Here is a 101,636-nt window from a genome sequence, read left to right on the forward strand (position 1 = left end):
AGTGTTGAGATTACAGGCATGAGCTACCTCGCCCAGCCAACAAATGTATTTTAAAAAGCAGCCATCACTATTGTAAAAAGAAAACCAGAATCACTTGGCACAAGTATAAGTTATCCATTAAAATAAGTTTGTAGATACAGATGTTATCACATTCTAGCTGCATGCAGCTGTTCTGCCTACTGTAACATTAGGGAAGTTTTTTTTTTTTTTTTCTTGTTTTTGTTTTTTTTTCTGCTGGTTTTATAGGGAAGTGTTAAAGATCACTAAACCTGGAATAGGACATCAAAAAGAATAAAAAAAAAAAAAAAATCGGCCAGCATGGTGGCTCATGCCTGTAATCCCAGCACTTTGGGAGGCCGAGATGGGTGAATTACTTGAGGTCACGAGTTAGGGACCAGTGTGACCAACATAGAGAAACTCCTGTCTCTACTAAAAATATAAAAATTAGCGGGTGTGGTGGCAGAAGCCTATAATCCCAGCTACTTGGGAGGCTGAGGCAGGAGAATCGCTAGAACAGGGGAGGCAGAGATGGCAGTGAGCTGAGATCATGCCACTGCACTTCAGCCTGGGTGACAGAGTGAGACTGTCTCACAAACAAACAACAAAAACAAAATTACAGCCTGGCATAGTAGTTTACGTCTGTAATCCCAGCACTTTGGGAGGCCGAGGCGAGTGGATCACGAGGTCAAGAGTTGGAGACCAGCCTGGTGAATATGGTGAAACCCTGTCTCTATGAACAATACAAAAATTAGCCGGGCGTAGTGGATTGCACCTGTAGTTCGAGCTACTCGGGAGGCTGAGGGAGAAGAACTGCTTGAACCCAGGAGGCAGAGGTTCCATTGAGCTGAGATCGTGCTACTGTACTCCAGCCTAGGAGACAAGAGCAAGACTCCAACTCAAAAAAAAGTCACTAACTCCAAACAAAAGACATTCTTCCTGATAAGATAAAAAGCACTAAAAAAGACTTGAAAAGCCAATAACTTTCCCTCCCTAGGACTCAATGGAATTTAATGCTGGATCCCTGTACCATCTGAAATCATCGCTTCAGAAACCCTGCAGAACCCAAACCCCCTACCCACTCCTAGATCTTATATTAATAGCTCCCAAAAGAAAATAATCACCACTCTCTCTCTCTCTCTCAAGCCTAAATAAAAAAGAACAGATTTCATTATCTCATACAGTAGGCAAAACCTTAATAACACTCATCCATGCAGAGTTCTAGGTTTAAAAACCTACCAATGTCCAAAACGGCTAATCCCCAAAAGACAGGGCCACTTGGCTTCCATTAACTTTATATTTTTGGACAAAAGGGGTTGAAGAAACCACCAGAATACAATTGGGGAATCCATTAAGGACAAATATAGGTGACTCTTCTTCCAAAGGGACTTACGTGGCAACGGCTTGAGCAGCCACTCCAATGGCTGGGGTCTGGTCCCTACTAGAGAGGGTGACTTTTCTTCGCTGCCACGGAGGCTGGAACATTGACAGCAGAGACGAACTGCTGGGTCTCGGTGTCTGAAGCTGAAGCCAAAGCCTCAGAGGCAGATGATGCAGTGGCCAGGGCAGATGGTTCCTGATGTCGTTTCTGGCTGGGTAGTAGTTGTGGAGCCCCAACAGCTTGAGCAACTGGCATCTCAGGAACCTTCAGGGCACTTGAAGACTGACTTAAGGAACTCTCCTGCACTACAGATGTGCTGGGAATGGCCTGCTGCATTTGAAGTAGGGCGTGCAGATCCTCGACAGCCTGAGAGGCCCGTGGGTCCGCAATAGGAAAGGACTGGGCAGATAGAGACTGTCCCACATGGACCTGGGTAGCCAGTGACTGAGTTACAGAAACCAAACTAGGTGGTGGAGGCTGAGTTTGAGAGGCCCTAGGAAGATTCCGCAGCGGGTCCTGTGAGGGTACAAGCACCAGGGGCTGGCTCAGGGAGACCGCAGGGACCCGGAGTTGGCTGTGAGAGGCCATGGGGACAGCAGGTTGGCTGTTAGAGGCCAAAGAAACCACAGGCTGGCTCTCAGAAGTACAAATGGCTACAGGGTGTGTAGCAGAGATGGAGGGGGCTACAGTCAGGCTCTTAGAGGGCTGGAGGATGGAAGGCACAGAAGGCACAGGCTGGTGAAGAGGCAACACAGGCCGCTCCGGATGGGTGGGGGGCAGTTGATCGATGGACGGTGGCTGGGCATCCGAGCCTGGGGAGCCAATGGTCTCTGAATTTTTGTCACCCTCAGGCTCGGGACCCAGATCTTCTTTGCCAAAGTCTTGACAGGCATGGCTCCCCCTGACCCCTTCCTCTCCATCTTTGTCCCTGCTCTTTTTTCCCAGCTGTTCTTCTATGTGGACGGAGGCAGGCGTGGTCAGGAACGCCTCTTTTTGAAGGGTCCTCAGACGGCGCCGCCGCTGCATCAGCCAGTTGGCGGAGATGTTCCCGATGCTCACAGAGAGGCGGTGGCTGGCGCTCTGGCGCAGAGCCTCCACGACGGAGGCGGAGGGCATGCAGGAGTCCTTCTTCAAAGTCTCTTCCGAGAGCAGCTCGATGTTGCCGCTGTACCAGGAAGCCCACCAGAGGAGGCTGAGGAAGATGATGATGGAGCCCAGGTAGACCAGCATGTCGTAGAAGGCCGGGTCCAAGAAGACGCCGGTGAGCAGCACCCCCAAGCCCACCGTGTCGAAGACGACGCCCAGCCAGAAGAAATGCCGGCAGCGGCCCAAGCGCCACTGCTTCCCGGCCGTATTGACCGTCCTTACTGGAAGTTCCATGACGCTCCCACTCTTTCTCGCAAGGCCCAAAGAGCCCACGAGGCGGGCGGCGCCGCCACAGGCTGGCTGCGGCCGCTGGGTCCCGATGACAACGCCGTCGGGGCGCGTCGCTCAGGGGGCGGAACCAGAGGGCGGGGAAATTAGGCCCCTTCTCGCCCTTCAGGCAGGTGCGCATGCGCAGTACGCCCCGTCGCCCGCGCGGCCGCTTTCTGCGCCTGCGCAGGGATCTTCACGGTGTGTTCCAGCAAGTCCGCTTCTGCGGGCAGCTTGGGACTCTCAGGCTCTGGGTCTTGATTGCAGGCGTGTTTGCCCTAGTGACGATTATTAACATACTTCTGCTAGTTATAGCTGACCTAGAGTTGAATTGTCTTCAGTTTCTTCCCTTTTGTTGTTTCACGGTTTTCTTTTTTTCTTTTGACCTGTTTATCCAGAACCTTAATACTTAACACTAAAAAGCGGGGGCTGCTTTTCCCACTGCTTGCAACTGCGAAAGATTGGAACAATGTGTCAAAAATAGAAAAACTGGCTGGAACCGGAAAATTAAATAGCTTAAAAATGAGCTTATTTTGGCTGGGCGCGGTGGCTGGGAGGCCAAAGCAGGAGAATCGCTTGAAGCAGGGAGGCGGAGGTTGCAGTGAGCCGAGATCCAGCTAGGGTGACAGAGTGAGACTCTGTCTCAAAAGAAATAAAAGTAAAAGAATTAGAAAATAATGCTCAATTTTTATTTTTTTTAATTTTTTTTTAAACCACCTTCTGTTTCAATCAGAAAGTATAGTTATCTCCTTGGGCCTGGCTTGGTGGCTCACGCCTGTAATGCCAGCACTTTGAGAGGCCGAGGCAGGTGGATCATTTGAGGTCAGGAGTTTGAGACTAGCCTAGCCAAAATAGTGACACCCCATCGCTACTAAAAATACAAAAAAATTAGCCAGGCATGGCTGGGCACGGTGGCTCACGCATGTAATTCCAGCACTTTTGGGAGGCCAAGGCGGCCGGATCACCCGAGGTCAGGGGTTCAAGACCAGCCTGGCCAACATGGTGAAACCTGTTCTCTACAAAAATACAAAAATTAGCTGGGCATGATGGCGGGTGCCTGTAATCCCAGCTACTTGAGAGGCTCAGGTGGAAGAATTGCTTGAACCTGGCAGTCAGAGATTGCAGTGAGCCGAGATTGCACCATTACACTCCGGCCTGGGCAACAAAGTGCAACTCCGTTTCAAAAAAAAAAAAAATTAGCCAGGCATGGTAGTTTATGCCTGTACTCCCAGCTACTCTGGAGACTAAGGCAGGAGAATCGCTGGAACCCAGAAGGTGAAAGTTTCAGTGAGAGGAGACTGTGAAACTGCACTCCAGACTGGGTGACAGAGCAAGACTCCATTTCAAAAAAATAAACTATAATTATTTTTTCATTTGGTTTCATCTGATACTAGTTTGATACAAGAGCCACTTCTAAATGAACGCTATTTCTTAGCTATTGCATTAGCTCAAAGCGCAGTCCCAAAGCAGCAGCAGTAGCACCTGGAACATGTTACAAATGTGAATTACAAAGTGCCACCCAGACTGCCTGAATCAGAAACTCAGGACTGGGTCAGCCCTGGGATTTTGTTGTTGTTGTTTAGTTTGGTTTGGTTTGAGACAGAATCTCGTTCTGTCGCCCAGGCTGCAGTTCAGTGGTGCGATCTTGGCTCACTGCAATTTCTGCCTTCTGGGTTCAAGTGATTCTCTTGCCTCAGGCTCCCAAGTAGCTGGGTTTACAGGTGCACGCCACCACGCCCAGCTAATTTTTGTATGTTTAGTAGAGATGGGGTTTCACCATGTTGGTCAGGCTGGTCTTGAACTCCTGATGACCTCAAACAATCCACCCGCCTTGGCCTCCCAAAATGCTGGAATTACAGGCATGAGCCACTGCGCCTGGCCAGCCCTGTTTTAATAAGCACTTTAATACAAGCTGGAGTTTAAGAACTACGGAGCTATTGCAGTACTTTAGGGCTGTCAAGTTAAATACAGACTACTCAGTTAAACACTGAATAATTTTTTAGTATAATTGGAACCCAAATACTGTCTGAGATATGCTTATACTTTAAAAATTCAGAGTTTAGCTGAAATTTAAATGTAAGTGGGCACACTATATTTTTGTTTGCTAACTATGGTAGTGCTATTTAAATCTTTCTCATGTAGTTTTTAATTTTGGACTTATAAGAACATAAGATGAATGCATCCTTTTTTAGGTTAACTGCTTTTTTTCTTTTTTCTTTTTTATTGAGATGGAGTCTCGCTGTGTCACCTAGGCTGGAGTGTGCAGTGGCACAATCTCAGGACACTACAACCTCCACCTCCCAAGTTCAAGCGATTCTCCTGCCTCAGCCTCTGGAGGATTACAGGCATAGCTGGGATTACAGGCATGCACCACCATGCCTGGCTAATTTTTTGTATTTTCAGTAAAGACAGTGTTTCACCAGGTTAGTCAGGCTAGTCTCGAACTCCTGACCTCTAATGATTCATCCATCTTGGCCTCCCAAAGTACTAGAATTACAGGCATGAGCCACCATGTCTGGCCTGCATTTTTCTTTATATGAGTAATTTGATAAAGAAAATCTGGCCAGGTGTGGTGGCTCATGCCTGTAATCCTAGCACTTTGGGAGGCTGAGGCGGGCGGATCACCTGAGGTCAGGAGTTCAAGAACAGCCTAACCAATATGGTGAAACCCCGTCTTTTTTTTTTTTTTTTTTTTTTGTATTTTTTTTAGTAGAGACGGGGTTTCACCATGTTGACCAGGATGGTCTCTATCTCTTGACCTCATGATCCACCCGCCACAGCCTTCCAAAGTGCTGGGATTATAGGCGTGAGCCACCGCGCCCAGCCAAAACCCCGTCTTTAAAAAAAAAGAAAGTCTGAAAAAGATGATAAAGTTAATTAAAAAAAAAGAAACACTATTCACTGAAAAAGCAGTATGAGCCAGGTGCAGTGGCTCATGTCTATAATCTCAGCACTTTGGGAAGCCGGCCAGGTGGATAGCTTGAGGTCAGGAATTCGAGACAGCCTGACCAACATGATGAAACCCTATCTCTACTAAAAATACACAAATTAGCTGGGCATAGTGGCAGGCACCTGTAATCCTATCTACTTGGGAGGCTGAGGCAGGAGACTGGCTTGGACCCGACAGGCAGAGGTTGCAGTGAGCCAAGATCTCATGACTATACTCCAGCCTGGGCAACACAGGAGTCTCGAACTACTGACCTCAGGTGATCCACCCACCTTGGCCTCCCAGAGTGCTGGAATTACAGGCTTGAGCCACTGTGCCCAGCCAGGACATACTTTTGTTTCTTTCTTTTTCTTTCTTTCTTTTTTTTTTTTAAGACAGGGTTTCACCATGTTGGCCAGGCTGGTCTTGAACTCCTGACCTCAGGTGATCCGCCTGCCTCAGCCTCCCAAAGAGCTGAGATTACATGCTTGAGCCACCACGCCCGGCCCATACTTTTGTTTCTTGAAATACCCACTCTTGGAACAGTCTTTCCTACCCACTTGCTAGGCCAACAGAGCGAAGGAGGAGCCAGAGTGTTTATATTTGACCCCAACACCTCTGAAGTTTCTTCATTGGAGCCTAAATAAAGGTGTAAACAAAAATCATGGGCGTCTCCTTTTTTTTTAATTTTTCTATTGCATTTTAGGTTTTGGGGTACATGTGAAGAACATGCAAGATTGTTGCATAGGTACACACATGGCTGTGTGATTTGCTGCTTTCCTCCCCTTCACCTATATCTGGCATTTCTTCCCATGCTATCTCTCCCCAACTCCCCACCCCCCACTGTCCCTCCCCTATTTCCCCCCAACAGATCCCAGTGTGTGATGCTCCCCTCCCTATGTCCATGTGTTTTTATTGTTCAACACCCGCCTATGAGTGAGAACATGCGGTGTTTGATTTTCTGTTCTTGTGTCAGTTTGCTGAGAATGATGGTTCCTTTTTTCTTTTTATTTTTTTTAAAGACGGGGTTTCATCTTGTTGGTCAGACTGGTCCTGAACTCCCGAGCTCAGGTGATCCGCCCACCTTGGCCTCCAAAGTGCTTGGATTACAGGCATGAGCCACCACGCCTGGCCAACGGTTCCATTTTTCTACTGGTTATAGGGCCGTCACAGAATCCTGAGAAGGAAGAATGTCTTCTACATGTGACTCAGGTGGTTTTGATTAAATAAGAGTAAAACATCTAAACTCTTTTTTGTTTTCTGCTCCTATAACAAAATACACACATTGGGTGATTTATAAAGAATAGAAGTTTAAGGCTGGGCATGGTGGCTCACTCCTGTAATCCCAGCACTTTGGGAGGTCGAGGTGGGCAGATCACCTGAGGTCAGGAGTTCGAGACCAGCCTGGCCAACATGGTGAAACCCCATCTCTAGTAAAAATACAAAAATTAGCTGAACATGGTGGTGGAAAGCTGTAATTCCAGCTACTTGGGAGACTAAGGCAGGAGAATTGCTTGAACTCAAAAGGCAGAGGTTGCAGTGAGCTGAGATCCTGCCATCACAGTCCAGCCTGGGTGACAAGATCAAGACTCTCCTGAAAAAAAGAAAAAAGAAAATATTTGGGCTGGGCTGGGTGCAGTGTCTCACGCCTGTAATCCCCACATTTTAAGCAGCCAAGGTGAGAGGATCACTTGGACCCAGAAGTTTGAGACCAGCCTGAAAAACATAGTAAGACCCGTCTCTATTAATTTACTTTATTATTCATTTATTTTTGAGACAGAGTCTCTCTCTGTTGTCCAGGCTGAAATGCAGTGGCATGATCTCGGGTCATTGCAACCTTCGACTTCCCAGTTCAAGCGATTCTACTGTCTCAGCCTCCTGAGTAGCTGAGATTACAGGTGAGGGCCACCACCCCCAGCTAATTTTTGTATTTTAGTAGAGATACGGTTTCACCAAGTTGGTCAGGCTGGTCTCAAACTCCTAACCTCATGATCCACTTGCCTCGACCTCCCAAAATGTTGGGATTACAGGCGTGAGCCACCGCACCAGGCCCTCTAATAATCTAAACATTTTAAATAAATATAGGAAAACATTTGTTAGGTATATAGTAGCTAACAGAAAGGTATCTGAACATAAAATTAAGAAATACCATATTAAATCCAGAAGTACATTAAAAAACACATAAAAAAGCAGCAAAGTGGCCGGGCCCTCCTGGGTGGGGCGACTGGGTCTGGGATGGGTTTCCTCCTCATCAACAAGATCCCGGAGGAGTACCCAGACAGGATCATGAACATATTCAGTGTGATGCCCTCACCCAAGGTGTCAGACACGGTGGTGGAGCCCTACAATGCCACCCTCTCCATCCACCATCTGGTAGGAAACACAGACGAGACCTACTGCATGGATAATGAGGCTCTCTATGACATCTGCTTCAGAACCCTAAGCCTGCTACACCCACCTGCGGTGACCTGAACCACCTGGTGTCTACCACCATGAGTGGGGTCACCACCTGTCTGTGCTTCCCAGGACAGCTCAGTGCTGACTTCAGGAAGCTGGCTGTGAACATGGTCCCGTTCCCCCACCGACACTGCCTCACTCCCAGCTTTGCCACCCTGATGAGTCAGGGAAGCCAGCAGTCCCGGACTCTGACAGTGCCCAAGCTTACCCAGCAGATGTTGGATGCCAACAACATGATGGTGGCCTGAGACTCCTGCCATGGCCGCTAACTGATGGCGGCTGCAGTGATCAGAGGCCACATGTCCATGAAGGAGGTGGACGAGCAAATGCTTAATGTCCAAAACAAGAACAGCAGCTACTTTGTTGAGTGGATCCCCAACAACAAGAAAACAGCTGTCTGTGACATCCCGCCCCAAGGGCTAAAAATGTCCACCACCTTTATTGGCAACAGCAGGGCCATCCAGGAGCTGTTCTAGTGCATCTCGGAGCAGTTCACAGCCATGTTTCCACACAAGACCTTCCTGCACTGCTACACGAGCAAGGGCCTGGATGAGATGGAGTTTACCCAGGCCAAGAGCAACATGAATTACCTGGTGTTCAAATACCATCAGTACCAGGACACCATGGCCAAGGAGGAGGGCGAGTTCGAGGAGGAGGTGGCCTAGAGCCTGCAGTCACCGGGGAAAGCAGGGAGCGGTGTGAACTCATTATTCACTCCCAGCCTGTCCTCTGGCCTGTGCCTCTGTGTGTGCACTTGGTTTTCCCTGTCCACGTCCCCTGCTGTACACACACCATTACTGAAGCATTTTTATAGTGAAAAAAATTGTTTTGGTTTATTTCCATGTGATCTTTTTTGCCCGATATACATTTTGTCTTCTATAAAATACCTGTGCCCCTACTGAATAATTCCGTGTGTGGCTGCAGATGTGTATGTATGTCATGAAGAATAATTATCTACAGATCACACATATAGATCTCAGATTTCACTGTGTGTGCGTTCCTATAATCTCTTCATCCTGTAAGAATCTGAATTTTCGTCTTGGAGACAGAGGCTATCCCTTATCTTTTGAAACAGAGATAGGAAATCCCGGGGCCTGAGCTGTTACACCCTAAGGTTAGTAAACTTCAATGAACATCTTATGCTGATCTTCTGAGTGGGAATGTTCCCATGTAACCAGCGTGAGGGAGGAGGTTCTCCCTTTTAGCAGCTATTTGGCAAGATGCTTTCCTCATGGGCTTGGTCTCCTTGTCCTCACCATGAACTCATAACCACATCAGTCCCAGCTCACTTCTGAGAAAGCTGGGGCTCTGAGCCCCACTGAGAATTGGTGTCTGGGATCAGGCAGCAGGGACACAGCGAAGGGGGAGGATTTTACATGCCAAGGTTGGGAGAGGCAAAGCTGGGAGTCGCAGGGGGAGAGCGAGGTTGCTGGGGATAAGATGATGCCAGAACAGCTCAGGATTGGCTTTGAGTTTCCCGCCAAAGTCAACCTGATTCTGAAGACCAAGGCGCAGCTCCAATACACCAGACCCATCCTCACTGTTAGTCTCCTGGCACCATAAAAAGTAGGGGAGACAGGGCCCCCTGACAGAACCAAGTTAAATTTCCCAGAGCTCTAGGCATTCATTCACCCTGATCCAGAGCCTTCACACACCCAGGGAAAGAATCATTCCTACAGATAATGGACTAAGGGCAGTAAGGCAATGAGGAAGTGCTGGGGGCATAATTCCCTGTGCACACCCGGCTATCTGAGCTCTCCCGTGGCGGCTCTATGGGGCCCTCACGCAGCCTCCATGCTCCTGCTCACACTGCTTGCCCAGCCAGGAGCCTTCCAGCTCCACCTGAGTTACACAAACTCCCAAGTGAAAACAACCCACTCCAGCCTTTTCCGCAGCCTCCTGCTTGTTCCCAGGAGATCCGGTCTCTTTCTTTTGCACCCTGGGTCCCTTCACTTGTGCTTCCACTGCGGGTGGGTGGTCACAAGCTCTGTGCCCGTTAGTGTGGATCTCTCTGCTGGAGGACACAGGATGCCCTGCAAGTCAGGGACAGGTCTCATCCCTCACAGAGATGGCCATGTGGCCCAGGTTCGATGCACACCTGCAGAACTGCTATTTCTGGCTTCTATACACAATCTCTGGCTGGGCTGGTGGCTCAAGCCTGTAATCTCAGCACTTTGGAAGGCCTAAGTTGGCAGATGGCATGAGTCCAGGAGTTTGAGACCAGCCTGGGCAACATGGTGAAACACAAACTCTACAAAAAAAAAAAAGAGAGAGAGAGAGAGAGAGAGAGAAGGCATGGTGGCTCACACCTGTAATCCCAGCAGTTTGGGAGGCTGAGGTGGTTGGATCACCTGAGGTCAGGAGTTCAAGAACAGCCTGGCCAATATGGTGAAACCCTGTCTCTACTAAAAATAGAAAAATTAGCCAGGTGTGATGGTATGCACCTGTAGTCTCAGCTACTCAGGAGGCTGAGGCAGAAGAATCACTTGAACCTGGGAGGTGGAGATTGCAGTGAGCTGAGATCTAAGATCCCACCACTGCACTCCAGCCTGGGTGACAAAGCGAGACTCCATCTCAAAAAAAAAAAAAAAAAAAGGCTGGGCACTGTGGCTCATGCGTGTAATCCGAGCACGTTCAGAGGCCAAGGTGGGCAGATCATGAGATCAATAGATCAAGACTCTCCTGGCCAACACGGTGAAACGCCGTCGCTACTAAAAATACAAAAAATTAGTTGGGCATGGTGACATGCACCTGTGGTCCCAGCTACTTGGGAGGCAGAGGCAGGAGAATTGCTTGAACCTAAGAGGCAGAGGTTGCAGTCAACCAAGATGGTGCCACTGCACTACAGCCTGGCAACAGAGTGAGACTCCATCTCAAAACAATTTTTTTAAATAGAAAGGAGCCAAACATGGTGGTGCATGACTGCAGTCCCAGCTGATCCTCTGGAGGCTAAGGTGGGAGGATCACCTGAACCCTGGAGATGGAGGTTGCACTGAGCCAGGATTGCACCACTGCACTCCAGCCTGAGTGACACAGTGAGACTCTGTCCCCATAAAAAATAAAAAATCTGTCTTTATCTACAAGAGATACCTGCTGCCAAACTCATGACAAGGAAATAATGCAACCGACTGTGTACTCTCAGAAACTTGAGAGAAGTGAGCAGGATCTCAGCCGGTGTTACCTTTGTACTGCAAAGCCGTGCAGTACCATCTGTGACATTTCTTTCTATTCACTCAAAAAAGAAGAGATGAATTTTTTTTAAAAATTACTTTATACCGTTCGAATGAACACATCAAGTGGTGCCTTTAGAGGTGCTGCTCAAGGTCTCAGAGGCCACATGACTGGAGGAGAGGGTGAAGTCTGAGAGGACACTCAGGTGAAGGTTGAGTGTTGGTTGAGACAGCAGGTCAGCTGGCAGAGGTGTCAGAAGACACTCAGGTGGAGTTGTGTACGGACTCAGAAAATCATTGGCTAAAGGTGGTAGAGGTAATAAAAGACACTCATGTGCAGGCGTCTGTGGTCTTGAAAACATCATCTGTAGAAGCTGGCAGGGGTGTCAGAAGACACTCGGGTGGAGTTGCATATACACTCAGAAAATCATTCGCTAAATGTGGTAGAGGTAATAGAAGACACTCATGTGCAGGTGTCTGTGGTCTCGAAAACTCATTATCTGTAGAACGTGGCAGGGGTGTCAGAAGAAACTCGGGTGGAGTTGCAGATAGACTCAGAAAATCATCCGCTAATGGTGGTAGAGGTAATAGAAGACACTCATGTGTAAGTATCTGTGGTCTCAAAAACTCATCATCAGTAGAAGCTGGCAGAGGTGTCAGAAGACACTCGGGTGGAGTTGCGTATAGAGTCAGAAAATCATTCGCTAAAGGTGGTAGAGGTAACAAAAGACAGTCATGTGCAGGCATCTGTGGTCTGGAAAATTCATCATCTGTAGAAGCTGGCAGAGGCGTATAAAGACACTCGGGTGGAGTGCGTATAAAATCTGACAATCATCGGTTAAAGGTATTAGAAGTAATACAAGACACTCATGTGTAGGTGTCTGTGGTCTCGAAAACTCATCATCTGTAGAAGCTGGCAGAGGTGTCGGAAGACACTCGAGTGGAGTTGCGTATGGACTCAGAAAATCATTGGCTAATGGTGGTAGAGGTAACAGACACTCATGTGCAGGCGTCTGTGGTCTTGAAAACTCGTCATCTGTAGAAGCTGGCAGAGGTGTCAGACACTCGGGTTGAGTTGCGTATGGTCTCACAGAATCATCGGTTAAAGGTGTTAGAGGTAATACAAGACACTCATGTGTAGGTGTCTGTGGTCTCGAAAACTCATCATCTGTAGAAGCTGGCAGAGGTGTCAGAAGACACTCGAGTGGAGTTGCGCATGGAATCAGAAAATCACTGGCTAAAGGTGGTAGAGGTAATAGAAGACACTCATGTGTAGGTGTCTGTGGTCTCGAAAACTCATCATCTGTAGAAGCTGGCAGGGGTGTCAGAAGACACTCGAGTGGAGTTGCGCATGGAATCAGAAAATCACTGGCTAAAGGTGGTAGAGGTAATAGAAGACACTCATGTGTAGGTGTCTGTGGTCTCGAAAACTCATCATCTGTAGAAGCTGGCAGGGGTGTCAGAAGACACTCGGGTGGAGTTGCATATAGACTCAGAAAATCATTCGCTAAAGGTGGTAGAGGTAATAGAAGACACTCATGTGCAGGTGTCTGTGATCTTGAAAACTCATCATCTGTAGAAGCTGGCAGAGGTGTCAGAAGACACTCGGGTGGATTTGCGTATAGACTCAGAAAATCATTCGCTGAAGGTGGTAGAGGCAATAGAAGACACTCATGTGTAAGTGTCTGTGGTCTCGAAAACTCATCATCTGTAGAAACCGGCAGGGGTGTCAGAAGACACTCGGGTGGAGTTGTGTATAGACTCAGAAAATCATTCGCTAAAGGTGGTAGAGGTAATAGAAGACATTCATGTGCAGGTGTCTGTGATCTTGAAAACTCATCATCTGTAGAAGCTGGCAGGGGTGTCAGAAGACACTCGGGTGGAGTTGCATATAGACTCAGAAAATCATTCGCTAAAGGTGGTAGAGGCAATAGACACTCATGTTCAGGCGTCTGTGGTCTTGAAAACTCATCATCTGTAGAAGCTGGCAGGGGTGTCAGAAGACACTCGGGTGGAGTTGTGTATAGACTCAGAAAATCATTCGCTAAAGGTGGTAGAGGCAATAGACACTCATGTTCAGGCATCTGTGGTCTTGAAAACTCATCATCTGTAGAATCTGGCAGGGGTGTCAGAAGACACTCGGGTGGAGTTCCGTATAGACTCAGAAAATCATTCACTAAAGGTGGTAGCGGTAATAGACACTCATGTTCAGGCGTCTGTGGTCTTGAAAACTCATCATCTGTAGAATCTGGCAGGGGTGTCAGAAGACACTCGGGTGGAGTTGCATATAGACTCAGAAAATCTTTCACTAAAGGTCGTAGCGGTAATAGACACTCATGTTTAGGCGTCTGTGGTCTTGAAAACTCATCATCTGTAGAAGCTGGCAGGGGTGTCAGAAGACACTCGGGTGGAATTGCGTATAGACTCAGAAAATCATTGGCTAAAGGTGGTAGTGGTAATAGACACTCATGTGCAGGCGTCTGTGGTCTTGAAAACTCATCATCTGTAGAAGCTGGCAGGGGTGTCAGAAGACACTCGGGTGGAATTGCGTATAGACTCAGAAAATCATTCGCTAAAGGTGGTAGAGGTAATAGAAGACACTCATGTGCAGGTGTCTGTGGTCTTGAAAACTCATCATCTGTAGAAGCTGGCAGGGGTGTCAGAAGACACTCGGGTGGACTTGCATATAGACTCAGAAAATCATTCGCTAAAGGTGGTAGAGGTAATAGAAGACACTCATGTGCAGGCGTCTGTGGTCTTGAAAACTCATCATCTGTAGAAGCTGGCAGGGGTGTCAGAAGACACTCGGGTGGAGTTGCATATAGACTCAGAAAATCATTCGCTAAAGGTGGTAGAGGTAATAGAAGACACTCATGTGCAGGTGTCTGTGGTCTTGAAAACTCATCATCTGTTGAAGCTGGCAGGGGTGCCAGAAGACATTCGGGTGGAGTTGTGTACAGACTCAGAAAATCATTGGCTAATGGTGGTAGAGGTGCCAGAAGACTTTTGTGTGTAGGTGTCTGTAGTCCCAGGTGACACCCAGACGGAGGATGTGGCCGCCAAGCCATCAGTGGTCTTGAAGCATCAGCCATGAGGTAGGGCGAGTAGAGCAATCCTGAGCAATGATGTTGCTGTGCTGCAGCCAAATTAACCTGTAGGCAGAAGGAAGAATTATTTTGAAATGTATGAATCTGACAGACAGAACCACCAACGCCAACACAGGCTGCACCTTATGTTGCTGCTGATAGTTTTTTGCACCTTTCTGTCCTCCAGGTTTCACAACAGCAGCATCAGTGTCATGAAGTCACCCTTCCACTAAGTACCACTGACAGCTGGGGAGTGAAGAAGAGTCATTGGGACAAACTGTTTTCTCCACATGCCACTGCGTCTGTCTGCAAATGTAGGCAGGCTGGGGGCCTGCCCCAGGGAAGACAGAGTCATAGCACAGTAAGGAAGAAGCATCTTTCAGACACAGGAGTGTCTCTGTCCATCCTCATTCCTCCCTCATCGCCATCACCAGAGTATGTTCTTTGCGTCAGATAAACAGCGAGTAAGAGAGGTATGAAAAGCCCATTGTCCACACATGTGTTACAGCTTCTTTTTGCAGAATGTTCTCCAGGCCTTTTATGTTCCGTCTCTGATTCTCAAAATTCTGCAAGTCAGTGTGACCACCCTGCTCCAAATCTTAAGAAAACAGAGGCTCCCCAAGGAAGAAGAACATGTGCCCAGGGTCACAGAGCTTGCAGGAGGCAGAGTGGAAGTCTATTCCAGCTCTGCCTGCAGGACCCTCTCATTTTCCCTCTGATTCCCTTCTTGACAAAGGCTCTTCTTCACTCTGGGGGTGCCCTCCATGAGCACAGATGGCTCTGGGAAATGTGTAAGCAGGGAAACTGGGAGAGGGTTTTCTGACAGAAGAATCTGACATACAGAAGTCAGTTAGGCATGGCTAGAGTATTTCTTTTAACTCCCAGGTAATACAAATTTTAAGTGCATTATGACATAAATAATACTTTTGTCCAGGGAATAATGAGGTGGGACTTCTGAAAAAAGCAAGTTTTAGAAATGTGTTTAATTTCAAGTGTACAGTTCCCATCATGTGTAATCATAGGACTCGGCAGCTGTTGAAGGTACAGAGGCCAGACGAGAACCCCCACAGCTGAGCATCATTTAAGGCATTAGTTGGGAATTGTCACTGTGGGTAATAGGTTACATTCACTTTCACTAACTCACAATCGAGGCATTTTTTTATTACAAATATGGAGACTCTGACACTTAGAATGTTAGATCAGGGCACCGCCACATGGGGGTGAAGGCGTTTTTGCACAACACAGTTACCAACAGGAATGGGAGTGTGATGAACTATGAAATTGACCTTGACGAAGAGCATTCAAAATTGCACAAAGCACATATTAATGCTGGATTAATGAGTTTTCACTTTCATCACTTCTGGGAATACAGCAGATATTTGAAATGTTGATCACCTACCTTGTAGAAAAAAACAAACAAAATCACAGCAAAATAAAAGAAAACCCCACATAATTCAGAAATAGACCCCACAACACCTTGAGTAACAGATCAGTCAGCGTTCACTGGGCCATGAGACCCATGAAAGTGGAAGTCAGTGGAATTCCTGTTATTTCCAGAAACAGAACAGTAAAAGCCCTTCAGCCCTCAGTCCCTAAGCATTTATGGCTTCTGGAGGTGCCACTCAAGATGACTAGCTGGGAATGAAGAAGCCAGAAAGCTTATGGGAAAAATTTTGCTTCTGAAAAAGTCCAGACAGAAAAGGTATCACAGAACCTACAGAGCAGAGGCCAGGCCAGGAGAGGATGATGGAGGAAAAGACTACAGTGTCCTGATACAGGCACAGTGAAAATGACCCCAGCATTTACCTTTGTCTTCTCTGTGTTTTCACTTGGGACGCAGCTGCTGTTCCTCACGGGAACCGAATGAGGTCCTGCATCTGCTAAGGGCAAGAGAAGGGAATGGGGCTAAATCTCACTCGCATGTTCTGTGCAGAATAAGAAACCCTCCACGCCTTCTGCTGCCATCTCACCCTCTTTGCCACACTCAGGTCCCTTACCAGAGGCACAGGGTTAATTGACCAGATGCATCAGAGGACCCTGGAGCCCTCTGGGCCTGAGCCTTGAGGAAGATACTGCAGAGTCCTGGTCCAGGGGTTTTCTTAACTCTCAACAGGCTGTGGACAAGTCGGGCTCTAACCAGTTGGAAATGAGCTTTAAATCAGGGTTCCCAGTACACATCAAAGGAAATCACCCATCATGTGAGCACAGACTCCAAATTAAAATAGAAACAGCCATGGATGGGAAGAACATCTATAGGGCCAGGACAGGAGCAGCACTGCTCCTTTTCTTCAAGCTGTAGGGGCATTTAAAATCCTGCAGATTCATAGTGAATCTAACCTCCATATCTCACCAGGCATTGTCAATATTTATGAACAGAAATGAACATAAAGAGACTAACGGTCATGAGAAAAGGTAAGCGCTACAGAAATTAAATGGGGGCCGGATGCGGTGGCTCACACTTGTAATCCGAGAACTTTGGAAGGCTGAGGTGGGCAGATCACTTGAGGTCAAGAGTTAGAGACAAGCCTGACCAACATGGTGAAACTCTGTCTCTACTAAAAATACAAAAAGAAAAAATTTGCCAGGCATGGTGGCAGGCACATGTAATCCTAGCCACTTGGGAGGCTGAGGCAGAAGAACTGCTTGAACTCAGGAGGTGGAGGTTGCAGTGAGCAAAAATTGTGCCACTGCACTTCAGCCTCAGTGACTGAGCAAGGTTTTCAAAACGAAAAGGAAAGAAAAGAAAAAAAGAAAGAAAGAAATCAACTGGAAAGTTTTAGGGTCACACTTCAAATGTTAGAGTAAGATTACATAGAAATTTAGCTTACTAAAGGAGTTATATAGTTCACAATAAACAATTTAAATAAGCAAAAGGAATGAAGGAAGTTCCAAAAAGTACAAATAAATGCTTCTTTTCTTAAAGCAGATCTCATGTACTGTTTTATAGATCCATGAAGACATCACCTGAAAATCTCTGCTCTCATCAGCACTTACAGCTCCCATTCTAAAATGTTATCGTTGTTACTTTTCTCAAATGAAAGAAAAACAAAGCCTTCACACTGACTCAAGGTGGGAAGGGGAGCTGGCCCATTTGCCTTGTAGGCTCGTCTTCACAGTTAAAACTAACCAAGGCATCAGTGGGGGGCAAAGTCCACAGTCAGTGGAGGGGTCTCAGCTCAATCATTCACACAGGACTAGCCAAGAGCCATTCAGTCAGGGCACTTGAGAAAAATGGGGTCCTGTCCCCCAGCAGGACAACTGTTCTCTTCATAAGTGCTAGGAACTGTTTCCAGGAGACATGACAATTACCCCACCTGAGCCCTCACCCCCAAAAGGAGAAGCAGGGTATGTGGACTGTGCAGCAGAAACTAAGCGGCTGCCTTCACGGGAGCTCCTACCTCGCCAGAAAGCGTTCTTCAGGCACAGGTGTTTCTGGGCTGGCCCCTCACTCATGTGTCTCCCTGGCACTCTCCTCATTCTCCTCATTTCCCATCTAGAAGACAGAGAAAGAACTGACTTGAAAAAGAATTAAAACACCACGTTCTTTACTAGACACTTGAAGCTTCATCTTAAAACAAAAACATCCTTAAAAATGACCATAACAACTGAGCGCGGTGGCGCAAGCCTGCAATCCCAGCACTTTGGGAGGCTGAGGTGGCCAGATCACCTGAGGTCGGGAGTTTGAGACCAGCCTGACCAACAAGGAGAAATTGTCTCTACTAAAAATACAAAAAAGTCAGGTGTAGTGGCACATGCTTTTAATTCCATCTACTTGGGAGCCTGACACAGAGAATTGCTTGAACCCGGGAGGTGGAGGTTGCAGTGTGCTGAGATTTCACCACTGCACTCCAGCCTGAGTGACGGAGACTCCGGCTCAAAAAGAAAAAAAATCCATCACAATGACCTACCTGTGCTGCTTGTAGGAAGCCTTGCTCTCTGCCGTCTCCCCCTCCGAGGCTTGAGCACAGAACTGTGGGGAGAAAAATACATCCATGTCCTCACCTGGCAGACTATGCCCAAAAGCAAGGAAAACAAAGAAACAAAACTTACCCAGTTGTCAAGAGCCTTTCTTGCAGAAGAGGTGACCTGAAAAAGCCACCACACCCAGCCTGAAAGAACATCTTGCAAGTTCTTTATAGAATTTGATTTTTCTGATTTTAACTCACAGGTAATTTAGTTAAAATCAGAAGTGGTACATCAAAAAACATCCCCTCCCCAGGCATGGTGGCTCACGCTTGTAATCCCAGCACTTTGAGAGGCTGAGGTGGGTGGATCACTTGAGATTGGGAGTTTGAGACCAGCCTGGCAAACATGGTGAAACCCCAACTCTACTAATACAAAAATTAGCTGGGTGTGGTGGTGACCGCCTGTCATTCCAGCTGCTCATTGGGAGCTGAGGCAGGAGAATCACTTAAACTCATGAGGTAGAGGTTGCAGTGAGCCGAGATCACACCATTATACTCCAGGCTGGGTGACAGAGCCAGACTGTCAAAAAAAAAAAAAAAAGAGAAAACTTCCCCCAACTTGTATTGACAATTCTCTGCTCGGGACTAAGTAGGGTAGAGACTGTTAAATGCGGCAGGGTGTGGTGGCTCACACCTGTAATCCCAGCACTTTGGGAGGCCGAGGCAGGTGGATCACCTGAGTTCAGAGTTCAAGACCAGCCTGACAAAAATGGTGAAATCCTGTCTCTACCAAAAATACAAAAATTAGCCGGGCATAGTGGTACATGCCTGCAGTTCCAGCTACTTGGGAGGCTGGGGCAGGAGTCTCACTGGGACCTAGGAGGCAGAGGTTGCAGTGAGCTGAGATTGTGCCACCACACTCCAACCTGGGCCAGAGAGTCAGACTCCATTTCAAAAAAAAAAAAAAAAAAAAAGGAGAAAGGCAGTCCCGAATGGCAGGTAATTATCTAGGTCGTAAAAATAAAACGTACTTCCTCTTCCCTTGAATATAAAAAGCATTGTGGGATTAGTGCTTTTATTCAGAAGGAGGTTCAGTCCCCAGACAACCACATTTTTACTGTCATGAAAGGTAAAGTATACTTTACCTTTCTGTGTTAGTATACTCACACAGAAGCAAATTTTTCGGAGGAAAAGGCCAACCATAGAAACTCCCATAAATACAACAGTGAAGAGTATCCACAAAATGCCAGGAACGTCATGCCCAGTGTACAAATCATTAGGTGGAAAACTGATGCCCTGGAATAATAATAGTTGAAATAATGAAAAGGTCAGTGACATTGACAATATTTCAGTAAAAAATAATAATCTTTAGAAACCATCAACCTCCTCCAAGAGGTAACCACACCCCTCAGATATCACCAGGGGATTCCACTGCTTCAAAAAAGATTGGAAGTTACCAGTCTCATGTTTTTTGCATGGCTGGTAGTGTGTTTAGGCATTCTAAATGTACACTGCCTTTTTTTTTCTTGACGTAAAGCAGGGATATCCAATTTGTTGACTTCCCTGGGCAATATTAAAAGAAGGAAACTTGTCTTAGGCCACACATAAAATACACTAACCCTAACAATAGCTGATGATCTAAAAAATATCACAAAAAGGCCAGATGCGGTGGCTCATGCCTGTAATCCCAGCACTCTCGGAGAGTGAGGCTAGGGGATCACCTGAGGTCAGGAGTTCCAGACCAGCATGGCCAAAATGGTGAAACCTCATCTCTGCCAAAAATACAAAAATTGGTCAGGTATGGTGGCAGATGCCTGCAATACCAGCTACTCAGGAGGCTGAGGCAGAAGAATCGCTTGAACCAGGGAGGGAGAGGTTGAAGTGAGCCAATATCACGCTATTGTACTCCAGCCTGGGAGACAAGTGGGAGACTTTGTCTCAAAAAAACAAAAACAAAAACAAAAATCACAAAAAAAAATTTTTTTTTTTTTTTTGAGACGTGTCCCACTCAGTCGCCCAGGCTAGAGTGCAGTGGTGCAATCTCAGCTCACTGCAACCTCCGCCACCTGGATTCAAGCCATTCTCCTGCCTCAGCCTCCTGAGTAGCTGGTACTACAGGCACCTGCCACCACACCTGACTAATTTTTATATTTTTAATAGAGACAGCATTTCACCATGTTGGTCAGGCCGGTCTGGAGCTCCTGACCTCAACTGATCCACCAGCCTCAGCCTCCCAGTTACAGGCGTGAGCCACCACACCAGGCCTGTCATTTCTTTATATTTAAATAACATAAGGACTTTAAGACCCTTTCTCCTTTGGGTCAATCAATGATCTGCACCATACACATTTTACAAAACCAAGGACAATACAGTCCTGACTCACATCCTGGTCACGTCACTCCTAGTGACTCCCACATTGCAAACCTCCCAGCAGGTGCAGCCCTTTCCTCTCCATCTGATGGGCTTCTAATCTCCCATCACACTGACTGGACACAGACTCCCTAGAGGCAGCCCCCAAGAGCAGAAGACAGGGATGACACAGAAGTTCCTAAACAGTCATCAAATGACAAAACTCAAATGACATTTCATCTTGTTTTGGTTTTGTTTGAGACAAGAGTGCAGTAGGCATCCAACTAATCATTTTTGGAATCTTTAGTAGAGATGGGTTTGGCTATGATGCCCAGGCTAGACTTGAACTCCTGGACTCAGGTGATCTGCCCACCTTAACCCCCCAAAGTGCTGAAATTACAGGCCTGCACTGTGTAATATGCCAAGTGACACAGCCCAATAACAAGGAAGAAACCCCAAGGGCCCAGCGTCTACTCACATGGGTGGATGGATGGCTGGGAAACCCCAGCAGGAGGAGCCAAAAGAGCGGCCACGGCACCCACATGTCCTGGTCCTCTCAGGGTGCCCTGAGAGGACCAGGACAGAGGTGGGGGTGGCTTAGGGCTGGGGGAGGGAAGGGGATGGGGATGGGGCAGGATCTGAGTTGGGGAGGGGGATGGGAGGGAAGGGGAGGGAGGGGTACAGGGGATGTTGGGCACCTGGAGGAGGGGGAGGAGAAAGGAGTCTAGGAAAGGATCGGGTCGAAACAGTCTTCAAGTGCGAGTGGGAGGTTCAGCTACAAGTCAGGGAGAAAGTCTATCGGGGAAGCCACAGGACACGTGGGGCAAGAAAGCAGGAGGCTCAGGAGCAATTAGACGGAGACCAGGGCTCTGGTTTCCACCAAACCTTCTCCTGTCTGGGCGCTGCCTAGGCAACCCTCGTGCTTTATACTCCCTCTCCACCAATCCCTGGCCCCGGAATGTGATACGTCTCAACGGACGTTAGACCTGCATCCTCCAGTGCCCCTCCCCCACCTTAGCCCCCAACTGACTCCCAAGGACAGGTCCTCTCTGGAACCTTCACAGACCTGATTTCTGGTCTTCCCCACCAGCTCCCTGTCTCTGCTTCTGGGCGGCTCATTCCTTCCTGAACTTCCAGGGTTCTCATGGTCAGTCTTGGCTGCAAAACATAAGAAACAGATGATGGCAGGATGGCAGGAAGAACCTCACACACAAGCAGAGTGGGAGGCTCTACAGGCCCCTCTCAGCCATTCATATTCTAAGCAACAAAACATCAGAAGGATGCAGAAGGTACCAATAGTAAAGCATCTCCATCACATCCATGCAGCCATCATCCATCATCCTGTATCTCGGGAACAAATGTTGGAGCTACACTGGTTTTAAGCGCCACTGGAGATCGCGCCATTTGACACTATCTCAAAAATAAAAATAAAAGTCAATAAACTACAAAACTATTTCTAGAACTCTAATAAGGAAACTTAAGTGTTCAAAAAACTGCTAAGTGACATGAAACAAAACAAAAAATCCATAAAATTAAGATAATGTCTTTATAACTATAACTTGTAGTTAAAACATTGTTGATTTATTACTTTTTTTGAGTTTCTGAGATGGAGTCTCACTCTGTCGCCCAGGCTGCAGTGCAGTGGCGATCTCGGCTCACTGCAACCTCCCCTTCCTGAGTTAAAGTGACTCTCCTGCTTCAGCCTTCCAAGTAGCTGGGACTGCAGGTGCTTGCCACCACGCCCAGCTAATTTTTGCATTTTTAGTAAAGATGCGGTTTCACCTTGTTGGTCAGGCTGGTCGAAAGCTCCTGATTTCAGGTGATTCCCACCCCTCCCTCCCCACGCCTGGAACTCCCATAGTGCTGGGATCACAGGCGTGAGCCACTGCACCCGCCCTTTACTTGTTTTGTTTTCTAGATTTAAGAAGCGTTTTTTTCGTAAGTTATCCATAATTTATACCGATTTGGTAAAGCACACTCTTGTGTACAGAGGTGGGTGGAAGCATTTGTTTTTCCTCCCTACTTGATCCCTCCAAAGTTTGGAACCTATTCATACATATTCTTATTTGTTCATATGTTCTCATTATCAGCAGGCGATAATCAGAAAGAGTGGTTCTACCATCAGCCTTTGACTGAAGCATCCCATTTAAGAATATGCAGAAAATGCCTGGCCCCGAGTTTGCAGACTCACAGTGAGGAAGAAAGTGTCCCTCCCTGCAGGCCCGAGAGCCTTACAGCTTTCCGGGGAGCAACACGGCAGGGACGGTCCAGGCAGCTGCTCGCGGGCAGGAACCAGGGGGCGCAGCCCCGGGCCGACCCTCCTGCGGGCCGGGACGTTCTGCTTCCTGGCGTCTTTCTCCTCCGCCCCCCCGGCTGCTGGGGGAGCGGAAGCTGTCCAGTGCCTGGAGGTCGCTCCATCGCCTCCTCCCGCCGCGGGAAGGGAGAGGCGGTGGCGGCGGCCGGAGCGGGCTGGGCAGCCTGAGGCGAGAGCTCTGCTGAGCCTTGCTGACCCCGGGAGGAAGTGGCTGCACCGCTAACTTCCCAGAGGAGCAAAGGCGCCTCGCGAGAACATGCAGCCCAGTGGAACCCTGCCCTGCCGCCCCGGGAGCGGACAGGAGCGAAGCAGACAGGAAGCCCCGAGCAGGGCGCTGGGCACCAACAAGTGCCACAGCAACCTCCAGCCTCTAGGGGGCGCCACACCAACCTCCAGGCGGCGCCCACACCAGCCTCTAGGGGGCGTGGCACCAACCTCGAGGCGACACCCACACCAGCCTCCAGGGGGCGCCACACCAGCCTCCAGGCGACACCCATACCAGCCTCCAGGGGGCACCGCACGAACCTCCAGGCGGCACTCACACTAGCCTACAGGGCTGCACCTGCCGGCACCACACTGGAGCGGGAACTGTGCTGTCGGCCCCACCACACTGACCCGGGCGGCCCAGGCCCGCAGCAGCCAGAGGACAAGACCATGCCCTCTGCCCCCGGGTGATGAGGAGGAGCAGGATGGCATCCTGCTCCCTTCACCTCGGTGCCTCAGTTCCCCTATCTGTAAAACAGGGACGGGGTGGCCCAGTGGCCCAGAGGAGCCAGCTGTTGAGCCCTGCCCGCCCCCGCCCTCTAGGTGGCCTGTGGTCCAATGAGGATTGTTTTATAAGTGCAATACTTGGCCCGCAGACTCCCAGCTGCCCCCATCGTGCTCAGGCAATAACCGGCTCAGCCCCAGTCCACGCGCATCCGTGGTGACCTGAGGAGCAGCACCCCGGCTCCCTCCAGCACCGGCACGCAGAGGCGGGCCAGGGGCGAGGCAGGGGTCCCGCCGCCGTGAAGAATGGACTGACCAGCCGAGGCAGCAGTGCCCCCACCGTGGCCCCGACGCCCCACTAACCCCCACACTCCCATTCCACGCAATAAATGACTGCATTGGCCAAAAAAAAACCTCTTTCATATTTCCAAGAGAAGACATACAAATGGCCAACAGGTAAATGCAAACAAGTTCAACCTCGTTAATCACATAAATCCACATCAAAACCACAATAAAATATCATCTCATCTCCATTAACACACCGATTATCAAAAAGTCAGAAAACAGCAAATGCTGACAAGGACACAGAGAAACAGAAGCTCTCAAACACTCTTGGTGGGGATGTCAAACAGTCTAATCGCTATGGAAAATGCATGGAGGTTCCTCAAGAAACTGAAAATACAACTACCAGGTGATTCAGCAATGACACTGCTGGGTACATGCCCATGAGAAAGCAACTCAGTATGTCAAACACACATCTGCACTCTCGTGTTTATTGCACTATTCACAACAGCCGAAAGACGAAGTCAACCTAAGTATCCATCAACAGGTGAATAGACAAAGAAACTGTGGTACCTACACACAAAAAGAAAGGATTTGTGAATACACTAAAAGCCATTGAATCATATGCCTTAAATGGGGAAGATGTATGCTATATGAATTCTATTTCAATAAAGTAGTTTTTAAAAACATAAGAGGCCGGGCATGATGGCTCACGCCTAAAATCCCAGGACTCTGGGAGGCCGAGGTAGACAGATCACAAGGTCAGGAGATAGAGACCATCCTGGTCAACATGGTGAAATGCTGTCTCTACTAAAAATACAAAAATCAGCTGGACATGGTGGTGGGCGCCACTAATCCCAGCTACTCAGGAGTCTGAGGCAGGAGAATCCCTTGAACCAGGGAGTTGGAGGCTGCAGTGAGCCTAGATGCACCACTGCACTCCAGCCTGGTGACAGAACAAAAAAAAAGAAAACACTTTCTTCTATCTGACACAAGACTGAAGAAAACATTTATTTTCCTGGTAGGAGATTCATGCCAAGATTGTCCACCAGGTGGAGTCCTGTACCAGCTCTCTCTGACATCTAGTGTTGGAATTTCCTCTTGCACGATGGACACTGGTTCTTTCTTTTTTTTCTTTTATTTTATTTCTCTTTTTCTTTTGAGATGGAGTTTCCCTCTTGTTGCCCAGGCTGGTGTGCAATGGCATGATCTTGGCTCACTGCAACTTCCTCCCGGGTTCAAGTGATTCTCCTGCCCCAGCCTCCAAGTAGCTAGGGTTACAGAGGCGTGCCACTACGCCCAGCTAATTTTTGCATTTTTAGTAGAGATGGGGTTTCACCATATTGGCCAGGCTGGTCTCCAACTCCTGACCTCAAGTGATCCTGCAGCCTCGGCCACCCAAATTGCTGGAATTACAAGCATGAGCCACCACACCTAGCCAGAGTTGTGAAGGATATTAAATGAGATAATCTGTGTTGGAGCATAGTACTTGGAATTTTGTGATCGCTTTAAAATGTTTCATTAAATTACTGATTTTGTAGTTTAGACATGTTTATATTTAGTAACTATCTTAGACCAATATCTATTACCACTCATTCAGTTGGTGTATCATACTTGTCTTAACTCTTTTGGTCTCAATGTAACCTTTTTCTGAGGTTTGTTTTATTTCATAATAAAGCCCTCAACTCTTTTAATATGGTGCTAAATTTGCTTTAGAAAAAAGTGAAATTTAGATATAATTTATTATTATCCAGAGCACACACCACCATGCCCAACTAACTTTTTTATTTTTAATACGGACGGGGTTTCACTGTGTTGGCCAGGCTGGTCTCGAACTCTTGACCTCAAATGATCCACCTGCCTTGGCCTCCCCCAAAGAGTTGGAATTACAGGCTTGAGCCACCATGCCCAGTTGGAGTTCCCTTATTTTTATTCGCTACATCTGGCAACCCTACCTGGGGAGAAATGGCAGGATCGTCGCCAGATGCCAGGGAGGGGTTGCAGATCTTAGGGGCCAGTGGCATCTTAGGGAGTGCCACCCATGGTAATGCCAGGCTGAGGGTGATGAGCAGCTGCTGGCTTTGGTGTGACAGATCTGGGGGTTGCCATTTCCATCCTGCCTGGTGGGGACACGGAGTGCAACGTGAGCCTTTTCCAACTCCAGATGTAGTCAAACTCCTTCCATTCCCCACTGACCCTCTCTGCCAACTGCCCTTTGCCCACAGCTAAAGAGTCAAGCGCTCTGCATGACTTAGAGTCTGTCATGGTCCTGCCAGACTGACGTTTCCTCCCTCCCCTGGTCATTCTCCTCTAGCCTCTGGGCTCCACCACCCTGACCTCTGTTTGCCAGAATTCACACCCATGACTCTGGCTGCTGGTCCAGGACTCCTGGGGTCACTGGAGAGAAAGGCCATGTGTGTACCTCTGTCCAGGTGCCCTTTGTCCTGGGGGCACTCATTGTGAGGCCAACAGGAGCCACTCAGGAAAGACCAGCTCTGTTCTGCTGGGAAGACAGATATCCCCAGCACAGGCCCCTGACACAAGGCTCCTGTCCTGTGTGCTGCTGGCCCACGGGGGCTCCTGACCTGGGACCCCTCTGCTGATGACCTTAAGTCACTGTCACCAAGGCTGCTGTTTCCTGAGCCCGTATTCTGAGAAGGGCATCTGATACGTTTTCTCTCGTCCTTCATCATTCTTGCCAGGTAGGGGGAAAATATGGCCCCACTTTACAGATGTGGAGACCGAGGCCAGAGAGGTAAAGTCCCCTGCCTAAGACCACCTGCCATCTGCCCAGCAAAGCCTGCAGACTCCAGGTGTTGACCTCCAAGGTCATCCAGAGGCCAGCGGCTGCCTGAGCCTGGACCTTCTTCCCTGGGGTTCTTCTGACTTCAAGGTCCCAAGCCCAGCTGCAGGGATCAGAGATAGGGTTGCTTCTCGAAGGTCACCCCCCAAAGCCTTCAGGGGCCAAGACGAGTGGGGGCTAGGGGAGGGGAGAAGGTCAGTGTTTCCCAAAGTTCTGGCTCCCTCTCCACGCCTCTTATTAAGGCATATCTCCAAGCCCCAACCCTGGAGGTTCAGAAGACCTAGAATGGGATCCTAAAATCTACTTTTTTTCTTTTTTTGAGACTGAGTCTTGCTCTCTCACCCAGGCTGGAGTGCAGTGGAGCAATCATAGCTCACCACAACCTCCGCCTCCCGGGTTCAAGCGATTCTACTGCCTCAGCCTCCTGAGTAGCTGGGATGACAGGCTTGCGACATCACACCAGACTCATTTTTGCATTGTTAGTAGACACGGGGTTTTGCCATGTTGGCTGGGCTGATCTCGAACTCCTGACTTCAAGTGATCTACTCATCGCAGCTTCCCAAAGAGCTGAGATTTCAGGTGTGAGCCACTGTGCCCGGCCTAAAATCTACCTTTCAACAGGTGTCTCTGCTACAGCCAGTTTTAAAACCAATGATGAGTACTCTTGGCAACCCTCAGGCCCTCTGCCCACCCCACAGATTCAGGAACCTGACCCCGCAGAGGGCTGTCTGGGCCACGTGTGGAGGGAGGTACTTTCTTCTGAGGAGGGAATAACAGGGCTTCACATGTGGCCCCAGCATCTGTATCCTCAGCTCTCTGCCCCATGTGGACAGGTCAGGAGGGAGAGAAGTGACCCTGTATTTATAGAGCGACCTCCAGATGGCAGGAACTGTGGATATTTCTGGAGGGATCCCCAACCCAGTGGCTGAGAATGACAGTTGGTCCTGAGTGGGGATTCCAAGGGGGTTTTCCCATGAGTCCAGGAGACCCAACTCAAGAGACAGCCACAGCTGGTGATTCTTAGGGTTAGAGGAAAAGCCCCTAAATGTTCTGCAACAGCTTCTCCCCTCCAGCTGCCCTCCTGCCTCCTTCCTCCCTGATATCCCCTCCCAGTCTGCTGGGGCCCAGCTGGGAGTGGGTTTATCAGTTCACCCTTCTGGGCAGGAAGAGTTCACAGGTCTTCCTAGAAAACCAGGCCTGGTGGTTTAGATCTTTAAAATTCAAAGGGTGGTCCAGGGAACAGAAGCATCAACTTCTCCCTGGAACTCCTAGAAATGCAGAATCTCAGCCGGACATGGTGGCACACCTGTAATCCCAGCCCTTTGGGGGGCCAAGGCAGGGGGATCACTTGAGGTCAGGAGTTCAAGACAGATCTGGCCAACATGGTGAAACTCTGTCTCTACTGAAAATACAAATATTAGCTGGGCGTGGTGGTGTGTGCCTGTAGTCCCAGCTGTTCAAGAGGCTGAGGGAGGAGAATTGCTTGAACCTGGGAGGTGGAGGTTGCCATGAGGCAAGATTGAGCTTGCACTCCAGCCTGGGTGATAGAGTAAGACTCCGTCTCAAAAAAAGAAAAGAAAAGAAAAGAGGAAAGAATGCAGGATCTCAGGCCCTGCCCAGATCCCTGAGTCAGCATCCGGCTTCTAGACAGACCCCAGGAGATTCATTTGCAGATTAAGGGGTCAGAAGCACTCATTTAAATCACTGGTTGTTCACCTTGCAGCCCAATGCCTAGGAGCTTTAAAAGCACTGGTATAGGGTCCCACCCCCAGAGAGCCTGATTTAATTGGTCCATAACATGACGCGGGCAGTGGGTCTTTTAAACCAAATTGCAGCAGAGTTTGGTGTGTGTGTGTACATATATATATATATTTAAATCTTGGTTCCTGAAGATGGTATAGTAGAGGTTGGGCGGGGTGGCTCACGCCTGTAATCCCAGCTCTTTGGGAGGCCAAGGTAGATGGATCACTTGAGGTCAAGAGTTGGAGACCAGCCTGGCCAACATGGTAAAACCCCCTGTCTACTAAAAATACAAAAATTAGCCAGGTGTGGTGGCAGGTGCCTGTAATCCCAGCTACTTGAGAGGCTGAGGCAGGAGAATTGCAGGAATATGGGAGGTGGAGGTTGCAGTGAGCTGAGATTGCGCCACTGCACTCCAGCCTGGGCGACAAAAGGAAAACTCCATCTCAAAAACGAAAAAAAAAAAAAAAAGAGAGAGAGAGAGATGGCATAGGAGAAAGCACCCTCCCTCCACACACACCTGGCAGGCTCCTCTTGTGGGGTCAGCTTAGGGAACTGGGGTGGGGGCAGAGGGCGGAAAGGCTGGAACCCAGCCCCAGGATCAGAGATGAGGCAGCTCCTGCCTCCGTCTCCACCCACGGAGGCCAGAAGTGGGGAAAATGTGTCAGGGGCTTGTGGCCCAGGAGCCTTCTTTGGGGGTGACCAGCGGCCTTGGTATCTTGATGCTTAGCCCTCTGCCTGTGGGTGGGGGATCAGGACAGGGAGAGGGCACGCAGGAGAGGAGAGTCACTGTGTCCTGGGCCAGGAAAGACCCTCAGGTGACAAGTTTTCTTTCCTGGGAGATACCAAGGAAGACTTTCAGATCAAGAAACACTACTATTACTGTCAATAATAATAATTTTGTGCTGAATTAAGTGCCTGGCACAGAGACGGATGCAGATCTCCCTGTGGTTCTGAAGCTGTGGCTGCAGCAGCGTCCTCTCTTAAAAGGCAAATGAGGCCAGGTGTGGTGGCTCACTCCTGTAATCCTAGCACTTTGGGAGGCCAAGGCAGGGGGATGGCGTGTACCTAGGTGTTGAAGACCAGCCTGGGCAACATAATGAGACCCTCCTCTCTACAAAAAAAACAAAAAATTAGCCAGGTGTGGTGGTGCAACCTGTGGTCCCAGCTATTCGCGAGGCTGAGGTGGGAGGATTGCTTGAGCTCAAGAGTTTGAGGCCACGGTGAGCTATGATGGCACGACTGCCCTCCAGCCCGGCTGGCAGAGAGAGGCCCTGTTTCTGGGTGTGGGGGCGGAGGGGCGAGGGAAGGCAGATTCTGTGGCCCCACTCCAGGTCTTCCACATCCCCTGGGCCGGAACTGAGAATCTGCTTTTCACAAGGGTCCTAGGAATTTCATTCCGCGCGGAGACTGTCGGGAAACACCGACAGCCCTGAATGCCGCTGCCCACCACGGACAGTCATTCACTGCCTTATCAATCACTCCATCCACGTCTACGCACCGTGCACACCTTGCGCCGACGCACCCCCTCGCTCCTCCCACTCCTCCCAGTATCTCTGTCAGCTGTTCCTGACGCCGCTTTCTGGCCGGGGCGAGTCCTCCCCGGGCCGAGCCCCCTCCCCAGCCCGCGACTGCGCCCTGGGCCCCGAGCGTCCCGCCCCGCCCCCACCACGGATCCTGCGCCCAGGCGGCCCCGTGGGGCGCCGGCCCCGACCCTCCGCGTCCACCTCACGCTGCCCGCAGCCGCCCACCCGGCATCCGAGCCTTTCGGCGGCGACGGGCGGAGCTGGAGCCCCGGGCCTGGACGCCAGGTGGGCTCCTGGGACGGTGATGAAGCAGGTAGGGCCGCGGGGATGCTGGGGCTGGAGGTGGGGCGGGGACGGGAGGAGCCTGCGGGAGCGCTGGAGAAGCCCTGAGAGGAGGGACGCGCCGGGGCCTGGGGCTGGGCTGCTTGAGGCTGGGTGGTTGGGAGGGGTGGGGAGGGCTTTGCCACGGCGGCCGCAGCGGAGGGGCCGGGCCAGCTCCGAGGGTCCACTTAGGAGCCCAGCTTCGTGCTAGTGGAGTCCAGGCCCAGGAGGACAGGGCGGGTGGCCTGGGCGGGTAGGGTGGGGGTGTGCGCCGTGCCCCGGCCTGCCACCTGCCCTTGCTGTCCCCCCAGGCCCTGGTGGACGATACGGAGGATGTGTCCCTGGACTTTGGGAACGAGGAGGAGCTGGCCTTTAGGAAAGCCAAGATCAGGTGTGTTGGGATAGAGCTTGGGGCCGGCGTCCCCCAAAGCTGCAAATTCATTCATTTAGTCATTTATTCAAATAATATATTGAGCACCTACTGTGTGCCAGGCCTAGGGCTGGGGACACATCTGTGGGGACACATCCCTGCCCTCCGGGATCCTGCACTGGGGGAGGGAGGAAGAAGGGATGGCGCTCACATTGAACAGGCAAACAGAGAGATTGATGAGATAATTGAATGTGAGAAGAAAATCAGACCTGTGATGAAAGAGAAGGTAACTAGGGGAGGCCACTTGCCTTCCTGCAGCCATGGAGGGCCTCTCTGAGGAGGTGGCATTTGAGCTGAGACCTGAATGATGAGAAGCAGCCAGCCATGGGAGACTCCAGGGGAAGAGTGTTCCAAGCTGAGGGAACAGCAAGTGCAAAGGCCCTGGGGCTGTGTTGGAAGATCAGAGAAAGGCCACTGAGGCTAGAGGGTAGCAGGCTTGGCAAGGGGCTGGACAAGTGGCAGAGGGCTTGGAGTTTTTTTCTAATCCCCGCTGAGTCTAGTTAGACAGACTAGTCCTGGGTCAAGTCACTTACCTGCCTGAGACCCCCTAGTATCTCAGAAGTTGGCAGGACCAAGGCATGAGGCATGACCAGGGAACATGGTTGCAGATAGCCCAGGCAGCAGCCACTTCTAGAAATGACCAGTGAACATGGTTGCTGATGGCCCAGGTGGCAGCCACTTCTAGAAACACCCACGGCTCAGCCTCACTCTCCTTCCAGCTATCAGAGCCAGCAGGCATGTGGCAGGCCCTGGCACCTAAATGCCATTCCTTGTAAAGTCTTTTCTTAAAATCAAGCTCTGATTCAAACGTAACAAACTTCAGAAAGGAATAGACTGTATTAGTTTCCTGTGGCCGCTAGCAGAAATTACCATTATCATCGTGGCTTAAGACAAAAGAAGTTTATTCTCCTGCAGTTCTGGAGGCCAGAAATCAGAGTCAGTTTTCCTGGGCTGAAACCAAGGTGGCAGCCGGGCCACACTGCCATCAGAACTAGGGGGAAATCCGTCCTTTGCCTTTTCCGGCTTTCGGTGGCTGCTGGCATTCTGTGGCTTGCGGCCTGTTTCTCCACAGTTACAGTATCTTCAGATTTCTCTCTGCTCTGTAGTCAAGTGACTGTGTGCGTGCGTGTGTGTGTGTGAAGTTTCCCTGTGCCTCTTTCTTTTAAGGACTGTTGTGATGGCATTTAGGTTCCACCCAGATAATCTAGGATAACCTTTGCATCTCAGGATCCTTAATTATAGGCTGAGTGCAGTGGCCCATGCCTGTAATCCTAGCATTTTGGGAAGCCAAGGCGGGCAGATCACTAGAGGTCAGAAGTTTGCAGCCAACATGGCGAAACTCTGTCTCTACCAAAAAATACAAAAATTAGCTGGGTAGAGTGGCATGCACCTGTAATCCCAGCCACTCGGGTGGCTAAGGAAGGAGAATCGCTTGAACCCAGGTGGCAGAGGCTGCAATGAGCTGAGTTCACACCACTATACTCTAGCCTGGGTGCAGAGTGAGACCCTGTCTCAAAAAACACAAAAAGTCTTAATTAAATTACATCTGCAAAGTTCCTTTTGTCATTTAAGGTAGCCATCACAATTTCTGAGGATTAGAACCTCGTTTTCTTTTCTTTTTTTTGAGATAGGGTTTTGCTCTGTTGCTGAGGCTAGAGTGCAGTGGTACAGTCACGGCTCACTGGAACCTCAAACTTTTGGGTTCAAGTGATCCTCCTTCCTCAGCCTCCCAAGCAGCTAGGACTACAGGTGTTGCCACCACGCCCGGCTGATTTTTTAAAAATTTAATTTGGTAGAGATGGGGTCTTGCTATGTTGTCCAGGCTGATCTGGAACTCTCGGCCTTAAGTGCTCTTCCTGCATCAGCCTCTCCTAGCCCTGGGATTACAGGCATGAGGAGGAGGTAACAGCTAAGCTGGGACCCATAGGTGGGGTGGGAGTTAGTTAGGCTGGGAAGGGTAGATACACCATGGGGAGGCTTGGAGGTAAGGTTATGAGTTTAGGGTGGTTCCCTGTGGCTCAAGACCCAGGTACGGGGGAGTGGCCTAAGTAGAGGTTGAGGCCAGACCCTGGAACACTCGGCAACCAAGCTCCAAGTTCTGGAGGTGCATCATCCACGGAACCTTCTACGAGGATAGGGCTCTGCCTTTATTTGTGCTGTGCAGCATGGTGGACCAGCCACCTGTGGTGGTTGAATATCTGAAATGTGGCCAGGGTGACTGAGGGACAGATGTTTTGATATTATTTACTTTTAATGAATTCGAATGTAAATAGCCACATGTGGCTGTGGCATTGGGCAATGCAGTTCTAGAGTTTGGTCACCATGGAAGGATTTCGCTCAGGGCAGTGATGTGATCAGGATTGCGGGATGGAGGCCGGATTGTTGGGGTGGAAGGAGGATAGGAGATCAGACCAATGCACTGGCAGGGATGATGGAGAAAAGGGGCCCAGAGGCACAGGGGAGGTAGAATCAGCCTGCGTTGCTGCTGGTTAAGACATGGAATGAGGACAGGGATCGTCAGGGTGATGCTTAGGTGCTAGTCTGGTGACTTAGGTGAAGAAGCACTTCTGGGGGAAAGATGCTGAGCTTAGAGTGGCCCTTGTTAGGCTGTGTTGGAACATTCTAGTACCAGTGGACAGCTGGGAGGAGAGGCCAGGAGCTCCAGAGGTCATCAGGGCTGCAATTAGAGATCTGGGAGGCAGCAGCTCATGCATCCAGGTGGGGATGTTTGCGAACCACCCATCCCAGGATCCTCGGTGTGCCTAATGCAGATTCCTGGCTCTAGCCCTGGACTTATTTAACCTCCCAAAGTGCTGGGATTACAGGCGTGAGCCACTGCGCCTGGCCTACTTTTTTTTCAACTTTAAAAAAAATTGTGATTAAAAAAATCCCATAGCATAAAATTCCATCTTAGTCATTTTAAATTAACAGTTCAGTAGTTTAAGTAGAGTCACGTTGCTGTGAAAAAGAACGTATTCATCTTGCAAAACTGAAACCCTGTACCGTTAAACAACTCTCCTCCGCCAGCCCCTGGTAAACGCCATTCTCCTTTCTGTCTGTATGGATTTGACTACTCTAGGGACCCCATCAAAGTAGAATCATACAGCATTTGTCCTTGTATGACTGGCTTCTTCACTTAGCATAATGATGTTGTTCATCTGTGTTGCAAAATCTCCCAGAATTTCCTTCCTTTTTAAGGCTGGATAATAATTCCATGGTGTGAATAAACCATGCTTTGTTTATCCATTTATCCACCTGGGTTGTACCTCTTGCTGTTGTGAGTAGTACTGGAATGAACATGGGTAGGCAAGTCTCTCTTTGAGACTCTGTTTTCAATTATTTTGGCTATGTACCCAAAAGTGGGATTGCTAGATCCTATGGTAGTTCTATTTTTAATTTTTTGAGGAACCTCCATACTGTTTTCCATGTCAGTTTCGCTATTTTGGAATCTCACGAACAGCGTACAAGAGTTCCAGTGTCTCCGCAGCCTTGCCGACGTTGTTACTGTCTGTGTTTCTGATAGTAACCACCTTGTGGGTGTGATAACTGTGTTATTTCATTGTGGTTTATGTTGGCATCCCCCTAGTAGTTAATGATGCTGAACATTTTTTCATGTGCTACGTGTCCATTTGTATATCATTTCTGGAGAAATATCTATTCAAATCTTTTGCCCATTTTTGAGTCGGGTTATTGGAGTTTTGTTGTTGAGTTCTTTATCTCTTCTGGATATTAATATTTTCTCTTATTCTGTAGGCTGCCCTCTTTCTGTTGATTGTGTCTTCTGATGCACAAAAGATTTTAGGTTTAACGTAGTTCCATTTGTCTGTTTGTACTTTTGTTTCCTTTGCTTTGTGTGTGTGTGTGTGTGTGTGTGTCTGTTTAATATAATTCATGGCGGGGCACTGTGGCTCATGCCTATAATTCCAGCACTTTGAGAGGCTGAGGCAGGTGGATTGCTTGAGGCCAGGAGTTTGGGAGCAGCCTGGGCAACATGGCAAAACCCCATATCTACAACAAATACAAAAAGCGACCAGACATGGTGACACACACCTGTAGTCCCAGCCACGTGGGAGGCTGAGGTAGGAAGGTTGCTTTAGCCTGGGAGGTTGAGGCTGCGGTGAGCCATTATCAAACCACTGCGCTCTAGCCTGGGTGACAGAGCAAGACCCTGTCTCAAAAAAACAAAAGAAACAAATACAAAGAAACAGAATTCACATTCCACCGATTAACTCTTTAAAAGTGTACGATTCAGTGTGGTTTTTGTGCATTCACAAGGTTATACATCCATCACCACTATCTAGTTCCAGAAGTTCTTCACTGCCCCAAATGGGAGTCCTGTACCCATTAAACAGTCCTTACCCATTTTCCGCTTCCTCAACCCCCGGGAACCACTAATCTACTTTCTGTTTTTTTCGGACATTTCATGTAAATGAAATCTGGGTTAGTCAGGGATCTCCAAAGAAACAAAACCAATAGGATATCTATAAATATGTAGAAAGAGATTTCCTATGAGGGATTCATTCATGCAATTAGGGAGGCTGAGAAGTCCCACGATCTGCCATCCACAAGCAGCAGGCTCAGGAACGCTGGTGGTGTAATACCCACCCTAGCCCGAAGGCCTGGGAACTAGGGGAGCCTACAGTGTCTCCAGCTGAATCTGAAAGCTCCAGAACAGAGGGACCAGCATGTGAGTCCTGGTCTGAGTACAAAGGCCCCAAAACCAGGAGGTATGATATCTGAGAGCAGATGAGGACGGATATCCCAGCTCAAGCAGGAAGGGGAAATTGCCTCTTCCTTTCTTTGTTGTATTCAGGCCCTCAAAGGATTGGATAATGCGCATCCAGATTGAGAAGGGTGGGTCTTCTTTTTTCTTTTTTTTTGAGACAGGATCTTTCTCTGTCACCCAGGCTGGAATGCCATGGTGTGATTTCAACTCACTGCAGCCTCCACCTCCTGGGTTCAATTGATCCTCCTGCCTCAGTCTCCTCAGTAGCTGGAACTACAGGCATGAACCACCATGCCTGGCTAATTTTTCTATTTTTTTGTAGAGATGGGGTCTCACTCTGTTGCCCAGGCTGGTCTTGAGCTCCTGAGCTCAAGTGATCCTCCCACCTTGGCCTCTCAAAGTGCTGTGATTACAGCCATGAGCCACTGCATGAGGGTGAATCTTCTTTTCTCAGTCTACCAATTCAAATGCTAATTTTTGCCCCAGAAACACCTTCACAGATGCAGATGCGATCTGGGCATGCCTTAGCCCAGTCTAGAGGACACATGTTTTGTACAGTATGTGGCTTTTTGTCTGGCTTCTTTCACTTAGCATATTTTCCAGGTTCATCCCTGTTTTGGTATTTGTCATTATTTTGTGACATGGTAATTGCCCTATAAACTGCATACCTCGACCATACCTTGGCTTTCCATTGAAACTGCTCTCTGTAACCCTAATGTGACAGGCAAGCAGTCCAAACCAACGCCATTTTGGCTCCTGCATTTTAAGAAAAACTAAGACTTGTAATAAGTAAGTAAGGTCTGTAATTTCCACCCTACTCACACAGTGTGCAAACTAACACTTATCTTGACTTCTGTGAACCATTTAAGTAACAATTGGAATGTCCAAAGTCCCCTGGCCCTCTGAATGTCCAAAGCCCCTCACCCTCACCCCTGCCCAGGAGGTGGTTTATGGGCATAAAAGGTCTTGACACCCTCCTTTTGGAGCCATAGGTTAGAGAGATGCCAGTCCTCCATGGCCGCTGGCAATAAAGACCCTGTAATTTGGCCTAGTCTCTGTCTCGGTGGTAATTTTGCACTCGCTCGGTTACAACAATTTCATTCTTTTTGCTGGTCAAATAATCATCCATTGTGTGGACACACCACATTTTATCCATTCATAAGTTGATGGGCATTTGAGTTGTTTCTGCTTTCCTGTTGTTATGAATAATGTTGCTATGAATGTTTATGTACATGCTTTTTTGGGCATACATTTTTGGTTCTCTTGGGCATATACCTAGGAGCGGAATTGCTGGGCCATATGGTAACTCTGTTTTAGCCATGCCATGTTGCAGATCAACTGTGAGTGAGTGTTGTGGGTTTCCAGCTGCCTTGGGGTGCAGGAGGAGCCTGGGCTTTAAGTCAGACAGACCTGGACCTTGATCCTACCATACCCTAGCCAAGTGACTGCACGCCCACAGTACAGTTCTGGACCCCAGCTGGCAGATGCAAATAGGCTTCAATATAAAACGTGTTTCCTCAGCTCTATAGGAAGGCACAGGTAGAGCGTCTTCAGCTCATTGGGAGATCTAGCCCCTGTCCCCACATAGCTTCTTTTCCTCTATCACTACAGGATCATGTCTCGTTGCCACAGGCGAGAGCCAAAGTACCATGGGTCACCTTGAATCATAGAAGCTGTAGCCTCTGTTTCCCACCAACCTGTTCTATGACTCTGTTTACCCAGACCCAAGGCCTGCTGGCCAACTCAGTCCCTCCAGTGCAGGGGTAGTGGTTGGCAGATACAACAGTCCTGGTGGAGCCTCTATGCTATGGGGAGGCCAGTGTCATTGCCAGGCAGGCCCCCATCAGCCCAGGCCTGATGCTAACCCTAGACTCACAGTGACCTTGAACTTGTACAGTGACCATGGTACCTTTGGGGTCTCCAGTTTTCTCTCCTGTAAATGGGGATGATGGTGGCTGTATGGTAAGGTTGTAAAAACGATTAAATGAGGTGAACAATGTGTTTAGGGGGCCTGGCAGAGCTCCTGATGCCACTTGTGGGCTTTGTAAGTGGTACCTGTTATTCTGATCATGAGTGTGACTTCCACATCCTGGGCTGGGCAGAGGCAAGTTCTCAGCTGGCCTGGGACATCACGCTGGGGTTCTCCCTGGAGCTGGAAATGGTCCTTCCTATGGGAAGTTATTTTATGCTTTCAAGGCACTGTTTTCACAGAATTCCTCTGAACCCAAATGTCATGGGCTCCCATGAATTCTCACGCAAAGCAGGAGAGTCTCTTCCTGCCACAGACAGATTTCTTAGATCTGATTTTAGTTTCAGTTGTCACAGCTGGTTTGTTTGCAGGGTTTGGCCAGTGTTTCTTTTTCTTTTGGGGAGTTGTAGGGGGATAGGGTCTTGCTCTGTTGCCCAGGCTGGAGTGCAGTGGTGTAATCCTGGCTCACTGCAGCCTCAACCCCCTGAGCTCAAGCAATCCTCTCTTCTAAGCCCCCTCAGTAGCTGGAAATACAAGCATGCACCACCACACCCTGCTAAATTTTTTTTAAGTTTTATTTTTTGCAGAGACAGGGTCTCAAACTCCTGGCCTCAAGTGATTGTCCGCCTTGGCTTCCCGAACTGCTGGGATTAAAGGTGTGAGCCACTGCGCCCAGCCTGATTAGTATTTCTTGGTTGGCCCTTGTTTAGTCTAGAAAATGTCATATTAAGAAGATCATTGTCCTGTGGTCTCAGACACTACAGGAAGTCACATGTTAGTGGGCCCATGTCTTCAGGCAAACATGTGAGATAAAAACTACCCCTGAAAATCCCTAACTAGCCCATTAAGTAAGTTTTGTCTTTCAAGAAGTCTTCAGCAATCACTTTATCTGCCCTTGGATACAATAGCAATCCTGCACATAAGCCCCAGGTGAAATTGTCGGCTGCTTTTTGGGAGGAAGTTATGTTGAATGAAAAATAACAATAGCAAACACTTCCCTAGTGCTTATTACATGCAAACACTATTCTGGGCATTTTATTTAGCAGACTTCATTTCATGTGCATTTCAAACCTAGGCGCAATTATTTTCTCAGAGTCAAGGTTAAAAAGACTGAGGCTGAGAGAGACAGTTGAGTGAGTTGCTTAATGTGACACACCTGTTCACTTCAATGAGGGGATTTGAGCCTGACACAGTGGCGGGTGCACCTGTAATGCCAGTTACTAGGGAGGCTGAGGTGGGAGGATGGATTTAGTCCAGGAGTCTGAGTCCAGCCTGGACAACACAGCAAGACCCCACCATTAAAAAGAAAAAAAGAGGAGATTTGAACCCTTGGAATCTGGCTCTAGATTCCATATCTTATATTACACTGTAGGCAGATACTCACAGGGTGAGGCACTCGGGTGAGTTTTGCTGTGAGAACAGCAGATTCAGGGCTTCCGTCTTAGGCTTACCCTGGGGCGTACCTTATATTTTCCTCATGTAAATACTAATGCAGAATTGACCCCACTCTTTAGGGCAGCTTCCCAGCCTCGACACTATGGATGTTTGAGGCAGATCATTCTGTGTTGTGGGGGCTGTCCGTGCATGATGGGATGCTGGGCAGCAGCCCTGGCCCACCCACTACATGCCAGTAGCTTCCCATCCCTCAGTTCTGACAACCTAAAATATCTCCTGATGTTGTCAAGTGTCCCCTAGCAGCCAGATTCCCCTGGTTGAGATCTCTGATGTAGATTATTCTCTGTCTGGGTTTGGATTTGGATCAGTGAAATTCGTATGTGAGGGAAGTCAATGCACCTCCTTTTTTTTTTTTTTTTTTTTAGATGGAATTTCGCTCTTGTTGCCCAGGCTGGAGTGCAGTGGTGCGATCTCAACTCACCGCAACCTCTGCCTCCTGAGTTCAAGTGATTCTCCTGCCTCAGCCTCCTGAGTAGCTGGGATTACAGGCATGCACCACCACGCTCGGCTAATTTTTTGTATGTTTAGTAGAGACAGGGTTTCACCATGTTGTTTAGGCTGGCCTTGAACTCCTGACCTTGTGGTCCGCCCCCCTCAGCCTGAGCCACTGCGCCTGGCCTCAAAGCACCTCCTAACACTTCTGTGTGTGACATTGACTCAAGGGAAGCCGGAGGTGTTGGGGGCAAGGAAGGAGAGGGCACAGGCGATGGTTTTGATGACCCCTTGGTCGGCACTCATCCTCTGAAATCAACTTGAGCACATCTCTAATTGCTGCCCACACACAGACATGCACACAGCACATTGTGCTCCCACACGCTAAGGAGAAGACTTTTAATTTTTCTTTGTTGATATTCTAGGAGTTCTGCTTACCTCAATAAGTGAGGACCCCTTATCCAGACCCCGGTCCCCTGAGCCTTTGGGGAACAAGTTATATTGTCACCAACTCTTTAAAATCGATTTCGAAATTATAGAAATGTGACACATAAGCTGGTCCCACCAAAAGCTGCTGGTTGAATTTTAAAGAAGGTCCATGATTACCAAGGAAAATAACCCGCAAAATGAAGGAACTAGACAAATTTCAGTTCTCTTTGATTAGGGCATGGCATTACATATTTTGAAATTAACTTCTTACATCTAAGGCAGCTTAACTTCCTCTTATTTATATTTCTTGTTCACATGAAATTATTGCATGAGCTGTGCCCACAATAAAATCACTGAAGGGCCAGGCACGGTGGCTTCTGTCTGTAATCCTAGCACTTTGGGAGGCTGAGACGTGTGGGTTGCCTGAGCTCAACAGTTCGAGACTAGCCTGGGCAACATGGTGAAACCCCATCTCTACTAAAATACAAAAAATCAGCTTGATGTGGTGGCAGGTGCCTGTAATCCCAGCTGCTCAGGAGGTTGAGGCACTACAATTGCTTGAACCCAGGCAGTGGAAGTTGCAGTGAGCTGAGATTGTGCCACTGCTTGCCAGCCTGTGTGACAAAACAAAACTCTGTCTCAAAAATAAATAAATAAAATAAAATCACTGAAAGGTGATTTCTGTTGACTGTGACCCGCATAATCTGGGAAGGCATTTGGGGAAAGACAGAGGACATGGGGCAGGTTATTTGATGCTTCATCTTGGACAGCAGCTTGACTGCATGAATCTGGACTATTTAGTACTTTCATTTTTTATTATTGCTTTCTTTTTTCATCAGCGTCCTTCAGGGAACTCCAGTGAACCAAAAGCTGACACTTCAGGGTCTCAGGCTCAATACCTGAGGATGCTGGCTCAGTAGGTGTAGAAATAGGTGTCAGAGGGCCGGGCGCTGTGGTTCACAACTGTAATCCCAGCACTTTGGGAGGCTGAAGTGGGTGGATTACCTGAGTTCAGGAGTTCGAGACCAGCCTGACCAGCATGGTGAAACCTCGTCTCTATTAAAAATACAAAAAAATTAGCTGAGCGTGGTGGCGGATGTCTGTAATCCCAGCTACTTGGGAGGCTGAGGCAGGATAATCGTTTGAACCCAGGAGGCAGAGGTTGCGGTGAGCCGAGATCGTGCCATTGCACTCCAGCCTGGGCGACAAGAGCAAGACTCCATCTCAAAAAAAATAAAATAAAAAAAGAAATGGGTGTCAGAGGCTCCTGTGATGCTGACATGCCCTGCACAGCTGGGAGTAGTTTTCTAGTTGTTCATATCTGGATAAGTAGCTTACACTGGTTTATGTCTGTGTATATGTGTGTGGGTGTTCACCTTCAGTAGGGAGGAAGCAGTTGTTGATGCATTGATACAATGCTTAGCTCTGAGCTCTGTATTTTTTTTTTTTTTAAGCTGAAGTCTTGCTCTGTTGCCAGGCTGGAGTACAGTGGCATGATCTTGGCTCACTGCAACCTCCGCCTCCTGGGGTCAAATGATTCTCCTGACTCAGCCTCCCAAGTAGCTGGGACTATAGGCGTGCGCCACCACACCCAGCTAATTTTTGTATTTTTAGTAGAGACGGGGGTTTCACCACGTTGGCCAGAATGGTCTTGAACTCCTGACCTCGTAATCCACCCACCTCGTTCTCTCAAAGTGCTGGGATTACAGGTGTTAGCCACCACGCCCAGTCCTTGGAGCCTTTTTATCACATTCCACTTGACTCTCTGAAGTTACTTTGTTTCGATCATTGCTTACATGTTTATTGTCTTCTCCCTAAGTAAAATGTCTGTATTCTAGCAGGAGATGCTGACAGCATTTCCTTAGTAAAGACCAACTCAGTAACTTGGGAGTGGAATGCAAGGGGGAGGACTTTCTCCTGCCCAGCTTTTCACAGGGAGCTCAGCCTTGGGGGTTCTGTGGCCACCTGCTCAGCCGTCTGACTCCAAGCCTCAGATATGTTCTTGTCAGCCAGGGAGATATTTTAAATTAATTTCAATTGAAAATTTAAAATTAGAAAAGATCACATTAGGCTTGGTATGGTGGCTCATGCCTGTCATCCCAGCACTTTGGGAGGCTGAGGCGGGCAGATCACTTGAGATTGGGAGTTGGAGACCAGCCTGGCCAACATGGTGAAACCCCATCTCTACTAAAAATGAAAAATTAGTCAGGTGCGGTGACGCACACCTGTAATCCCCACTACTCAGGAGGCTGAGGCATGAGAATCACTTGAACCCAGGAGGTTGCAGTGAGCTGAGATTGTACCACTGCACTCCAGTCTGGGCGACAGAGCAAGACTCCGTCTCAAAAAAGAAAGAAAAAGAAAAGATTACATTAAAAATCTGGACTGCTGAGAATAGATGAACCCACTAAGACAGAGGCAGGTTAGTGGCTGCCGGGATCTGGGAGGAGAGTCGAGAATGGGGGGAAACTGCCCAAGGGGTACAGGCTTTTGCTTTGGAGAGATGGAAACCTTTGCGAGTACAGTACGAATTGTTCCCTTGGTGCCACTGAATTATTTACTTTACAGTGGTTAATTTTGTGGGATGTGAATTTCACTTCACTGAATTAGTTTTTAAAAATATGATTGCTGGCTTTTTGTTTGTTTTAAAGACAGTGTCTAGCTCTGTGGCCCAGGCTGGAGTGCAGTGGCACGATCATAGTTCACAGCAGCCTCAAGCTCCTGGGCTCAAGTGATCCTCCAGCCTCAGCCTCCTGAGTAGCTGGGACTGCAGGCATGTACCACTACACTCAGCTAATTTTTTTTGTTCTTTTTAGAGATAGGGTCCCTCCAGTTGTCCAGGCTAGTCTCAGACTTCCAGCGTCAAGCGATCCTCCTGCCTTGGCCTTCCAAAGTGCTGGGATTCCAGGCCTGAGCTACTGTGCCTGGCCTGCTGCCTTCTTTGGAAAGCTGTTGGAGCTGGAAGAATGGGCTAGAGTTTCTTGTGGGTGAGCCTTGGCCCCCACCCCCCCATTGCCTTATATATTTATTTATTTTTTCTATTGAAAATCTGTTTATTAAGGAGTTAACATTTTACAGAGTTGGTTCAATTCTTTATGGAACTTAAAATCCTAAGTTGCCCTTCAATAATACAGATGTCTGCAGTGCAGACATTTGTACAAAATACTATAATTACTGGTACTTAGCATAACTAGAGTTCTTTTCTATAACTTCCATTCGTCAGGTAAATAAAACACTTTGACCTTTCAAAGTTGCTACAACTTTAGGAGTTCACAGATTCCTATTTCTCCAGTTTTTATTAGTACATTTTAAACCTTCAGGGACTGGAAGCCAAACCCCCCAAACAAAAGCCTCAATCTGATCCAACACTGAGAAACAGTAATGTCAGAAGCTCTTTTTCCACGGAGAGCAAAAATACAGATATGTTTACTAATTTATTTTCCAGGAAAGAGAATATACTTTGTATTTGGAGAAAAAACTGCTTAATTGTCAGGAGTTGCTTTTGGAGAATGATCAGCAAGTTCCTTATCAACTGTCTCAAAGTGATACCAGGGTCTGTCTCCTCTCGTATGCGTTAATCTTCATACTTCCAGCTCCTTTAACCGTGATTCAGCCTTTTCAGCTTCAATCTGAAGGATGGCCATTCTTCTTTCATAATTCTTTTCAGGACCATCATAGAAAGTACGGGCAATGCATCTTGATATGGGATGCTGATACTATTCCCAGTGTTCTGGGATATAGCCTTCTGGAATTTCTGCTAGTTCAGCTTGACCAATGAATACATTCACCAGGGTTGCAATAATTGCTGCTGGAATCCCAGTTAATAAAACGTAGAATCTCGATAACTTCAAAAAACACCTGTCATAGAATCTAGAAGGTTTGATGACAAATAGTCTTTTTCCAAGGCTTCCACTATGTCGAACATGAGCAATGGCCTTCGGAAAGCCAGAAGTGAGGAAGTCCCCAAATCCCAGTCCAGTGCCAAGGTGGCCACCAGACACAGCTGCCACCGCAGTAACCGAAACCCATTGCGACAGACTCTTGGCCACCATGGCTACTCTCAGTTGACTTATTTACCAGCCTTGCCTGTCCCTATGAGCACCTGAGGTTGCAACCCCCGACCCCACCCCTGAAAACAGTGATGAGAAAATATTACTCCAAGGAAGCATTTTCTATGGGCCCAAGAGGCCTTGAGTTGGAATTCCTCCCTGATGCTCTGGGTTTTCTACCTAAACCCCTTGAAGCCACTTCCGGGGCCTGAGGGGCTTGTGTGGATAGGCCAGCCCCAGGGTCAGGCTGTGCATATGGACATGTGAAGCCATCCAAGACCACTCGCCCTGAACCCCCTGTTCCTGCTCAAACCCAGGCCTTTGTAAACGCTGCTTTCTCTGCTTCCTAAATTTGTCCTTAGATCTTTAAAACAAAATTTAGCCGGGTGCGGTGGCTCACATCTGTAATCCGACCACTTTGGAAGCCCAAGGTGGGCAGATCAGGAAGTCAGGAGATCAAGACCATCCTAGCCAATATGGTGAAACTCCTCTCTACTAAAATATAAAAAATTAGCCAGGCGTGGCGGTGTGCACCTGTAGTCCCAGTTACTTGGGAGGCTGAGGCAGGGGAATTGCTTGAATCCGGAAGGTGGAGGTGGCAGTGAGCCAGGATCTCACCACTGCACTCCAGCCAGGTGACAGAGCAAGACTCTGTCTCAGAAAAAAAAAAATTAAAATTAATATTGTAATGGAGATAGATTTCACATACCATGAATTCAAAACTCATCCCTTTAAAGTATTTAATTGGTTTTTAGTATATTTACAAGGTTGTGTAACCATCACCACTGTCTAATTCCCATTTTCATCACCCCCAAAACCCTATGTCCTTTATATCCTGATCTGCATCACTGCTAAGCAGTGCTGTCCACTCTAAAAGAGGCATCCTTCCTTAGTCCCCACAATCCCAGTGTCTGCCCAGGCCTGATGGTCAGCTGATGTGTCCACCTCTTGGGTCTCTGTGTTGGTTCAAATGTCAGTAAATAGCCGAGAGCCTCATGGATACCCTGCTGGGACAAGCCCCCACAACTAAAGGGTCAGAACCCCGAACACCAGGACCAGCTGATGGGACCCTGCACCATTGTCCATTGTCAATGGACAGTGGCTGTCCCACATTAAGTGTTGAATATTTTGATTGTGACTCTGTTTACCCATGAATGACACTTTGCACACTGAGTTGAAATCATTCTTCGGTTTCTTTCCCTCCCCAGTAGAGATGAGTAACGTCTGGGAGGGCACGACTTGGTCCAGCCTGTTCACTGACCTCTGACCTAGCCCTCTGCCGGGTAGATGGGAGGTTCTCCATACATGTGGTGTTGTTGCTCTGAGCTCGATTTATGTTTCTTTTTTTTTTTTTTTTAATTTCCTGAAATGGAGTCTTGCTCTGTCACCCAGGCTGGAGTGTAGTGGCATAATCATGGCTCACTGCAACCTCCGCCTCCTGCCTCAGCCTCCAGAGTATCTGGACTACAGGTGCCCGCCACCATGCCCAGCTAATTTTTGTATTTTCAGTAGAGACAGGGTTTTTCCATGTTGGCCAGGCTGGTCTTGAACTCCTTACCTCAGGTGATCTACCCACCTCAGCCTCCCAAAGTGCTGGGAGATGACAGGCATGAGCCACTGTGCCCAGCCTCTAAGCTCAGTTTATTAAACTCAATATTTCTTAAGTAGTGTTGAAAATCAATGAAAAACATTTGTGTGTTGATCATAAACTCAAGTTTATATCCTTGGCCAATTTAAATGACATTTCAAATTTAGCATTAATGATTATGTGGTGCACCAAATAAACGTGCAACCTAAAATACACACAGCAATGACCAAACTTACTGATTACAGCGTGGTGGGGGAAGTTTTAGTGGTTAATGAAACCCCAAGTGAAAGAAATATGTAAAATACAGCAGTAAGGTATGTTGAATTAGAACATAATATTTTGAATTAATGTCCTTAAAATAAGTTAAAAAAAGTTTTTACTTTGAAATAAGATCAGGCTTGCGGGAAGGTAGCAAGAATAGCACAAATAACTGATGTGTACATTTAACCAAGATTCACTTATTGGACCAGCGCCGTGGCTCACACCTGTAACCCTAGCACTTTGGGAGGCGGAGGCAGGCGGATCACTCGAGCTCAGGAGTTGGAGAACAGCCTGGCCAACATGGTGAAAGCCCGTCTCTATTAAAAATCCAAAAATTAGCCTGGCATAAATGCACATGTTTGTAATCCCAGCTACTCTGGAGGCTAAGGCAGGAGGATCACTTGAACTCAGGAGGCAGAGGTTGCAGTGAGCCGAGATAACACCACTGCATTCCAACCTGGGCAACAGAATGAGACTCCATCACACACACACACGTGTATCATATAAATGCATGGATGCAGACATATTCATAAGAATATGTAACAATAATGTTACTCAAATTGTCCCATTGTTGGCCAGTGGGAATCTCTTCCAGTTGGCTTCTGAGTCTTCCTAATTGCTAACATTTTGCACGTGTGTGTGCGTGTCTGTGTGTTTGTTCTCTAAAGTGTTTGAGAATAAGTTGGGCACATCATGCCCCCTTGCCCCTAAATACTTCACTGTGCACTTTTTATATTTATTTTTATTTTTTGTAGAGGTGAGGTCTCACTGTGTTGCCCCAGGCTAGTCTCAAACTCCTGGGCTCAAGCGATCCTCCTGCCTTGGCCTCCCAAAGTGCTGGGATTACAGGCATGAGCCATTGTGTCCAGCCATCAATGTGTACTGTAAGCAAAGGACGTTGTCTTATGTAAGCAGAGTGAGATGATGGAAACTAAGAGACTATCTAATCTATAGTTCATATTCCATTGTCTGTTAGAGTCATTTTTTTCTCTCAGTTCAAGATTCAATCCAGAGGCTGGGTGATGGCTCATGCCCGTAATCCTTTGGGAGGCCAAGGCAGGTGGATTTCCTGAGCTTAGGAGTTCGACACCAGTCTGGGCAACATAGTGAAACCCTGTTTCTACTAAAATACAAAAGTTAGCCACACATGGTGGCATGTGCCTCTAATTCCAGTTACTCAGGAGGCTGAGGCATGAGAATCACTTGAATCTGGGTGGTGGAGGTTGCAGTGAGCCGAGATCATGCCACTGCACTCCAGCCTGGGTGACAGAGTGAGACTCTGTCTTAAAAGAAAAAAAAAAAAAAGACTCAATCCAGGATCTCCACTGCATTTAGTTGTTCTGGAACTATTCCTAGCCTTTCTTTATTTCTCATGACATGGACATTTTTGGGGAGTAAAGGGCAGCAGTTTTGAGGAATACACCTTAATTTGGGACTTCCTGATGTTTTTTCCGATTACATCCAGGTTGTGCTTCTCAGCAGAGATATGCAGAAATGATGGTCAGCTGATGTGTCCACCTCTTGGGTCTCTGTGTTAGTTAAAATGTCAGTAAATAGCTGAAAGCCTCATGGATACCCTGCTGGGACAAGCCCTAATGTCCTAAAAGGACATTCTTTTTTTTTTTTTTTTTTTTTGAGCTCTGTCACTACTAAAGGTGGTCCAGAAATTACATGGTGTTTTTTCTCTCTCTCTCTCTTCTATCCCGAACCTCTTACCTGCAATCCCAGGCCCCAGATTTTGGCCTTCCATTGTCTTTACCACTCAAAGAACCCAGGGCTCCTTAGAAAGCAGCTGATTCTAAGTCTTGAGGCAGAAACCAGTCAGACTGGATCTGGAACATGCTGTTGTTGACAAAAGGTAGCAATACTGTTTTTTTTTTTTTTTTAAGTTTATTTTTTAAGACAGGGTCTTGCTCTGTTGCCTAGGCTGGAGTGCAGTGGCACAGTCTTGGCTCACTGCAGCCTCTGCCTTCCGAGCTCAAATGATCCTCCTACCTCAGCCTTCCAAATAGCTGAAACCACAGGTGCATACCACCATGCCTGGCTTATTATTATTATTATTATTATTATTGTTATTATTATTCATAGAGCTGGGGTTTCTCCATGTTGCCCAGGCTGGTCTTGAACTCCTGATTTCAAGTGATCCACCTGCATTAGCCTCCCAAAGTGCTGGGATTACAGGTGTGAGCCACTTTTGATTTTTGCCTGTCCAAAAATACTTTTTAAAAAGTCATAGGCTGTTCAAAAAGAATAAATAAGCTAGTTTAAAGAGACTCCCACAGGCTGTGGTAGTGATTCAGTATTTGCTGAAGGAGTTAAGATGACCACTCAATTCTCCCGTTAAATAACCTCTGAGTTGGGCTTTACCAGTGATGGCCGTAGTTTCTAAAGTGCCGTACGTTTTAGGGTATATTGGTTTGGTTATAGCTCTTAAGAAGTACAGGTAGGAAATAAACACCATATTAAATATTTGCAACCATTAGTGGACACAGTTTGATTCCATAAATGTTAAAATAGTCAAAAATAAAAATGCAAGGAAAGACAAGATTCTCTCCATTTTGCAGATGCGAAAACTGAAGCTCCCAAAAGCCAGGTAACAGACACAAGTGAATATTTGCTGCCTTCAGATCTTGTCCAGTTTCTAGCAGAATCTAGAAGCTCTTCAGACAAAAAAGCACAAGGCCAGGCATAGTGACTCACACCTATAATCCCAACACTTTGGGAAGGCAAGGTGGGCTTGGCCCAGGAATTTGAGACCAGCTTGGGCAACATAGCAAGACCCTGTTTCTAAAAAAAAATTTTTTTGTTTTTAATTAAAGAAAAGAAAATGAAAAGCATATATTGGGGTAATTCTACTTCTTACTTCCAGTGGAAAAAAAACAAAAGGACCCCATTCAGAGAAGGTGAAAACAAAACAAGAATAAAGGCTTCATAACTTCTTCAATCTCTGTGATCCACTCCCTCTTTTTGCACCATCAGCTGGCTGGTTTCTGCTCCAGACTTCTGGAAAGTCAGCCCCGGGGCTCTCTGCTCTTTTCTGTCCATCAGTTAATAACTCTGAGTCTTCTATTTTAAAAAGGTGAGTGTCAGTACAGCTGTCCCCATGGTCTCATCCACTCACCTGCAACTCCCCTCAAGTAAGCCTGGGACCCCTCATTTCACCATCTGTTCTTAGAGGAGCCTCACTTTCCTTATCTTTCCTGCCCTTTGAAACCACCTAACAAAACAACATGCCTTATTCTATATAGAGATAAAACTCTTCAACAGGCCTGGCATGGTGGCTCTTGCCTGTAATTCCACTGCTTTGGGAGAAAAAGATGGGAGGATCACCTGAGGTCAGGAGTTCAAGACCAGCCTGGCCAACATGGCCAAACCCTGTCTCTACTAAAAATACAAAAATTAGGCAGGTGTGGTGGCAGGCACCTGTAATCCCAGCGACTTGGGAGGCTGAAGCAGGAGAATCATTTGAACCTGGGAGACAGAGGTTGCGGTGAGCCGAGATCACACCGCTGCACACCAGCCTGGGCGACAGAGTGAGACTCTGTTCCAAAGAAACACACCAAAAAAACCTCTCAACATTAGAGCCTGTAGCAGTGAGCTACTGATGCATGACATGTTTCCTCCAAGTTAGCAGCTACAGATAACAAACATTTATTATCTCACACTGTGTCCGAAGTTCAGGAATTAGAGCAGCTCAGCTGGGTGGCTCTGGCTTAGGGTCTCCAGAGGTTGTAGTCAAGAGGTTGCCAGAGCTGCAGTCATCTGAAGGCTTGACTGGGGCAGGAGGAGCTGTGTCCAAGATGGCGTCCTCCCATGACTGTTGGCTGGAGGCCTCAGTTCCTTGCCATGTGGGCCTCCCAACATAGGGCTGCTCCCAACATGGCAGCTGACTTGCCCTAGGGAGAGTGAGGGAGAGAGTGATCAAGACAGAAGCTGCCACGTCTTTGATAACCTAATCTCAAAAGTGATGTATAATCACTTCTGATATGTTCTGTTGGCCATTCTGGTTACCACCCCTGCTTCATTGTGAGAAGTGACTGCACAAGGGTCTGAGCACCAGGCAGTCAGGGTCACGGGTCACCACCTCAGAGTCTGGCTACCATAGGTCCCATCCCAAAGAAGGAACTAATGCATGAGTGTCTGCAGAGTGTCCACTGTGCTCCAGGTCTTGATGTTAGGTACATGTGATTATCTCCATTTTGCAGGTGAGGAAATAGGCCCAGAAAGGTTGACTCACTTGCTCAAGGTCACACAGTAAATGGCAGAACTGTAATTTGAAAGGAAGTAGTCTGCTTCCCTGATTACTTAAAGAAAGAAAACAAGAAGATTTACTATAGAGAGTTCCAAACATATACAAAATAGAATAATAAAATGAATCCCATGTTCCTATCACCCTGTTTCGATGACCAATCATTTTTATGTTTTTTTGAAATGGAGTTTTGCTCTTGTTGCCCAGGCTGGAGTGCAGTGGTGGGATCTCAGTTCACCGCAACCTCTGCCTCCCGGGTTCAAGCAATTCTCCTGCCTCAGTCTCTCAAGTAGGTGGGATTACAGGCACTCGCCAACACGTCTGGCTAATTTTGTATTTTTAGTAGAGATGGGCTTTCTCCATGTTGGTCAGGATGGTCTCGATCTCCTGACCTTGTGATCCACCCACCTCCGCCTCCCAAAGTGCCGGGATTATAGGCATGAGTCACCGTGCCTGGGCGACTCTCTGGCTTTCACTGCACCCCACTGGCCAGGTGCAGGGAAGGTTAGGCATTTGTACTCCATAGAGGGGTGGCCTGTTTTTTTGTAGAGGAACTGGTAAGCCCAGAAGCAAAAAACCTCCTTTCTGGAATTTTCTTCATGCATCCAGCTCTAATGGTCCATTGTTCAATAGGGGATTTTTAGGTCTGAATTTTTTTTTTTTTTGGACCACAGCTGGGCCATCTTGGCACCCAGAATATCAGCCCATGGGCTTGGTTTAGCCCAAAATGCACCTGGCCTCAATGCAAAGTCAGGCCTGCTTCTGCTGATTCCTTTCTTCTTCTACTTTTAAATTCAAATTTACGTAAAACTGCAGAGAACAATGAACCTGACATTCCCATTGCCTATCCCCAGTCATCACCAGGACGTGGCCAGTTTCGTCTTCACCCCCCCATCCCCCGCACACCCAGGTTATTTTGAAGTGAGTTCTAGACATCATCACAGAGCAAAGCAAACCAAGAAGGGAAGAGAATGCCTTTCCTCAGGCTTGCCCTACTGAGAAGCAGGAAGCTTTCCAGAGTGAATGAAGACACAGAATTTTAAATGTGATGTTTGATGAGGAATTCTAGTTGGAGGCTTGAAAAAAGCACAGTACGGTTTTCAAAGTAAAGGGCATTTTTTTTTTGAGACAAGGTCTCCCTCTGTCCCCAGGCCGGAGTGCTGTGGTGTGATCGAAACTCAGTGCGGCCTCAAACTCCACGGCTCAAGTGATCCTCTTACCTCAGCATCCTGAGGAGCTGGGACTATCGGTGGACGCCACCATGCCCAGCTAATTTTTTTTATTTTTTTGTAGAGAGAGGTGCCTTGCTGTACTGCCCAGGCTGGTATTGAACTCCTGGCCTCAAGTGATCCTCCTGCCTCAGCCTCCCAAAGTGCTGAGATTACAGGCATGAGCCACTGCACCTGGCCACAGGACAACAAATATTGTTAGATCACTGCCAAATTGGATGAATCCACCTTTCCCCTGTGAACGGAAAACAAATCTGGGGGCTCCCAAATCACTAAGCTAAAGAGAAAAGTCAAACTGGCAACTGCAGGGGACAAACCTGGCTCCCATTCTCTTCACCCGTCAGTTCACTGAGCTAAATGCATATCTGATTGCCTCCTTTGGAGAGGCGAATCAGAAACTCAAAAGAATGCATCCATTTGTCTCTTGTCTACCTAGGACCTAGAAGCCCCCTCCCTGCTTCGAGGTGTTCCGCCTTTCCAGACCCAACCAATGTTCATCTTACAGATGGTGATGGGTGTCTCCTGTCTCCCTGAAATGTATAAAACCAAGCCATGCTCTGACCACCTTGGGCACATGTTGTCAGGACCTCCTGAGTGTGTCCTCAACCTTGGCAAAATAAACTTTCTAAAATAACTGAGAACTGCCTCAGATATTCAGGATTTACACTCCCAAATCAGAACTGCTTTGGAAGTTGTGGGAAGGTGATGTCTGGGCCTCCTCCCAGTTTCTCTGTGTATTCTGTCTAGATGGAGCCTTACACCTGCATCCATCCACCTTTATAATATCTGGCTCTATTTTTTTTTTTTTTTTTTGAGCTGGAGTCTCGCTCTGTCACCCAGGCTGGAGTGCAGTGGCGCAACCTCAGCTCACTGCAACCTCCGCCTCCCCAGTTCAAGCGATTCTTGTATCTTAGCCTCCCAAGTAGCTGAGATTACAGCCATCTGCCACTATGCCTGGCTAACTTTTGCATTTTAAGTAGAGACGGAGTTTCACCATGTTGGCCAGACTGGTCTCCAACTCCTGACCTCAGGCGATCCACTCGCGTTGGCCTCCCAAAGTGCTGGGATTACAGGCGTAAGCCACCACACCTGTCCTGGCTCTCTCTCTATATTTTCTTCCAGACAGAGTCTCACTGTGTCACTCAGGCTGGAGTACAGTGGTGCATTCTTAGCTCACTACAACCTCTGCCTCCTAAGTTCAAGGGATTCTCCTGCCTCAGCTTCCTAAGTAGCTGGGATTCTTCTGCCTCAGCTTCCTAAGTAGCTGGGATTCTTCTGCCTCAGCTTCCCAAGTGGCTGGGATTAATATAAAAATTAAACACTGAGCTAATTTTTGTATTTTAGAGATGAGGTTTCACCATGTTGGCCAGGCTGGTCTCGAACTCCTGACCTCAGGTGATCTGCCTGTCTCGGTCTCCCAAAGTGCTGGGATTACAGGCGTGAGCCATCATGCCTAGCCCTGGCTCTGTTTTTTCGAGAAGTTTCAGTTTTGTAGCAAAGTTTGAGGAGAAAATTCATATAATTTTTATATACTCCTCTTCTCCCCCAAATTCCCCCATTTTTAACATCTTGCATTCGTGTGGTTATATGCGTTACAATTGATGAGCCAATGCATTATTTTTAACTAAAATCCATAGTTTATATCAGGGTCCACTCTTGGTGCTGTACTTTTCATGAGTCTTCCTCTCCTCCCCTCCCCACCTCCCTTCCCCTCCTCCCCCCTCCCTTCCCCTCCCCTCCCATCACTTCCCCTCCTCTCCTTCCTTTTTCCTTTCCTTTCCTTTTTTTTTTTTTTTTTTTTTTGAGACAGGGTCTTGCTCTGTCACCCAAGCTGGAATGTAGTAGTGTGATCTTGGATCACTGCAACCTCCACCTCCCAGGCTCAAGTCATTCTCCCACTTCAGCACTCCAAGTAGCTGGGACTCTAGGTGTGTGCCACATGCCTGGCTAACTTTCTTTTTTCTTTTGGTAGAGATGGGGTTTTACCATGTTGCCCAGGTTGATCTTTTTTCTCTTTTTTTGAGACAGAGTCTTGCCTAGGCAGGAGTGCAGTGGCGAGACATTGGCTCACTGGAACTTCTGCCTCCGGGTTCAGGCAATTCTCCTGCCTCAGCCTCCCGAGTAGCTGGGATTACAGGCGTGTAGCACCACACCTGGCTAATTGTTGTATCTTTAGTAGATACAGAGTTTCACCATGTTGGCCAGGCTGGTCTTGAACTCCTGGGCTCAAGCTATCTGCTCCCTCGGCCTCCCAAAGTGCTGGGATTGCAGGCATGAGCCACCACACCTGGCCCATTCTTTGAGTTTTGAAAAATGTGTAATGTCATATATCCTCCATCACAACATCATACAGAGTAGTTTCCCAGCTCTGGCCGGGCGTGGTGGCTCACGCCTGTAATTCCAGCAATTTGGAAACCCGAGGCGGGTGGATTGCCTGAGCTCAGGAGTCTGAGACCAGCCTGGGCAACACGGTGAAACCCCATCTTTACTAAATACAAAAAATTAGCCAGGCGTGACAGTTTGTGTCTGTAGTCCCAGGTACTCAGGGTGGCTGAGGCAAGAAAATCACTTGAACCCGGGGGACAGAGGTTGTAGTGAGCCGAGATCGAGCCACTGCACTCCACCCTGGGGGACAGAGTGAGACTCCGTCACGGAAAAAAAAAAAAGAGTAGTTTCCCAGCTCTTAAAGTCCCCTGTGTTTCACCTGTTCATCCCTCCTCACCCTCTGGAACTCCTGGCAACCACTGATCTTTTTACTGTCTCCAGAGTTTTGCCTTTTCCAGAACGTTGTATAGTGGACGTTGTCTTGTATGCCGCCTTTTCAGATTAACCTCTTTCACTAAGCAATATACATTTAAGGTCCTGCCATGCCTTTCTGTGGCCTGATAGCTCATTTCTTTTTAGCGTCCAATAACATTCTGTTGTCTGGATACACCACGGTTTATCCATTCCTCTATGGAAGGACATCTTTTTGTTTATTTGTTTTTTGAGACAGAGTCTCACTGTGTCATCCAGGCTGGAATGAAGTGGTGCGATCTTGGCTCACTGCAGCCTTCACTGCCTGGGTTCAAGTGATGCTCATGCCTCAGCCTACCCAGCAGCTGGGACTATAGGAGCGTGCCACCACGCCTGGCTAATTTTTTTGTATTTTTAATAGAGATGGGATTTCACCATGTTGGCCAGGCTGGTCTGGACCTCCTGACCTCAGGTGATCTGCCTGCCTTGGCCTCCCAAAGTGCTGCAATTACAGGTGTGAGCCACCGCGCCAAGGCAATTGAAGGACATCTTCGTTGCTTCTGAGTTTTGGCCATTATCAATGAAGCTGCTGTAAACATGTATGTGTTGCTTTTTGTGCAGACATAGGTTTTCAGCTCCCTTCGGTAAACACTGAGGATTGTGGTTGCTTGATTGTATCACATGTAAAATGTTCAGAGTGACTTGCAAAGATTTGGCTTTGGTCAGTGGCTTCCAACAGGAAATTCCTATGGTCCAGTGGATTTTGTAGGCATTACATCAAGATCCGGAACATCCCAGCACCCACAAGTCTCCCTCATCCCCCTTTCCAATCACTAGCCCCCTCACCCACTCCAAGAAAGAACACAACCCCTTGGGATTCCGCCCGTCAGGCAGCAGCCACCGCACAGCTTTTGAAAGCAGATTTTTTTGGAGTGTGGGGTTGGGGAGCAGGTAGGAGCAGTTTTCTTCATGTTGGATTGTTTTGAAGGGAGCCTCGTTTCATCACCGAGTTGTTCTTGCTGGTCTGCAGCAGGAGTTGGCACACTCACTGGGTACTATGGGCATGGTCGTCCAGTGAATGAGTGGGCGTGACTGTGTTCCAATAAAGCTTTATTTATAGTCTGGGCGCAGTGGCTCACACCTGTAATTGTAGCACTTTGAGAGGCTAAGGTGGGAGGATAGCTTGAGCCCAGGAATTTGAGACCAGCCTGGGCAAAACAGTGAGACCCTATGTCTACAAAAAAATTTAAAAATTAGCCAGGTGGGGTGGTGTGTGCCTCTTGTGAGACTGAGATGGGAGGAGTGCTTGAGCCTTGGAAGGTCGAGGCTGCAATGAGCTTTGATCACGCCACTGCACTCCAGCCTGGGTGACAGAGCGAGACCCTGTCTTCAAAACAAACAAACAAAAACAAAACCAACAAAACTTTATGTCACAGGGGATCAGCAGCTAGCTGGGGCTGGTGGCACAGGGTTAGGAAGAATTTACCAAGAGAGTTATAGGTAAAGACAGGCAGAATTATTAGAGAAAGTATGGAAGTACATTTCAAAGGAGCAACAGGCAGGCCAGCAAGAGAGGAGCTGACTGCCAGGAAACAAAGGCTTGCTGGGGCTTTTCTAGGATGGTGCTCTTGCTGTGTGCTGAAGAGGGCTTTGTGCGCTACTGACAATGCCACAGTTTGCAGTGAGTTCACCTGTGATTTTTGTATCAGCTGAGGGTCTGATGACGGCTGGGCGCAGGAAGACTGTTATTTGGTCAAGTGTGGTGGCTCCCACCTGTAATCCCAGCACTTTGGGAGGCCAAGGTGGGCAGATCACCTGAGGTTAGGAGTTTGAGACCAGCCTGGCCAACATGGCAAAACCCTGTCTCTATTAAAAATACAAAAATTAGCCAGGTGTGGTGGCATGCACCTGTAATCCCAGCTACTTGGGACGCTGAGGCAGGACAATCACTTGAATCCGGGAGGCAGAGGCTGCAGTGAGTCAAGATCACACCGCTGTACTCCAGCCTGGGCAACAGACTGAGATTGTGTCTCAGAAAAAAAAGACTGTGTTATTATTTGTGAGGGAGGGCTAAGTGTTCTGGGCATGAACAGAGGCAGATTTATAACTTATCTGCCTTGTGTTTTTGCCTTCCCTCGTTTCTGCCAACCTGACTCTCCCTGTTTAAGACTCCACACTTTAGTAACGAAAGCAGGCCATGGCCACATTTGGCCCTTGGGTTGTAGTTTGCTGAACTGCAGTAGAGCTGTGCCTTTTCTCTGTGAAATTCATGTTCAGGTCCCACCTGAAGTCTGAATCCTTGTGTCCTGCGTAATGTGAGACCTCCCCAGGTGGCTTTCCTGTACATTCCAGGTTGAGTAGCTACTGTGCTTCCCTCCAGGGAGGAAGACAATGGGCGACAAGGGCCCAGAGCTGTGTAAATGGGTCTACAAAGAGAGGACGGTTGAACAGAAGCCCCCATCAAGACGCTCCCTGCATTGACAACACTCTCCTGGAGTAACCTCATTTCCCTCTTTCAGCACTGTGACATTTTCTCTCCTCTTCTTTTTTCTTCTTTTGTTCTTTGAGACAGAATGTCTCTCTGTCACCTAGGCTGGAGTGTAGTGATGTGATCTTGGCTTACTGCAACCCCCGCCTCCTAGGTTCAAGCCATCCTCCTCCCTCAGCCTGCTGAGTAGCTGGGATGACAGGCATGCACCACCATACCTGGCTAATGTTTGTATTTTTAGTAGAGACAGGGTTTCACCATGTTGGCTAGGCTGGTCTCGAACTCCTGACCTCAAGTGATCTGCCCACCTCTGCCTTCCAAAGTGCTGGGATTATAGGCATGAGCCACTGCACCCAGCCTCCTCTTCTTGAAATGGTGGGTTTCTACCTGGCTGGGGTTGGGGATGTTGGATACTATGTGGAAATAGCACCTGTTCAACTTGAGCATGATAAAGGTTCATCTGGGGAATGTGAGTTTTGGGAGATCCCTGCAAAGACAAAAAGTAGTGCTGTCAGGAGTGAGAGAAAGTTGTGGTCAGAGAGGGAATTTCACGGTTTGGCTCTTGGTGATAGAACTGTTGTTTCGAATACAAAGAGGACTGACATGGTAACAGCTGTCACTCATTTTTTTTTTTTTGAGACAGTGTCCCGCTCTGTCTCCCAGGCTGGAGTGCAGTGGCACCATCAGCTCACTGCAACCTCCGACTCCTGGGTTCAAGTGATTCTCTTGCCTCAGCCTCCCAAGTAGCTGGGATTACGGGGTTTCACCATGTTGGCCAGGCTGGTCTCGAACTCCTAACCCCAGGTGATCTGCCCGCCTCAGCTTCTCAATGTGCTGAGATTACAGGCATGAGCCACTGGGCCCAGCTTCTCTCACCTATTTTTGAGCGTGGTGTGTTTCAGGCACTTTATATGTACCACCCTCACCTGCTGTTTTCAGTATCTTAGGAGGTGGCTCCTGTTGGCATTCCCATTTTGCAGAAGAGGAGATGGAGGCATCACAGAGTTAAGTAGTTTAGGGAAGACTACAGAGCTCTCAGAGGTTAGAGCCAGGATTGGAACCCTGGTGGTCTAGCGCCCAAGCCCATGTGTGGCAGGCCTCCATAACAGCTGTCTCAGCACTGAGTGAGTGGTTAAGTTAAATATTAAAAGCTGAGAGAGGCTGGGCATAGTGGGTCATGCCTGTAATCCCAGCACTTTGGGAGGCCAAGGCAGGCAGATCACCCAAGGTCAGGAGTTTGAGACCAACCTGACCAATATGGTAAAACCCTGTCTCTACTAAAAATACAAAAATTAGCTGGGCGTGGTGGCGGACGCCTGTAATCCCAGCTATTGGGGAAGCTGAGGCAGAGAATTGCTTGAACCTGTGAGGCAGAGGTTGCAGTGAGCTGAGATCATGCGAGTGCACTCCAGCGTGGGTGACACAGCAAGACACCATCTCAAGAAAAAAAAAAAGAAAAGAAAAAAAGAAAAGAAAAAGAAAGCTTAGAGAGGCAGTGCCCTATACAAAGGCTGGAATGTAACAAAAGCCCACCCAGAGTTTTGTCTAGGCTTTCCCTGGGCCTTGAAGCTTGGCGAGATAACAAAGGAATTCTCAACAGGACCCGAACCTCCATGATTTGGATTAAGTACATTTACTGAGGCTCCAGAGAAAGGCTTTCAAGACTCAGATCTTAGTTATAGATTAAAAGAAGTTAATCGTTTATTTTATTTATTTATTTTGAGATGGATTATTTATTTTGGACTGGCTCTGTTGCCCAGGCTGGAGTGCAGTGGCGCAATCTCGGCTCACTGCAACCTTTGCCTCCTGGGTTCAAGCAATTCTCCTGCTTCAGCCTCCCGAGTAGCTGAAATTACAGGCGCCCACCACCATGCCCGCTAATTTTAGTATTTTTAGTAGAGCTGGAGTTTTGCCACGTTGGCCAGGCTGTTCTTGAACTCCTGACCTTGTGATCTGCCCGCCTCGGTCTCCCAAAGTGCTGGGATTACAGGTGTGAGTCACGGCACCTGGCCTAAGCCATGACTTTCAGAACTCTCAGAATTGGAAAGCTGGTTTGAGATCACACAGTATTAACTAGGGACACAGGCTGGGCAAACTCCAGATGGGGGATGAATGAGGACTTGGAGGATGCTGATAGAGCAACCTGCATGAAACAGGATTAAAGCAACATTTAAAAGGGCAACAGTCATCCTGTTCTACTTGCTTTGGGCTTTGAGCTCTGTTTAAATAACACCACCTTCCACTGAGTCAGTCAGGGCCCAGCTAAATGGAAGCTATCAACAACTGGAATTTTTTCTGCATTTTATTTTAGGAAAGCCACAGCCAAAAAGAAAAAAGAAAGAAAAGAAGTGGGTGAGCAGGGGATTTATTTGAATGCATTTACTTCCACATTTTACTATGGGTCAGTGCACACTTGGGTCACACTCTGGCCTTTGTTGAGATATATATATTTCTCAAATATATATATATATATATATATATATATATATATATATTTTTTTTTTTTTTTTTTTTTTTGAGACACAGTTTTGCTCTTCTTGCCCAGGCTGAAGTGCAATGGCTCAATCTCAGCTCACCGTAACCTCTGCCTCCCGGGTTCAAGTGATTCTCCTGCCTCAGCCTCCTGAGTAGCTGGGACTACAGGCATGTGCCAACACGCCTGGCTAATTTTTTTGTATTTTTAGTACAGACAGGATTTCTCCATGTTGGTCAGGCTGGTCTCGAACTCCTGACCTCAGGTGATCCGCCCACCTTGGTCTCTCAAAGTGCTGGGATTACAGGTGTGAACCACGGTGCCTGGCCTCTTTTGTTTGTTTTGAGATGGAGTCTTGCTCCATCTCAAAACAGAGTGCAGTGGTACAATCTCAGTTTACTGCCACCTCTGCCTCTCGGGTTCAAGCAGTTTTCCTGCCTCAGCCCTCTCAGTAGCTGGGATAACAGGCACCTACCACCATACCCAGCTACGTTTTGTATTTTTAGTAGAGATGGGGTTTCACCGTGTTGGTCTCAAACTGCTGACCTCAAGTGATCTGCCTGCCTCAGCCTCCCAAAGTGCTGGGATTACAGGAGTGAGCCACTGCGCCCGATGACCCTCTATATGTTTTTACATCTGTGTTTTTCTACAAAGAGGACAGACGTTTCCAGTGATTCTAACTGACTCGATTAAAAGGTTCAACGTAACAAATACATTTGCCGAGAATCTTAAATGCTGGGTGCTTTTGGGTATATAAAAATATGTTAAACATGGCCTGTGCCCTCAAGGAACTTTGTTATTGAAAGAGCATTTATTTATCTCCAGGGGCAAGGGACAAAACTGTATTCAGTTAAGAAATTCTCAATAAGGTTTAAAGCAAAAAGAGACATCCAAGAGTCTTATCTTCTGGAAGTTCTTAAGTTCTGTGTGATCCTGTCTGATTCTTTGAGACAGAGACTCTCTGTCACCCAGGCTGGAGTGCAATGGCGCCATCTTGACTCACTGCAACCTCCACCTCCTAGGTTCAAGGGATTCTCCTGCCTCAGCCTCCTGAGTAGCTGGGATTACAGGCATCTGCCACCACACCTGGCCAATTTTTGTATTTTTGGTAGAGACGGAGTTTTGCCATGTTGGCCAGGCTGGTCTCAAACGCCTGATTTCAAGTGATCTGTGTGCTTTGACCTCTCAAAGTGCTGGGATTACAGGTGTGAGCCGCCACGCCTGATGATCCTGTCTAATTCTTAAATGCTGGGTGTACTTCCTGGGTTGGTTTTCATTCAGGTAACCAGGAGAGCTGAGATCCTGAAAGCTCAGATGAGAACCATCCTGGTGAATGGTTGTTCCTTTGCCATGCAAAGAGTCACTATGAAGTCTGTTTCTGAATCTTAACGTTCCCCTGGGAGGCAGAAACCTCACAGTTTTTTTGTTTTGTTTTGTTTTGTTTGAGACGGAGTCTTGCTCTGTCACCAGGCTGGAGTACAGTGGTGCAATCTTGGCTCGCTGCAACCTCCACCTCCCAGGTTCAAGTGATTCTCCTGCCTCAGCCTCCCATGTAACTGGAACTACAGGTGCACACCACCACGCCCAGCTAATTTTTGTATTTTTAGTAAAGATGGAGTTTCACCATGTTGGCCAGGCTGGTCTCGATCTGTTGACCTTGTGATCCACCCACCTCGGCCTCCCAAAGTGGTGGGATTACAGGTGTGAGCCACCTCGCCCTGTCAGAAACTCCACGGTTTTATAGGTGCCTATGGTTTGCTGGCTCTGACCCCATTTCTTCTTGGGGAGAGAGAGCAGGCTCTTTCCCCTGCAGCTCTGTGTGGAACTCTGTGACCATCCCATTCTGCCTCTCATTTTCCAAATCCCACAACATTTTCTAACTCTGATCCAGAGGTTGCCAGCTCACTGCTCGCAGGCCAAGTGAGAAACACAGACTGCAATACTTCAGTAAAAGAGTTAGTGGCCATCATTTAAAAATCGGATTTCCCATTGCAAGTCTGGATTTCTGGCTTCTTGTGAAAACCTTGGATCTGGCAGTACTGTGTCTGGTTTGCACAACTGCCTCGTGCTGGGAAGAGTCCCTTTCATCCCTCCCTTTCCCCCTCCCCCCGCCCTGAGTTTTGGGTTTCATTGCTATTCATCGTTGTGTCAGAGGTGGTTGAACCAGAGTAACTCCATCTTGAATAGGGGCTGGGTAAAATGAGACTGAGACCCAGTGGGCTGCGTTCCCAGATGGTTAAAGCCTTCTAAGTCACAGGATGAGACAGGAGGTCAGCACAAGATACAGGTCATAAAGACCTTGCTGATTAAACAGGCTGCGGTAAAGGAGCCGGCTAAAACCCATCAAAACCGAGATGACCACAAAGAGTGACCTCTGGTCGTCCTCATTACTGCACTCCCACCAGCGCCATGGCAGTTTACAGATGTCATGGCAATGTCAGGAAGATACACTATATCGTCTAAAAAGGGGAGGCATGAATAATCCACCCCTTGTTTAGCATGTCATCAAGAAAGAACCATAAAAATGGGCAACCAGCCGCCCTCAGAGCTGCTCCGTCTATGGAGTGGCCATTCTTTATTCCTTTCCTTTCCTAATAAGCTTGCTTTTACTTTACTCTATAGACTTGCCCTGAGTTCTGTCTTGGGTGAGATCCGAGATCCCCCTCTTAGGGTCTGGATCCAGACTCCTTTCTGGTAGCAGCTGGGCTTGTGCCGTTGATTTCCTGATCATAGTTGAATGTTGTTTGCTACCTGTGTGCTCTATCAAAACTGGGAAGCCACAGGAAGAAACAGAAACCCACAAGTGTCTTCAGTCTGGCCCACATCTCACCCACTGCCATCACCTACTTGACCCCATAGATTCTAGACAATTTGGTGACCTTTTTAAATGATTTACACTTTGCTCTTTTTTTTTTGAGATGGAGTCTAACTTTTTCACCCAGGCTGGAGTACAGTGGTGTGATTTCGGCTCACTGCGACCTCTGCCTCACAGGTTCAAGCGATTCTCCTGCCTCCCAAGTAGCTGGGGTTACAGGCGGCCACCACCACGTCTGGCTAATTTTGAGTAGAAACCAGGTTTCACCATGTTGCCCAGGCTGGTCTTGAACTCCTGACCTCAGGTGATCCAAATGCCTGAGCCTCCCAAAGTGCTGGGATTACAGGAGTGAGCTGCCATGCCCGGCCCACACTTAGCTCTTTTATCTTTCAAACTCACATTTTAAAAAAAAATGAGTGGGTGAGGTAGCTCATGACTGTAATCTCAGCACTTTGGGAAGCTGAGGCAGGTGGATCACCTCAGGTCAGGAGTTCGAGACCAGCCTGGCCAACATGTTGAAACTCCATTTCTACTCAAAATACAAAAATTAGTTGGGCGTGGTGGCAAGCACCTGTAATCCCAGCTACTCAGGAGGCTGAGGCAGAAGAATGGCTTGAACCTGGGAGGTGGAGGTTGCAGTAAGCCAAGATCACTCCAATGCACTCCAAAGACAGAGCAATAGTCTGTCTCCAAAAAAAAAAAAAAAAAAAAAAAAGAAAAGAAAAAGAAATTTACATACAATGAGCACGTTCCCCTTGGTTTCTTCTCTTTTTTCTGGCCAGGTTTGTGTCTAAAGGCACAGTGAACAAGAGCTAACTTCCCCTGGATTAAATGCCAGCATTCACTTGCCACTCACCACTGAACCACTATGATGAGGTAGACCTGCCATTCACAGGTAACGCTGTTTTCCTCTCTCCAGGAACACATATTCCCCGATGACACTAGAAAGCTGCCCTGTGGGCTGCATGTGATGAGGAAAAACCCAACCTTTACCTTTAGGGAACTGGTCATCATCTCTGCTAGGCGTGAAGGCAGTGATTGCTGTCACGTTTCGCTTCAAAGATGACCGTGTTTCGAAGAGGGCAAGTGATATTTGGAGTCAAGTGACAGGAAAGTACAGGATTCTTTGAGCGAGGGAAAAAAAAAAAACCAGTGTCATCATGACAGTTTTGGGATTACTGACTTAATGAGGTGTCCTCAGGACTACAGCCTGAGTTTCTGCTTCCAATGCACCAGGGAGAACATTCCACTGAGCCATGCTAACGCCCCCGGCAAAGTCTGAAGTGGCGAAGGGAGTTCAGTGACCATCTGTTTGGCTCTTGGAGTGAGGGCACCCACCTTTTCGGTCCTTTCCTAGACACCCCTCGGCCACCTTTTTCCACCTGTTTTTCCGAGTGAGTGCCATCATCACCTACATGTGCTGCGACTGGTTCAGCAAGAGCTTTGTGGGCTGTTTTGTCACGGTGCTGCTCCTCCTGTCCCTGGACTTCTGGTCTGTGAAGGTGAGGCCCTTTCCTGTGATGCCACCACTCCTGAAACATGGGGCTTGCTCCCTATGCTTGTGGGACCAAGAGGTGCTTTGGTTTAGATTGCTTAAGAGTGCTGAGCAGCATCACTTAAAAGTAGGGGAAGCCGGGCACAGTGGCTACCGCCTGTAATCCCAGCACTTTGGGAGGCTGAGGTGGTCGGATCACCTGAGGTTGGGAATTCGAGACCAACCTGGCCAACATGGAGAAACCCCATCTCTACTGAAAATACAAAATTAGCCGGGCATGGTGGCACATGCCTATAATCCCACTTGATCTGGAGGCTGAGGCAGGAGAATCCCTTGAACCTGGGAGGTGGAGGTTGCAGTGAGCCGAGACAGTGCCATTGCACTCCAGCCTGGCAACAAGAGTGAAACTGCATCTCAAAAAAAACAAAAAAGAAAAAGGTAGGGGAAAGATGCATTGTTTAGCACTTACTAAATGGCTTTTGAATGTCAATTGTCATTCTTGCACATGTGACAACCCCATATGACTTTGGATTTTTTTTTTTTGGAGACAGAGTATCCCTCTTGTCACCCAGGCTGGAATGCAGTGGTGCTGTCTCAGCTCACTGCAAATTCTGCCATTTGGGTTCAAGCGATTATCCTGCCTCAGCCTCCCAAGTAGCTGGGATTACAGGCGCCTGCCACCACGTCCCGCTAATTTTGTATTTTTAGTAGAGACAGGATTTCTCTGTCTGGTCTCAAACTTCTGACCTCAGATGATCTGCCCCTCCACCCTGCCTCAGCCTCCCAAAGTGCTGGGATTACAGGTGTGAATCACCACACCCAGTGACTTTGGATTTTTTGTACTTACTGTACTAGTCTGCTTCCACGATGCTGATAAAGACATACCCAAGACTGAGTAATTTATAAAGACAAGGAGGTTTCATGGATTCAGTTCCATGTGGCTGGGGAGGCCTCACTATCATGGCGGAAGGTGAAAGGCAAATCTTACATGACGGCAGACAAGAGAGAATGGAAGCTGGTGGGGCACGGTGGCTCATGCCTGTAATCCCAGCATTTTGGGAGGCTGAGGCAGGAGGATCATCTGAGGTCAGCAGTTTGAGACCAGCCTGGCCAACATGGTGAAATCCCGTCTCTACTAAAAATACAAAAATTAGCCAGGCATGGTGGTGTGTGCCTGTAATCCCAACTACTTGGGAGGCTGAGGCGGGAGAATCACTTGAACCCGGGAGGCAGAGGATGTTGCATTGAGCCGCGATCGTGCCATTGCACTCCAGCCTAGGTGACAAGAACGAAACTCTGTCTCAAAAAAAAAAAAAAAAAATAGAGAATGAAAGCCAAGGGAAAGGGGTTTCTCCTTATGAAACCATCAGATCTCGTGACAATTACTCATTACCATGAGAACAGTATGGGGGAAACTGCCCCCATGATTCAGTTATCTCCCACCTGGTCTCTCCCACAACACGTGGGAATTGTGGGAGCGACAATCCAAGGTGAGATTTGAGTGGGGACACAGCCAAACCATATCACTTGTATATGAATTAACACATATATTTAAAACATATATAATATGAACATATAAATTATGTATGTTTGGGAGGGGAGTGTGTCACTTTTTTTTTGAGACAGAATCTGGCTCTGTCACCTGGCTGGAATGCAGTGGTGTGGTCCCGGCTCACTGCAACCTCTGCCTCCCGGATTCAAGTGATTCTCCTGCCTCAGCCTCCTGAGTAGCTGGGATTACAGGTGCGTGCCACCATGCCCAGCTAATTTTTGTATTTTTAGTAGAGACGGGGTTTCAGTATGTTGGCCAGAATTGTCTTGATCTCTTGACCTCGTGATCCACCCGTCTCAGCCTCCTAAAGTCCTCGGATTACAGGTGTGAGCCACCACGCCCGGCTGAGTTTGTCTAAAGTGAGCTTAGTTAAAAATCAGAAGCTGCAACATCTGAGAATCCACTACCATTCAATGCCTTTTTTCTTCCTGCTCCCAGTACAAGTCTGAAATGAACCAGGGAGCTTTTATTTATCAATAGTGAATACACCTCTTTGCCTGTGACCTCCTCAGAGTCATTTGTCTGTTCTCAGAATGTAACCGGAAGACTCCTGGTGGGCCTGCGATGGTGGAACCAGATAGATGAAGACGGGAAGAGCCACTGAATCTTTTTGAACCCAGGAAGGTATCGAGCTGAACTAACCAGAGTGGGGATAATGGGCGTGGAAAGTTTCCATGGGTTCCTTCATAGTTTTGTGCCTATCTGATTCCTGCCCTACACAAAACCACCGCTGTGGGTGCCCTGGTGAAGCATGTGTGTAGCAAAAGTATCTGCAAAATAGGGTGGGCACAGTGGCTCATGCCTGTAATCCCAGCACTTTGGGTGGGTGGATCACTTGAGGTCAGGAGTTCAAGACCAGCCTGGGCAACATGGTGAAACCCTGTCTCTCCTAAAAATACAAAAAGTAGCCGGGCATGGTGGCAGGCACTTGTAATCCCAGTTACTCAGGAGCCTGACACAGGAGAATCACTTTGAACCCAGGAGGTGGAGGTTGTGGTGAGCCAAGATCATGCCGTGGCACTCTAGCCTGGGCAACACAATGAGACTCCATCTCAAAACAAAACAAAACAAAACAAAAAAACGCCACAACAAAAGCATCTGCAAAATAAAATAAATGAAAATGCGAGCATGCTGTTTTGCAATCATGTCCACTTGTTTTGACGGTTGAATTGCTTTCCTTTCACAGGTGTCTCCGAATAACATCGCTGCCACAGAAGCGGAAGCGCGAATCTTCTGGCTGGGCCTCATAATCTGCCCCATGATATGGATTGTATTTTTTTTTAGCACCTTATTTTCCTTGAAGCTAAAGTGGCTGGTAAGTCCACACTTTGACTTCCACATTGCTTTGATGTCTCTGCAAAACCAGTGTCTGCACCAGTAGGCTTTGTTGTTATTTGTTATTGATTGATCAATTGTAACAAAGTTTATTGAGATATAATACACATTCCATACAGCTTACCTATTTGAAGTGTACAATTAGGGGCTGGGCGTGGTGGCTCACGCCTGTAATCCCAGGCCTTTGGGAGGCCGAGGAGGAGGACTGCTTGAGCTCAGGAGTTCGAGACCAGGCTGGGCAATATAGCAAGACCCCATCTCTGCAAAAAATACAAAAATTAGCCAGGCATGCTGATGTGCACGCTTAAGCCTGAGAGGCAGAGGTTGCAGTGAGCCAAGATTGTGCCATTGTACTCCAGCCTGGGTGCTAGAGTGAGACTGTCTCCAAAAGTAAAATAAAGTGTGAAATTCAGTGGCTTCTGGTGTAGTCAGAGTTGTGTAGCCAGCACCACCATCAATGTTAGGGCATTTTCATCACCTGAAAAAGAAGCCTGGTACCCCCTTTTCAACATTGCTTCCCTATGCTTCTGTTCCTCTAAGGCCTGGTACCTGCTAATTTTTCTGTCTGTATGGATTTGCCTATTCTGAGCATTTCGTATAAATGGACTCACATAGGCCAGGCATGGTAACTCATGCCTGTAGTCCCAGCACTTTGGGAGGCCAAGGCAGGTAAATCACCTGAGGTCAGGAGTTCAAGACCAGCCTGGCCAACGTGGCGAAACCCTGTCTCTACTATAAATACCAAAATTAGCTGGGCATAGTGCACACGCCTGTAATATCGGCTACTTGGGAGGCTGAGGCAGGAGAATCACTTGAACCTGGGAGGCGGAGTTTGCAATGAGCATCACCGCACTCCAGCCTTGGCGACAGAGCAAGACTCCATCTTAAAAAATAAAAGAGAGAGAGAGAGAAAAAAAAACCAAAATACTCATAGATAGTAAAACAACAGTGTCATCTAATGAGTTTGGGCTCTGGAATTTGGATCCTGGCTCTACCACGCTCCGGCTCTGTGACCTTGGGCAGCCTTCGTCTTCCTGAGCCTCATTTTCCTCCTTGTAAAATGGGATGATGATGGTGGTAGCCTCTCCGGTTGTAATGATTCGGAGGTGTCCATGGGTATTTGTAAATGCTCAGTAAATGTTGGTGTTACTAGTCTTAGGTGCAGGCTGGAGCTACTTCTACTTGGCTTGAGAGGCGCATTTCTCTAAGTGCTCTTAGAGAGTGGCCTTTGTTTTCTTTGCGTGCAGGCTCTGGTGGTTGCTGGGATCTCTCTCCAAGCTGCAAACCTGTATGGCTACATCCTTTGTAAGATGGGAGGCAACAGTGACGTCAGCAAGGTCACAGCCAGTTTCCTGTCCCAGACGGTGTTCCAGACGGTGAGTTATTGAGGTCTGACTCCTCGACCACTCCTCTCCAGGTAGTCAAAGTCAAGGTGGCCTGCTGGCAACTGCGGTTTGTAATGTAACATATCAGCCAGGCTGCCATTGTTTTATTATTTATTCTTTGGGAGACAGGGTCTCGCTCTGTCACCTAGGCTAGGGTGCAATGGCGTGACGGTTGCAGCAGTCCACCTGCGTTGGCCTCCCAAAGCTCTGGGATTACAGCCATGAGCCACCATGCCTCGCAGTTTTGTTTTTTAATTGTTAAAATTTAAATAGAAAATACCGTTTTAACCATTGCAAAGTGTACAGTTCTGTGGCATTATTAAGTATAACCACCTTGTTGTGCAACCTTCCCCCACCCAGCTCCAGAACTGCGTTCATCCTGCAAAACCTAAGCTTGGTACCCGTAAAACCTTATCTCCCCCTTCTCCTCGCCTCCTGCCCCTACGACCAGCACTCTGCTTTCCGTCTATGGGTTTGACTGCTCTAGGGACCTCCTGTAAGTGCAATCATAGTTTTTGTCCTTTTGTGACTGCCATTGTTAGTTTTCAGTGATTTCTAAAACCACAGAATTAACAAAGGAGTCACAAAGAGATTTTTTTTTTTTTTGAGATGGAATCTCACTTTGTCACCAGGTGGAGTGCAGTGGGGCGATCTCGACTCACTGCAACCTCCGCCTCCCAGGTTCAAGTGATTCTCCCGCCTCAGCCTCCTGATTAGTTGGGACTACAGGCGCACGCCACCACGCCCAGCTAATTTTTATATTTTTAGTAGAGACGGGGTTTCACCTTGTTGGCCAGGATGGTCTCGATCTCTTGACTTCGTGGTCCACCCACCTTAGCCTCCCAAAGTGCTGGAATTTAGGCATGAGCCACCGTGCTCAGCTTAGTTTTTTTTTTTTTTTTTTTTCTTTGAGATGCAGTCTCGCTCTGTCTCCCAGGCTGCAGTGCAATGGTGCGTTCTCGGCTCACTGCAACCTTTAACTCCTGGATTCAAGTGATTCTCCTGCCTCAGCCTCCTGAGTAGCTGGGATTACAGGTGCACACCACCATGCCTGGCTGATTTTTGTATTTAGTAGAGATGGGGTCTTGCCATGTTGGCCAGTCTGGTCTTGAACTCCTGGCCTCAAGTGATCTGCCGGCCTCGGCCTCCCAACGTGCTGGGATTACAGACTTGATCTACCATGTCTGGCCATTTTTTTTTCTTTTAAACTTAACAGATATTTCTAAAAGTGAGAGATAGAGGTCTTTCAAATTTGACCAGGTTCATCCTGAAATGGTTTGAACCATCTTAAATTTGAACGGCGCTGCTTTATGCCAAGACATCAAGCAACCAATTCCGCAGGTTGTCTGTGGTTTGTGGGTTTTCTCTGGCCTTAAATCAGCAGGATTGGCCCACTTGCATATAAGGACAGATAACCATTGTTGACTTTTCCCCTTGCAGGCCTGCCCAGAGGACTTTCAGAAGCCTGGCCTTGAGGGGCTGGAGATTCACCAGCATTAGGTGAGAAATGGATCATGGCACCCATTTGGAGGGGCTGGGAGTTCTGAAAAATGCAGCTCTTGGGGCCCAGGGGCCCAGGCTCTGGGTGAGATTCCCCTGTTCCCTGGGGTGGCCAGGTGCATGGTCAGGCAGGAAGCAGACTGGGCACTGGGCCTGCCCTAGGCTTTGCAGCCTCATTGCTCTTGGGGCGAGAGCTGGGGCGGGGCGGGGGCAGGGTCACAGCTTCCTCACACTGCACATGTGCAAATCTGACCATATGTGCAGGCCCAGGGAAGGGTGGGGAGGGAAAAGAGACAAGGAAGGGAAAGAACAAGGGGATTTGTTTTTGTTCCCCACTCTCCCGCTTTTATGCCCCAGAGCTGATGGAAAACAGGAGTTTACTCTTCTCCCAGCTATCTCTGATCCTGTGTCTCTCAAACAGAGCAAGCATCTCATGGCAATGATGACTGTAGCATTTATATCTGACTCTTTTTAATTTAATTTAAAAACCTGAAAACTGTTTTGTATATGACACTGGACATTACTGGATATACTGTGCACATGTTACTACACAGGGTGTATACACAGACCCCAAATTCTGTCTTACTGAGTGATTCAAGGCCTTTTTGAGTTGACCCAGCTGCATCATACAGAGTGATTTTAGAATGAACCCCAGCATGAGCTCTGTGACTTTTAGATTTTTCCTCAATCTGAAGAAGAGCGTTTGGACTGTGTGTTCCTCAGTGATGTGGTACACTCACCCCTTTGGTTCTGTTCTAGCTTTCTTCTCTTCAGAGGCAGAATGGCTTAAATGGGAGTTTCTATAATTGACTAAGCTTCTGACACAGCAGAATCCCACGGTCCCATAACCCGTTTGTTTTTTACATGAAACAGGCCTCGGAGGAGAGGTCTGAGGAGGGGTTTTTAATTCTTAAAATGGCACATTTGTAAAGAATGCCCTTTATATATGTTCTAAAGAATAGTGTACACATACTCGATGATGAAAGTGTCTCTGAGAAAGTGGCTTCGGACCACACCAGGGTCTTGTCCCTTTTTGCTGTGACCCAGCGCATCCTGGAGCTGGTTGGGTCTGGCTGGATATGCTGCCCCGTGAATGCCCTGCTCGGTAACTGCTGGTCCTGAACATTCTCTTGTTTCAAGAACTGATGAGGTTCTCTTCTTTTGACTGATGGAGATTGCAAAACTCCTGGATTTCTGGAAAACAAGATGACAGGCATAGAATGCTCATGGCTTGTCTGCCCCGACAGCCCCGTCCTGTGCTGGGGAAGAGCGGGGGGCATTTTTTATCAGGGGTAGAATCCTCTGACTAGTTCCATAAAAATCCCTGTGTCTTTGAAAGTGATCCAAATACCTCACACTGCCCATCACGGTCATAACCAATGGCTGAGGCCTTCCTTGGCCCATCTATAGATGGAGGATTCTGGGAATGCTGTTTCCTTACCCTTGACATCATTTTTCTAGGCAAGTAAAACCCAGCCACAGACTCAGAGGCTGCAGCTTTAACAAACACCAACAACTCTGCCTTAACTGAGGCCTCTGATGGCTGCCAGTGGCTGAATGTGGGCCGCACTTGGGTTTGGTCTGGCTCACCATGTCTTTTTTTTTTTTTTTTTTTGTTTAAATTAAAGAGATACAGTCTCACTCTGTTGCCCAGGCTGGAGTGCAGTGGCATGATCTGGGCTCACTCAACCTCCACTTCCCAGGTTCAAGCCATTCTACCTCAGCCTCCTGAGTAGCTGGGCAGGCGTGTGTCACCACACCTGGCTAACTTTTGTATTTTTAGTAGAGATGGGGTTTTGCCATGTTGGCCAGGCTGGTCTCGAACTCTTGACCAGCCTCAAGTGATCTGCCTGCTTCCTCCACCCAAAGTGCTGGTATTACAGGTGTGAATCACTGTACCTGGCCTGTTGTTGTTTTTAAATCAGTTACTTTTTAAAATCAATTACTTTATAGCTTTATTAGGATGTATTTCCTAAGCCATAAATTTCACCCTCACCATTATTTTTTAAACTATGAATGTATTCACAGTACTCACACACTGAGAAATTTCTCTTGGACTCCTGGCTTCCTGGGCTATGGGGCCACTCTGTGGTCATCGCAGACCCCACCACCTGTCTGTCCTTCCACCCCCCCACACTCTTAGCTCCTTCATGTTGCTTCCTGCCCCACAGGCCTCTGCATTTACTACTCACGGAAATACTTACTCTGAATTATACTTCTGTAGGCTAACGTGGCTGGGGAATCTGGGGCGTCCATCAAAAAAGACTGGCCTTTGTCACAATTCTTACCTTAAAAGAAACAAACGGAATACAATTCAATCCAAGAGGAAAACGCAGTGGCCACAAGATCTTGGGGCTCTTTCTGTGCTGGTGACAATGGGAAGATCTTGAGCCCTTCACTTGTAATGAAGAGCAAAGTAGAACAGGCTATTGGGGTCTCTGGGACCCTCCTTCCAGCAGGGTCCCCAGCCAGCATTTCAGCGTGGTAAATCATCAGGTGGTGTGTGGCAAATGCAGGTTCCAGGGCCCTACAGAGAACTGATTCAGCAGCTTCCAGGTGGGCCCAGGAGTCTGCATTTTAAGAGATTAACTAGCTTTTGAGTAAAAGGATCATGAATGCACATGGTTAAAAAAAGGATAGAATACAAAAGGATATACCATGAAGGCAAGTCCAAAAAGGGCTACTAGTGTCCAGAAATATTATGGGTATATAAATGTGGTGCACGCTTGCAAGTGTGCAAACACACATACTTGCATATACCTAAAATACAAATGGGAGCATATGACACACACATTCTGCCCGCTGCTTGTAATGTTATCTTCCTGGTCATCTGTACTGGTGTCCATCAGTGTGCTGGTCTTTCCCCGCCATGTGGCCACTGCTCCAGTCCCCTCCTATGCACACCCAGGTTTCTCTAGAACCACGTTATCCCAGAGCCAGGTAGACAAGACATAGGGGGCTTGGGGTCATTCTTGGGGATGTTCTTGCCTCCAGTCTGCCCTGCCAGCCCCCATTCATGGGTGGACTTGCCATCAGCTTACTCTGCCCACTCCCCAGGCCTTGAGCTGCCGGAGAAACAGGGCTAAGTGACTGCACTGCCCACAGTTGGTCACCAGCCTTAGGTGAACCCCAGGACGGGTTCCCACCTTGCACTCATTTCTTCAACTTCACTGCTGTGTCACTCCGTGGGACAGGGGAGCCCAAATGGGGGAAGAGGCCTGTGGGGAGAGGCTGGTGGGAGATGTGGAGCCCAGATGACCCGGTGAGGCAGGAAAATAGGGTCTGGAGGCAGGGAACGTAAGGCCAATTCACACTTCAGCTATAACAGGAAATGTCCTCTCCACAGGACGTACGCCGTAAATGACTTTGTAACTACTTCATCCTCTTCATTTATATAGGGCGTACCCCACACAGAAGGTATTTAAACTCACAAAAACTCTGTAATGGGGTCTTTGGGCCCCTGTGTTCAGGCCCACTCCCCTCCCACACCATGGAGTGTGCTTTCATTTTCAATAAATCCCTCCATTCCTTCCTTGCTTTCTGTGTTTTGCCCAATTATTCGTACAAGATGCCAAGAACCTGGACCCCCTCCACCGTTAACACGGGGACCATAAGACCATGTGGAACTCACTAGGGAGGCACATGAGTGCTCATTTGCTGGGCCAGACCTGGGAGCTTGGAGATCCCAGAAGAGTCATGCTGGGGTTACTTTCTGTCCCTGACTTTCACTCAGGTCTCTCTTCCCCAGAGGGCTCTCCAGCTCCCAACACACAAACCTGCTCTAGTGTTTCCCATCTTAACCACATCTCCCCCTGGGCTCCCACCTCTCCAAAACAGGCAGCATTGTCAGAACAGCTGGTGTGAGCTCAGCCCTGTCCAAGAGATCCCAAGCATCCTTTTACTCCATCCCTGTAGATCCCTCTCACTAGGTACCACTGTCACCTGCATTTTACACATGAGGCCATCGAGGCTGAGAGAGGTGAAATGGCTAGCCCAAGTCCCACAGCTAGTGGTGGCAGAGGATCTGAGGCCAGCCCTCCTGTGATCGTCAGCACATGAGGCCAGGACCCACAGCACCAGGGCGCTGACATCTGTAACTCTTTGCCACCATGTCCCCAGAGGGGACTGAAGTGCTGTCCTCACGCCTTCCTGTCTGTTCCTAGGAAGGTGGCTTTCCCTCCACTCCATTCCCAGTGACCCAGCCAGATGTGTGTCACTCGGCCCTCATGCTCCACCCTCCTGGGTGTGCAACAGTGTGAACCACCCCTTCCTTTCTGGCACTCCCTGGCCTTGTTATCTCTGGTTTCCCCTCGAGGTGAGGTTCCGCAGTGTGCCATTTGACACACAGGACCGTGCTCACTAGAAGACGCTTAATCCTCTCTCAGCTCAGAATGAGCCCGCAGCTGTCACAGGGGGCTCCTCTGCTTTGAAATGAACTCTTGTGAAAAGTGGCCCTGAAAGGAAAGACCAGGGTCAATGCCAGGACTGGGTGTGAAGGAGGTGGGAAGATGGAGGTTGGTGGCTCTTTGGAATAAAAGTCACATCAGGATCTAACAGAGGGCCCCAAGTTCACTTCCTGATCTGTCGAACAATGGCAATGGCAGGCCTGTGGCTGGGCCCATGGAAATATTTGGGTGGGTCAGCAAGCATGTCATTTTGTTTTTTTTGAGACAGGGTCTTGCTCTGTTGCCCAGGCTGGAGAACAATGGCATGATCTTGGCTCACTGCAACCTCTGCCTCCCAGGTTCAAGCCATTCTCCCGTTTTAGCCTCCCAAATAGCTGGGATTACAGGTGCACACCGTCACGCCTGGCTGATTTTTTTGTATTTCAGTAGACACGGGGTTTCACCGTGTTGCCAAGACTGGTCTTGAACTTCTAGCTCTTCTTTAAACACTGGAAAATGTGGCAATTGTGATAGCCACAAGGACACCCCTCCTGGATCTCTGACAGCAGCTGCCATGCTCCAAAATCCAACACCACGTTTGTGTCAAGGCAGTGCCACCCTCAGGCTGCTCCTTGCTAGTGACTGAGCCGAGCATGGCACTCAGGCAGGCACGTTCCTGGGAGATGCAGCCCCTCTGATGGGTGAGTGAACCCAGGAATGCCCTGGTGGCTGTGCCCAGCTTTCCTTGACAGCAGCCAAGACACTCCAGCAGACTGAGGTGCTCCAACAGAGTGACACATCCAGCAGACTGAGGTGCTCCAAAAGACTGACACACTCCAGCAGACTGAGATGCTGTAAAAGACTGACACACTCCAGCAGACTGAGCTGTTAAAAAGTAAAGTACACTGAGGTGCTCCAGCAGGCTGAGACACTCCCGTGGGCTGAGATGCTCCAGTAGGCTGCGATGCTCCTGTGGGCTGAGGTGCTCCTTTGGGCTGTGATGCTCCTTTGGGCTGAGGTGCTCCTTTGGGCTGTGATGCTCCTGTGGGCTGAGGTGCTCCTTTGGGCTGGGATGCTCCTGTGGGCTGAGAAGCTCCAGTGGGCTGAGATGCTCTTGAGAGCTGGGATACTCCCGTGGGCTGAGATGCTCTTGAGGGCTGGGATGCTCCCTTGGGCTGAGATGTTCTTGAGGGCTGGGATGTTCCCGTGGGCTGAGATACTTCCATGGGCCGAGATATTCCTGTGGGCTGAGATGCTCTTACAGGCTGATATGTTCTTTCCCCAACTCCTTCATCGTGGGCTAATGCTCTCCCTTGTCATTTTCTCCCACAGATGTTTCCCCTGACAAATGTCCTGTCCATCAATCCCATCTCGGCAGAACTGACCTGTGGCAGAGGTGCAAGTTGGCAGGAATGGGTGTGCCCCCGGCTGCTGCAAGCTCCCCCCCAAGTCACGTCCATTCATGCGGCCTGCCTGCCTCCAGGGACCTTTGAGGGCAGCTCTCAGCACCACTTCTGGTCAGTGCAAAAGCTGCCTGGTGAGTGTTTTATAATGCTGGGGAAGGCTGAGAAAGCAGCTGTACTTTTCTACATTTTGTCGGGGGAATTACATGCCAGAGAAGTATTTAGGGATGTGGGAAGAAGGGAAGAAGGATTTTGGGACCCTGTCTCCCGGGTGCATGGGGTCTCTGGGGTTCTCCAGGGCCATTCCCATCCTCCGAGTGGCCCTCGCACCCCTTTCCCACTTCCTCACGGCAGCCGCCCCCAGCACCGTCCTGGCTCCCGCTTTCTGCGCAGCCCCTTGGCAGTCCTGTCCATGCCTTGTGGCTTCAACACTTGCCTGCATAGACACAAACTACCCTCTCCTGATTGACCCCAGAGCCTGCTGACAACCTGAGCCCCCTTACCTCTCAGCCGCAGCACCCCAGAGGGCCCGGCCTCGCCCCTGCTTCACTGTCTCTGAGGGACGGACCCTCCTCCGGGTGGCTTGTACTGGCAGTGGGGACAACTTCGACCATCAGATCCTGTCACTTTCTCTCTTGTGTGTCCCCTCCTTTCTACACCAACACCAGAACCCAGGGCCTTATCCTGAACTCTGACCCCAGGGCAGCCACCCTTGGGCCTCCTGATCCCAGGCACGGGACACTTAACACTCAGTGATGATGACACTTAGCCGTTTCCCACAGGCTCCCATTCTCCCCTTGAGCTCCCCATGTGGGCCTGGCCCTCCCCCAGGGCACCCCAGATGGCCTCCGCTCTCCCCGCCTCCAGGCTCCCACCCTCCAACCCTCCCCACAAATACTTGGCCCCTACCCTCCCACCAGACCATTCTGGGAACGTGGCCCCTGCTCACAGGTCAGTGATCTGTGTCCCCTGGAGCCACCCCTCTACTGAGCGCCCTCCTCAGTCCCCTGCCACCACCGCCCTCACCAACTTCTAACCCGTTCTTACAGGCCTCACCCATTTGCCTGAGGCCTGCTTGCTCCCGCTGCCTACCTGCAGGGGTCTCGGCTTTTCTCCCGGAGGCCTCTGGGGGTGCCAGCTGGAGGGTGGGTCTGGCTCCAGTGCCCCACTGACCTTCTTCCTTCCATCGCCCCTCTCCGTAGCTACCCGCTGTCATGCCCGACCCATGACTGTGGGACTGACTGAGGAGTGAGGTCCCGCCCCATGCCAGGGTCACCCACCTATGAGTGGATCCAGGGGCACTCTGCCGAGGAGAGGGACCTCCAGGTCCTTGCACATGAGCTCTGCGCCCCCGGTCGTGGGAGGGAATATCTGAGATTCTTTCTGCAAGGCAAATTCAAAGGGGAGGAAACATGATTTTCTTGCAGAATCACAAGGATGGACCACATTGTTTTTTTCTGAGATAGAGTCACGCTCTGTCACCCAGGCTGGAGTGCAATGGCGCGATCCTGGCTCACTGTAACTTCCACCTCCCCAGTTCCAATGATTCTCCTGCCTCAGCCTCCTGAATAGCTGGGATTACAGGCACCCACCACCATGCCTGGCTAATTTTTTTGTATTTTTAGTAGAGATGGGGTTTCACCGTGTTGGCCGGCCTGGTTTCAAACTTTTGACCTGAGGTGACGCACCAACCTCGGCCCCCCAAAGTGCTGGGATTACAGGCGTGAGCCACCACACCCGGCCTGGATGGACTACATTTTAAAGAAACTTACACACACACACACACAAAAGCTTAGTTTGAAGGTGAAACACTTAACACCAAAAGAACTTTCCTTTAGTCAGCAGAAAGGGATTTTAATTATGATTCTACTTCCCAACATGCCGGGGAAAGCAGAAACCGTTTGCAGAGCACCCTTCTGACTGTTTCCTCCCCCGTGAAGGCAGCATCTTGTTCAGATCACCTGGCAGCACCACGCGCCCTCACCTTGCACTTAGGACAGATGAAGCCACTCATGTTCTCCACCACCCCGATGATGGGCAGCTTCACCTTGCGGCAGAAGTTGATTTCTTTCCGGACATCCTGGAGGGACACCTCCTACGAAGGTGAAGAGATCAGTGATTCCAGCATCAAAGTGCGAGAACAGGAATGTCTGTGCACTCGAGGGGGTGGCTGCAACGCAGCGATCTGCTATCGTGAAGCCCTAGAGGTTTCTGCCCTGGTATGGTTTGATTGTGTCCCCATCCAAATCTCATCACGAATTGTAATCCCCACAATCCTTACGTGTTGAGGGCAGTACCTGGTGGGAGGTGACTGGATCATGGGGCGGCTCCCCCCATGCTGTTCTCGTGACAGTGAGTCTTCACGAGATCTGATGGTTTTATAAATGTTTCACAGTTCCTCCTACACACTGTTTTTCTCACTGCTGCCACTGTGTATCATCTGCCTGCTTCGCCTTCCTCCATGATTCTAAGTTTCCTGAGGCCTTCCCAGCCATGTGGAACTGTGAGTCAATTAAACCTCTTTCCTTTATAAATTACCCAGTCTCAGGCAATTCTTTACAGCAATGTGAAAATGAACTAATACCTGATCCCGCCAAATCCATATTTATTTAGTGCCTACTAGTGCTAAGCCCTGTTTGTTTGAGGTGCTATTTACTTCCCAAACAGCCAAATTGCAAGAAATAAATTTGAAAGAAAATGACTTTTTATTTTTAGAGACAGGAACTCACTCTGTTGCCCAGGCTGGAGCGCAGTGGCACAATCATAGCTCACTGCAGCCTCGACCTCCTGGGCTCACACATCTTCCTGCCTCAGCCTCCCGAGTAGCTGGGATTACAGGTGCCTGCCATCATGCCAGGCTAATTTTTGTATTTTTTGGTAGAAACAGGGTTTTGCCATGTTGGCCAGGCTGGTCTCGAACTCCTGACCTCAAGTGACCTGCCCAGCTTGGCCTCCCAAAATGCTGGGAATACAGACATGAGCCACTCTGCCTAGCACCAACCACTTTGTTCTGCTCCTCCATGCGTCCCCATGTCCCCTCTCTGCAGAATGCCAAAATGGACATGAATCCTGTCACCATCTTCTGACCCAGACACCCTTCCCGTGGCCGCTGGGCCTGCCACTCCACTGGCTGAGCCCTCATGAGTGTGTCTGGCACCTGTGTTCCTCAGAGGGCCACAGGGGTCACTATGGGGGTTCCAGGACTTTTTACTGCCCTGATGCCCAGCACGTAGTTGGAGCTGAGTGAGTACTGGATGAGGGTGAGACTATGGGTCGTCCTGACTGATTATGACCAATGAGATCAAACCAAACCTCCTCTATTGGGCTTTCTTAGGTGTGGAGGAGAACATCATGAAGAGCAGTCAAGTGTAACTGTGGAGGAGAGCCCCTGGTTACTCAGGACCCTGAGATGGACAGTGTTGCAGTCCTGCCTGCAGTTGCTCTCTGTAGGGCTTATGGAGAGGAAACTCCCTATTGCTTTCTTCTCAGCTTGGGCTCACCATGGGCCCAGGGGCACAGCCACTAGGTGACTGGTACAGAGGGGCACTGGGTGTCACTAAGGAAGGAGCAAGGGTACCCAGTGGCTTATCCCGCAATCCCTGACTGCACCCGGCTAGTTCTGTTGAAAACTGGAGAGATTTCCTAAATCATTCTGGGATGTAAATGGAAAATACACTGTAGACTAGGGGACTTGACGCGTGGACACGGCAAGGCTGACAGCACCAGGCAACACGATGTGAATTATAACTGCACTGGTGGCTTCACGAGTTTCCTCAAGGGGCCTTCAAAAAGAATTCTTGACCCACTACTGTTTAATTCATGGACTAAAAAAAAAAAAAAAATCACTGAATGGTTGTTAGCTACAAATGTCTAGACCAAAGATGAAGTTTTTCTTATTTTTATCCTTTGAGACAAGGTCTCACTCTGTCGTGCTGGCTGGAGTGCACTGGCGTGATTGTGGCTCACTGCAACCTCCTCTCCCAGGCTCAAATGATCCTCCCACCTCAGCCTCTCGAGTAGCTGGAGCTCCAGGTGAGAGCCACCATGCCTGGCTAATTTTTAAATATTTTTTGTAGAGCTGGGGTTTCACTATATTGTTCAGGCTGTCTCGAACTTCTGGGCTCAAGCGATCCTCCCATCTCAGCCTCCCAAAGTCCTGGGATTACAGGTGTGAAGCACTGTGCCCAGCTGAATAACAAGAGGTTACTGCAGATCCGCATTGGATGCGGCTGTGGAACACACACTGGAAAGAACCTTGGTGAGACTAGGGTATCAGAGCCTTGTAGGAAGGAAGCCTTGCAGTGTTGAGCACAGTTTGGGCCCAGCTCCACCTGGGAGCCTGCTCACCTGGGGAGTGGTGATTATCACTGCTCCGTCGATGTGTGCCGCGGCCAGGTACTGGACGACCGAGAGGTGTTCATCTGATGTCCCAGGTGGGGTGTCCACAATGAGGTAGTCCACCTCTCCCCAGTCCACATCTCGGAGGAACTGCTTGATCATGCCTAGAAAGAGGAATCCACAGGGGGTGCTCATTTTTTCTTTATTTATCTGGCTCCAAATTTCAGTAGTGCTGAGGCTGAGGAAGCTAGTCCTGGTAACAGTTTCATATTATTACCCTAAGTCTCAGTACCAGATCAACCTGCTTTTGATCTCACCTCGCTGACCGAAATAAGCCACGATGAAACCATCATGAAAATAATTTCAGGGTTCTATAGTGGCATGATCTGGGCTCACTGCAACCTCTGCCTCCTGGGTTCAAGCGATTCGCCTGCCTCAGCCTCCCGAGTAGCTGGGCTTACAATTGCATGCCACCATACCCAGCAAATTTTTTATGTTTTAGGTAGAGATGGGGTTTCACCATGTTGGCCTGGTTGATGTCAAACTCCTAACCTCAGGTGATCTACCCGCCTCGGACTCCCAAAGTGCTGGGATTACAGGTGTGAGCTACCCTACCTGGCCAGAGTTCTATAGCTTTTAAGGAGAGAAAAACTCACAGCAGATACTTATAATTATATAAGGGAAAACTGGTATTTCGATGAGCTCTTTTCAACCAGTGAAGAAGAGGCAATGGATGCTTAAAAACAATATACTGTGAGGCCCAGCAGGCTGACCCTGGCAGGACAGGGTGCAGATGAGGCCAAGAGCCACAACGCTCGTAGAAGGATGTGAGAAACAAAAAAAGGCAGAGTGGCAAACCGTTTTTCTTGGGTCCCCTCCAGATAACAGCGTCATCAGGACTGCTGAGCAGGAAACCCACTGACATCACCCCCAAGTTGTCTTCCATGTACTGGAGAGGGAACAGAGGGAGGGCAAGACACACTTTACTCAAAACCACGCAGTGAGGCCCTCCCCCAGGTCTTCTGTCTGAACTGTGACTGAAAAAACCATTTTCAGGACAAAACTGCCGTGTGACCCATGAGCACATTCACTCTTTGCATCCTAAATCATTTTTGGAAAAAAAAAAAAAAAAAAGTACCACGTTAGGGGATTTGAAAGAGGCACTGTATGTCCATGGGCTGCGATGATAGGGAACTCAGCTAATGTAAGTAAGGTCACCTCCTTAACTCTGTGTCTTTTTTTTTTTTTTTGAGATGGAGTCTAGCTCTGTTGCCCAGGCTGGAGTGCAGCATCATAATCTCAGCTTCCTGCAGCCTCTGCCTCCTGGATTCAAGCAATTCTCCTGACTCAGCCTCCCAAGTAGCTGGGATTACAGGTGGGTACCACCATGCTTGGCTGATTTTTGTATCTTTAGTAGAGACGGGGTTTCACCACGTTGACCAGGCTGGTCTCCCTGGTTATTCAGTTACATATTACTACTTTTGTGCTACGACAGCAGGGAATGTAGGCGCACATGCTGCAAATCTTTACCGTCCTACACTTTACGGAAAAAATCTGCAAATCACTGGTTTTAATCGCATCCTTTGTGCTCCGAAAAGTACCCCAGTAAACACCTTGGACCGACAAACCATAAACCCATTATGTTCATATAACCACACACTACTGTGAAAATAAGGCAAAGAGGTGAAAACTTACCACTGGAGACCAGCCCGAGCCACTCTGGTGAACCTGTGTGAACATGAGCACCAATGTTCATTTGTAGAAATCATGTACCCTGGTCACATTTCACGCACAAATTGCACAAAGAAGACAGTTTTATAAAATACAATTCATTGTCTTATGTGGTACCATGAAATTCCTAAAAGGAGGTGAACAGCTGGGGCGTGGGTAATAAAGATACAACTCAACTCCCTTTGTGCCGCAAGCTGGGTTATTTGGAAAGTCTGCTTGGGTGTCTAGATAAGGAACCAAAAGTTCAAATATGACGTTGTGTCTAAGGTATTTTAAAAGAGTGATAAAAATCGGCTAGGACTGTTAAGAAAATGCAGGTATCTGTGAAGCAATGAGGTGGCTTTTATAAAAGCACAGGAGTGAAGGGAATGATCTCCAGTGAAATAGCTGATTCAGAACCCGTCCCGAATCAGCTCCAGTCGCTGACCCCAAGGGAAAGGGCTGAGGAGGGTCAAACAGTAGCTCCCTGGGACAACTTCAAGATTCAGACCTCTTCCCTCCAGCAGGCGTCCAGCAGCACCCAAAGTGCATACTGCAAGTCTGTTTTTCTTAATGAAGCCTTACTTTTCTCAACGGATTTACTGAGACATGATTCATAGACAGTACGACTCACCGACTGAATGTGTCCAACCGAGTGGCTTTCTGTATAGTCACAGGTGTGCAGCCATCACCACAATTTAGTTTTTAATTTTTATTTTTGAGATGGAGTCTCGCCCTGTCGCCCAGGCTGGAGTGCAGTGGTACGATCTTGGCTCACTGAAACTTCCACCTCCCAAGTTCAAGTGCTTCTCCTGCCCCAGCCTCCCAGGTAGCTGGGATTACAGGTGCCCGCCACCACGCCCAGCTAATTTTTGTGGTTTTTTGTAGAGACGGGGTTTCACCATGTTGGCCAGGTTGGTCTCAAACTCCTGATCTCAAGTCATCCACCCACCTTGGCCTCTCAATGTGTTGGGATTACAGGTGTGAGCCACCATGCCTGGCCACCACAATTTTAGAACATTTTCATGACTCTAGGAAGAATCTCTATAGCTATCACCCCTCAGCTATCGCCCCTCCAGTATCTCTCTCATCCTCCCAGCCGTAGGGGACCCCTAATCTGCTTTCTGTCTCTGTGGACTGACCTACTCTGCACATTTCATGTAAGTGGAATCATACAACATGTGGTCCTCTGTGCCTGACTTTGAAGTTCTATTAAACCCAACAAAACCATTCATTCATGTTTATACTCGTTTGCTAAGTCCACTTATCTTAAGAGTTAGGGTAAACAGGACAATCCAATCTTCTCCATTATTGGGGAAGAAAATGGTGAAACTTCTGTTTTACTTTATTTTAAAATTTCTATTTCTATGAAATACTTACGTGTGATGACAGTACCTTTCCCTCACTGGGGCTTGTGCTACCACATCCATGGGGCTATGGACCAAGCCTCAAGGAGTGACATCGCTCTCCTTCCCTACTGCCTCAGAAGCAAACCCAAAGGCCTTAGAAATGCCTGCAAGGGGCCAGGCACAGTGGCTCATGCCTGTAATCCCAATACTTTGGGAGGCTGAGGTGGGTGGATCACAAGGTCAGGAGTTCGAGACCAGCCTGGCGAATATGGTGAAACCCCGTCTCTACTAAAAATACAAAAAAACTAGCCGGGCATGGTGGCATGTGCCTGTAGTCTCAGCTATTCAGGAGGCTGAGGCAGGAGAATCACTTGAACTCTGGAGGTGGACGTTGCAGTGAGCCAAGATTGCACCACTGCACTCCAGCCCGGGCAATAAAGGGAGACTCAGTCTCAAACAAAAACAAAACAAAACAAAACAAACGAAATGTGCCTGCAAGGCCTGGCCCCATAGGTCTCGGGCCACCCTCCAGCCCCACTGGTCACTCCACTGAGGACACAAGGACACCCAGCATCAGGGGCCTACGCACTCGCTCCGTTAGCACAGAATGCTCTTCCCCCAGCTCTCCCCTCCTGTCATCCTCTGCTCAAATGCTACCCCTCAGTGAGGGCACCTTTGACCATCCCTCCCAAACAGCAGCCCTCTGACCCTGCCCTACTGTCTATACCCTCACTCTGGGTTGGTTTCCCATTACCTAGCATCTGTCCTCTCCAACTCAGATGGGGGTCTTTATAGGCCTTGTTTACTACTGAATCCTCAGAACAAGATTAATGCATCCCTGGCACTAATTAAAGAAAGAAACACTCTTGAGACTCTTGGGACATCCCAGCACCCTCAGCCCCAGCTTCCATGCACTGCCCGTGGGGAAATCCTCTCTTGGAGAGCTTCTTGCTAGCAAGAAGCCAGCAACTACATAGACTGCTACGGCCCTGCCCCCAGCCTGCATCGCTCACCCACCCTGCAGTCTCAGTTCCCCAGGGGAGACCACAAGGGCAGAAATATTCCCTTGCTTCCAGGGTACAGAGCCTTAGCAAGCCCCGGTCTAATGTTCCCAGTCAGAGCTAAATTTCCGTCTCACTTCTGCATTTCACTGGCTGTTTCCCTTCCCCTCTGAGGAGGCATCGAAACCAATGCTTCTCAAATGGTGTAGATGGACTTCATAGATACTTCTGGCCCCTCAAAACTCACAGTTGTCAAAGTAGACAGATGGACTACTGAGCATGTATCTCAGCTCATCAGGCCCACATAAACATTTATGGGCCAGGCGCGGTGGCTCACGCCTAAGGCAGGCGATCGCTGGAGGTCAAGAAGTGGAGACCAGCCTGGCCAACATAGTGAAACCCCGTCTCTATCAAAAACACAAAAATTAGCCAGGCATGGTGACACAACCCTGTAGTCCCGGCTGCTCGGGAGGCTGGGGCACAAGAATTGCTTGAACCCAGGATGCGGAGGTTGCAGTGAGCTGAGGTCGTGCCACTGCAGTCTAGCCTGGGCAGCAGAGACTGTCTCAAAAACAAAACAACAACAACAGCAACAAAGCACTTCTGGGCTCTGCATACCTGTTTGTTTAAGTCTGACAGTGCAGTGCTACCGAGTTTGCCTTAAGAGAACAATTTCCTGAGTTCTGTAACCGCTATTACCTGCTCTCCTTCCAATCCCATTATCTTGGGAATCGATGGCCCACATATATCAATGTCGAGAAGAGCAATCTAGGGAGCAAGAAAAGACCAAAGCGGTTACATAACTGAATGCACAAACCCCAGGTATGCACCACTGGGAGGGGAGTGGGATTAGAGGAAAAGGACGGGGGAGAAGACAGAAACCGGGTCAAACTTGGAGCCATCAGATTCTCCTGAGGGAGTCATAACGCTGATCTCAAGGTTCATAAACACTGATGCCCCTGGTTGCCTACCCCTCAGCCTGGCTCAGCTCCTTGAGGGTGATCTTACAGACCTGGGTGTCAGGTCACTTGGAGGCTTGGGCCCAGAACCTGTTTACTGAGCTCTGGCTGGAGGAGACAGGGAAAGGGGCCTAGTGTCTTTTTGGATTGTGTGACAGACTGGATGGGACAGCCAAGCGAGAGCCATCTTGGAGCCACCCCAAACAGCAATCCTTTGCTCACCCCCTCACCAAGTCTTGCTCTCTGCATCGTAAATATTTCTCAAACTCATCCTATCTTGTTCAGGAGTCTCAGATGCAAGCATTTAAGCACACTATGAATGTATTAAAAAAATATATCGGGGGCTGGGCGCAGTGGCTCACACCTGCAGTCCCAGCACTTTGGGAGGCCGAGGTGGTCATGTGCCTAGATGGTATCATTATCTCTTGCTTACACAGGAGGAAACTGAGGTTCAGAGGGGACCAGTTCAGTAAGCGAGGAACAGAGCTGGGACATAAACTGAGGTCTTCTGGCCCCAACCAGGACTCTTTCCAGTATGCCATGGGGCCTTCTGTGGAGGACCAGGGTGGAACCCGAACCAAGCCCTGTTTTCCTTTGACCCTGAAGGTGAATGACTGTTTAGGCTAAACTTACAAAACAGAAACTTAAAGTAAGATGGAAACCTGGAAAAGCTCTTTGCTTGTGACTCGGGTGCAGCGTCACGCGACCTCTTCCATCCTAAGCCTTCCCCTCTGATACAGGAGGTCTGAGACGGCTTTCGAGAACCTTCTGAGAACAGGGCTAGTACTCATCTTGAAAGCTGCAGTGACTCAGATCCAAAGTGCTGCACCTCCGGGTCACTTTTTAACTTGCCCCCAATTAGTTTCTTGCCTCCCTCTTCAATCCTCTCAACAAGCCCAGCCTCCTACTTCCTCTGCATCCAGGGCTGTCTCAAACCTGTGTGGGGCGGAGGTCAGGGAAGCACCATCTATAGACCAGTGCTGGCCTCAGGCGCCCTCTATGGGGCCATCTGAGGAACACAGCAGAGTGACATCATGGGAAAACCTGACTTGCTCTCTCTGGACCTTGATACTTGGGACTGATGTGTCAATGATCCATGGGGAAATGACACCATCACTATCAATGACGATGACAGAGACATTCCTAGATATTCTCAGGTTTCTAGCTACTCTGTCTCCATGCCCTTCCTTCAGGGAACAATTTCATCAGTTCCCTTTAGAGGAAATTTACTCCCTTGCGGAGTGAAACTTGCGCGAAATGATGTAAGGATGCCAGAAGAAGATCAAGCGCGCTCACTCCCATGGCAGGCCCGAGAGGCTGCTGACAGGCTCCTGCTACCCAGATGGCCAGGGCAGCCCTGTGTCCTGTCTCTTCAGACTTCCTGTTCATCCTATTACTCCCCCAAAATCTGTCCGACTAATTCTGCTTAGGTTAGGCCAGATAAGCAAAGCTGAGCAATGTGCCTGCATTCCTCCACACCAGGACCTCTGGGCCTGTGTTTGCAGCTGATGGGAAGAGGCAGCATTTGCTGCAGAAGGCGGAGGGATGGGGATGCCACAGGGCTCTCAGGACCCAAAGCATCTCCTTACCCAGCACCCCAAACTGCCCCTAATGAGGAAGGTAGGGGAAGAGTGGTTTAGTCCCAACTTCCTTTTTTTTTGAGACGGAGTTTTGCTCTTGTTGCCCAGGCTGGAGTACAATGGCGTGATTTTGGCTCACTGCAACCTCCGCCTCCCAGGTTCAAGTGATTCTCCTGCCTCAGCCTCCCGAGTAGCTGGGATTATAGGCATGCGCCACCACACCCGGCTAAATTTTTTGTATTTGTAGTAGAGATGGGGTTTCTCAGTGTTGGTCAGGTTGGTCTCAAACTCCAGATCTCGGGTGATTGGCCCGCCTTGGCCTCCCAGTGCTGGGGTTACAGGCGTGAGCCACCGCGCCATGCTCCCAACTTTTAGTCCTTGCACAATTTGCTTCTGCTCTGTAAGCCTCAGTTGTTCAGGCTTCTGATATGTGAGACGAGTGCTCCGATGTCACCAAGGCCCCTTCCTGCTCTGCAGTCCCAAGTCCCCCAGGAGAGCCTTGCACAGTCAGTCCTGAAACACCCAGTGCTGACCTTGTAATGATAGCCTTTCAGATCACAAATGTTTAATTTGTGGTGGCCAAGTGTGGTGGCTCATGCCTGTATTCCCAGTGCTTTGGAGGCTGAGGCAGGCGGATCACCTGAAGTCAGGAGTTCAAGACCAGCCTGGCCAACATAGTAAAACCCCGTCTCTACTAAAAATACAAAAATTAGCTGGGTGTGGTGGTGGTCACCCGTAATCCCAGCTGCTTGGGAGGCTGAGGCAGGAGAATTGCTTGAACTCTGGAGGTGGACGCTGCAGTGAGCCAAGATCACACCACTGCACTCCAGCCTGGGCAACGGAGCAGGAGCACTCTGTCTCAAAAAAAAAAAAAAAAAAAAAAAAAGGTTAATTTAGGGAAGCTGATGACTTGTTAGTTATTCATGATTTTTGAAGTAGGGTCTCATTCTGTTGTCCAGGCTGGAGTGCAGTGGCACAGTCATGGCTCACTGCAGCCTTGACTTCCCAGGCTCAAGTGATCCTTCTACCTCAGTCTCCTGAGTAGCTGGGACTACAGGTGCTCAACACCATGCCTGGCTAATTATTTTTATTTTTTACTTTTTGTAGAGACAGGGGTCTTAGTTTGTAGCCCAGGCTGGGAGTCGGTGACTTTTGCGGTGGAAGATGGTGTGTGACTCTTTGCTGTCTCATGGCTCAGGCTTATGCTACAGAGGCTCCTCCTACCTTCACTACAACTTACACACTCCCTGGTCAGCCTGTGATTCGTCAGGGGTGTTTTCTAATTCTGTTCTCTCTTGATCCAAGGCCCTTTGCCAATGAGATGACAGATACCTGCCGGCCTCAAGTGCTAACATGGAACGGCCTTGCCTAGGGTTAGAGCCAAGCTTCCAGCAGACAGCAGGCGGGAAAGGGTCAGGGCGCATCCCACCATCCAGCTAGATTTAGGACAGGGAGAAATCTGTGCTGCTTGACTTTAATCAAAACATTTTCAGCATTTTTCATGTGCTGACACTTTGCAGATCATGATGTCACTGTCATGAGTAGGTCTGCCTGAGGAGAAAAAAACTTTCCTAAATGCTGACTTCTTTTTTTTTAAACCACCACTGCATAAAGAAATACAGCTGATTTAGCCATATTTCCACACTGGTGTGCTTTCCTTCTGTATATTGCAAAGTCTAGACAAGCATGCCGCAAAGACTTCAGAACGTAATTACAGGAAAGTGAATGATGTCAACAGTTGTCTACTCACAAGTGGTTACCTGCAAGGGACCAGATGAAAGCCCATCTCCAGTGAGCTGTTTAAGAATATTCCTGACAGCTTCGAAAAGCAGATTATTCTAAACAATACAGACAATCTGAGAAACCAGATTTCTTAGCCAGTCCACTAGGCCAACACAAATTTGACCCTCAAATGGCAAGAGACTGCCAACTAACAAAACAATGAATCAACAAGTATATCTCTGTGTGTGTTTATATATTTTTTAATTTTTATTTTCTAAGATGGAGTCTCAGTCTGTCACCAAGGCTGGAGTTCAGTGAGGCAATCTCGGCTCACCGCAACCCCTGCCTCCTGGGTTCAAGTGATTTCCGTGCCTCAGCCTCCTGCTAAGTAGCTAAGACTACAGGTGCGTACCACCACACTCAGCTAGTTTTTGTATTTTTTAGTAGAGACAGGGTTTCACCATGTTCGCCAGGCTGCTGGTCTCAAACTCCTGACCTCAAGTGATCTGCCTGCCTCAGTCTCCCAAAGAGCTGGTACTACAGGCATGAGCTACCACGACTGGCCCAACAAGTATACTTTGAATCTACTCAGTACTATACTTTGGGTAGGCTACAGACTCACCTCTAAGGCAGATATAATCATCATCCCTTCATATCCGGTTAGTGAAATAAAGTAATAAAAACGATGGCCATCACAGACATTTACTGAGCATTTACTATTGGTCAGGCCCCGTGTTAAGTGATCTACATGTGTCATCTCACTCAGTCCTTGGAGTCCCATTTTATAGATGAGAAAATGAAGGCAGAGTAAGCCTGGTAACCTTCCCATGGTCACAGCAGTGGTGCGGATGGAGCCGGAACCTGAGTTTGGGCTGTCTGACTCGAGTGTGTGTTCTTAGCTACCCACAACCCCTTTTATTAAAGTTTAGATCCAGAGGGCAGCACTGGTTAATCTGAGTTTTCATGCTCATCTGTATACTTGGGTGGAAATGAATAAACTCTTGTAAGGGCCAGCAAACGTTTTCCACAAGGGCCAACAGGAAATATATTATTAGGCTTTGTGGGCAAAATCAAGGATCATATGTAGGTACTTAGGTACTAATTTAAAAACTGCAATTTTAGGCCAAGCACAGTGGCCCATGCTTATAATCTCAGCGTTCTGGGAGGCCGAGGCAGGGGGATGCCTTGAATTTAGAAGTTCAAGACTAGCCTGGGCAACATGGCAAAACCCCACCTCTACAAAACACAAAAATTAGCTGGGCATGGTGGCAAGCACTTGTAGTCCCAGCTACTTGGGAGGCTGAGGTAGGAGAATAGCTTGATAAGCCTGGAAGGTAGAGGATGCAGTGAATCTTGATCATAGCACTGCACTTCAGCCTAGGCGACAGAGTAAGATCCTGTCTCAAACAAACAAAAACCATTTCAAAAATGTGAATACCATTGTTAGTTCATAGGCCATAAAGACAGGGAAAAACTGGATTTGGCCCTTTTTTTTTTTTTTTGAGATGGAGTCTTGTTCTGCTCTGTCACCCAGGCTGGAGTGCAGTGGTGTGATCTCAGTTCACTGCAACCTCCGCTTCCCGGGTTCAAGCTATTCTCCTGCCTCAGCGTCTTGCTCTCTGCATCTTAAATGTAGTCCCCTGAGTAGCTGGGACTACAGGCACACGCCAGCACGCCCGGCTAATTTTTGTATTATTAGTAGAGACAGAGTTTCACTATGTTGTCCAGGTTGGTCTTGAACTCCTGACCTCATGATCCACCCAACTCGGCCTTCTAAAGTGCTGGGATTACAGGCGTGAGCCACTGCGCCCGGCTGATTTGGCCCAGTGGCTATAGTTTGCAGGTCCCTGGCTTAGAGAAAAGCAAAAAGGGGTCATTAAAGAGGAAAAAGAAACAAGAATGTAAGGTAACTATCCACATGCGAGGGGAGATGTACATCTGCTAGCCATTTTCTTGGCTAGAGAATCCAATGAAATGCTTCATTTCACTACTGGGCATTGCCTCTCTGCAGGGATTGAGATTCCTAAGAGGCCAATTTGATGTTTCCTTTGAGGCAGTCTCATTCCGTGCACCAGGCTGGAGTACAGTAGCGCAATCTCGACTCAATGCAATCTCCGCCTCCCGGGCTCAAGCAATTCTCATGGCTCATACTCCCGAATAGCTGGGATTACAGGCCTGCACTACCACACCTAGGTAATATTTTGTATTTTTAGTAGAGACAGGGTTTTGCCATGTTGGCGGGGCTGATCTCAAACTCCTGGCCTCAAGTGATCTGCCCGCTTTAGCCTCCCAAAGTGCTGGGATTATAGGCGTGAGCCTTCACACCTGGCCTAGGAATCAGTTATTTAATAGCCATCACGACCCTCAGACAGAATGAGCACCTCCCAGTGGTTCCTGAGGTCTCACCTGTGTGTTTTCATCCTCTGCTAGGCCATAGGCAAGGTGGGCGCTGAATGTGCTTTTCCCAACACCGCCTTTCCCAGATAATACCAAGATTTTGTGTTTTACGGTCTTCATTTTCTCTTTGATTTCCTCTATAGCTGCAAAGAAAGCCAAAGTACAGGGGATGAGGTCCCTGACCAAACCTCGAATGTCACTCTTCCAGTCAACCAGGAAGACCTAACTCCTAGTCCTAGTCCTGGGGCTGTTTAAAAGGATCCTCTGAAATCCCTCTTCGTCAATGGTAGAAGTAAGTGCTAGGAAGAAAATAAGGCTATTATCACATTTGAAGGTGTCTCATTTATTGGTTTACACGTTTGTGTCCCCCAACTAGAAGATACTCTCCACAAGGGGAGGGACTCTGAAGTTTTCAGTGCTGTATTTCCAGCGCCAGAAGAGAACTCTGCATACAGTAATGGTCCCCAACTTGGGGACAAAATCCCCCAGGGACATTTAGTAATATCTGGAGACACTTTTCTTTTTCTTTTTGGGACAGAGTCTCATTCTGTTGCCCAGGCTGGAGTCCGCTCACTGCAACCTCCACCTCCAGGGTTCAAGTGATTCTCCTGCCTCAGCCTCCCCAGTAGCTGGGATTACAGACACCTGCCACCACGCCCAGCTAATTTTTCTACTTTTAGTAAAGATGGTGTTTCTCTATGTTGGCCAGGCTAGTCTCAAACTCCTGCCTGACCTCAAGTGATCCACCTGCTTTGGCCTCCCAAAGTGCTGGAGTGTTGGAATTACAGGCGTGAGGCACTGTGCCCAGGCTGGAGACACCTTTCATTGCCACAGGAGAGGTACTGCTGGCATCTGATGGGTAGAGGCCAGGGATCATGCTAAATGTCCTGTAATACACAGGACACCTTCCCACAACAAAGAGTGATCCTGCCCCAAATGTCAACAGTGTCCAGGCTGAGAAAACCTGATCGACAGCAGGCTCATACTAAGTATCTGTCAATGAAACTATCTTATTTCAAATCCTTAAAAGAATACATGAGGTAAAAGGAAAATAAAATGTCTCATGATGCCCCACTTTGAAATCCCAGAGTGCTGGTGTTACAGGCGTGAGCCACCACACCCGGCCTGTCTCCATCTTTGATGAGTGAACGTTAGGCCTGGAAACCTCCCAACACTGCTGTCCTCCTGCCCATCAATGGACAGCTATTACTTCCTAACCTGTGTCAAAGCATTCTACATTAATCAGACTCCCGCAAAAGGCCAAAGGCCTTACGCATCTCCATTGTGAGAGGACGACCCTCACAAATTGCTCCTAAGGAACTTCTTTGCTGGCCCCTAAACCTCTGAAGATGAATATCCTCCCATAAACAAGGACATGTCAACTGTAACTTTCTTTAGGACCGTAAACTTAACCTAACTCCTTGTGTGTTACTACTGTCTGTTAAATGTCACACTGACAATGTCCATTACAAGCTTCCCACGTGCTGAACAAAGACAGGATGATCAATCCTTCTTCTCCTCTCCTGAGACATCTGCCTAATGTAATCTTCCTTTACTCCCTCTTTTGAATTTTCACCTTATCTTCTGTATAGCACAGATATACTGGGCACTAATTAAAACCTCACAAGACATGACTACCTGTCTCAAGGCCTGCCACACTTTTTCCTGCATGCTTTTTCCCCTTTTAACGAAATATATAAAAATGAGCCTCCTGGAGCCTCTCCAGGGAGCACAGGCCACAGACGTTTCTGTGACTTGTGTTTTCCAGGGCATGTCCTCAAGCTCTGGTTCAATAAACCTCCACTGGTAGAAACTTGGTTCAGTCTCTCCATTGGATTGACAGAAGTAACTATGTTTTTCTTCATTTATTTTTTTCCTTTGAGATAGGGTCTGACTCTGTCACCAGGCTAGTAGAGTGTAGTGGCATGATCTTAGCTCACTGTAACCTCCACGTCCCAGGTTCAAGCAATGCTCCCACCTCAACCTCGAGTAGACATGGACCACCACGCCTGCTAATTTTTGTATTTTTAGTAGAGACAGGTTTCACCACCATGTTGGCCAGGCTGGTCTCGGACTCCTGACCTCAAATGATGCACCTGCCTCGGCCTCCCAAAGTGCTGGGATTACAGGCATAAGCCACCACACCCGGCTTGTTTCCATTGTTGATGAGGAACCAGAAGCTCAGAGAAGTTAGGACTATTGCTGATGGTCACATTTCATGGACCCAAGAATCAAACCCAAGTCTCTCTTTGAACTCCTTCAAGATTCTCCCCCTTGGCGGGGCACAGTGGCTCACGCCTATAATCCCAACACTTTGGGAGGCTGAGGCAGGCAGATCACCTGAGGTCAGGAGTTCGAGACCAGCCTGGCCAACATAGTGAAACCTCATCTCTACTAAAAATACAAAAATTAGCTGGGCATGATGGTGGGTGCCTGTAGTCCCAGCTACTCAGGTGGCTGAGGGACAAGAATTGCTTGAACCCGGGAGGCGGAGGTTGCAGTGAGCTGAGATCACACCACTGCACTCCAGCCTGGGCTACACAGCAAGACTCCGTCTGAAAAAAAGAGGAGGCGGGGGGAAGGATTCTCCCTCTGCATCCTGCTTTTTAAGGTCCTGAGCAGGCTCCCAGAGTCCTCCCATCCTCGAATCTGTGCTTCACAGCACTTGAAGCTGTGGTTGTTTAGTTGCTACCTCACGTGTTTATATTTCCAGTGTTAAGCTAAACTCCACTAGGGCAGTGACCACGCCTGATCCCCAGCTGTGTCCCCCGGACAGCAGGGTACCTACGAGGCGATCAACACATTTCCGCTGAATGAAAGAAACAATCACTCCTCAAAAGGAAGAAAATTGTATCAAGAAAGTAGCTGGCAGAGCCAGGATTTAAGTCCGAGAACTCCCTGACTTCGAAGCTTATCCCGTTTTCTCCGCGGTCGGTTAGTATCACTCAAACCTCTGGCCAGGATACTCTTAGTTTACGTGTCTTCCAAGTCTATGCCAGTCTCCGCCCTCTATCCGTGCCACTGCCTTCGCTCCCGCCTTTTAAAGGCCTCGTCCCTGTCACTCCAAGCTCCGCCCTCACTCTGCCTAATTTCCACGGCCCGCCCCCTCTGGGCCCCGCCCCTCTCCATATACAATACCGTCTAGCCCGCCCCGTCACTCATTCTGCGAATCCCGCCCCCTCCCTCCATGCCCCGCCTCTTCCGGGCCTGGGCCTCTCGCTTCCTGTTGAGGCCTTGCCCCTTTCTCACCTGGGTCTGGGGTGGCCCCCGCTCCAGACGCGCACAGCCGCTGGTTGGGGCATCCCTGACATGAAGCCCCTCGGCCCGCCTGGGCGCTGTCGGCCCCTGGACAGTCTGCGCAGAGACAAGACCACAGTTAGAACAGCTCGCGACACTTTCGCCCCACCACCCACGTCCCCTCCGCGAGCTCACCGTGAGGTACCTCCTCCATTCCGTCGCCTTTGCCGCCTTCGTGGTCACCGGAACCCGCTGTCGCGCATTTCCGTCTTACGAGCACTATCTGATTCTCGGGCCGCACAAAATAAGTTTCGGAAAGAGAGGGTTGTGCGCACGCGCGAACTTTGGGCTGCGAGACTGGGACTCATTTCTGTGTTCCTTTTCCGCGATTTCCTATCATAAATACTCCGGCAGTGCATCTCCTAAGAACAAAGGCATTGTTCGTGACCTCAGGGCCATTTTCATACCCAAGAGATGTAATATCGATGCAGTACTGTTAGCCAGTAGACAGTTTATATTCCAATTTCAATTGTTCGAAGTAAGACCCCCTCCCATGCTGGATTCATTCATTGCCTGGAGTTCCGTCTTTTCGGTGTCCTTTAATTCAGATCAGTCCTTCCTTTTATAGGGGGAGTCTCATCACATTGATAATTTCGACCGGTCCAGACCAGTTGTCTTACAGAATATCCCATAATCTTGATTTGTCTAATCCTCCCCTCCCTCTTGCCCCATAATTAGATTCAGGTTAATTTTTTTTTTTTTTTTTCCTGTGGCACACACTTGGATAATGTCAATTTGTCCCGTTTTTGGTAATGTGAAGTTTGATCGTTTGGTAAAGGTGGTGTCTGCCCTATTGCTCCAGTGAATGGTACCCTCTTCTGTTTGTAGTTAAGTACTCTCTGGGGCGATGCACTGAAAGACCATGTGACCATCTTCTTCTCTATCAGCCTTTCACTGAGTGATTTTAGTAGCATTGATATATATATATACATAAAACTATGGTTAGATATATATATTATATATACAATATTCATTATATGCCCTCTCTATTTTTTCTTTTTCTTTTTTTTTTTCTTTTTTTTTGAGACGGGAGTTTCGCTCTTGTTACCCAGGCTGGAGTGCAATGGCGCTATCTCGGCTCACCGCAACCTCCGCCTCCTGGGTTCAGGCAATTCTCCTGCCTCAGCCTCCTGAGTAGCTGGGATTACAGGCACGCGCCACCATGCCCAGCTAATTTTTTGTATTAGTAGAGACGGGGTTTCACCATGTTGACCAGGATGGTCTCGATCTCTTGACCTCATGATCCACCCGCCTCAGCCTCCCAAAGTGCTGGGATTACAGGCTTGAGCCACCGCACCTGGCCTTTTTTCCTTTTTTTTTGGAGACTTGCTTTGGATTCCTGGATTTTTTTTTTTTTTTTTTGTCTTTTATAGTAAATTATTATTATTGTTTCTGGTCAATTTTTCCTCTCCAAATGTGGCCAGTGAATCCTCTTCAAGACATTCTTATGTTCTTTGGGCACTAATCCAACTTTTTTGATAATTTTCTTGTTTTCTGATACAGTAAGATATTTATGTCATCCCTACTCCCTGCTGCAGTCATTTCTTTGGGAAGTCTTGGGTACTTTTAACAGACAGCAGTTCCGAAACCAAGATCTGGATGCCACAGGTGCTCATTGCTACGGGAGTATTGTTGCTCAAAGGTTTGTTGGCCCCTGGAATAGTAAGGAGTGAACAAACTTTGCCTGGTCCCAGACACTAAGAATATGGACACATTTGTTAAAAAGCAATGTATCGCCAGCCACGGTGGCTCACGCCTATAATCCAGCACTGTGGGAGGCCGAGGCAGACGGATCACCTTAGGTTGAGGGTTCGAGACCCACCTGACCAACATGCCCTGTCTCTACAAAAATTGGCTGAGCATGGTGGCACATGCCTGTAATCCCAGCTACTCGGGAGGCTGAGGCGGGAGAATTGCTTGAACCCAGGAGGTGGAGGTTGTGGTGAGCCGAGATCGTGCCATTGCACTGCAGCCTGCACAACAAGAGCGAGACTCTGTCTCAAAAAACAGCAATAACAAAATAAAACAAAAAGCACTGTATCAGTTGCCTGTCACTACCACTAACTATAACCAGCATTTTGTAGAATAGTTGCTCTTTGCCTGTTACTGTCTTTGTGCTTTCGTGTGAATTATGTAATATATGTCCTTTCATAGTTCCACTGTTTACATTTGTGGATGAGGAAACTGAGGCTTGGAGCAGTTAAACTACTTTCCTGACATCACATGACTGGTAGCAGGGGAACCAGGTTGATAAACCTGGTCTGTCCGGCTGCAGAGCCTGCACTTATTAACACATGGTCTCAGCCACTGGGTTAGAAGCCCGTGATTGCAGACTAACCTGGCCCCTCCCATCTGGAGCCCAGTCTGGTCTTGAGAAGAGGACCAGAGTGATGGGGCATCATCAAAGTCCTGGAGAACAGAGAGGAAGTCACCTATCAGGTAGGGACTGTTGTCATTTCCATTTTACAGGTGATAAGACAGCTGCAACGATTTACTCACTCACAGGGAGAGGCAGTAAAGAGCAGAACTGGGTGTTTCACAAAGTCTGATATAGCACATTGGCTCCTAATCACTATACTGTACATAGGAGGGCAGGATGCAAGTTATTCTCCTTTTTGTTTTTATTTATTTATTTGAGACAGAGTCTCACTCTGTCGCTCAGGCTAGAGTGCAGTGGCATGATCTTGGCTCACTGCAACCTCTACCTCCCAGGTTCAAGTGATTCTCCTGCCTTGGCCTCCCCAGTAGCTGGGACTACAGGTGCCTGCCACCATGCCTGGCTAATTTTTGGTATTTTGGGTAGAGACAGGGTTTCACCACATATGCCCGGCTGGTCTCAAACTCCTGACCTCAGTTGATCCACCTGCCTCTGCTTCCCAAAGTTCCAGGATCACAGGTGTGAGCCACTGCGCCTGGCCTGACCACAGGATCTTTTTCCTTTGCCACACTTCAGAGGCTTAAGACAGGTTGTTGTTGGTGTGTGTGTGTGTGTGTGTGTGTGAGAGAGAGGGAGAGAGAGAGAGATGGAGTCTTCACTCTGTTGCCATGCTGGAGTGCAACAGTGCGATCTTTGCTGACTGCAACTTCCACCTCCAGGTTCAAGCAATTCTCCTGCCTCAGCCTGCTGAGTAGCTGGGATTACAGGCATGTGCCACCATGCCTGGTTAATTTTTGTATTTTTAGTAGAGACAGGGTTTCTCCATGTTGGTCAGGCTGATTTTGAACTTCTGAGCTCGGGTGATACACCTGCCTCAGCTTCCCAGAGTGCTGGGATTGGGGCCCAGCACGATGGCTCACACCTGTAACCCCAGCACTTTGGGAGACTGAGGCTGGCGGATCATGAGGTCAAGAGATCAAGACCGTCCTGGCCAACGTGGTGAAACCTCATCTCTACTAAAAATACAAAAATTTGCCAGGTGCGGTGGCATGCACCGGTAATCCCAGCTACTCAGGAGGCTGAGGCAGGAGAATCGCTTGAACCTGAGAGGCGGAGGTTGCAGTGAGCCGAGATTGTGCCATTGCACTCCATCCTGGGTGACAGAGCAAGTCATCTGAAAAAAAAAAAATAGTGAGACTTCAAAATGATTTTAAAAATAAATTAGTAGGCCGGGCGCGGTGGCTCAAGCCTGTAATCCCAGCACTTTGGGAGGCCGAGGCGGGTGGATCACGAGGTCAAGAGATCGAGACCATCCTGGTCGACATGGTGAAACCCCGTCTCTACTAATACAAAAAATTAGCTGGGCACGGTGGCGCGTACCTGTAATCCCAGCTACTCAGGAGGCTGAGGCAGGAGAATTGCCTGAACCCGGGAGGCGGAGGTTGCGGTGAGCCGAGATCGCACCATTGCACTCCAGCCTGGGTATCAAGAGCGAAACTCTGTCTCAAAACAAAAAAAATAAAAAAATAAAAAAAAAATAAAAATAAATAAAAATAAATTAGTAAAACTATAGAGTCAGAAGATCAGAGTTGCTAGGAGTTCATGGGGTGGGAGGGGATAAGGGGTAAACGGGAGCACAGAGAACTTTTAAGGCTGGGAAGGTACTCTGTGTGCCACATGTAATGGCAGATACATGTCGTTATGCATTTGTCAAATCCCATAGAATGTATGACACCAAGAGTGAGCCCTAATATAAACCATGTCCTTTAATAATAACATGTCAATACTGGTTCATCAACTATAACAAATGTACCACACTAATGCAACATGTTAAAAATGGGGGAGACTGGCCAGGCGTGGCGCCTCATGCCTGTCGTCCCAGCACTTTTGGAGGCCAAGGTGGGTGGATCACCTGAGGTCATGAGTTTGAGACTAGCCTGGCCAACATGGTGAAACCCCGTCTCTACTGAAAATATAAAAATTAGTTTGGCATGATGCTGCGCGCCTGGAGTCCTGGCTACTCGGGAGGCTGAGGCAGGAGAATCAGTTGAGCCTGGGAGGCGGAAGTTGCAGTGAGCCGAGCTCTTGCCACTGCCCTCCAGCCTGGGCAACAGTGAGGCTCCATCTCACGAAAAAAAAAAATAATAAAATCAAAGAAAAAAGAAAGAAAAAAGAAAAAATATTAGTGGATGAAACAAGACTAAAACCTGAGTTAAAGTGGCTAAAAATTTAGCTGGCAATTTTGATTTCAGCCACAGGGGCACTTTAAACATTCAAAGCAGGTCAGCCAGCACTCAGAAAACACAGGTAGTGCCTGCGATTCCTTAGTTAAGCCAGCAGGTGGAGCTCTCCCCCATCTATGATCAAGATAAGCAATGGAAACAAAAGTAAGTTTCGGTGTACACAATTTTCTACTTCCCTGGAATCTGGCAAAAATATCTAACAAGGGGCTGTATACACCTGGTGCTTAACACGTAATTAGGTCGAAAAATAAGGCTTAGATGCATTCTAAAGAGAGAAACTGGAAAGGACATGGATTCTTGAATGCTAGGTGTTCACGTTCTGGCTCTCTGCCTCAGTTTCCTTCTCTAACAAATGTCAACAATAATATTTAAAGAGTTGTTGTTGGTAAGATTAAACAAGTTAATGAGTAAAACAGTTTTTTAAAGTTGCACATTTAAACCCTATATAGGTGTTAGTAATTATCAGTTTGCTTATTTCTTTTTTTTAAAAAATGAGACAGAGTCTCGCTCTGTCACCCTGGAGTGCAGGGTGCAATCTCAGCTGGCTGCCACCTCCGTCTCCTGAGTTCAAGCGATTCTCCTGCCTCAGCCTCTTGAGTAGCTAGAATTACAGGGGCTGCCACCATGCCTGGCTAATTTTTGTATTTTTAGTAGAGGTGGGGTTTCACCCTGTTTCCCAGGCTGGTCTCGAACTCCTGATCTCAGGTGATCCACCCGCTTCGGCCTCCCGAAATGCTGGGATTACAGGTGTGAGCGGTTTATTTCTTAAACTGCTTTGTTGAGGTATACCTGATACACAACCAACTGCACATATTGTAAGTGTACAGTTGCCATTGCATACATATATTAACATGGAACGGTTGTTGCTAAATGATATATGAACAAAGAGATTATAATATAAAATGGGCTATGGTTTTTTTAAAGAAAAAAAAGAAAAGGATATGCTTAAATTAGGGAACATAGAGAAGAAGGCCAAGGCACTTACCTTCCTCTCTTGAGTCTTCTCTCTCTCTCTTTTTTTTTTTTTTTTTTTTTTTGAGACAGTGTCTTGCTGTGTCACATAGGCTGGAGTGCAGTGGTGCCATCATGGCTCACTGCAGCCTTGACTTCCTGGGCTCAAGCGATCCTCCCATCTCAGCCTCTCCCAAGTAGCTGGGATTACAGACATACACCACCACGCCTGGCTAATTTTTAAAGTCTTTGGTGGAGTCTGGTCCCACTTTGTTGCCCAAGCTGCTTTGGAACTCCTGACCTCAAGCCATCCTCTTGCCTCATCATCCCAAAGTGCTGCAATTACAGGCATGAGCCACCATGTCCAGCCCTCTCCTGGGTCTTAAAGCGTCAGAGACCCAGCCACCACTCCTTAGAAATGACTCAATGTCATAGTAGCATAAATGCATAGATAAAAAGATGGAAATGCACAAATGCAGTGATCTTGGGGAATCCTAGTTTTCCAATTTCCTTCTTGTTGCAGTGAGCATGTATTCATTTCAAGATAGGAATGAACTCTTCAACTCTTAGACAAACACAGGTGCTCAGTTTGGGAGAAGAATTAAAACCCTCTGCACTCTCCACACTCACTTGCTAATTCTCAGGTCCTGTTCTCATCTTCTACTCCTGCCTTCTGGAGGAACCCCACAGCATGGTTTCCTCAGTCTTTTTGAGTCTCTCTAAATCCAGTGTTGGGCCCAGGGAGCACCCTCCCTTCTTCCCCCTTCAGCTGTCGTCCTGCCTGAGTCTTCTGAAAGCTTCAGGACAGAAGGGACCCAAGGATTTGTCCTGAAGCTGAGTGTGGCAGGTCTGCTATTTCCATGTAAATTGTGCCTGTTTATCTGAGCTGGTTTTGTTGCAAATTGATGGAAATTATGGGGAAGCGAAATTCCCCTCCCCCTGCAAGCCACTCCCCAGCTTCCCTACCCATGAATTGGAATTGACACCATCCTTGTGCTTTATTTCTTTCTATATTTGAAGATGAATATGAGAGAAATAGAAAGTCAAGAAGAACACAGAGGAAATCATTTGGGGTGAGTCCAGAACAGGACTTGGGGATCCCAATTCCTGCTTTTTTTTTTTTGAGACAGAGTCTCACTCTGTCGCCCAGGCTGGAGTGCAGTGGCATGATCTCGGCTCACTGCAACCTCTGCCTCTCTGGTTCAAGCGATTCTCCTGTCTCAGCTCCCTGAGTAGCTGGGATTAGAGGTGTGCAATATCATACCTAGCTAATTTTTGTATTTTTAGTAGAGACTGGGTTTTGCCATGTTGGCCAGGCTGGTCTCGAACCCCTGACCTTAAGTGATCCACCTACCTCAGCCTCCCAAAATCCTTGTATTACAGGCGTGAGCCACGGCTCAATTCCTGCTCTTTAGCTCCTGGAAAAACCTATGGCTGCATGCAGAGAGTCTTAGACAAGTTCCTTTTCCATTCTGGGCCTCGGATTCTCATTATGTAAGATGAAAGGTTTCCATAGACCAACACTTTCTAATTGGTGGTTTTCAGTCCTCTAGTAATTTGGATATAAGGCATCTATTTCAATTGTGGTTATAAATAACAACCCCCTGTAAATAGACTGTTTCAGTGCTTTCTCATTGTCACTGAATAGTTGAGAGTCTACTGTATGTGAGTGAAAATGCAGCATGAGAAGCTGAAATCAGATGCACTCATTATTACGACCCTGAGGTCAATGTGTCATTCCCTTCATTGCCTTGTTGCCCCCATGAAGGTTTGACTACTGTGTAGTTTGAACCTGTGCTTCTTAGTTGTATATTACTTAAGTTTTAGCCACAGTGGCAAATTGCAGTGGGAAGTCTAGCCTTACCTTGTATTTAGAAACAAAATGCAAAACCAATCAAAATAAAGCACCAGTTTTTTTTTTTTTGAGACAAAATGGAAGAATTCCTAATATTAGATTAGAAAAGCAAGTTTTTTGCTGCATATCTTGATGTGGTGTCTGGTAGCTAAATTTAGTGTACATATGAGTTCCCTCTTGGCACAAAATATGCTGAATTGAACTTATTTTCAGGCAAATTGTGTTTCATCTTGCAGAGCTATTTCAAAGTAAACTGCATGCACTTCTTGCTTAGGGGAAGAAAACTCATGAAAATTTGTTTCTAGCATATGTTATTAGAGCTAGGATTAAGATAAATCTTTCATGTTTTTTAAAATTATGGTAACATTAACACGTTTTGCTTTAAAAAGTAGCGATCATTGAGCCAGGCGTTGTGGCTCACGCCTGTAATCCCGAAGCTCTTTGGGAGGCCAAGGCAGGTGGATCACAATGTCAAGAGATCGAGACCATCCTGGCCAACATGGTGAAACCCCGTCTTTACTAAAAATACAAAAATTAGCTGGGCATGATGGTGTGCGCCTGTAGTCCCAGCTATTCGAGAGACGGAGGCAGGAGAATCGCTTCAACCTGGGAAGCGGAGGTTGCAGTGAGCCGAGATCGTGCCACTGCACTCCAGCCTGGTGACAAAGACTCCGTCTCCAAAAAAAAAAAAAAAAAAAATCCATCATTTATCATGGAAAAATGCACCAAGTTACACAAATTCCTAATGGGTTTTTCGTCTGTGTGTGTGTAGAGATGGGGTTTTGTCATGTTGCCCAGGCTGGTCTCAAACTCCTGGGCTTAAGCGATCCCTCCAAGTGTTGAGATTACTGGCCTGAGCCATCGTTCCCGGCCCTAAAGGTTTTTTTGAGATTGTGTATTTTACCTGCGAAATACATGGGTCAGAAAGATTTAGGAAAGTTGTTAGATAATTCGACCAACAAAATCTCCCGTCCTTTCCAGCTGTGATGGTGAATTCTTTTTTTTTTTTTTTTTTTTTTTTTTTGAGACGGAGTTTCGCTCTCGTTACCCAGGCTGGAGTGCAATGGCGCGATCTCGGCTCACCGCAACCTCCGC

General features: G+C 48.2%; 3 protein-coding genes, 1 long non-coding RNA gene and 2 pseudogenes across 10 annotated transcripts in view; 2 read left to right on the forward strand and 4 right to left on the reverse strand.

The window, feature by feature from the left end:
• Positions 1-2,763, reverse strand: part of LOC135269101 (uncharacterized) — an 8,378-nt gene extending 5,615 nt beyond the window's left edge. The window contains exon 1 of the mRNA XM_064362876.1: positions 1,391-2,763. Within this exon, the coding sequence (XP_064218946.1) occupies positions 1,439-2,758 (1,320 nt within the window). The 5' untranslated portion in view covers positions 2,759-2,763 and the 3' untranslated portion in view covers positions 1,391-1,438. The remainder of the gene's footprint in view (positions 1-1,390) is intronic.
• Positions 2,764-7,952: 5,189 nt separating this feature from the next.
• Positions 7,953-8,950, forward strand: LOC135269033 (tubulin beta chain-like; annotated as a pseudogene).
• A 5,204-nt stretch (positions 8,951-14,154) lies between these two features.
• On the reverse strand, positions 14,155-19,943 carry LOC135269034 (uncharacterized). 2 transcript variants are annotated; one of them, XR_010337368.1, is made up of 5 exons: positions 19,503-19,943; positions 18,339-18,400; positions 17,829-17,923; positions 16,237-16,307; positions 14,155-14,496 (listed from the first exon to the last, which is right to left on the reverse strand). It is a non-coding gene; the product is annotated as an uncharacterized LOC135269034 (long non-coding RNA). The 2 variants fall into 2 exon arrangements; XR_010337367.1 differs by having other exon boundaries at positions 16,237-16,310.
• Positions 19,944-30,317: 10,374 nt separating this feature from the next.
• On the forward strand, positions 30,318-81,012 carry LOC135269036 (Golgi apparatus membrane protein TVP23 homolog A-like). Of its 4 annotated transcripts, none has more exons than XM_064362521.1 (10): positions 30,318-30,370; positions 30,690-30,769; positions 63,065-63,209; positions 65,941-66,069; positions 67,337-67,465; positions 68,915-68,974; positions 74,692-74,896; positions 76,657-77,265; positions 77,810-78,794; positions 80,354-81,012. In XM_064362521.1, the coding sequence occupies exons 1-6, from the start codon at positions 30,362-30,364 to the stop codon at positions 68,972-68,974; spliced, it is 552 nt and encodes a 183-aa protein (XP_064218591.1). In that variant the 5' UTR covers positions 30,318-30,361; the 3' UTR covers positions 74,692-74,896; positions 76,657-77,265; positions 77,810-78,794; positions 80,354-81,012. The 4 variants fall into 4 exon arrangements, with proteins under 4 accessions (XP_064218591.1, XP_064218594.1, XP_064218593.1 ...); XM_064362524.1 differs by having other exon boundaries at positions 78,674-78,794; XM_064362523.1 differs by having other exon boundaries at positions 78,679-78,794.
• Positions 43,302-43,934, reverse strand: LOC135269103 (NADH dehydrogenase [ubiquinone] 1 beta subcomplex subunit 5, mitochondrial-like; annotated as a pseudogene).
• On the reverse strand, positions 69,863-93,358 carry LOC135269035 (cytosolic Fe-S cluster assembly factor NUBP1). 3 transcript variants are annotated; one of them, XM_064362518.1, is made up of 11 exons: positions 93,251-93,358; positions 93,068-93,172; positions 89,828-89,961; positions 83,860-83,928; positions 80,796-80,828; positions 79,959-80,049; positions 79,110-79,264; positions 76,747-76,857; positions 76,043-76,145; positions 71,179-71,262; positions 69,863-70,168 (listed from the first exon to the last, which is right to left on the reverse strand). In XM_064362518.1, the coding sequence occupies exons 1-11, from the start codon at positions 93,267-93,269 to the stop codon at positions 70,110-70,112; spliced, it is 963 nt and encodes a 320-aa protein (XP_064218588.1). In that variant the 5' UTR covers positions 93,270-93,358; the 3' UTR covers positions 69,863-70,109. The 3 variants fall into 3 exon arrangements, with proteins under 3 accessions (XP_064218588.1, XP_064218590.1, XP_064218589.1); XM_064362520.1 differs by lacking the exon at positions 83,860-83,928; XM_064362519.1 differs by lacking the exon at positions 80,796-80,828.
• Positions 93,359-101,636: the final 8,278 nt, after the last annotated feature.

This window comes from Aotus nancymaae, unplaced genomic scaffold (assembly GCF_030222135.1).
Source record: "Aotus nancymaae isolate 86718 unplaced genomic scaffold, 86718_ANA_hifiasm-v0.15.2.pri h1tg000049l, whole genome shotgun sequence".
NCBI lineage: Eukaryota > Metazoa > Chordata > Mammalia > Primates > Aotidae > Aotus > Aotus nancymaae.

What these genes read in the sequence shown, in the direction of transcription:
- LOC135269036 (XM_064362521.1), top strand. An exon ending in TTTAGGAAAGCCAAGATCAG is followed by an intron (nt 30,770 to 63,064) that starts GTGTGTTGGGAT and finishes GTCCTTTCCTAG; the next exon opens with ACACCCCTCGGCCACCTTTT. An exon ending in CCTTGAAGCTAAAGTGGCTG is followed by an intron (nt 66,070 to 67,336) that starts GTAAGTCCACAC and finishes CTTTGCGTGCAG; the next exon opens with GCTCTGGTGGTTGCTGGGAT.
- LOC135269035 (XM_064362518.1), bottom strand. An exon ending in GGGGGCCACCCCAGACCCAG is followed by an intron (nt 89,962 to 93,067) that starts GTGAGAAAGGGG and finishes CTTTCTTTGCAG; the next exon opens with CTATAGAGGAAATCAAAGAG. An exon ending in CAGAGGATGAAAACACACAG is followed by an intron (nt 83,929 to 89,827) that starts GTGAGACCTCAG and finishes CTTGCTCCCTAG; the next exon opens with ATTGCTCTTCTCGACATTGA.